Raw genomic sequence first — 121,896 nt, 5'->3', positions numbered from 1 at the left:
TATTAGTGTATGAGATTAGGAGGATTGCAATCTCTTACCAACACAAAGGAGTAGGGATAAAAACCCATCCTAATCTAGTGTGGAATCTTTTCCTGCAACTGCCCATTGATGAGAAATGGCCAGCCTGCAATTTCAAGGTAAAATTACATGACTAAAATTTCCTATTTAGACCAAAACATGGTTTGAATGCCTCGATGTGGAGCCTTTGCTGCTGCAACTGAAATGAAAAAGGAAGTGGAGAAAAATCAGACATGTGTTTCTTTACAAAAGAATTTTATTGTTGCAGCTAAAATGAGAACTGAAAATTTGTATGGGAAGTTGAAAAACTGTACAGTTTTACTGAAATTGTAAGGTCATTGCAGCGCCTTACCTAAGAGACAATATACCTGAAAATGTATTATACCAAAACATTTAGCTTGTTTTTATTTTATTTTATTTCTTTTCTTAAAAAAGTTTTCTATGGCAATCGGTAAAAAAGAAAGACCTGATGAGTAAATATTTGCTTAAGGCATATAGCAGAGCAGCTCACTAACTTTCTAACAAGTTTAAACATGGATATTTTCTTTTCCTCCCCCCCAACCCCGCCCAAGAATAGGTTAACCAATACATCCACTTTGAAATGCTACTGTATATACACACCCCAAACTACTACATACATGTACAGGACATCAAAACAAAATGCTCACGGTTCAGCATGACAAACCGTATCCACACCTCGCTGAACGTTATGGGGGCTTTCTACTGTATTTCTTACAGCACTTCTTGTGTTCAAATTGATCAAGGCAAATAGTGATGCTGGCGGGCTTGAGAGGAACACTCTAATCAGAAAGGATTTCGTGGCCGTCTTGGGACAATGTGAAGGAAATTTAGTTCTCCCCGACAGATCAAGTATAGTACAATCACGTTGCTGTGGAGATACATTCTGAAGTTGACCATGTCATTGTGGGAGAGGAAGAGCAATACAATTCTATCATCAAGAGTTTTTATTTTTTAACCCCAATCCCTTTGTTTTTTAATGAAATGAAAAGCGTGGATTTTCAGTCCCAGTTTCATTCTGGAGGCCTTTGTAAATAACTGTTCCCTTCAGACTATCAGAAGACAATTTAATGTATCTTGGCACAGGGGCATCTCTGGGGAGCAAAAAAAGCTAAGATGGCACCTGTGCCCGTATGGTTGAACCCACCCCCTTCTTTAATGTGTCGCACATATGAAAAGGGAGTGGGCCTTCAACTGAGTGGTTGTGGCTGCCATCTTGACTTTTTTGAGCCCCCCTTGCTAATGCCCCTGTCTTGGCACCTCATGTTTCAGCAATTTGCCATAGAAAACTAGGGTGTGTGAGAGAGGTGTGAATATGGCTTTGTACACACTCTGGAATGTTTGTACTATATTTACTTGATTGAAAGAGTGCTATACATCTGGTTTAGATGGTGTACATAGAAAAACTGCCAAATAATAGGCAAGATACAGGCAACCTGGCTTTTTTTTTTTCTTTTTAAAGAGAACACACACACCTACCAATCTATGAGCTGAATGAAGACACTTCAGCAACACCCTTGGAATCACAGCCATTTAAATAATCAGATCATGCAAGTATAATTGGGCACATCAGAAAGCAGAAATATAAAAATTATGTTCACCTTTCAAGCACATGGATTTCAATCAGGACACTTTTAGGAGACTTTATACATGCATTTGAATAAAAATGTGATACAAATGCGTCTGAATAATATTCTACTGGAGGACAGAACGTGAAAGGGACAAAGCAATCACATACTGATTAGCAAAATACATAGATGAGCCATTATATATTATGCCATTTTCTATAGTCATGTCAATATTTTCATGTTTCCAATATTATTACTAAGTATTGACTGCTTAACAAAATTCCTCTTTCTCATAGGCAGGGCTGTACGTTTCTCAGGACTACCTATGGATTTATTATTGTACTTTTGAAAAGACCTTGATACTAGCCTCATTTTGAAATTGTTCTTTTAACTCAACCTTTTCTTCCTTCCCCCTCTCCAAGACCTTTCTTTAATATTTCATTTGTTTAAAGAAGAAAAAGCTAACTTTGGTCGGAAATGAGAAGTAAAATAAATATGGAGTGAGGACCCTGATATATCACCGATTTTTAAAAAGGGATGATACTTAAGTGCTATATAGGTAGAATACAGATTTTCCAAATAACTTGCACTGTAGATTGGGTGTCATTTTCTTAATGAAACAGCTGCAACTTCAGTACTCTTTTTCCTCTATAACAAGGATCCCTTTTGTTATTATTTATATTGCTTATAAAGGGGGGAGGGGGTTATCAACATCAGCATACTTCCCCAGTCATAATATTTATGAACAACAAAACACGCGATTGGTCAATTTTTACTCTTAGCAGCTACAGTCAGTCAAGCTAAGCTGTACCTAAAATAATAAAATAAAATAAAATACAAATTCTCTCTTCATATGGAACAAAAGATTTGTTCTGAGTTAGGGTGCAAACTTCCTCTTCAGCAGAGGTAGAAGGCTCACGGATAAAGCAAGCAATCTTACACATCTGAATTAACAGTCAGAACTATGGAGTTCAATGGGGCTTAATCTCAAGGATGCATAAGATTGCAGCCTTAATCCTGGCTCCTAAATAGCATGATCTTTAAGCCAAATAAAAGCTAACCTTGGAAACTTTGTTCTAAAAAATAAAGACAACAACACTGAAAATCACCAACACAGTGGTTTGTAACTTGAAAAGATCTAGAGGACAGTTGGCCCAACACTTAAGCACTTGGGCTTTACTGAGAAACATTCTACTGGATCTTTACATTAAGGAGGGTTGCATGTGTGTTAAGATAGTGATGATTTTAAAAGTATTCCTCTTCTATTTTGAATACACATAGGACATTCTTCACATGGTAAGTCTAGAATGAAATTGCATTTTACATTCCATAGGATGATGAAGCTTACGCACTGGTCCTTTCTAAAGCAAGTATCTGATATAAATGCTGGTGGACATTCTGGTTGCATTTCCCTTCCTCTTTTCCATAAGGATAGGAAACTATATACACAGTTAAATATTTTTTAGAAAGTTGATCGTGCAATGCAACGGGCATGTACACAGAAATAAGAGTGCAAGAGATGATTAGCAATATAGCAATGAGCATTGACAGTGAGTGGGGAGAGAAATAACTCATTTTGTCCAAAAAGGAGGGAGAACATTCTAGCGTTGACCTGTTGGGATGCCCTGAGAAAAAGCGGTGCCCATTTATAGCTTGTTACTGAAGCAAGAACCTATTTGAGAAAAATAAAATACATCCCATATTATTTGCACTGCCAAAAACTCAGGGTGCAATCCAATTGAGAGTGGAGGGAATTCTATTGTCCAGTCTCCATCCATTCACTGGAGCTCCTGAGCAACATCCAAATTTATTAGAGGCTATGCAGAAGTGGTTCTTTAGAGACTGAGCCATCAGTCTTTAAAAAGGCAAAGAGTAAAAAGGTCCCTCTCTCAAAAAAAACCTGTACATTCTTCAGGGGTGTGTATGTGTGGACATACAGTGGTCTTTTAAAGGAATCTGATCATGTATTTGGTTACAAATGCTTGGAGAATACAGGCAATTTTCACTTGTGCCTAATTCCTTTTTCTGAAAAATCACCAAAAGAACAACCAAAAAACCCCCCTGGCTTTAAAATATTAAAAAAAAGAAAAACAGCAATGTGTTGTAAACTTATTATTCCATTTTTAAAAAATAAGGAAAAAATGAAAAACACAGGACTTATTTGGCATATTCTCTGCTTACTCCTGAATATCTTAAGGCCCTGAGATTAGAATATTATGTTCTTGGGACCCTAGGGCTAAATATTAAACCCTAGTGCATCAACTTTCTCTTTAAACCCTAACCAAAGTTCCAGCTTCTCTAACATACCATACATTTCCACTTGGATAAGGCTTAGTTGCCCCTTTAGCTTTCTTGAATAGAAACAAATGAAACACCACTGATGTTACTGGTATTCTGATACCACCAATGGGATGTCCATCAATGAAAATATACTCTGTAACAGAGGTATGCACCTGCTGTCAGGACAGTGAACATACAGATGTTGACAAGAAATGGTTTCCAGGTTGTCATCATGTTCTCTTCATCCTCTTCTTCTGGCTTTAACATTTCATCATTGCATGGTGAAGCATCAACAGTTCTCTTCCTAAGCTTACTATCTGGATTAGTGCTGCAGGACAACAACAAACATACTGAGATTAGAATAATTCTTTGGTGCATGGCGATCGGTGAGGCTTACTTTGAAAAGTAGATCACCTTTCCCCAACATGAGTCCAATATTGTAGTTCTCTCATTTAAGTCATTCTGGCTCTCTTCTAAACAAGAATAGCTAAATTGAAACAGGACAAAACAGGAAAGGGAACCTGATGACATAACCATTTATACAGCAATAGTGACATCTAGTGTTAAAAATGCACTTCATTTCTCCTTTATGCTTCTGACTCAATTCTCAACTCAATCTCACTCAATTTCTGGATATTTTAAAGTTCCACAAATAGAGCTGGAAAACTGGTCATCACCTCTAAATTTCCTTTGAAGAGGTAAGATGTTTCTCTGAATTTTTGCAACAGATTTTAAGGGACCCAAAGTGGAACTACATAGGACCATTGGTTCCATAATTATTTTTTAAAATATCCCCCTTCCCCAAGAGTAATAAACTTACATGAAATCCATAATTTCACCCTGACACTGTTTCAGTTCCATTAAAAATGTTTCATTCCATTGAGAAATGGTGACTGCTAAATAAAATGCCCCCTCCCTTCTATTTTTAACCGCTGCAAAAAGTAAACGAAGTCTTTCAAACTGTAAGACAAGTCATTCATCCTTCAAACTCATTTGTTAACATTGTTATGATGGAATATTTTAGTAGTTTTTATTTTCAGAAGGCATGTAAGAAAAAAAATTAGCTTCTTTCAGCTACTCTCTGACTTGTAAGAATCATAAATTAGCACCATTTATTAAGTTACTAAAGTAACTCTGGTGTAGGGTGGCTTATAGCTTAGAAATGGCAATATTATGCTATCCACACTGAATTCGATTTAAACCATTTAAATTTAAAGCATTTAAAGGCTTCTTTTTCCAGAAGAGAATGTAGCTCACAGCAAAAATATCTGAACCTTCAAATGTCTAATTTTATTTCATACACTGACATATGCATTATATGAAAGAGCATTATATTTTCAGTGTACTTTACTGAATGTGTTAGAAAGGAGAGCAGAGACACCAAACTGGTGGGAACATGCTTTAAGCTGAGACAATTTGCTGAGAATCTGCAAGAAGTATTCCACATTACCTCTCCAAGCCCTGCTGCTCAGAGGAACAAACCCTGCCATCTAGAACTCTGGTTTCCAAAGTGCTGGCTGCATAGAACTTGATGTCTTCCTCAGCCCTTGGATGCTTTGAAACAACTTCCATATGATCAGGCACCCTTCCATTATTCATTTCAGAGGTTCTTTTGGGTGGCCTTGGAGGCGGAGGAGTATGTTCTGGTGGTGGATCCAAGTCTTCATTAGAGAGTTCTTTCCATTGCTCCTTTGACATGAAGAAAGAATTTATTAACTTCTCTAAAATGATCACAAGCCCCCCTCCCCACCATGCCCAACATTTTCCTTTGATATACAGGCAACCTAGAATTTATGGGGACATTAAGGTGGATATATTTTTGAGAAAAGGCTATTGCAGTTTGCTGTATTTAATATATATAAAAAACTTTAGAATGGAAGGCATGTGGTATTCCTCAGAGTAATCTCTCTTACTGGAGTCTTCTTGTGTACAAAATTTGGACAGGAAGTGGGAAGGGCAGAATTAAAGGGTTTTTTGCTATTATCGTTGTTTTATGTTGTTTTGGAGGTCATGATTCTGCTAGTTTTAATTGTAAGCCTCCCAGAGTCGTTGGGAGTCAGGCAACCCATAAATTGCATTAAAGAAATAAAGAATCAGGGCATGCTTTGCCCTGTCTTTGTAATAATGATTCCCCGCATTTGTAAACTGTGAACAAGGAATTGCCTTTATAATCACAATCTCATATGGCACTTCCTATAATCCTAAGCAAGTTCTCCACTGCAGCATGTGCTCATTGTTGCTCATACACTTGCTCGTTCTACTAAGAAATAAACCATCATTTGTCATCAGTGCCCTGCGACTTTCTGCATATGATAACCCACCAATTTCCATGAAAACAAACAGACATCAAATCTGACAAACTTCCATGCTGAAAAAATTAGGGACAAGGAAGAATATCTCAACCTCCAGGAAGACCCCATGATGATTTTAATGTGGCCTTTTTTTTGAACCAAGGACTTCGAAATCAGATTTCAATGTGAAACAGCTAAGCTACAACTTATTAAGAGGTTTAAACTCCACAATGTCTGGATTTCAACTCCCAGAATTCCCCAGCCTGCATGCTGGCTGGGGAATTCTAGGAATTGAAGTCCAGACATCTTCAAGTTGCCAAGGTTGAGAAACACTACCCTAATGGAAGAATATATCTCATATGCTAATTATGAATATGATAATCATCACTAACTCTGATCTTACTGACCATGGATCTGAGGAAGAAGACTGTAATCCCCCAAAATGTATGTCACAACAAACTGTGTTTATCTCTGAAAATACCAAAAGGCTCTTTATTATTTATCCTGGTTTAGGTCGACTAGCATGCAAAACACCAGGCCATGGACTACTCCTTTTTAGTGCAGATCATTGCACTGAAACTCTTCTACATACTAAAACCTGAGTCTGACTGTAAACATTATTTAAAATTGAAGACATGAGGTATTGCATATACTGACGGGGACACTCACTTGTACAGATGAATCTCCCATAATAAATTTGGCTCCCTCTGTAACAGCCAAGTATGAGAAGCGAAGCTGGTCTGCTGTTTGTATAAGCCCCATTCGGTACTTCCTCATTTCTAAAAGAACCTGCTTAATGTCGACAGAAGAAGGGTCTTTCCTTTTGTCCATCTGCACAAAGGGAGGCGATACTCAGTACACTTCGATTTTTATTAACTGCCTATCTTACCACGTTCCTCAGAATTCAAAGGGGCTTATAAAATGAAGCAACACAAATGATGCAAAAACCCCACATATCAACAAAATGTTCATGAATACAGAACAAGGGGAAACCAAATCAGAAAAAACAATTCCTGAGCAGAACAATCATGCAGCTCAACAAGGATTGGATCCCCTAAAAGCAGTACGGTAGTATAATTTTTTATTTGCAGAGGAGCTGCAAAACACTGGTATTAAGAGTACTCAAGTCTCCTAAAATGACACAACATTCAATAAAAACATAAAGACAGCACATTTTACTATAGCCTAATCATTTGTGAACTGCATGCCATAATAATATAGTCTTAAGGGGACTCAAAAAATCTTTCTTACCACAACATATTAAAAATGACTACCTCTCTGGAAACAATCACAACTATTATGCTTAATTTCAATACTTCAGAGTCCCAGATCAGAAACCCTAATGCCCTCAGGCTCCTTAGAAACATTCAAGTTTATTTGGTATCTTTTATATCAGCCCATAAGACAGGTTCTATGTCTGTAAATCTCATTTCAGAATTTACTACTTTACTTCACAGTAAAATGTTCTTAACATAAAATCCGTTACTTTAAACTAAAATATTTTTATAGCAATAGGGGACCTCTCAATAAATATTAGACATAACAACAAATAGGTGATAGGTTACCATGGTTCTTCTGGTGTCAATTCAAATCTCTTTTGGGCAATGTTAGAGCTTCAGCAACTCGCCCTTATGCCAACTTTAAGAATTTAATATTTAAGTACTTAGGAGAACCAAAAGAAACAATCTGTAAAATTTATAGGTTATTACTAGTGCATTTAGAAGTAGGAGATCCGCCCCATGATTTAAATGAAGCTTGAGATACTGATCTTGGTAAATCCATATAGGAGACAAATCTGCAGGAATTATGGAAATCTGGTGGATTCACCTCAACTTCAATTCAAGAACTGCAGTGGAAGATCACTGGGGCTTGACCCCAGTTAGATTGGTACATATCTATCAGAATTATTCTTGCAAATGTTGGAGAGGTTGTCAAGAGGGTCTTTTATTTGTGGTGGTCATGTGATAAAGCAGTAACCCTTTGGTGTAAAATTTCTGGTAGATAAGTACCATTACTAAACGCTTCCCAGAATTAGCGCCCCCCCCCCATGCGGCCTCATTGTGGTGAAGGCAGGGAGATGTTCCCGGGAGGGATGAGTGAAGAATGTTGGGAGTGTTTGCCAAGAATATATATTCCTAGCAGGGCCACTCAAAGCATGAAGGTCATCCCAGCTGCCCAGCTAAAAGCAAGCAGGCTCCTTTATTGCAAGCAAGGAGGCTCCTAAATTGCAAGTGAGCAGGCACCTATATTGGGCAAGCAGGCACCTATATTGGGCAACAGCGATATAGGAAGGTACCGGAAGCAGATCACCAGTTTAGTGACAGTAGCAAAAGCATCAATTCATACTGTGTGAGAGAAGGCAATGATAAACCACTCCTGTATTTTATCAAGAAAACCACATGGATATCATGGAAAAAGATCTATCTGAGTGGTTGCTAGGAGTCAAAAACGACTTGATGGCAATCAATCAATCAATCAATCAATCAATCAATCAATCAATCAATCACAGACTTACTGCATTTATTTATAGGACCAAAGCTCAAGCTTAAAAACAAAGAACTTACTAATTATTTGATTTTAGCAGCTAAAATAATAATTGCCCAACATTGGAAAACTCTAGATAATGTAACAACTGAGATTAACAAGTTGTCTTCAATTGCTACATTAGAAAAAAATCACAAAGTTAAAATAATGAAACATCAGAGGCAGGAAGTACAATTCGATCATATTTTATAGTTTATCTCAATAGTAATAGACTATACTATGGTAATAATATATACGCTAAATGTATATGGGTACTGTGTCTTTATCTTTACTGACTTTTTAGTAGATTTTTTAGTATTTTCTGTATCTTTTTTGTCTATGCATCTTGGATTTATGTTATTTAGTTACTTGATAATGTAAGAAAAATAAAATGAAAAAAATCCATTACTAACTAAATGCAGGAAAAAGAACAGTAGGGGAATACATCTGTGCAGGAATTTACTACTTAATACAACACCACTGCCCTCTCCTAAAGCACTGAAATCATAACCCTTACTACTTCTACTGATACAGTTTCAGCCATACTGATTAGTCACATCCTACACTAAACCATAATATGGCTTATATGTTTATCCGGCCAACCAAGATGTATTAAATAAATCATGCTTAAACAAACAATGGTTTCATGCAACCTGTGAACCTAGCCATTTTCAATTTCACCCCTACAACCACAAGGATTAGAAATGTACTAAGGGAAGGGGAAAATGAAAATAATATTAAACTTTCTAAGATACCAAGGTCCAAATTCCCTGCTTTTAGACACGTAATCATATGAGCGTGGGATACATTGTGACCAGAAATATATCTAAGAAATGCATTGGGCAATCTGCAATTGGTGCAATCCTTAATTACACTTATCCTAAACGCTATTGAGTAAGCACCACTGAACACAATGGCTCTTACTTTAAAGTAAACATGCATAGCGTTGCAATCCTTTGTAAGCATTGTTGCCCAGACTTTTTTTCAAAGGCTGCAGGATATACTTCCAAGTAAGTCCTACAGGCTTAGCACAACGTAGGATTTTCCCCCAGGCTTTTACATGTGCTAGCGCAGAACTGTGGGGAGGCATTAAAGAGTGCTGGAGAGCTACTTGTGAAGTATTTGCAAGCAGCCTAAAATTTAAGGCAACAAAAATCAAAAGGATAGCGCTAAGCATTGCCAAAAACAAGAAGAACACAGTCATTGAAACAAGAAAGGACAAGGATGGGGAAAGAGTGGGTGGTAAGTATTGACTAACAGAAGGCAGACTTTACTGAAAATTTCGCTGGTACTGAGCTTTGAAGTCAAAACACAGCACTGAAGAATGGGATTTCCTGTAGACCTCAAGAGATTTATAGGGAGCCTTGTTAAAACAGTGGTTTTTGCGTTCCTCCTGCTGCTGCTGCTGCTGCTGCTGCTTTTTTCCCCTTCCAACCTTTTCTTCTTCAAGGTCAAAACTGAAAAGAATCTGGCATAGGGTCTCCCTTATGGGCCTCTATATCCAGTTCCCACTCCTCCCAGCAGTCTTTGTTGCAGAGCCATAATGGTTATCAAAGCAGAATTCAGGCACATTGCAAAAGTCCCTGAAAGATATTTTGCTCTGACCCCAGTTGAGCCAACCATATAATTAATCCCCCAAATTCCTGGTATGTCTATCAGCCATTCTTACCAAGAGAAGACAAGTATCAACCAGACAAAAAGTGCCTGATCTTCCAATTCCAGCACTGCAATGCACTACAATGGGACCATGTTCAGGATTCAGGGACCCTGATTCTCTCACTTTGAACAGGAAGTTGAGGAATGAAGCTGGAGATTCCGGGACTCCAAAGTCAGGCCACGTTGTGTAATGAAAATGCAGGATTTCTCGTGTTTCATGCGTCTGAAAAGTGCAAAATAAATTAATAAATTAAAGATGAAAAATGGGCATCTCTTGCAATTTGGAAGTTGGAAGCATCCTGTTAAGCTTTGAAAAATGCCTAACAAATGTGAAGTTGCAGGGAGTAACAAGAGGATGGTGATAAAGATTACTGACTGCCATCCCCAACAGATATTATAGCAGAATATCCTTGAAATTCAAACCATAGTTCGGTAGATGCAGAGACAGGATACATGGAAAACAGAGCGCAACAGATGAGTTAACTATGTGAGTGATGGAACAGATTACAGGAGAAGGCAAACTCAGGATTTCAATGTATGAAATTATTTTTTCAAAGTCCAGAGGTTTGCAATCTCCCAGAGTATTGTACAGCTTCCTGTTGAGATGATTTTCGTTGGATGACCACTCCTGGGAAAAGTAACAAAGGTATTGTGTTCTTGTCATTGTGCAGTATCTTCCATGAACTTATGGCAGCTATAGTCTTTGGGAGTGGTTTTGTAGTCCTCATGAGCACTGACAACTCCTTTTCCGAAGTTTACAGAGATCTCTTTTAATTAGGGCATGATTTACTTCCACTGTATAGGAAAAAGCAGACCCTGATGTGTGTTTTCCTAGAGGGGAGTCTTTCAAGCTCCAATCCAATTGTCATCTCACTGAACGGAACATCTAACTCAACTGTGAAGAGAGTTGATTGTTGTAGGGCTTCACATATTTTTATCAAGGAAGTGAATGTTGACAATGTTTTCATGAAAGACATAACTCAGTACGCTATTTTGTGGGGTGTTTATCCAGGATCTATCTATCTATTAATAGGAGTTACACAAAGCTCTGAGCACATTGTAGGTCACAGTGCTGCAGGATTATAGATATTTATAAAGGGATTACAAACTCTCTCACACCACTGTACTTCTACGATCATCATGAGTAGATAATGATTAGGGCAGAGGTTTTCATCTCATGACACGCATCTCATAGGCAGGACTTCCAGGTTCCAAGACCGGAAGTCCCGTGATATCACAGGCTCGGGAAGAGAAATGGAGGCATTCTGCCCCTGGTGATGTCACAGAGGTGGGATTCTGGCTGATGCAGCACATCTGTGGACCTTTTGCAGCACACCAATGTACCTCGGCACAGCAGTTGAAAACCACTGGATTAGGAAATGATTGCCTTTGTATTCTTTCAACCAATGTGGCAATTAATCAAATATTAGAATAAAATGCTATCCAGGATCAAAACTCTGAGACTTTTAATATCAACTTTGGAAATCCTTGAAGCACTGATGAAATGGATACCAAACATCACCATTTTAATAAAGAGAACCAACACTGCAAAATATAGGTCACTGATTAATTTTTATCATACTTACTATGAGGTTCTTCAATTCTAATTCTCGGACTGTATAATAGGATTTTATATCTTCTGATATTAAGGTTAATGTGAAGTTTGTATCTTCAAAGAACATTTCTTTCTCCTCTTTTTGTGGCCAATACTGCGCACATTTTATCTGTAGGTAGGGGTGGGGGGGAAGCAGAACAAGACTTACATGCAAGTTATTTAACAAAGAGAAATAAAGAATGAATACAGATACACACAAATACACTCACCAAATCATCTATAAGACAGTCACAGAACTTTCAATCTGTATACCTCTGCACAGATGTGCAAATTTATATGCATGTGCATGCACACGTACATACAAACCAAGATATAACTGCTTAATCTCAAGAAAAATCCCAATAATTTTTCCTTAAGACACTACAACTACTCAATGCACCACTGTTATTTCCATGACTTGACCTGGCACTAGATTCTGAATTTCTGGATCTCTTTTGGGATTACAGAACATGTCACTAAGAAATATGACAAGGCAACAAAATTATCCTAACGATTTAAGGGATGCTACTTGGAGAACAGTTGGATGTTTATATGTTTAACCCCAGGCATAAACCTTTAATTGCAATTCAAATGAAAGCTGCAATAGAGATGCCCAGGATACCTCATGCCTGGTTTCAAAAATCCCACTCTTATGAAATCATTTTGGTGCTACATGGGATAGTTTGAAGACTACAGTGGTTTATTTTAAATGAAGTCTGAGCTGTTCAATGCCTAAGCTTTTGACTAATCATGCTAATTTTCTAAGAAATTATCTTCTAGGAAATCCAAGATATGCATCATTAGGATGTGTACATGCTAGAAATATCTATCTAATCCTGGAAAATGGGGAGCCTTATTAGAGAATTCTGGAATTAGGTTGTACCAAATAATACACATTTTGGTCACCCCCCCAAAAAACAAAACAAAAACAAAAACCCACACCCTTCCTAAATGCTATCCTGCAGAATGCAAAATAATTTCTCTGGCTAGGATTACAACTCAGCAGGAGTTAGGGAAATGTTCACTGCTCATGGATTTTTAGTGTTCTATTTTCAGAATAATAACCTTATTCTTTCTTCCTTTGTTTCTATCCTATAACAAAGACATTAATTATTATACTTATTAAATACCAATGAAAAATAATCAAGTGTGGGATGGTTATACTGAAGGTCTTTTATGGAACAGAATCTAATGGGATTCACAAAAGAAATGCTCTCAAGAAGTTAATTCATTATTAGAGGTAACAATTTTTCTTTCTTTCAATCCTGAATAGCATGACTCAGCTGGATATAGTAAGAAATTACAACCCTCTGTAAACTTATTTTTCATTACAACATACAAGAGAATTCGCTGCATGTATGATTTTTGTACCACATGGTGACAGATAATGATTCTTATCCACTGAGTGTCCCACACAATCATTTGTGCAGCAGTGTTAGCAGCTCCCAAGAGTTCTATATAATTCCACGCTTTTGTTCAAACTTACTGGCAGTGGGGAAAAGTACATGGAAGTGGTTGGGGCAATGATGGGGCCCATAGTCAGAGCACTTTCCTTTTAGACCTGCCTCACTACTTGTATTACTGTGGAATTGGAAGCCTCCACACAAGTGAGGCAAATGACTGCCAAAGAGGAGGAGGAGTCGTCGTCTTCTCCTTCTCTTCCTCCTTCCTCCTCCTCTTCGTCAGCATTGACTCCTGGAAACTGCCTGGATGAGACGCTGCAGTTTTCTTGGCAGGATTTCAGAAGTGGTTTGCCATTGCCTCCTTCCTACACCTGAGAGAGAGTGACTAGCCCAAGGTTACCCAGCTGGCTTTGTGTCTAAGGGGGGACTAGAACTCATGGTCTCCCAGTGTCTAGCCTGATGTCTTAACTACTACTCCAAAGAGTCTTTTAGGTTGAGGAAATTCTTTCCTACATCTCAAAAGGAAAATGATTCACCCTCTACTTTAAAGAGGTCCAGAGATGATAGCATTCTAGGAACACCACTGAGGTCATTTCTTTGAACTGGAAAACCAATCATCGTTTGAAAGAGAAAGACTGGCAGTCTTGGATGTTTAAGGATCAGGCATAGCACAGCACATCATGATTTCAGGAGCATCTCTACTAACTGACGTGCATGACAACTAACTGAATGCTGGCTGGCTCACTCATGAGTTTTACCTTATTCCCCCCCAAGCTTTTAACATAAATGGTGAAATGTTCTGAACAAGCTTTAACATATTTAAAATGTTTGTTTGCCACCTTTTTAAAACTTAAAACTGTTCTGAAGCTTTGGGTAAGGGATTTGGATTACTTCATGAAATGGCAGCCATTCAACTTCATGAACCAGCTGTGTTGAAAAAGTCTGCTGGCTCTTAGGAATCTTCTCTGCTAAGGTATAGGTATGGACTGCACTGAGTACAGTGAGGTTTGACCAAACATGGTCTGCCATTATCTGTCTTCTCTGCAAGGTTCTTGACCAATTTTCAGACTGTTTAGAAATTATTTAATCTGACATTTTACAAACTGCACTCTGATACTGATCCCTGAGATGCAAAAATCCATTATGCAAACAAACAACAAGCATATAAAATGTATTTAATGCTGAACTATTTTTTTTTCTTTAGAAAGATCATCTGTAGACATTCAAGTTAAAAATATGGGGAGATGATGGCCATTAGGGGACTACAAGAAGAGGAATATGAAGGAAGCTATCAACAGCTATGCAATATATCTTCTGAATATGTGGCTTTTAAATAGCCTATTTCTAAGGGAGCATTTTCCTTATCAACTTAAGGGATCTTGGCATGCCTGTACATAGCAAATATTTTCTAGGCATGTTATTTGGTGCATGGTCATTTGACGCACAGGCCAGGCAACCTACAACATAACTAACATTTTCAATTACTATGTTTTGCAGTGAGAAGCAGAGGCATTTCAGAACAGAAGACAAATTGTCTTTAGGAACATAGAAGGTTGCCATATGTTGTCAATTTTTACTCCATCTGGATCAATATAATCTACTGCACATTAACTGGCATTGGCTTTCTGTAATTTCAGATGGCTGTTCTACTTGAGGACAGCTAGGGATTGAATGCCTGCTTTCATTACTACTTTCTTATTAAAGGACTTCTGGAAAAGCTTTTGAGAAATGCTAGCATTCCTTGGATTTATGGGGTTGAAAACTATTGCTCCATGTAGTACTTACTTCTGCTTGAAGTAAGCTTTCATATAGACCTTTAAAAAGTGTCTATCAAAAACATATGCTATGGAGAACTCCCCAATGCCAAGTACCATCAAACCACATGTCAGATATTGGCTTCCATACTAAAATGTAGAAGGTGAACATTCCTGGCTCAAAATCCCCTTCCCCAAGAAGTTCTAGGCACAACTGCTATAAACATTAAAATAAAGCTCCTGAAAGAGGATGAACTATGTCAAATAATGATTTCTAATGCACTCTGGATCCTGATTTTCATTACCTAATGAAAGGAAACTGTAAAAGGTCTAGTTCCAGTTTTTGCAGCCTCCTATTTACATTAGTCAATTCTGCAGGGCCTCAATACACAACTCAGTCTGTTTCACAGAACTAGAAAAGTAGAAATGATGCCTCAGTATGAAAATAAATCAGATCAAACACTTCCTTGCTGACAAAACACAGTAATGCTTGGGTCCACTCATGAACAACTGAAAATAAATACATGCAAGTAGTGATTCTGGAAGAGGGCTTAAAAGACAACATTTGCTGAAAAACTGGTGCTGGTGATTAAGAAACTGATTTTTTTTTTAAGTCTGCACTGAATTTCCAGGATGCTTTGCTTCAAATAACAGCTATTTCAAAAGACACAAGTACAGGTAGTCCCCAGTTTAAGAACAAGTTCCGTTCCCAAGATCTGTCTTTAAGTCAAATTTGTATGTAAGCTGGAACAGTATTATTGTATAATACTGTGTAAGTAGTATTGTGCAATGAACTTGAACCATTCTGTATTTAACACAAATTTTGCTACAATAGGTGTGATGGAATGGACTTATGAAAGCCACGCTCAGGGAGATAAGCGTGTTCTTAGCCCCCAACAGGAGCGTGGGAAGTTCAAGAAGATGAGGCTGGCACCTCCCTAAGGAATTCACGGTGTTGTGGCTGGCTGGCTTGGGAACTAGGGTTCAGTCTGGTGAGATTCTGTCATGAGGTGGAAGCTAGTAAACGCAACAGAATTGTATTTGCATTATCTCTTGGAGTTCTTTGGGCTGAACCTGACATCAATCTCACCAGACTCAACCCTAGTTCCCAAGCCAACCAGCCACAACACCGTGAATTCCTTAGGGAGGTGCCAGCCTCATCTTCTTGAACTTCCCACGCTCTTGTTGGGGGCTAAGAACACGCTTATCTCCCTGAGCGTGGCTTTCATAAGTCTATTCCATCACAATAGGCTCCGTTCTTAACTATGGGTCGTCTGTAAAACGGGTATTCTTAACCCGGGGACTCCCTGTAGAGCTGCAAAACATATGCTGGGATCTTTTAAAAAACCAAAGGGGACCCTACCCTTTGTAATCCTAGCTAATTGGTCGATAGTGAATGTCCTGACACCACATGCCCAAATCTGACTGGCTATATTACAGGTGGTGAACCACAGACCCTCCCATTATTACTGGATGTCAGGATGATCAGTGCTGATAGACGGCATGAATTCTTTCATGTTCTTTCAAGCGGCCCATAAAAATAACCAAACATTTTAAATGCTTTTCAAACCCATTTCCTTGCTTCACCTCTACTAGCTTGGCTGATTAACAGCAGCTGCCACCTCTCGTGAACTCACTAGGAATCAGGAAGGAATGGTATAAACCCAAACAAATAAACAAATAAATATACTCAGCCCTCACTATTATCCAAATGCTGATACAGCAGAGAAACTAATTTCCTTGCCTTGGCTTTCAATAGGGTCATATTGAACTTACATGGCAAACTTGAGTTCTGACCTTGGAAGATACCATTATATCTTTGTTCTGCTTAACAAACACTTTTTTTTTAACTCTAGAAACATGCTTTATGGGTTTTTTTTTTTTTAGTTTTGTTAGATTAAAAACATTAATTCTAACTTTGATAGATTTTTAAAATGTACATGAATTACGTACCCACAATTCCAAAGGAGTCAGAAATGATATATACTTACAGATCCCTTTTCCATCACTCTGTTAAGCATGACAACGCCACGGCTTTTCTGTTCCCAAATCATCTCCCAAAAGTGACCACAAGTATTTGGAAGCGGACCCTGAAAAAGATACCAGACTTTCAAGAAAAAGCAGTATTCATATGGCACAAATTTCAGAGTAAGTTCAATAGTGTGGCTTCCATTTCTAGGTATGTAAAATCTGTTGTCCAGATTGGGGCAATTTAGAAGTAACAACAAACAAACAAACAAACAATAGCAAGCTAGTTAGCTTTAGAAGTTGCTAGATTGTAATATTTAACCATGCATAGGTTGAAGATTTTTGTATCAATAGGCAAGGACACGTATGCCTATCTTCTAGAAGGGAGATGGGAAAGAAACGTTCTCAAGGCAAATATGTCACTCAGCAGGACAAAATTTATTCTGTAGTCAATGTGACTTCTAGTTTGCGGAGATGAGGAATCATAAAAGCTCATGGGTAGGAACTTCAGTAATTTTTAACATTTCATGCTGCCTTGATTGGATGGTCAGGAAGAGTTTACAATTCAAGCTAGATGTTTACCCCCACCACTTTTAAGGTAACCTTCTTCTAGGTCAAAGGCTCTTCCTTTCCCATCAAATTACACCATGCTGCCCTGAGATACTGAAGCATAACTATAAAAAAATTGCTCAGAATTGAAATAGTAACAATAACAAAAACTAACCAAAGATAAATCTTGATCCTGTAAGCCTGGCATATTCCGGGAATCTTACATTGAAAATGCATGACAGAAAATTACAGAGAATGACTAAAATCCATTTCATTAATTCACAAATGACACTTAGAATATCAAATGTATGATGTCTTTTGTAACAATTTATATATATATATATATATATATATATATATATATATATATAAATAAAATAAAAAATAAAAAAATATAAAAAAATAAAAAAATAATCCAATGTTACCAGGAAGTGGAATTGGAGGAATTTGGAACTGCCAGATCTATCTAAGATCAAATACAGTAGAAAAAATCTTGGTCACTTAACTTTCAATTGGCTGAGGAAGGATATATGATTGTCAACCTTACAAATGCTCAAGCTGATAAACTGCTTCCATACTGGTCACAATACAATACACAACACACTGATTTGCTTTTCTCCCACTTATGCTCCTATCTACCACCTTCTTTCTTGATAAAAATCAGTAGCAAACAACTTAGTATCGTTGAGAGTTTGGGGGCTAAAACTCCCCTAAATGCAGCTATTATATGTTATGGCTAGAGATTATGGAAATTGTGGACCCAAACATTCAGGGATCTCTGGTTTGCATGCTTCAATTTAACTCTTGATACATTTTGTAACCAAATGATTCTTCAACATAGTGCTCATCCAACTTCTACTATGACTCCTGCTATTGTATAGAAGGATCTGCAACTATTCTGGGTGACACAATTTTCTAAAGAATCTCCAGCTAAATGTTAGTTTTGTGAGATAGCATTTTGGTACAGATTCTTGAGCTTTAAACCTTACCTGCAGAAGGTTTTCATGCTCTTAGATTTAATAAAAGATGAAGCTAAAGAATAGCTTCCTCAATTTCTGCCCAGTGGCTTCCTCTAAGTCATGTTAGCATTTCAAGATATCTGATACTTAATACAGATTTCTTAAAAAACAGAAGATAAACCTTAACAGTTCAGGTCCAAATAAATCAAAGGAAAAGTGTTGAAGCAGAGCCAAATAAACAGATGAATAATTTAAAGTACCTGAGGGGACAAGATTTTATCAAAGGAAGCAGCTTTGGAAAGAAAAAAATGATGTGATCAACAACCAACAGGAAGGGTGTGGCATACAGCTTCCTACAGTGTGCTATTTCAGGAGTAGATGGTTTGATTTTGTCTTAATAACAACAGGCCATATGCTAGAACAGCATTTTTTACATTACTGTCTTCCAGATGTGTTGGATCTAAAGACTCATAATCCCTGGCCATCATTGTCCTAGAAGCACCCATACCTTCCCTAGTTATTGCCCATGCTTCCATGAATATGTAATTCTGAGAGCCAATAAAGAAAGGATTAGCAATTTAAGGCCAATTCTTTTAGCTAGAGGAGGAAAGAAATGACTGCACTCTTCCAAGTTAGTTAAACCACAAAGCATGGAAATATTTTCTAGTAAGATATGAAGAAAGAGCAGTCCTCTATTGCTAGCATTCTTGAGCGATGCTGCTTGAGCACAAAGAATTTCAGCAGGCTTAAATCATAACTATAATTTATCATTCTAGATAAACAGATGACCACAGGAGAAATCCTTTTTGTACAGAACTGTATATGCTTTTCCAGTCTTGTTTCATTTATTGAGAAAATATTTTATAAATTCATTCTTCAGAAGGGGTTCTTACATCTTCAGAGTTCACATTAGCATATATCCTGACCTGGGGCGCTCATATTGCAGCCTTGGTTAAGAGGGCCCAGCAGAGATTATACTACCTGAGACTTCTCAGGAAACAACAACTGAATGAAAAACTGCTGGTGACCTTCTACTGCTGTACCATTGAGAGCATTTTGACCTACTGCACCTGTGCATGGTTTGCTAACTGCACAGTGGCAGACAGGAAAGCGTTCCAGAGGGTTACCATCACTGCCCAGAGGATCATTGGTTGCCCTCTCCTCTCTCTGGAAGAACTTTACAGCTCCCGCTGCCTTACGAAGGCTCAAAACATTCTTAAGGATCCATCCCACCCGGGACATTCTTTTTTTGAACTATTACCATCTGGCAGACGGTACAGGATAATGAAAACAAGGACGAATAGGCTGAAGAATAGCTTCTATCTTAGAGCTGTAACTATACTGAATTCTATCATATAGTGCAGTATTAATGCAGCATCAGGGGTTGTGCAATATGGAATGTGAAGGTTGTGTTATATGTGTTTTATGTGTGTTATGTGTTTTATGTATTCTATGGTTTTTATATTTTTAAAGCTGCACTGGGGTGGCATTTAATTTCATTGTACAAGTAGTATAATGACAATAAAGATTTCTATTCTACCTAATGGCTTGACTTGGCTTTCCATACCTTTAATTTCTACCTTCCTCAATTGCAATTCCCAGAGTTCTCAGCCATGGTTTCAGCCAACTGTAATCATGGCAACTGTGGTTCCAACACCTCTGGAGGGCACCAAGTTGGGTCAGAATATTTTATATTACACTACAGCATATTATTATGTGATATCAAATCAGACTTGCATCTTAGCGACTACACAGATAAGACATTCTCCAAGATGATTTCTCCTGAATCTGGCCCCTCAGGTTTTCCAACAGTACACCTATCACCACTGTAATTGGGTCCATTTATCCTGCTGCTGGTAGTTCTTTTCTTCTATTTCCTTCCCCATCTCCCAGCATTATGTACTTCTTAAGGAAGCTAGTTCTTCAGATACTGTGTCCAAAATATGATAATTTGAGCCTGATAGTTTGTGCCTCAGATGAAAATTTGGATTGACTTGTTCTATGATCAACTTGTTTTCTTGACTATCAAGAGTCTTCATCAACACCAAGCTCAAAAGCATCAATACTCTTTTTATCCTGCTTCCTCAAAGTCCACCTTTCACCATAGAGTGCCACTGGGATAACCATGGCCTGCATGATTCTGATCTTTGTAATAGACATATCACGGTACCTTTTCCAAGGCCTCCTGGTACTCTACCAAGTGTTAGTCTGTGGGATATTTCTTGACTGCTGGTTCCTTAATTGTTGATGGTGAACCCTAAAAGACAGAAGTATTCCACCTTTTCAGTATCTTCATTGTCAGACTGGTTGTACCTGTTGTCATTAGGTTTTCTTTATATCTAATCTTAGTCCCATTTTTTTCACTGTACTCCTTGATTTTAATTATTAGAGCTTACAGATCATCTGCATTTTCAGCTATCAGAGTAGTATCATCAGCATGGTGCAGGTTATTGATGTTTCTTCCTCCAATTTTAAAACCATACTCATCTTCTTTCAATCCAGCCTCCCTTAATACATCTTCAGCGTATTGGTTGAATAAGTAAGGAGAGAGTATAGAGCCTTGTCTCATTCCTTTGCTGACCAGGAGCCAGTCTGCATGTTCCTTTAGGACTCTGGCCTCCTGTCCCTCTAGACAGGTTTCACATGTTAACAATGATTTGTTCTGAGATTCCCATTTTCGTAAGCACATTCTACAGCTTGTCATGGTTGACCCAACTGAAGGCCTTTCTATAATCAATGAAGCACATCCTGACTCTTTTTTTTTTTGGTATTCTTTTTGGCTTTCTCAATTATCCAACATGTGTCAGCAATAATGACCAAATCACTGTTCATCTTCTAGTACTAGAGGTTCTTATAAATAGGGAGTATCTTTTAAGGTGTATTGAATATTGACATATCTACTATATAGGATTTCATTATACTCTATCTTTCTTTGATCGATTATTATGTGTTTGTTGGCATTCTTTAAGTATATTCAGTTCAATTCAGGACTGAAACCTCTTTCTGAGATCTTTTCGAACTCTTGCTTTCTCTGTTTCCAACTTCAGTGTCTTTACAGATGTTGTTGTAATACTGCTTCACATCTCTTCTAACAGCTCTGAAATGCTTTGTTAACTTTCTTCTTGTGATTTTAATATTTATTTATTTCCTTATTGATTGGCTTTGGCTTCTCTTTTGGGCAATTTTCACCATCTGTTCCAGTTTCCTTTCTTCTGTTTGGCTTTGGCAGTCTCTTTTCACATTCACCTTTGATTTTGTTCCAGGGTTCCTCTGGTTCCCTAGCAGTGAGGTTCAGGATTGCAAGGTGATTCTTGATGTTATCCTTAAAAATGATAGGCATATGCTCAAGATCATATTGCTGCAACTGTTTGGCTTTGTTCTTTCACTTTTCTGTGTGCTCCTTCTGGTGGTCCAGGTGTTATTTTGGTTGTTTGAACACTGTGTTAACAATGAAGAAATCAGTGGATGGGCAAAAATCAATAAATTGTTCTCCTGTTTCATTTCTGTTTCTAGGCCACTGTTTCTGACTACATTTTCCTCCTTACCATTTCCAACTTCGGCATTCTGGTCTCCAACCACAAGCAGCACATCTTGGTTGCATGTTTTGTCAATTTCAGATTGAAGTTGACCATAAAACTCATCAACCTCCTCTTCTTCTGCATCAAGGGTTGGAGCATAAACTTGGATAACTGATATTAAAGGGTTGTCAATGAAATCTAAATTATATTAATTGAATAAATAAATATTATTCAATCTTTGACTGCATTGTATCCAAGTACTGTCTGCTATATCTTTCCTGAATATGAAAGCTGTTCCTTTTTTGCTGTTCCTTTTTTGTTTTTCACATCCTGAGTAGGAAACAGCATCATCTTTTGAGTAAAAGTGTCCAATTCCAGTACATTTCAATTCATTCATGCCTCAGGTGTCAATGTGTAAAATGCATATCATCTTTCACTGGACTGAACTTTCCCATGTTCATGCTTTTTATGTTCCATGTTCCCACTGTAATTCTGTATTTGCAGCTTAGGGTTCTCATTTCCAGCATACCTATATCAGCAACTAGATAGCCTTAAGGATATCCTTTAATCTAGCCACATCAAAAACACTATTAGTATTCTAAAAGATCCTCAACTCTTCCTTAGCAACATGTTGTCTTACCTGACTTGAGGGGCACTCTGCTATCAAGCATGATATAGTGATTGTCTACCCATGCAGTTTTCTTGATAAAATACAGGAGGGGTTTATCATTGCTTTCTCCAGAGTATGAAATGATACCTTTGATGTTTTCACTAAAGTGATCATCTGCCTGTAGCATCACTACTTCCTAATATCAGTTATCAAAACTGATAACTAAGTTATCCTAGTTGATTTAGCTAGAAGAATCTTCACACCTGGGGTGACTCTGCTGGGAATATATACTCTTGGCATACATACCTGTCATTTTTGCCAGGAACACCCTCCCCCCTCCCCACGATGAGGCAGCATAGTAGGAATTGGGGCAATGGGGGGGCGGGGTGCAGATTAGCATACTATAGCAATAGCATAATACTACATGATGGCTGAAGGTAAAGCATTTCACTTGTTTTCCCACACAGCCACCAGCTGTGATCTTCAAAGACCAGCAAACAGGAAAGAAAGACTATTAAATATATTTTCTTTCTATTCTTTTCCTAAAGTTCTTACCTGTGTAAGGATGTAACTTCTGTGTGCCTCCTCCATTTTTATCAAACTTGCATTGACATAATCATTGTCACCTTGCTGCAGCTTAATTCGGCTGTGGTCAACTATAGAATGTATAAGAAACCCACGTTGTTAAACACTTGTACATTATTCATACTTTGCTAAACAGCTCATTCAGGAACAAATATGTAAGTCTTTTACTTCCAGATATATGAAACACAAAACAACCCCTTTATTCTTAAGAAAAACTCCTGTACTATTATCAAGTATTCTTGAGAAAAAGCAGAGCACTTTATATTTAACAAGAATAAAAATATTTTATTTGCCCTATGTTATTTTCTCATTTTACATAAAACATTGACATCCTACTTTCCATAAAACTTCCCAAAGTGGTTTAAGAACCAAATTTAAAAACTGTTATGAAACAACAAAAGTTAAAACAAAGAATAGAAAACACATACCTTAATGTATGAGAGGGGGGGAAAAAAAAGAAGAAAAAAAATTCTGTATCATTTACACAGGGAAAGTCTGAGTGAAGGAGTAGACATTCAGTAAACATCTAAATAATATAACAAATATTTGTCTCTTGAATTTGGGGGTGGTGGAGGTGGATCGTTCCAGACAGCGGCAGAATCACTAAGATGATCACTAAGATGCATGCAACATTGTACTCAAATGATCTCAATAATCTTGCAGATTTAAAATGAGTACCTCAGTTCCAAGTTGTTTGGGGTTTTATATGCTACCTAGTAGTTAAATGGTAGGTAGTCAGTTAGTCAAGACCGCCATTACAATTACTTCAGTACAGAGTATATGTAACATGTCCATGGCCTGGTGCTTCATTCAGCAACACAGCAGCTGCATTGTGTCCTAGCTGCAACTTCCAAACCAGGTACATGAGAATGCTTTATAATAAGCCAAATGTTGGATTATCAGCACATGGGTAACACTGGCTAGATTATCTCTAACCAGGAAAAGGGATAGTTAGTAAATCAGCTGAAGCCAACCATGGCTGCTCCTAGCAACATAAACCACCTGGGACTCTAGAAATACTGAAGACTGTAGGAGCACCTCCACCTTCTTTTGATGGTGTGTAATCTTATTTAGAACAGGCACAATATAGAGAGTCATAGGGATACACTAATTTAGAATTTACCATCTTATATGCAGGATTTTATGAGCTTTTCCCTAAACCATCCCTTTCATTCTCAAGAGAAACTGGAATCTCAATTGCAAAAGGCCTTAATTGCTTCACCTGCATTGTCATATATATTTCATTCAGTTAACATTTCTTAGAACTCACCCAGTGGTTATCAATATTCAAAGCACTCTGACAGTAACTGCACTTTGTTTTAAAGATCCAAAGTTTGCTCTCTTTAGCCCACCCAGATATAAAAGAATCCCCACATTTTACAGGAAAACCAAATTGACTGGAAGCCATTTCATCTAAAATAAACAAAATCAATGGTGGTTACCACAAAAAGAATCTCTAGAACTGATCAGTAAGCAAAATCGTGTGCAACATTATAGCTTGTATTGAGTTTTCCTGGAAGGCTCAACAGATTTTTAGTCTATTAAGTGATTGTAGAGGTTTTCTAACATATGGAGAAGAACAGATTGGCTATCTGAATGTGTAGCACACATGACTATCAAAATACGATTTCTGTGTAGATGGTTATTACACTTGGAGATGAGCAGATGCAAAAGAAAGCTAGTGCAGTAATGTGAATACAAGACAAAATTTTAACATTTGATTTTAAATTCCCCTTCACTGTCTCCCACCCATACTCATTTCTTAGGATTTCATGAGAACTTTTTCGTAAGCCTTTTTTTTCCCTTTGGAATTCACTGCCATATGTCATAGCCACTTGTTCTATATAACACCCTTCCAGATAGTTGAAGAATGCTACCTTATCTGCACCCCCAAGTCTTTTCAAAATCAAACATTCCTAGTTCCTCTGTTGATAGGATTTAGTTTAATTGTCTGACCATCCTTATTGCTCTTTTCTGAATCTGTTGCATTTTATCAAAACCTTTCCTAAAGTGTGGTGCCCAGAACTGGATATAATACTCAAAGTGGGATCAGGCCAATGCAGGATAAAGTGGAGCTATTATTTCCCATGATATGGGACCTATATTTCCCTTAATGCAATCTAAAATTGATCTTTTTACAGCCACATCACAATGCCGACACACATTTAGTGTGCAATTAACTATAATTCCAAGGCCTTGCATTAAGGGAAATTTTGAAATATTACACATATTACACAAACCAGCCATCCCCTATTCTATTATTGTGCATCTGATTGCTCATTGAAATACTTACTGCACGTATCTATTGGAGTAAATAGGGTGAAGGAAATATCATAAGCCTTGTATTCTGTTTATTTTTTTAATCTCCTGTTGCCTTCTATCTTATCCAATGCAGAAAGACAAAAAAGAGCCATTCATTTTCTCTACAACCTCATTAAGCATCTCTACCTAATTTCTGATTCCAATGCATTCAAAGATTTTTAATTGTTAAATTTACTGTGTTGGGCACCTCAACCTCCTTTCTCAGAGCCCCTGTGTGCATGCATATTTTGTACACATTCTTGTTTCTTGTTTTTCTGCTCTTTGTAGGACATTTCTGTCCTATGATGAGATAACTCAGAATAGCAAGCTATAGCCCAGGTGTGCAAGCTCTTCTACCTAGGATTATTTTATCAAATCTTCATGTATAAATTACTCTTTACAATTACACAACTCTCTCCTGGATCTTGCTCTTTCAGAAACCCTGTTTTGCAGTTCCCAGAACCTCATCTGGCTATAATTGCAGGAAACTGGCTGCCAAATTTTGCAGGCTTTTGAAATACTGTAAGAATACTGTAAGACCTAAAACAGGCTTAATATAACAAAGAATGCGATGAAAAAAATCTTCTCACTCAGAAAATCCTGGTCCACAAATCTTCATGATGTGGTCCCACCTACTTGACATCCCATCTGACTCACTGGGGACTTCAATAACTCCCAAATATTAAGTGAAGCGTCCACAACCAAAAATGTTGCACAAGTCTTACCTATGTATATACTGTAATTCTAATTCATAGACTGGCATTACATTTGAAATACCCTGCTGTTCTTTTATTTTTAAAAAATTCTATTAGGAAAATAATAATGCTATAGTTTTCGTAAATGAATTGAGAGGGTCATGATACTTACAGGGGCTTACATCTCTGTACCTGTTGCGATTTTTGTTCCTAGGATGTTTGGCCACTTTACATGGAAAGTCACTGGCTTCATGTTTGATATCCTAGAAGGAAATAAAGGAAGACATTGGTATAGGCTAGGAATTGTGTATATTACCACCTGCTTTGAACTGTTGGTTCAGAAAAATCACTGAAAGTTAGTGGCTTATCACCATACTGGATTCTGTTTGCTCTTAATAGTTGCTGTGCAAACTCTCCAAACAGTGGCAGTTTTTAAGATTAATGATGGCAAAGATTCAAGGCAGGTATTACAGACGAGCAGCATATTTCATCACTGAAAATAAATTTGGAAACTAAGAATTTTAAGAAAAAGATATCATGTTCCATTAGATTTACAGCACTAAATACAATTTTATTGTTGAAATACATCAGTATCTGTATGGGGCAAGTACAAAGAAAGAAATGCAAGTAGAGCAGCTGAACAAGGATATCTACAGGAACACATATGCTTCTTGATATCCTACATGCCACCCTTTCATACATACATATTAATAGCTAAAGGCTACAAATGCCTAGTTAAGATAAGAACCTAAGTTTCCTTGAGTCATCAGCAAGCTGTACAGGAGCTGTGGATGTTCAAAGGACCCTTTGCAATGGAGGCATATTGCACTTCACAGCAGCATACAGTAGATACTGCCATCCATCTCTCTGGCAACTCACAACAAATTCAACATTCACTGTAAGTGACATTATAACAGAAACTTAGTGCAGGATGAATCAAACCTGTGCACTGCATGCCAGGAACTTAAAGCAGAAAACTAAGTATGCATCACTTAAAAATGCAGAGATTAAAAATGCAGAGAAAGAGAAAAGTTACAGGATTTTCACTTGAAGCGTTTTTTCCCCCACTAGACTTGCAGTGGACCTATTTTTTAGTTATACTATTAATTAAATAAATGTAAGACAGCTTACACTAAGGCCATGCAATCTTGTTTTCCACAGCTCAGGGGAGAAGAATCTACAGCCCTCCAAGATGCTGCTGAACTACAATTGAACATGTTCTTCTCCAGCCTCTGAACAGTTAATCAGTTTTAGCATTCATTCTCTTTTTAATCTTTGTACTGTGCCTTTAAACTTTGTGAACCATGCTGAGTGATCATTTGATCAAAGACAGAATATAAATCAGATCAAGTTCCAACTCCCACACCAATGGACAATGTTGGTTGCAGCTGAAGTTTGAGGGCCCAAGGATTCTTTATTCCTATAGTGCTCTGCTTAGATCAGTGTTTCTCAACCTGGCAAATTTCAGATGTGTGGACTTCAACTCGCAGAATTCCCTAGCCAGAAGTCCACATATCTTAAAGTTGCCAAGGTTGAGAAACACTGCCTTAGTTGTAAGATACAGTATTTAGTGCCAGATCATAATCAAGTTGCTTCCCCCTCCCCATATTCTAGTCAAACTGTGGTACTAAATTTAAAGGATGCTTTAAATTAGATCTGAGTGTACTGAAATCTTCCAACAGATAGTGAATGATCCCCCATGTTTGTTGAAAGAGACTAGGAAAATCCCACTATTGAAGGAAAAACAAAACAAACAGGCCTTGACTCCCAAGAAGTGACCAACAATTAGCCAGTGGTAACAGCTGCTCAAGAGGGCAGTTGCCAGCTGACTCTAAAAGACCCACTGCATGGAATTGATTTTCCAGAACAATTTCAAGTTAGTTTCAGGCCTGATTTTAACACAGAAATAGCCTTGGCTAGTGAAGACTGGATCTTTTATTCTCTGTTAGCTTTAAGCTATTTTTAGCCTTTGAGACCTGCATTTTTTACATTGTACTTACACTCTATTTCTACCATTATTAAATTCTGAATGGTTTGATTTCTCGTGCTAAATCACCTTAAGGATGTTATTGTTACTATATTATTTATATCTATAAATACTCTTCTATATACTGTAAACAAAAGAACAAATGCTAAATACATGTTAGCACACAGGAGCATAATGTATCTTCAAAGGAATAATATAGGAACGCTGTCAAACCTAGTCTACTTCTCAAATCTGCCAGCCACTGCAGGACAAGACTTTTCTAGTTTCATATCAACTTCTACAGCAAAGAACTTTCTTTTGGTATCGTTTGGTGAAGATAGATCTTGACTGTTGGTCCTTTTAGTTTTACAGAATGTTTCATATTCTCTGGATAAGAGCGTCCTATCACATCCTTTATGAAAGGGCGAGAGTTAAAAGAACAAGAGTGTTTGATGTTTCAACTCTTCATGTATGTTTGAAACATGGCATGAAACAGGAAGATCTATTTCTGAGTGGCACTGAGCCAACCGATATCTTTAAGGGTAGAGGTCACAGGTAGCCAATATTTGCACTTTTGCACAAGTTGGCATTTCCAAAATCTAAGTAGTAAGGACTTCACAGGTTTACATGCATGAGAACTGCACAGCCATCAATTCAATGCAGAGTTTGAAACCAAAGCATGGCATACTTGTCCTAAAGTATCCCAGCCTACATTGTGGAGGGATTTTTGACGAACAGGCAAGATAATTCAAATCTAATCAGTCATGGTTGTAGTCTTATGTGGTACACCCTGGCAGAGCTTTATTCTCTATTCCCATTATACTGGCCCCAGTAGTCCAAGAAAAAAAGGTGGCACATTTTCCATACTGTGTCAGAAACAGAAGTCTTGCTGTTCTTCTATTTCCAGTGTTCAATACCTACACAGTTTGAGGATGAGTAACAGGATATCAACAGTCTTATGTGCTTGAATCATTTAAGAAAAAGAGGTCTAGCAAGTACAGCATGTGAGTGGGTAGAAAAGGCAGCAGAGGGTTGACAGATCACTATTTCCCATCTTTTCTGCCTTTCTGGTAAAACTAAATGGAACAGCTTCCCATTTCCTTCATGAGTAGGGAATCAGCTTATATTATATATGAAGAGGTTTAGACCGAGAACGAAGGGAGCAGAAATGAGCATGGCATCACCATCATACTAGAACATTTAGATGCATCATAATGGACTGCTAAATTCTTGGGAGCTTTGAGCATGTTTTTTAAATGATAAAAGTGGTTAATTTTGTTAATCAATAAGAAAGAAATTCACGTCTCAGCTCTAGAATGGGTGGTTGAATTAGGAAATAGATTCTTATAGTTATAACTTCATAGTGCCCCTGAATGTTCAGGTTCATTCCCCCATATTCTTCAACACAAGGATATTAGAAAAATATGGTGACTTACATCTTGAATCCCAGTTTAGCAGTCTTTAGCTTTCCCCAAACTTGGTGTACTTCAGAAGTATTGGGATTACATCTCCCAAAATTTCCAGTCACTACCTCCATCACATGTGGGGGGACTGGATTAAGAAAGTACTTGAATAGGAATGGGGAGAACCAAACACAAGACGTCTGAAGGACACTGCCTCTCTAGCTATTTTTCATTCTGGCTCCACCCACAACTGGCATTCACTTTTTTTGGATTAGAGAATGCAATTCTTGGGCCAAAAAGAGTCCTCCATTCCCACTTACTGTCACCTTCTACTTGGTGTGGAGAAATTTTCCATAAGTATTCTAAGGTACTGTCCAGCCAGAAACTTTCTTTAATTGTTTAGGCATTCGACATTCACATTAATGAGGCTGAAAAAGGTTTTATATCAGTTATGTGGCTCATGTTATAGTGATGTGAGATTTTGCTATAATGTGGCAAAAGTTTGCAAAAGGAGACTATGATAATCACAAAGAATAGAATTAAAGAATTCAGGTCAAACTTCTTTTATGTCGCCCTTTTCTATAATTACTACATTCAAAATGGCTTTACAAAAGATAGCTACCACACACAAGTTTATTATAAAAATGTAATGAACCACTACATTATTACATTCCTAAGCCACTGGATCTTAGTACATCTTCATTAATCATATTGCATACCCCCCTCACACCTTCAGATGATATTTGCAGAACCCTAAAATGGTAAAACTGTTATTTAAAAAAAATAGTGGGAATCTCATGAGATCATCACAAGATATAAATTTAGCAAGATGTAAATTTAAGGAGAATGCCAGAATTTTATGATTTTGGCCATGTAAATCTATCTATCTATCTATCTATCTATCTATCTATCTATCTATCTATCTATCTATCTATCTATCTATCTATCTACATCCATACCAGGGACCCCATGATACCAACACCCCTAACACAACTCTACAGTGCAAAAAACCTAGTTAAAACATCTATCCCCTTACCAACCTTACCATACTAGACCTTACCATAGTAGACTTTACCTTAAACCTTACCATAGTAGTAAAAAGTGAAACACCGTTTGGCATTGCAAGGGAAACAACCACACAGCTACTGCCTTTTCACACAAGTATGTGATTTGTGACATGTGGGGCAAGGCAAAATATCGTGGGGAATAGGCAGCAAACATGTTCATTCTTGCTTTACTCAAAAGCTTTATTCACATTAGTTGTTACTAACTTGGAAGCACAGTACTGCTTGTTAAAACTGTGAAGAAGTAAATAAGCGACTGTAATCTCAGCACCGCCAATGTACCTTTGTAACATGGCTTTCCTAGAAAACCCTTGTGGATTCAGTGTTCAGTAATTTGATACCTGTTCCAGCGAAGCAAACCACGGCCTACTGTCAGAGAGCCAGGGTGCTGAGATATACAGCCGCTATGCAAACTAGATGGGACCATTAAATCATGCTTGGAATAGGCTTAACAGAGAAGCTCATTCCATGCTGTCATTACACTGTGTTGACACTGGCCAAGCAACTATTCATTCCTAAGTCTACCAGCCGTGCCCAAGTTAGGAATGGAAGGGTACACAGATGGCTTATTGGCTACTGTAAAACAGCCCTCTGCTGGAAAAGCGTTGAAGATATTTAAGGATTGCCTGAAAGCTGTATAATTCTTGTTTTGGCTGTGTTTGGAAAGGTGGAAGTAAAGCAACATGAAGGTAAAGCTTTAATAAAACAAGGGATTCTAAGCAAACATGTTTATTTCATGCTAATATGTGATTTTGGGGGTTTAGGCAGGGCAAAAATGGATAGGAATGAGACAGTAACTGGGTACATGCTAATAGACTGACCCTCACAGATGCAAAATAATATATACAGTTAGCAAGCAGATGTGAATAAATCATTTTACATTGCTATGTTCACATAGTAACACTAAAAATAATTTATGCAATGTCTAGCACATTTTCTTTTGGTTCATTGGGGGGACTACTGTAACCCAGCCAAGTGAGTCATAAGAGTTTTCCTATCATGCAACCATATATAAAAAGCAAAACACAATGAAATTGGTTGAGAAGTTAGAATAAGGACATTCTTGATTCTGGTAAAAGCCATAATTATTCTTGTTTTCATCACAGTGTTGTGCAGTACTTCAGAAAATGCAAGAGCACAAACACAACTCATTAAAGCAGCTGTGTCTCTTTCCAAGATTATGTAGCAGCATTGCACAGTGTGGGGGTTTGGAATAAGATGTTGGGTTGCATCAATTTATAAGTATAGTATTGCTATAAGTTTCTTCGGGTTCATAGATGTTCTTCTCTGTACCTCTCATGCAACATCCTTAAGAATGGCATTTTTATTTTTATTATTGTGCCAGACTGGGCCTGGTATTGGTTACAGAGTTATGCCTTAAGAGGAGGCAGGACTCACAGATATATGCTGCCCTATCTCCTTATCTCTTCGACTGGAAAAATGGGGTCAGCTTGTTAGAGTAATAATTAGGCCCTTGGTTCAACTTACCTACTGTCTAGGAATGTCTCTGGAGTAACTTCACACCATGAAGGATGCCTTGTGGTTGTGGTTAACTTATTTCTTTATTAATTGTAAAGCAATTCTTTCTCTATTTGGGATCTGTTACTAGTGTGTGCGCATGCTCAAACAGTATGTAACATTTATATAAACCTGTGGCTACCATACTTTCAGTCTTTGTGTTGAAGCAAGGTACAAATCTCTTTCCCTCTCTTTCTCTCCCTGCTCCTCTATATATGTGAAAGTTAGCAGACTATATACAGAATCTAGAAGACTGGCACTTGCAGATGTGAGATGATATACACAATTAAAAGCACACACAAACAAACCATTGTGTATAGTTTTATGGATTCATAATAATACTCTAGCAATGTTTAACTTGCAGGTGTATTGCAAGTTTTAAGAAATAGAGCTGCAAGTTGGAAAGGAGAAATATATTCTCTGAAATTTGAAAATAGCTTCAAAGGCCACTGGTTAATGGCAGGCCAAGTGTTTTGCATACAGTACATGAAAGCCCTCACCTACATGCAGAGTCTCTACCTCAAAGAATGTAAGGCAACTGAACTAGAGAACAAATTTGCTGTTATCTATTTGGATGATGATCCATCTCAATAAAATGTATTTGCATAAAGTTATAAATTACACACTTTAAGTCAACAGTACTTTTAGTTGCTACCACCATTACCACAGTCTTTCCCTCCATACATGTTGAGCCTACAACACCCAGAAAGCTGTGCTGTGAGTACTGGAGAACACTTATCTCAGAAAGTATTCAGAAGGCTAAGTTCAGGATGGTGGATCTACGTATATGGTCTTGAATTAATACTAAAACATCATTAACAGCAGAAGGCTATTCCTCCTAATTTGATGTCACAAGGAAATTTATCAATGAAAAATTTAATGGATGTCCCCTTCCTTTACCAGACAAAACCACCACTGAACTAGACAGACAAATGGTGTAAATCTCAGATTGTACTATTTCCTGTGTTCCTAAAAGGTGTTGGGCAGTCCACTAACTGTGGCATCAAACAATCAACATAGCCATGACAGCAATGCTGGGTTGCTATTCTAAACTTCTTTGCCTATTGTCTGCAAATAAATTAATGAGGTCTCCCTGGGCTTCCTTTGTAAGGAACTGTGTTTTCCCATTAATCATGATCCTTTCTTGCGCACAAAGATGCTCAGACATGTGTGATCTACATATGACTTATTTTGACACTTTCATAATAGATTTTTGTTAAAAAAAAAAAAAGAGAAATCTGTCCCATGTGTAGGGAATAACAATTTTTAAGTTGTTCATTAGGAAGCACTGGACTCAGTTTTGTCTGATGGCTATCCGTGTGATGCCCTTGGGCACCAAAGTACCCTTGGATTCCCCTGCCAGACTTCCTGTTCCATGTAATCATTATTTTTTAAAAAGATCATTTTAATTAAATAGAAAAACGGGAAGCTGGTATAAATGAAAATGGTGAAATGATGAAAAGTACCTACCATCTAGAAAAAAAGGTAAAAATAAGCTGGAGCAGCAGAGCAATCTATTTTTCTTCTACTAAATGATGTTTTATACTTGGCCATGCTCATCATGGCAGCCATTTTGTGAATGCCCTTGTGACATAGTCTTAACAAATATGTCTGTTGACTAAGAAAATTGTTGCCTGTGGGTTGACAAGTCTGCATTATGTTTATTATCATATAAAAAATAGTATCTGAAAAGCTATGTGCATGATTGTTTGTATCAGAAAGTATTAATCCATGCTGATAAAAGAATAAAATGTATTACTGTATCCAGTTTTAATAACTAATTCAGCTATTTGTTCAGTAACTCAGTTCCTGATCAATTAATGAAACCCAGCATAGATATCAACAGGAAGTTTCAGTTCTATGATTTTGGTTACAATTCAACTGGAGCCTGTTAACTGAGAACTTTGTCGAGAAAGATTATCTTCAAGCAAGTCTGCTGAAGTTCAGATAGCCTTAGGCAAGCCTGCACATGTTTGAGGGAACTTTTGGGGCATATTACTTTAAAGGGTTTTCTTCAGAAGTGACTTTAGACTTCTCTAGAAACAAAACAGAGGAAAATAACTCGGTAAATCTTCTGCATCGTTTGTGGCCAAATTTCACTTCCTCGCATACACAGCCCCAGATGTATTCACAACAAAATTTCATGAATTTGAAGAAGTGGACTCTGGCCCACAAAATTTATTCACAGGAAGTTTAATTTTAGAAAATAAGTAGTGCTGATTTCATTCCAAATCTCTCCTAGGGGAACCATTTCTAGAGCTGAGGATTTATCTGGCCAACATAAAATATACATTTTATGAAAGAATGAATCCTGACAAGACAGTTTGTTCACATTTGCAGAAAAGCTCCAAATATTGCATAGTTTTGTGACAAATCATAACAGGTAGAAAGACTAAATTTCCCAATGCTTGTACCTGTGTATTCTCATAATAGAGAATTAAATTGTGAAGCATAAGAACCTAGCTGGATCAGGCCATACAGAGCTGAACTGCATAAGTAGCGAATCACATTTTACTGTAGTGTGGTGTGTGAAACCACCATGTGTGGTTAATTTATAAGTCCAGTACATTGAACAAATCTAGAAAACTGGATTGATGGTTCAGTCAAGGAGATGAGACAAGCACAAGCCCAAACACTCTGTGTTACCCAGCATCTGATCAGATGATCAAAGAACTCGCAAGCAGCACATGGAGGAGATGAACTTCTTCTAGTGTTTTCCCCTAACAACCGGAATTTGGGACATACTGCCTTTAATTCTAATGGTAGAATGCATCAATAGATAGCCCCATTGCAGTGAATTTGCTTATTCACCTAAATTGGTGGGCATCACCATATCCAGTGTCAGCAAATTCTATAATTTAACTATGTATTGTTAAACTACAATGCTTCCTTTTATCAGTCTTTAATCTGTTTCAATAAATTACCTTGGATTCTAATAGTGTAAGAGACTGAATAAAAACTTCTTTCCATTTACACTTTCTACCTCATGCTGATTTTATCCACCTTAATTATATGGCATGGGCAATCTTCAACCAAGGCATAGGCATTCAGATATAGCACAGGCTTAAAAATCATACCCTCAGATATGCTGTCAGTTCTCCCTACTTTCAATGCACATCTAAATTGACTCTCTTTAAGGCTGTCCATGTCCTAGAAGTTTCATGGCTGTCTATTTCAACCTGATGGTTTCCAGACATGTTCAGTAACTATTCCTACAATTCTTAGCCTAAAATATTTATCTAAAAACTGTTCAAGTGCACCTCATTCTGCTGCCCCCAGACAGTTTCTTCCTTGAGTCTGAAAAATGATATATTTAAAAAAAAATGCCGAGTTTTTCAGACAACTTGACAGAACCATGAGGTGTGAGGCATATCAAACGGAGATTAGCGTATGTCTGTAGAAGGAATAGCAGCTGAACTGCAACTGTCTATTAACAAAGGAGTCTGTGAAAATTTCCTTGCAACTGTAAGATGAGAAAGGGACAATTGTCTATTTTTCGTGGATTGTGTTCTTTCATCAGTGAGAATAAGCTGTTACCATGAAAAGGACTGTTTACAAGGAATGCTGTCTGCTTCACACTGAGAACAGCTGATATGTTTGGAGTTAATTTTCAATTGTTAAAAAATAGATCTAGCAACTTCTTATCTAGGAAAATAAGAGTTGCAGGCAGAGTGATGAGTATGAAACCAAATCAATACTTTTTTCAATTTAGATTGTCCATCATACTGCTCTTACACATTATTCTTTCCTTCATCCATTCCTTCTTTAAGAAAATAATGAACTAGTTGCGTAAGCAAAAAGCAACACACACTTCACAGTCAGATACCCCTCATTTAGCACAGAAAACAGAAGCATCCTTGTGTCCCAAGAAACACTACAGGGAAGATGCTCATTTTGATGGAGAATAATTCCATCTGAAGGGCAGGTTATAAATCCATTAAACAAACAAGTAAACCAAAACAAGACAAAACAGAACTCTCAAATGCAGCACATTTAGCATACCAGAATGATCTGTGCATATATGCCATTGACTTTGAAGGCTTTGGTGCACAAGACTCAGCAAGGCCAATGAGTTGGCTTCATAATATCCAAAGGCAGAGATATAGGGACAAGCCAGCAACCACCAAATCTTATAGGGAACAGGAACCTTAAACAAACCCATTTGTTTGACTCCAAAAGCAACAAGGAAAGAATCAGCAAAGCAAATGATGGTGTTACACAACTATCCTCCCACATAATGGCTTGTTTGCCAAAGGACGTGGACAGCAACGTGAGACTAATTTTCTGCTATTTTTGCTTCTTCTTTATTTTTCTTATATGCATATCTAAGATCTCCAGGAAAGTGCTGAAGCCCCTGAGTGGAAGCAGAAAACACCCACATGACCTCTTCCCCTTTTTGAAGGCCACCACACTTATCTAGAGTGCCACAAAGCATAAAATGGAGGTAGGAAAGCACTTGTGTGGTGGGCATAATAAAAAGGAAGGTGTGATATGTGAAAGAGAGGAAGGAGGTGGAGACAGCTAGTGACTCCTGGGAGCAGATGTGCAACAGGAGCAGCAGCAGCAGAAGGATCAGCTGGGTGGTGGCTGGGTGAAAGCAGCTTTGGCTGTAAATTGTTGCAGGAAGAGACCCAGAAGACCCTGAGGGACAGCTTGGGACGTCAGCAGCACCCAGGACCTCAGAGGTGCTTGCAGCAGCACCTGGAAAAGGTAACAGCCAGAACAACCAAGATGTAGCACCAGAAACCATAGGAATGACTTGGGAGGGCAGAGGTACAAAGCAGTCTAGGCCTCCTTTCTTTCTCCTTCTGATCCAGAGAAGCCCAGCATGCTGGCAAGGCTTGAAAAGGAGATCCAGGCAGCTAGAAGACTATCCAAACGTCTAAAGATATAGGGTGGACCTTGAAGAAGTCAAGTCAGCATAACAGCAGACCAAGAACAGAAGCTGCTCAGCCACTCCACTCATCTGGCAACAGAATACCAAAGAAAAGCAGAGCACCTGCAGGAAATTAACATGTGACTTAGTTGATGATTGGGAGGATAGACATAAAGAGAATTTAGAGCAGGCACTTCAGAATAAGAAAATAAGAAGACTTGTTAAGTAATAAGTAAAACTATAGAGAAGGGATAAGGTAATAAATAATTAGAAACACAGACATGTATGGAATAGAAATAAGAACAAGGATATACAAATAAGATGAAAATTACTCAGGATATAAGTATAAAAAAACTTAGAGGCAAAAGGCTAGAGTTGAAGGCAGGAAATGTGTTCAATAAGCTACAACAAAGAAGAATAAGGACATTTTCTGTTTTCTGAAAAAAATATGCATTTGTCCCTCAAGCAATGAACCATATCCAGTTTGGAGGTGAAAAACCTCTCCTATGTACAGTGGTATTTAAGTTTTTGAATCCATTTGAATTTTCAATATTTCTGCATAAATATGACCTAAAACATGAGTTTCCAGAAGCGTTTAGTTGTAGTTACTGCTGCTCAAGGGGGGCACCCCAGTTCCTGAAAGCAAAGGTTCACATACTTTTGCCACACATAGCTGTATATAGCTTTGTATCATTTTCTTCAATAAATAAAGATAAAACAAATTGGTTTTTCACTCATTTGTTTAACTGGGTTCTCTTTATCTAGTTTTAGGAATTGTGTAGAGAACAGATTACATTTTAGGTCATATTTATTCAGAAACAGAGAAAATTCAAGAGGGTTCACAAACTTTTTAGCATCTAGAATAAAATGTTGGCAAAGATGGGATGGTATATACAGGAATGGGTAATAAATCTCTTCCCTGAATATAAAGAAGAGATGAGGCAGTTTCTAGAAGGGGGGAGTTGGGGCTATGTAGGACAAGGCCACTGCAATTGCCGATGTTTTCTCTCCTGATGCCAATCTCTGCATGCATGTACTCACACCCAAGACGCACACATGGAAATATATTTTTCACATGCTACCACAGTGGTCAGAGTCTGGGTGTAGGAGAACATCATCCTGAATCCAGAAAAAGGTAGTAGCCCTGGACTCAAGATTGCTTTGTGCCAGGAAGGCTGAAGAACCTTAGGGAGCAGGGAGTGAAGATAGAAAAAAGGGTTGAAGTGGTGGCAATCCAGTTTGGTCTAGTGGTTAAGGCTCCAGGCTAGAAACCAGGAGACTCTGAGTTTTAGTCCTGCCTTAGCACAAAGCCAGCTAGGTGACCTTGGGCCAGTCACTGTCTCTCAGCCCTAGGAAGCAGGCAATGCCAAACCACTTCTGAAATCTTTCCAAGAGAACTGCAGGAATTTATCCAGGTGGTTGCCAGGAATCAACACTGACTTGAAGGTGCACCCCCCCCCATACAGTTGTTTAAAAAATACTGAACTTGCAGTGTCACTTTCAAGTAAGATGAAAATGAAAGAATTGGAAAAGCTTTGCAAATATTTTGTAAACTGGAGGATTTGTTTCCCAAGTGAAAGAGAAAACAACAAACCAGATTAATGAATTCTCTTTTTATCATAATAGGACATTTACTGTAAATAAAAGTAAACTAAGCTAGAAAGAATATGAACTTTTTATGTAATGCCTTCCTTTTTTTTTGACCTATATATTGCTTCAGGGTTTTAAAGCTGGGTGCCTTTGGCCAGTCACTCTCTCAGCCCCAGGAAGCAGGCAATGGCAAACCACTTCCAAAAAACCTTGCCAAGAAAACTGCAGGGACTTGTCCAGTCACTCACCAGGAGTCAACATTGACTTGAAGGCACACACCGCACTCCCCCCCCACCCCACAAAAAAGGAAATAGCAAGCTGGGAGGTCAGAAGGAAGTAAGGGAAGAGGGGGAATACATAGGAAATACCCCAGTCCTTCTCAGCAATAAATCAAAACGCTACTGCAATATGAGCAATACATGCAGGGAAGTGGGAGACTTAGTATGGGAATGCAAGAGCCATTTTTACTATGCCTTTTTCCAGTTCTAGTACAGAAAATACTCAGGGAGAAAACACATAAATCTCTGCTAAGATAAATGGAAAAGCTGTCAAAAAGACTGACTGATACTGAGAGCAGGTGAAAACTAGTCCGTCACCTTTAGTAAGAGGATCACCATGAATAGGAGAAGCCTAGGACTCCTTTCTCGTCCGCCCCCTCCCCCCGATGGGACCCAAAGAGCTGGCAAGCCTCACACGGAAGTCTTGTGTAACACATGCCAGTGTTGAAACACAACAACACAGCAAAAGAATACTTAAAATCAGAATGTAATATACATTTGCAGTGTTAAGTAAGTAAGTGGTGTTAAGAGCAACAAGCAAAAGTACAGAATAAAGGGTTAGGTAGATAATAGATAAGGAGGAACACAGACATACAAGGAACAGGAATAACAGGAATTAAGCATATATAGATAAGATAGAACTGTGCTTCTCAATCTTGCTGGTTGAGGATTTTTTTTTTTTAGATTGTTTATCCTGCCTTTATTATTTTTATAAGTAACTCAAGGCAGTGAACATACCTAATCCTCCTTCCTCCTCCTATTTTCCCCACAACAACCCTATGAGGTGAGTTGGGATGAGAGAGAGAGTAGCTGGCCCAAATTCACCCAGCTGGCTTTCATGCCTAAGGTGGGACTAGAACTCATGGTCTCCTGCTCTCTAGCCTGGAGCCTTCACCACTAGACCAAACTGGCTTGCCACCACCTTAACCCTTTTCCTGCCTTCACTCCTTGCTCCCCAAGGTTCTACAGCCTTCCTGGCACAAAGCAATCTTGAGTCCAGGGCTACTACCCTTTTCCTGGATTCAGGATGATGTTCTCCTACACCCAGACTCTGACCACTGTGGTAGCATGTGAAAAAAATGTTTGCATGTGTCCATCTTTTTCAATTCTGGGAGTTGAAGTCCACTCATCTTAAAGCTGTCAAGGTTGAGAAACACTGGGATAGAAAATACTCAGGTATGTGTGGTAGTCCTTCGGGTTCGAAGAACACACACTGTTGGGCAGATCACCTGGGAACATAGAGGTGGCTCTGCAGTCCCAGTCTGGAAGCACAGAGTCTAGTGCAATGGGGGCACTGGAAACCCATTGTTGTAGTAACTGTGGGTGTTATTCTGTGATGCTTCTCATGTTTTCTATAAGTTTTTGGCGGTGCCTGTTTTCAAAGCCAGTGGAGGCTTCATAGCACAGGGCTTACCAGCAGGTTCTGTCAGTAGCTGCAGCTTCTAGTTCCCTTGGCTGGATGTCACAGTGGCGTAGGGTTTCTTTCACAGAATTTTTGGAGTGCTTGCCTGGATGACCTCAGGGTCTCTTCCCAGACTCCAGTACACTATAGAGCAACTGGTGAGGCATACAGCAGTCATCCATTCTAATGACATGTCCCACCCTCCACATCTGGCTAACACTGGGATAGAAAATACTCAGGTATATAGGTATAGGAAAGGTTAATGGAATAAATAAGAGTTAAAAGCAAGAATACCAAAGAGGAATAAGCAGATGTTTTCTGAGAAAATATTTATTAGTTTCTGAAAAAATAAACCACAGCCAACTTGGGAATTAAAAACTGACCCTGTGTACGTGTGCTGTGTCACCCCTAAAAGAAAACACAACACCCTCTTTCGTCTCTCTGCTGGTTAGAAAAATGGATCTTTCTCTGCTGCAGTTGCATTGGGGGGTGAAAAAAGGTAAGTTTCTGGAAAAAATATTTTTTTCCTGAAAAAGCAATAATAAAAAAAATACTTTTTTTGAGAAAAAAATGAAATACATGCATGTTTTTTATACTCCTCACAAACACAAATAGTTCACATGGATGTTGTTATCAATGTTTTCCCCATTCCTAGTATTTTGAGGCCTGGTGAAGGGCAGAAATTGATTCACCATTATTTAGATAAAAATCGAACAAAGCCCTGAACAAAAAAGCTTGAGTTCTCCATTTCTTTGGGAAATAAATATCTTTTGGAGAAAAGAGTATATTCTTGTCCTTTTATTTGAGAAATGTGCTGTATATTTTATCTACTGTATACAGGAATTGTAATGATCTCATACTGAAAAGAGTCTTACATAAAAGCTTTCCTATTTTATAGTTTTTCAAAATCATTTGTGGAGTAATGCAATATATTAATATTATTAGAAATGTATACACTAACCAGTCCCAAATAGCCCTGGGCACCTTACCAAATGAAAAATGAACATTAAAACCATACAGTCAGCACCATCGATAATCCAACAGCCTAAAAGCCACGAGCGAAAGATCCATCTGTGGAGATAAACAGGAACAGAAAATGGACATTTTTCTCCATTTTCTAGGTTGCCAAAGCAGAAAATTCTTCTGAATCATTAACTGCATCCCTTTCCCCCAATCCTTCTGTATTTATAAAAGTACTTGGTATTCATTCCCTGATTCATTCCATCATTTGATGTTCCATTTCTTCCCCATCAATCTGAGTTAAGAGACAGAGAGAGAGCTATGTATATGCAATCTTTGTTTTTTCTTTCTTCCTGGAAAGAGAACGATGAAACATAAACTATGGCTGGAATGGCTGCAGAAAAATGCAGTTTAGTGTTTTATGTGTGTGTGTGTGTGTGTGTGTGTATGTGTGTGTTTTCAACAGAATAAAAGCAGTACACATTTTAAGTTGAAAGTAAGAAGAATAAAGAAAAGCAATAAGTGAAGAAGAAATAAAAAGAGAGACATAGACAAGAAAGAAAAAGAAAAAGAAAAGATTATAAGGAAGTGACTTCTGATCTTCTTAACAGCGGTTATAAATGTGTTTATATTTTACCCTCTCTTTAAGGTTACATCATAATTTCCTTCTTTTCATAATTTACCCTTTCTAATCATCAAATCCAAAAATCACAAGTTCATTTTTTTCCTTTTTCAGCAAAAAGTCCATAAGGGGTTTCCAGTCACTAATAAGCAGTTTAGTTCATACTAAAGACATAAGCCTGCATGAAAATATTTCCTAACATTTTCTTTTTAAATAGTACATAAAATGGTTAAGAAAGCTGTTGATGGGTTTCTCTGCAAGAGATTCTACTCAACTCTCTTTGGGAATTTTGCCTTAGAGCAATATTCTCTCCAAATTTATCAGGCACTAAAGAGCAGAAAGCATCCCATGTCCTTGTTTGCATGGAAACTGGAAATCTACTCATTGCGCTCAACTGGGTAGTCACCTAACAAACTAAAAGAAATTAAAAAGAATCGAAAGAGTTCAAAACACTCTCCCCACAGAGGTGGGGCAATGTGTCTTTCTGCACATTCCAGTGCAGCTGCAAAAAATACAGTAGATAAGATTACTGGCCATCTTCTGCCAAGATGGGAGGTTATGGATAGGGAACTTTCACCCTTCCAGATGTTACTGACTTACAGTTTCCAGCAGCCATAGCCAATATGGACAACAATGAGGAAAGTGGGAAATTCTAGTTCAGCAACATCTGGAAGATCACAAGTTCCAAACCTCTGGTGCATACATGTATGTCTATGTAAATATGAACGCACACATGCAATCAACAACCAACAGGACTATGGGCAGTTTACAACAATTTAATAAAACATTCATAGTAGAAAACCTAGAAGTCCCCCAAAATATGCCAATATAAAATTAAAAACTATCTATCAGCATAGTGATGAGGGCATGAGTCAATGTCACCTCTTGTACCCTTTTAAGCAGAATTCTGCCAACTCTTAATAAACAAATCCCTGGTAGTCTCTGCATTCGCTCTTGTTACCTTTCTCTTTATATAGGGCAGTGTTTCCCAACCTTGGCAACTTTAAGATGTGTGGACTTCTTGAAGTCCACACATATTAAAGTTGCCAAGGTTGGGAAACACTGGTATAAGAGAACAGCATTCTTCTAACTATTAGGCATAGACACAATTCTCACACAAATGAACAAGTCATATGACCATTCCATCAGCCAACAACCATAGTTGAACATTTCTTCAGCTGCACCATCTACACCTGGAGCTTTACATTCATCCATATTCTCACAGCATTCTTGACTTCCTTTATATCACTTTTGTCTTGGGTGCTAATATTTACGGCATTTGTTTCAATTCCACTCTTCAACATATCACTGCCATTCCTATACATATCTCTAAAATACTCCTTCTCAAACAATTTAATCACTTTTAATTCCATTCACTCTGCTGGAGGGTCCTTATTTAGCCCACTTCACCCAATTCTGAAACAATGTTTTATTTCCAAAGAAATCACATTTTTAAATCTTAATTGTTTCTTGCTGTCTCTAACTACATTCTTTTCAAGCCCCTTTTTGTCTCTATACACATAATCCAATATTTTCTCTTTCAGATTTTTTTTTTTGCAACTATCATTCTCTTACATTTTTTCCCCTCCTCTACAGCCTCTTTATTTTCATCATTTCACCAACTAACTTTGTACTTCTACTGATGTAACTCCATACACCACTCTAGCATTCTGTAACATAATTATGTTCACGGTGTTCCAAGCAACTTCTACATCCTTTTTCCTTGTGTCCACTTTCCATTCATTCTAATATATCTTTTAAATCTTTTCTACACAGGACTCCAAGACCAGACCAATACAGTATAGCCAAGAGTCATGTCATCTGAGAGCCAACATGGGTTTATCAAAAATAAACTAGGTCAAACCATGACCTCCTTTTTAAACTATATGATGAGTTTAGATGATCACAAAAATGTGGTAGACATACCAAACTTTGAGTTCAACAAATTTTGGGAGTTGACAAAGTGTCCTGTGAGACTTTAGCAGACAAGATGACACAGATGGGCTATGTTTACCATTAGCTGGATGTTTGAACAGTAGCCAATGAATGTACGTTAACAGTTTCACATCAAGCTGGGAGGAAATCTTGAATGATGTGTCACTGGGCTCTATTCTGGGCCCTGTGTTAACTTATGTATTTATAAATGACTTACATAAGGGATGAGAAAATATAATTACCAAATTTATGAATGTCACAAAAATAAAGAGGACAGCAAGCACCTTACGGAATAGTATCAGTATTCAAGAGGTTCTTGACAAACCTGAACAACAGGCAAAAACTATCAAGATGGATTTCAAAAACAACAAATGCAAAGTACTTAATTTAGGTAGACAAATCCATGCACTGTAACATGCAACTACCAGCAACATATAGATTCCCTTTTTCATTCACATCCATACCAACCTAGATGGTACTGTTCTTCTTTCTGACATAATATGAAACAGAGAGCATTGGAAATGTCCCCTGCAAATTATCTAAACAGCTATCAAAAGATTCCTTTATCCCATCGGTGACTTAAACTTTATGTTTGTACTCGAACTATTTTTTCCTGTCTTCCTTCAACCTTTTATATGTGAAGACAGTCCCAATGACAAAGACTATCTCGTTTCAAAATAACCACTTCCTGTTTGATAAATTCACTCTACTGTTTCTTTTTTGAGCAAAAAAAAAAAGGTTCATCTTAAACTCCCACATCATCTATCCAAGGAAGGAAAAATGGAAATTAGGAGAGTTAAAATCCTGAGCTACTTACTTTGCATTTCCATTCAAATAAATGAAACTCATTTAACCTTTTAAAACATTTAAATAGTAAAATAAACATTTCTGTTGCATGCCTAAAATCAGACAGAGAAGTCAACATCTGCTCAGTCTCCACCCTGAAGCTATTCTTAAAATAACAATACAAACAAGAAAACAGTGAGCTGATGGCAAAGAAGCCTCATGGCAACAGTAAATTATAAGAAGAAAAAAAATCTCTCTGTAAGATTGTTTAATTAGGACCAGAGTCCACCCTCCACTGTGGAAGTTCACTGGATCATTTTGGACCAGGCACTGTTCTTCAGTTCAACCTACCTGAGATGGTAGTTGTTGAGGGAGAAGAATTGGAGGAGGAGGAATTGTTATGTACGTCACCTTGAGTTCTTGGAGGTAAATGGTTCAATTTCACAAAGAGTAGTTTTACAGTACTCCTGTGATGTAACTGTTTATCTGGATTTGCTAGTTTAAAAAAAAAATTTACCTGCACAACAAACAGTATGTGACTACTTCACAATTATATACCAAAAATCTCAACTACAAGGGGCTGTAATGTGTTACTATCTTATTTGCACAATTAATTTTGGTAACTCAATACAGGCATGCCATATGAAGAGTAACCCACATATTCCCATAGCTCAGATTTCATTCCACTAAATTTCTATAACATGAACAGATCGTTGACAACTGTCTAGGGATTAAACCCACAAACATCCACACAAATATACTTTTACAAAGATGCTTCAATCACAGTTTTTTTCTCTGTATTTAAGATGATTTATGCCTTTTCCCATTAGTGACAGAAACACTTCTCAATGATGTTTGGGAAAACTTTATTATTTCTCTATAAGATTCATATGTTACGTTCAAATGCTTTACAGGGCTTCAGGTTTGCTTTTCCTCGTAAATAATTTATACATTATGTGAGCATTATGAGGAATTTAGCCTTTATAGTCCTCACAGCAATAATAAGCAACACAAACCTTTTTTAATTGTTTCAACCTACAACTCTATTGGCCATGCAGGCTGATCCTCAGGTGACCTCCCCTTCTTCAGGAACACCAACACTTTTTCATACTGACTGGGTTCACAAGCATACCAAGCCATAGGTTGTTTAACTGTGGGTTACAAAAGAAACCACAAATCTGGTTTCACAACATGCTTAATCATAAATCATAGTTTACAAACCAAACAATACACAAAGCCAACATCAATTTAAACACAAGGTGGTTCAGCTTTGTTTCAATTCTTGCAATTATCCTCTAAAAGACATCTGCGTTATCATCCTCCTTACTGTAGATCCAAATAATTATAACTAGTGAATGTTTTAAATGATGTTTACAGTATTTGAGCCATCACTAACTGTAAACTATTATATACTTCATTTCTATGGTAAAGGCTCTTGATTTGAGTACAACTCCTGGTGGCTATGGAGAAGTGTCCATGTAAATTTCTTGGCAGCAATAGAGAAGTGGTTTGCCAAGCCTTCCAAGAATTTTTTTTTAACATCCCAAGCTCTAGGATTTCTCAGTAGACTTCCATCCAAGTCTTACTCTGCTCAGCTTTCTTCTCATTTTTTTAAAGATCAGCCAAGGTGCTGCCACCCACTCTGACTACAAAAACACAAATGAGTTTTCTTTGTTCAGTTAATGTTTAATTATAATTGCACCATGACCACAATTTAACAAGGTGTAATGGGTGGAAAAGAGGAATTAAGTGCTTTGTGAAAGCCTTTGCAAAAACATATAAAAAGAGCAATTCATACATTACTAAGATTGTGTGTTTCATACCAAATAAGTGTAGCTGACTTTGTAATTGATATCCAACAGGTTAATCAATATACTTAATGAACCAATCAATATATAACAAATTGCAAGCTTGTTCTTGTAACCCAGGCATTCTAGAAAATTTATAATAAGCTGCACAGAAGAAAAGTAAACTCATTCCTATACATTAGAGTCAGGAAAACACAGAACCCCTAGATACTAACAAGTACAACTAACAGCCTCCTCATCACTGTCCATGCTAATTAATCTGTTTATCAAATTATTAATAACAGACTCATTTTATTCTGCACTGGGCAGACCCCACCTCAAATATTGTATCTAGTTCTAGGTACCATGCTTTCAGATAAACTGAACATGCTTACAGAAGGGCAATAAGGATGACCAGGAAGCTATAGACTGATTCTTACAGTTTCTGAACCTTTTAGAACTATCAGTAATCCTTCACTAGTGTGATCTGCACTTTGACTTAAGTCCTATTAATACATAAAGAGATTCTGGCTAAACAAAGCATAAATCGGTACACTCTGTCATGTCTTATTATTCATTCAATCAATGAATCAATCAATATATATGGCTTCCCCCCCTCACACAATCCTGGGCAGCTGACATTGGGTTAAAAGAATTTAAAAAGTACCCAAAATAACAGAAATAAAAGAATAGCATATCTAAGGCCAATTTCATTCAAACAAATAACCAATAACACACTGAGCCAACAATCACTGTCCTTGTAAATTTAAAGCTTCATGTAAATATGTGAAACTTTAGATTTAATAACCAGTGGCACCTACTTTGGCAGCAATGACTTAAATGTTCCTACAGTATACCTACTGATCAATCCTGTACTTTAGCTTGGAAGATACTTGGTCCATTCCTTTTTACAGAAGTGTTTATGCCCATTGATATTTTTCAGCTGTCTTGCATGAATTGCTCGCTTCAAATTATTCCACAAGATTTTAATTGGGTTTAATTTGGCCACAGCTTTGGCTCAGCCATTTTGAATCACAAAATTTCTTCTGTTTCAGCCACTCTGTTGTAGATTTACTTGTGTGTTTAGGATCTTTGTCTTGCTGTATGACTCACATTGATTTAAGCTTTAGCTCACAAAGAGATACTCTTTCTCCTGTAGAAGTTGGTACAATTCAGAATCTATTATTCCCTCAATGATGGTGAGCTGACTGCAAAACAGCCCCAACTATGAAATTCCTATTGCCATGCTTTGTAGTTGGGGTGAGGTTCTTTTGTTGAACTGTAGCATCTCCACAGATAGTATTTCTCATTAATGCCAACAACTTGCACTTTTGTCTCATCAGTCCACAGAACATCATTCCAATAGCCTGCTGGACTATCCACACTTGAGATGGACAGCAGTGTGCTTTCTGGAGATCAGTGATTAGTATCTTCCTGTGAACACTATTCTTGTTTAGTGTTTTCCTTATGGTGGACTTGAACAACATATTAGGCATTGCAAAACTGGCTTGCTGATCTTTTACTGTTACCTTGGTGTTCTTTGTGAAGAAGAGGTGGCAGGAATACACAGAGGAACTATACAAGAAATGTCTTAATGTCCCTGATGTCCATGCTGATGTGATCACTGACCTTGAGCCAGACATCCTAGACAGCGAAGTCAAGTGGGCCTTAGGAAGCACTACTAACAACAAAGCTAGTGGAGATGACAGTATTCCAGCTGAGTTATTTAAAATACTAAAAGATGATGCTGTTAAAGTGCTGCACTCAATATGCCAGCAAGTTTGGAAAACACAACAGTGGCCATGGGATTGGAAAAGGCCAGTTTACGTTCCAATTCCAAAGAAGGGCAATGCCAAAGAATGCTCAAACTATCGCACAATTGTGCTCATTTCACATGCTAGCAAGGTTATGCTCAAAATCCTACAAGCTAGGCTTCAGCAGTATGTGAACCGAGAATTACCGGATGTACAGGCTGGGTTTCGAAGAGGCAGAAGAACTAGAGATCAAATTGCCAACATTTGCTGGATCATGAAGGAAGCACAAAGGTTCCAGAAAAGCATCTACTTCTGCTTCATTGACCAGGCAAAACCTTCGATTGTGTGGGTCACAACAAACTGTGGCAAATTCTTAAAGAGATGGGTGTACCAGACCATCTTACCTGTCTCCTGAGAAATCTGTATGCGGGCCAAGAAGCAACAGTTAGAACCGGTCATGGAACAACCGATTGGTTCAAAATAGGGAAAGGAGTACGACAAGGCTGTATACTGTCACCCTGTTTATTTAACCTATATGCAGAGTATATCATGAGAAATGCGATGCTGGAAGAATCACAAGCTGGAATTAAGATTGCAGGGAAAAACATCAACAACCTCAGATATGCAGATGATACCACCCTAATGGAAGAAAGTGAAGAAGAACTAAAGAGCCTCTTGATGAGGGTGAAAGAGAGTGCAAAAGCTGGCTTGAAACTCAACATTAAAAAAACTAAGATCATGGCATCTGGACCCATTAATTCCTGGCAAATACAAGGGGTAGAAATGGAAGCAGTAACAGACTTCATTTATTTGGGCTCCAAGATCACCGCAGACGGAGACTGCAGCCATGAAATTAAAAGACGCTTGCTCCTTGGGAGGAAAGCTATGGCAAAGCTAGACAGCATATTAAAAAGCAGAGACATCACCTTGCCAACAAAGATCCGCATAATCAAAGCTATGGTTTTTCCAGTAGTAATGTATGGCTGTGAGAGCTGGACCATAAAGAAGGCTGAGCGCCAAAGAATTGATGCCTTTGAACTGTGGTGCTGGAGAAGACTCTTAAGAGTCCCCTGGACTGCTAGGAGGTCAAACCAGTCAATCTTAAAGGAAATCAACCCTGATTGCTCATTGGAAGGATTGATAATGAAGCTTGAGCTCAGATACTTTGGTCACCTAATGCAAAGAGAGGACTCTTTGGAAAAGACCCTGATGCTGGGAAAGATTGAAGGCAAACCGAGAAGGGGACGGCAGAGGATGAGATGGTTAGATAGCATCACTGAAGCAATGAGCATGAAAGTGAGCAAACTCAGAGAGGCAGTGAAGGACAGGAAGCCTGGTGTGATATGGTTCATGGGGTCATGAAGAGTTGGACATGACTTAATGACTGAACAACAACAAGACTATTATACACCTTATTATTGCTGTGATTTTTGTTACATGATCACTGCTGGGAAGAGTAACAAGGGTGTTGCATTTTTTCGATTTGATCACTCTAATTATGGAATGATGGAGGTCAAGGTTTTTGGCAATGGTTTTGTAGCCCTTTCCAGCTTCACAAGCATCAGCAACCATTTTTCTGAGGTCCACAAAGGTTTCTTTTGACCAGGGCATGATTCACTTTCACAAACTTGTATTGTGAAGAGGAGACTCCAACAGTGTTAACTAGTGTGTGTATGTTTAAAATTACTATTATAGGGTAATAGTATCCAAATCCACTTTGGATTGTCATCTCATTGATTAGAACATCTGACTCAACATACCTCCTTAAGATCATTCTATGGCTTCATATTCCCTCTTTAAAAGTGATAGTGAATGTTGGCTTAATATGTTCAATAAAGATATGACACCATAGGTTTCTATTTACTGTATGCTTAACCAGAATCTCTTTTTCTATTTAAAAGACTTAGACAAAGGCTTAATCACACAGTAGATCACAAAGCAGCAGGGTTATGAATAGTTCTAATCAGTTCATAAATTGTCTCTCACCACTGTATTTAGAGAGATTGAAGGAACTCAGAATATTTAGCTCAGAGAAGGAGATAAAACAGCACTTTTAAAGTACCGGAAGAAGTGACATACTGAAAGAGGTCAGGTCATAGAATTTAAGTAACAAGAACATAAATTCTGATTGAAAGTTAGAAAAATTTTCCTAATAGTAAGAACTGTTTAATAATGAAACCAATTACCTAGAAAAATGCCTTTACCTGATTTGTTCAAAATAGAGCAGAACACACAGGGGACCTTTAATTTGGATTCTTGCACTAACTAGAGAGTAATGGGATTAATGTCCTAAATGGCTCCTTCCAACTCTATGATTTTATGATATTGGAAATTGGAAGCAAATAACATTTGTAAAATACATTAACCTTGGAGAAAATCCCATTTAACTTTTCAATAGACGTGCATTGGATCCATGAAGAAAGCTGTGTTTGTTTACTGCAACAAATATAACTAAGTTTCTTCTAGCATCTTAAAAACCTGGTTTTATTACGGCATACACTTTTGAGAGCTATAGTCTATATGACAGGTGCATTTCATGAACCACAGATTCTGCCTAATAACAATTTATGTTCCAGTTATTCTATTATGTTCTAAAATGCTGCAAAGGTTTGATTATGCATATCGGTATAACTAATCTGTCATCTTCTCCGTTCATCCCAATTTAAATCCTACATTAGTCAAGCCACTCTATGCATCTAATGAAATGAACTGCAGCACACAAAAATGTATGCTTTTTAATATAGTTTGTTAGTTGGAAAAAGTGCTGTCAAAGCCTTCTGATTTTGTGCTACCGTAGACTAACCAGCTCTCTCCCTACAGTACTATAATACAGCACTTGAAACTGATATTCTTTTTAAGTCTTCACTTTCCAGTGAAGTGATTTTTTTTTAACCTCCTCCTTCACTTTCCAGTGAAGTGATTTTTAACCTCCTCCCACCTTTCTTTTTCCAGACAGTTAATACATATATAACCAACTAAGGATAACTTCAAGGGTAGAGTTAAAAATGCTTTCTGAGAAGTGCTTTAGGAATTTATGACTTGGGTGGGAGTGTGCGTGGAATTATTTCATTAACTTACCAGCTTCATTTGTAGAGATGCAGCACAAAGGATATCTTGTTTCATTAAGGTATAATTAACAAGTTCCTCATTTCCCTTGATGTGTCCTATAAAATGCCCCCTATTATAGCAACAACATGCTGGAATTAAAGCAACTTCCCACTTCTGGCACCAACATTCCAGCTTCTGCAACAGCTCTAGCTTCATCCCTTTCTTTTTAAAAACCATGGAATATATTCTGCAATGTTTCCTCCTTAAAATAATGATTTCTGGCATAGTAGACATGTCTACAGTTTTACACAGTTCCTTTGAGGATTTTTAAGTCATCAATGATTAGCAGGGAATGCAACCTGGGAAATTCCATGTATTGCTGAGGTATAACGCTCAGCATTCCAAGAAAACAGGCCTAGGGATGTTATAACTTGAGCCAAGCGACATATGACAGGCTACTTGTTTTTGACGCCTGACCTTCAGTAAAAAGCTTGAAAGCGAATTCACAGTAAGAAAGGAGGTCATACCCATTGAGAACATGCTTCAGAGTCATTGTGCCATACAGGTCCCACATTAAAAAAACAAGCACCACTGCTGCACTTCACTTATGTGTGCATACATTCTATGCAGCAAAGTTTTTCAGTGTGTACAAGAATATAGCAGAGCCTGTTTGGTGTAGTGGTTAAGGCATCAGGCTAGAAACCAGGAGACCGTGAGTTCTAGTCCCACCTTAGGCATGAAGCCAGCTGGGGACCTTGGGCCAGTCCCTCTCTCTCAGCCCTAGGAAGAAGGCGGCCAGGGCAAACCACTTCTGAAATCTTGCCAAGGGAACAGCAGGGACTTACCCAGGCAGTTGCTAGGAGTCAAAAACTGACTCAAAGGCACGCACACAGAAGAACGTGAGCAACACAGAAAGGGCACGAACTAGATGTGGCAAACTCTGAGTTACTCATCACAGCTAGACTCTTAAGGCACTAGTTTGGGTCCCACGGTCTGGGCTAGGCTTACCAAGTGCTCTTGAGGGCTGGTTAGCTGTAGCTATGCTGGCATACAATGGTGTGTGCATAACTGGAATACTGGGCTCTGCCAGCACAATGAATTTTTGTGTTGGCAGGCAGCAGAGGTAGTAAAGTGGGGGTGGAAAGGAAAGCGGGGCAAAATAAAGATGGCAGCACAGCCAACTAACAATGGGGAGAAAAGGCTGGTGGTCTCCACCCCCAAATGGCTTCATCAATGTGTATATTGATTTTTTTGTATTAAGTTTTAAAGAGAACATAAAAACGAACACAAACTAATACAGAAAGAAAGAAAATGAAGAAAGAAAAAAAGAAAGAAAAGTGCACAAAGAAAAAATAAAAATAAATAGAAAGCTTTTCATTTCCTTTGCAGCAAATAAGTATAATTACAAAGTTATCTTATTCTATAATTATAAAAAAAAGCTCTTTTTTTTCTATTATCCAATTTTTTTTTCTAATCATCAAAACCACAAATCATAAGTGCATTTTTTTCTGTTTCATGAAAAAAGTCTATAAAGGCTTTCTAGTCAGCCATAAGTCACTGTGTTATCCATGTGCATTATTGATTTTTAAGCCAAAATAGTCATGGCTTAAACAATGGATCTGAAGTTCTCTAGTTACCTGTTTAGCTGTCGTATTTGTCTTTTTAAAAAATTGCACAGCTGTAGGATGTATGTATATGCTTTGCATGTACAATGCTCAATTTAAAAACTGAGATTATAGCTATAAGTTTATAGACACTCTATCTGCAAAAATAGCTGACATCTAGATACTTCTGGGGACAAAGTAGCCTCACCCTATAATATTATTTTCTGTTGAAATGTTTTCTAGTCACTCACTGGAAATAATACAAATTGAAACAGTGAACTGAAGGATTTCTTGTTTCAAGTTCTTTTTTTTCTATTGCATCTCCAAATTTCTCATTGCAATCCTAAGAAGCAGAAACTTGCCCATCCCCTTGATCTGAAAAAGATGTCAAAGTGTACATGAAAATATTTTACAGATCATATGCTGTCAACCCATGTTTGAGTGTGTGTGTGGGGGGGGGGGGGAGAAGCACTTTTGATTTCTATAAAAATAGCTCCTTTTAGTTAACAGTAGATGCTATATATCAAAGATGTTAGACAGCTATTAGAGACTACCAGAGCCATTCTGAAAAAAAAGGCCAAATAAGACTGCCAGGAACACAATTTTCCTCTACTTGATTTGGCTGTGTTGCAGACCTGCTCTGCGTATGTGTTCAAAAACTTCCCTAGTTGGTAACTTCAATTATACCAAATAACGAGTGATTGCAATGCCAAATATTACCACCAAATAGACTGAACAGTGATTTAAGAATGCCAACATCAGCTTCAAGGAACAGATGTATGTATTTATGGAAACAGTCACCTATCATGCAATCAAGAAAAAACAAAATTCAAAGGCGTTCAGATCTGTGAAGTCCACCATGTTATCTGGTCTTCTGCCCTAAAAACATGTTTGCTTTAAAGAACAAACCTTGGAATTCAATTCAACGTAAGAGGAGATGGGAGTCTTTGTGTTTTATTGCATTTCAAGACTCAGCAGCAAGACAAACCCTCTTCCTTCTAACAGAAATATTTGTCTGCAATTCAAAATCAGCAAATGAAAACTGTTTGTGGTATGTGTATCCTTCACCTAAAAAGTATGCCTGGCTTTTAAATCAACAAGTAGCAACAGTACTTCAACCACATAATAACCCAAAATTTCAATCAACAAGAGAGCAAATTACATGGTACAATAACAGATGTGCAATGGAAGATTTGTGATGGGGACCAACAAAAAAAAAGCTTCGACAAAATCCAGATTTATGGATTTCCACTTCAGATGGCCCCTATCTTGCTGCATTCTGCCAAACAAGCAAAGCTTTAATAAATATTTGTGTTTAGATATTATTATTATTATTATGCCAGGCATATAATTTCCTGTTGAGTTTGTTTGCATTTTTCAGGATCTCCCTTTTTTATCAGTGTTATTTTTATGGATGATCATATTTTATAACCAATGGTGTTTATAAAATACAAATACTGAAGGCCTGGGGACACAAAGGACCTGGACCTTTAGGCCAAGACATTCTCCTTCAGCCCAGTCTCTCAGCAATCAACAAATGTGATCAACAGATGTGATAGTTAGGGAACAGACTAATATAAAAAAATGCACTAAGACCCCTAGCAAAATATCTTTTTCATTATTAATTATGGCTGGAAATGGATGAAAGGTAACAGCTGCCGCTTCATCTGTGCTTCCTAACAATTTGGGGAATGGGTACTGAGAGCTACAGATTGGGCCATGCCACACAGGTAGTACGGCTGGGAGTGGAAAGGTTTTATTTCCTTTTTCTTATCTGCAATTCTATAGTTTTCATTTGTGCCTTCCATTTTCAGCTACCATGTTGGGGGCCGGGGGGAGAGGGCTATAAGGACCACAAAAAGTGCACCTAAGCTTACATGTAGTCTCAGGACCACAGATTTCCCATCCCTGTTCTAAGGGGACTTCTTCTCCTTCCTCCTCCTCCTTTTTCAAAGTTAGCTTTTTAAATATTTATAAAATACTTACAAGTTTAAATGTATGCGTTTTCCCCATCTGTACTATAGACATAAAACACTCTTCTAGTAGGTCTAAAGTTAAACTTGTAAATTTTCTTTGCTATATTAGCATTAACACCTGTTCATGTTAACAGATCCTCTTATAACCTTCTAGCATTGAGCCATATCCATATCCTCTGCTTTGTTTGGGTATTAAGAAACTCTCTAGTGTTGTGCCCCCATGCCAGTAATAGTCAATATGGTAAAAATAAATTAGAAATGGAGAGTGTGCAGGCTTGTGTCTTGAGATGAAAAACAAGCCTTGGGCTAGATACAGTCCAAAACTATTTCACAGAACACATTTCCTCAGAGGCAATACACAACTTGGGATGCTATAAAGTAATATATACCTCTGGATCCTCATTCATTCCTACATACATTGACTATTATAGGCATAAGCTGGCACAAAAACAAAGTTATGGATCCAACACAATATTCCCTACAATTTGGCATAAAAGACTCCTGATGCTCAATGTTCCCTCTGCATAATCTATGTTTGCTAACTGCTATTGTCCAAATCTCTGAGCTCTTGTAGAATCTTTCCACTTCCCAAACATAAACTATAAGATTCACTTGCTTTTTTTCTCCCAATTTCCTGTCTTCATGGATTGTTTCTCTTACCTCCTGCTTAAATTTTCTACCTCTATCACCTCCGGTAAAATCTTACTTCTTCACCTCTTACTCAAGGTTTCAGTGTGATAGGGGTCATTCAAGGATCTCTTCATAAGGTTTCAATTGATCACAGATCCACTTCCTTGACCCCAAATGCAAGTCCATTCCTGGTCTCTCTTATTTGTCCTCCCCTCCCCCCAACCCCCAGCTATTAGGGCTGCCTTATCCGCCCTTTCAACCATATCAGTGTTTAAAGCTACAAATGCATTACAATGCAAAATACAATGAGAGTTCTGTAGTTGAGAAATTTGGTTTTAAACATATAATCTAAGTCACAGTTGGAAGTCATGAGAACAAGACAGAAGGTCAAAACCTGAGGAATGTAGTGAGTGGGCTAGAGCCAGGGGAAACACAGGAAGTGCATAAACAATTTGTGAATGATTTAGGAACAGGAATTTAAAAATATGAGCCAAGTGTATTTGCAGAGGTGTCAGCAACTGCTAGAGGGACTGAAAGTGCAAGATGGGACTGGAGGCCTCAAGCCTACCTTGTTTGATGGTCTGCCAGACTAGTTCCTGGGAAAAATTAAGTTTTGCAAACCAATTCCCATCTCTCCATCCCCCATTTTTTATGCTCAAAGAATAACAGTGGAAGTTTACAAACAGCTTGCATTTAGCTACTAACAGTGGGAGAAAAGATAGAACTAGTACAAATTCTTCAGATAGAAATCCACAGAGAGCCAGAGCAAGCAGGAAACTCAAGAGCCAGCTCAATCCAAATATCAAAACTGAGATACCTTTTTAAAGCCTTAGTAGCAGAAGTGGTGAACATTCTTTATAATTTTAATTTAAAGAATATACTGATAAAGACTGGCAGGGCAATTTCACATCGCAACCAGCAATAAGAATCGATGGAAGTGTAGTTAAAGAAAAGGTCATTAAGGAAGGGAGTCACATGAGAAAGGATGAATAGAAATCATTCTTCCTTTTCCACAAGTTATCTGTTAGTCATTGGAAAGGGCCATAAAAAGGTAAAGCAAAGGTAAGTATTTGGGGAGATGCAACGTGGCCTTTTCAAGGCAAAATTAAATGGTTGAAAAGCCTTATACAGGTAGTCCTAATTTAGCAACTGCCTCATTTAGTAACTGTCTGCAGTTATGACAGTGATGAAAAAGTAACTTTACAACCAATCCTTGCCTTTACAACCTTTGCAAGTCTGTAAAACAAAGGGAAGCTGAAACAAGATCATAAGCACAGTCGCAGTTTCACTTAGCAACCACTTTGCTTAACAACTGAGTTGCCAGTCCCAGTTGTGGTTGCTAAACAAGGAGTACCTGTAATAAGAAATAATTTTGTGTGGAGAAGGCAGAAACCTAACCATATAACATACAAATGACAAACCAGTGAGAGGACTCTTGTAGCTTCCCAGGAACTAAACTACAGGACCCATTCTTCCTGCATGTCTCCCATCATGGATATCATATCCTCAGATTCCAGCACTATCCAGAGTCTATTAAGGCCCTAACTGAATCCAGAAGAGAACACATTTGGAATCTTGGCTTGCCAGAAAGGCATAGGTTTGCATCAATGAGGTCCCAATTTCAATCCTAGGTAGATTTCCATGAAAAAAAGGTTAGAAAAACTACCTCATTCAATTATTAAATCTGCATTTGAATTAGCAAATTGACTGGCACATGGATCACTCATATAAGTGACTCTTAAGACATATTCTTATTCTAGTCTAACTGCAATATTTCCCTGTAATATTGAGCATAATGACTTTTAGTTTTTACCAGTTGTGTTCTTTTGACCCACTGTTTCCTTTGACCCACTTCATGGACTCCCAGGTCCTGGATCTATGGCTATTGTGGAGAAGGAAATATTCAAGAAGCCACTGAACTTCCTAGGATTTATCTCTCCATTTCTGATGGTTCAGTGAGAAAATCTTAGGCAAGATAGAAACTCTCAGTTGATGCTAGAAAGATGCCTGAATTGTCATTGTTTGGCTAACAAAAGTAGTTAGGATTTCCTATTTGCTAACCATCATTATTCATATAGTTGAAGCAACTATAGTTCTGCTCATGTCAGCATTGTATAATCATTTGGTAAGGGTAGCATAATTGGGGTTTTGCAACTGAGACTTTTAATATGAAGCAAGTAAGGAACCAACATATATGTTCAAAAGTGTTAAATAGCTGCTTCATTCTACAAAAATGTTATTCTGCATGCTACAACCTGTTGTGACTGACACGTTTCTTGCGAATACTTTACTGTTGTTTTCATGGCAAGAAAGGTGCTGTCAAAAGATACACATTTATTTCAAACAAGGATAGACAACCTGGTGACCTCCACTTGTTTTGGAGTTCAAGTCCAATCAGCCCCAGACAGCATGATTACTCACAGAGATCACATAAGTTGAGTCTAAAACATCTGGAAGGCACCAGCATGTCTGTCTACCAATTTAAAACAGAGAAGAAACAGTAAAGAATGAAAATATGATCTGCATCGGTACTTATGTGCGTGGGTACCAACTGTTTCTTCCTCCACAAAATTAGTCTGCTGTCTTATACCCATAATAAGAATTGTGTCAGCTTTCCCTGACTTGGGTGGCCTCCTGGTAGGTTGGACTTCAATTTCCACCCAGCATGATGGGAGCTGAAATGCTATAATAAGAGTTACAAGGGGCCACTGAGGTCATTAAGTCCAACCCCCTGCTTGGTGTAGGAATCCCTAATCTTTGCTTAATCCAGTGAAAGGGAGCCTATCACTTCTCTGGGTAACCGATTCCACTGTTGACCCCCTCTTATTGTTAGGACGTTTTTTCCTTAATATTCAGTCATCATATCTGAAAGGCACTGTATTGGGAAAATCTGCTTTAAGGTACCATAAACAGCTGAAACAAATTATTTCAGTGGAAGCTAGAATTTTTCCTTGCATCTACACTTCAGGACTATAACATGAATTCCACTGTTTGTCCTTCAATGCCTATAGAGAAATTAGTAGCAGAAACCAGTTCACATATTCCAAGTCTCAACAGTGAGGTCACACTTTCTAATGCTCCCTAGTACCATCCTAGGAAGATGTACTACTGGATAAAGAAACAGCCCTAAAAGTGGACTTAGATGTAGCATATGCTGAGATGGTTTGTTTCAAAGTCACTTAACCAGAAAGGGTACTTCTAAATCCTAAACCCAGATTGAAGATGCTATCAATGCTGTATGCTTGCCACTTGTTGGCCCCCGTGTAAATCTGGATTCCAAACATTAAAACAAAAGTGGAAATAGCTGCAAATATAGATTTCACCTGTTTTAAAACTGCTAAAATGGAAGAGGGGGAATTTACTGAACTTCCAAGTAGAAAACGATAGCACTGTAATTTCTAGCTGAATGAATACTTGGCGATAAGCAAATGGTCACCAGAAAGAAGTATGCAATTTGCTGCGCGACATTTTAGGTCTCAGACTACTGTGGTAGAAATTCCTTTTGCTAATAGTTGTTGTCAGAATGATTATCTGCTTGTTTCCGTCCACCGAGTCCAGCGGTTTTCTTTAAGCTTTATATTTCCCAAATATTTATTTTGCCTTAAAAAAAAATCCTTTGGGAAAGCTATGGACTTACCCTTACTTTTTCCTGAGCATTCAAGTTAAACAGGAGCTTTTGCTCTTGTGGCTTTAATCCAGAGGAACAAAATAAGAGGATGTCTGGGAATCAAGACTGGAAATAATGCATTTCCTTTTAAGTTATCTTTTTGGCAAGAGGAAGACCTAAATATGACTTGTCCTTCCAGTAAGGACTGATCTTTATTGACCCTACTATCAGCATCTAAACATAAGTAGTAGAAATCCTGTTTCTGCTACCAAGCATGAATACTGCTTTGGATGGAAACAAGGACATTTCAAAAGCATGATGGAAATAGCCTGAATTCACATTCTTTTCCTGAAAACAAATAGCTGAAAGTAGCACATAGCGGTTCAAGCTATTTCCACCGATCTTTTATAAGCACTCCAAGGAGTAGCAAGCCATGTTCTTTTTAAGCTTTTCTTTGGGCTGATATGGAGCTCTAAATGGAGGGAACATACCTCCTCTACTTATTGTGTTGACCACAACCCCCATTTCTTAAACAGCAACCCACTGAATATGCTGCTTTGGTGTGTAGGCTAAGAGTTCTGGTAGGCTGAAAAAATTGCTTTACATCCTAGATTTGATTTCCAGACCCATACAAGCAAAAGCAAAACAAGAACTAAACCCCAACAACTATGGAGGCTACCCTCAAACCACAGTGACAGAAAAGAGCAGGTATTTGCTCTTCTTTTATAAAATCTAGTGAAATTATTAGAAAATATTCAAATGAAGAAAAATGTGTAAAAATACCCTTTACACTTCAGCCCAATGTAATAGCTATGAGCTGCTTTGTAAATTCTGAATGTCCAGTAAGGTTCCCCCCCCCACACACACACAACAAATTGCATTATCTTATTCATATGCCAAAGTGCACATTAGGTTGGAACCAATTGTGTAGATGGTTAACTAAGACTCACTGAAATCAAAGGGAGAAGTTAGCCATGAATAATTTAAGTCTCACTGATTTCAGTAGGTCTGCTCCTAGCACAAATGTCTATCACAGTAAATAAATCCAGCTCAATGGAAATGGTCAAAAACACTGTGTCAGGCTGTGCTATATATTAGTCAAATAACACATTTCACTGATTTCATGAATGGATACAGCAGATTTTATGTCCAAACGCTGAGAGCAAACAGGTTGATTCATCTCTAAGGCAATACAAATGAAATCTTGCATGTTTTACAAACATCAAATGCTTGTTTCAAACATGATTGTTTTCAACAGTCTAGTGATATAACATCACAATCTCTCACTTAAATACAGGGAAAGGTAATACCTTGGCTCTTCGCCAAATAAAACAATATACATGGTCAAATGCTGGGCATTTTTAGAGAGAAAACTGATTTGCTAATAAAAACAGTAATAACTTGCCAGAAGAGTAAGGAATGAAGCAGTGTTTCTGTACTGCCAAATTAAAAACATTTCCCATGAGTGCTTGGAATAGAGCAGAAATGGAATAGATTCTTATATTTCTAAGAATTCTCTAGATTTGGGGCTTGACTTCTGATGATTTTTTTGACCTTGGATAAACTTCTTCATGAACCTATTTCATGATTTTTGAAATGTTAAGAAAGGAGATGAAATTACTTTTTTGCATTTATTTTGTTTAATCTATTAATTAAATAAGCTACCAAGCAAGATTCCATCATCATCATCATCATCATCATCATCATCATCACCATCACCACCACCACAATCAATTTGAAATACTGAATGTTTTATTTAACCTAGCCTCTCCCAGGGGCGGAGATGGGGTTATGGCTTCCAGAATGCTATGCTGTTAATTTCCCACACATCTGGAGGGTATCAAGTTAGGAAAGGTTTGATTTAACACATTCATATTCCTTTTTTAAAAAATCATGAAAACACAGAACAATACAATATATATTAATCTTTAAAAATACTATACAGATCATTTAAAAGAAGAATTAGAACCAGAAAAATAAATCCAAGAAAACAATGGTAAAAATCCATCTAGCAAAATTTACAATAGCTGCCATTCTAGAGCCCCTGGCATGGAAGCCAAGGACATAGATTGTTTGGAATTTTCCCCACCAAAAAAGAAAGAGATCCAACCTAAAACAGCAAGATAAAGTCACAAAAGAACTCTCTCAGCTAACAGTTAAGATGATAGAGGTGGGAGGAGATCAAGGCTCGGATCCACAGGGTTACAACTATCTACTGCCTCACACGCATCTTAGATTTTCTAATCTAATCTGTCCTGTGTCACAATATGTACAATCATATTACTTGATAAAACCTTTACACAGATCTACCTGAAAAAAAAACCTTATTTTTTAAAATATTTTAATTAAGTCTTCTTTACTTTCCAATTAGTAGCTACATAAATCTCTTTCAGACAAAGCTAAGGTATTCTATAATGGGTCAGACTGGATACATCTGCAGCTCAAACTACATGTTCATCTACAGGGTACATGATAAATGCTTCCAAGAAAAATCTTACTCTTCTGGAATGATATTATGGAATGCTACCATTTTATCTCCAAAACAGCCTAAGATTCTCAGTTATAAAGTTCCAATTGCCTCCAATGAAACATTTTTCTACCACAACTAAGGAATAATGAATACTGTATCTTGGAGCAAAGCAAAAAAAGGAACCTACAAATTCAGAAAAGAGTATGTGTCAAAGCTGAATGATGAAAAAATGATGGAAAAGGTTAAAGAAAAAGCATAAAGCAATTATACAGGTGGTCCTCATTTAACGACCACTCGTTCAGTGACCATTCAAATTTGCAACAGCTCTGAACAAGCAGTACTTATAACCGGTCCTCGAAGTTCTGGCTGTCGTGGAGCCCCCGTGGTCTTGTGATCTGGGTGTTTGGCAACTGGCACAGTCATGTGACATTATGCTTTACAACTGCATCACTTAGCGATGGAGATTCTAGTCCCAATTATCATCGTTAAGCAAGGACTACCTGTATAGGCAAGAGCAAGATAACTAAATGCTTCCTTTGGAATTAAGATAGTTGTTAAGCGACAACCTAAGAAGTGATTGGAAGAAGAATTACTGAGCTGTTGCTGCTAAATGTTGCAATCCAATATTGACTGAACTAGAATTTACTTCTGAGTAGACATGTACAGGATTGTGCCCTTCCATAGCCTGGAAACACACAACTAAAAACAATGGCAATTCAAATACCTGGCATAAAGGCAGAAAAACAAGGCACCTTAAAATCAGGGGTAGTTTGTTAATGTGTGTGTTTTTGTCCTGTGTGTTTTTTGGAGATAGATATATACGCAGGTTTCGTGCAACATATGTAAAAAAGGACAGGGCTTCAGTCATATGATTGTGGTTGCCATCTTGACATTCTGGCACTCCTCTATGGGTGTCTCTGTTGCTAGAAACTTGTTTTTGTTTTTCTGCTTGTGGAACATTGTGCAGGGGATAATTGTGGGTTGTTATGTAAGGTGTGATTTTTCTCTTGTGGTGAGGGAGAGATTACATAGGGAATGAAGATTGTTCTTAGGAAAAAGGAGAAATTTGGGGAAAAGTACTATGCCTTTCTGAGCACCTCAAAAGAGCTCAAGAGACTGCCAGGTCCTGCTAAAATAAGCCAAGATTTGTATCTAAGATATGTACATAAAAGTGCTTCTAACAATGATTTTCAGTGATAGTATATTGGCAACCACTTTTCCCAGGCTTACTTTGCTTGGTATGGTTCAGATTTTCAATGACACCCAACGCATCCTGGCTTAACATTGTAACTGAAGCATTGTTCTTATGGCACCTTAGTGCTTATGGGACAGTATTGCCAGATGGTGTCCACTGAAGTCCAGGTTGTTTTTGTTTTTAATGAAATGGCTGAAGTCACATGACAGTGTGACCACTTCTGTCAATTAATTATAATTAAAACATTGTGTTGATTTTTAATTATATCTTTTGGCACCCCAGAAGTGAAATCACATTGCAACCAAGGTTGCTGGATTCCTGCCAGAGTTTTTAAAAAGGATTATTCCAGTTTTAATATTCTACTCGAATGTTAGTATCAGAGAATCAAACTTCTTGACTTGTCTCATCTTCAGGTCAACCGTGCAAGTTATGTTCAAAACAAGGCAAGTCTGTGCATGGAAAACACATCAGCAAGGCCCAGGACTTTCCAGGTTAAAACCTAATCTCTCAGAATTCATGCTTGCAAATACAGGGAATGTGTTAGCTTTGCTGTGGAAGTCGGAGATCTCTGTCCTACTAGAAAAGTGGGTCTGGGAACAGCTTTGTGATTTTCAGCTTGTATTTGTACTTGGGCAGTTTACTAACATAGGTCTTAGGTTTACAAATCAGAGTAAATGGTTACCCAGTTTTCTTTCCACTCTCCACAGAACTACCTGCCACCTCTACAATCAAACCGTATGGAACAACTACATCTACTCAACCACCCTCAGAGACTCACAACAAACTACATACACCTGTCATTTCGCAAACTATAATAAACACCCAAAGAAGCAATAAATACTGCCCTGTGACCTGGTGGAATCTGAGACTGTAGCCCACATGTTCCTTCCGTGTCCTTCCTACACCAGTTTGTGCCCTACTCTGCTTGCTAACAGAAGTTCCACCTGTTCTGAGGATAATTTTTATTTGGTTTCTACTATTGGACCGGAACCATAACATTTCCAGGAGAGTTACAAAATTTCTTTCAGCTACCACAGCTTTCTGCAGAAAAACACTCTCCAAATTTTAACATTTTATAAATATATAAAATGTTCTTATGCTTTCTATGCTGTTTTCTGTTTTTATGTCTTTTGGTTGCATCTCCCTGGTCACTGAGCATAATATGATTGATAGACAGACAGACAGACTTAGTAATGTATTTATTCACAAAATAGTTTTATAAGGTAGTCAATTAATTTTAAATTTTTAGATTCTTTAGTATTCCATTACTTGCATTTATAGTGTTTGACTTGTTTTATTTATTTCTATTAGTCATCTAGAAATGTCAATATATCTTAAAGTGAGCCCTGTAACCCTTTTACAAAAATTGTATAAAATGCTGGTCAGTGACTATAATAAAGATACTACAGTCATGAAACAATAAATACAATATGGCATCCTTATCAGTGGGACCAGATTGGTACCAAGAATAATCTACAAGATAGGCTAAGAAGACAGAAAAATAACACTATGTGTTATCTAGGAATACCATATCTGGGCCGCAAAAATCTGGGGGATACAGAAAACTATAGCTTTTATTGTTATTCTAGTGGCTGTCTGGATTTTTGTACTACAGATGTGGTGGTAGCATTACCTGCACTTTACTCAAAATATATAATTAAAAATCATCCCGGACAATGGCGTTCCTTTCCTAGGACTTGAGTGGTGGGCCTCCATTGGCACATGGACAACCATCCAATGTAAAATGACAGCTTGCCAACCACAGCCTATATCTGCACTGCACCAGCACAACACTGATATAGGATCCAAACCCTACATTTTTTTTACATTTTTTTTATCCGCACTCCATTGTGACCGACTGGACGAGTCCCTGCAGTTTTCAAGGCAAGGTGTTTTGGAAGTGGTTTGCCATGGCCTCCTTCCTAGAGCAGAGCCCAGCTGGCGAGCGCAGGAGGCGGGGTTTCCGTTGTTTTGCGCCTTTTTCGGGCGTGCGCGGCTTCCGCGTTGCCCGCAACTTGGTCCCGTCTCCCGTGCAAGCGCCGCCAACATTTTTCCTCCCACCAGGGTGAGAGTACCCATTTATCTACTCACGTAAGTTTTCGAGCTGCTGGGTTTGCAGGAGCTGGGGAGGAAGCAGGAGCTCACTCTGCTGCGCGGAGCTGGGCTCGAACCGCTGAAGTGTCAACCATTTCTGGCTGGCAACTTTCAGCGTCATTAAGCCGCTGCGCCACCGCGTCCCCTAAACCCTACATTATATCCTTAAAACCATTTTTATCCATCCATTGGCTCTGGCAATACTATTAGAGAGATCTAGTAATGTCATCTAGAAAATCAGGTGTTCATTATTTCTAATACAGAATTTGTCAGCAATCTCACAATTAATACATATCTCAATGGCCCTTTTTTACTCCCATCATAACAACTGGATACAAATCTGTCAAACCCCAATGCAGGAGAACACGTTAAATCCACAGGACAGTTCATGACTGATTGTGAAATGTGCACTCTTGAGCAAAATACCGATAAAGACAGACTCCATTGTGAAACAACTTAGCTAAAATTGAAAAGTCCAGTTCAACTGCCCATGGATTAAACAAATAGAAAGCTTTCTTATCACAACCAACAACTGAGTAGCTATCAATAGATAATTATCACTGGGCCATCTGTACTTCATTTTCAATTGCCCTTACTGTTTACTATCCTCTCCTCTCTTCCAACAGCATGAAGATGTACATATTCCTACTTCAGAATAATATCCTGCATTTTGGATGAAATGGACTGTAATCCATAAAAGTTTATGCCATAATAAATTTGTCAATCTTAAAAAATATGTTTTTACAGGTGAACGTGACTACTCCCCTGGAAACTGGCACTGAAACCACATTTTTAAAGGATTTGGTGTAAAAGACAGAAGCAGAACAGCTTCCAAAATGGCCTTCTCAACTTCCATAAGTAGTGCTATGGCAGTTTGAGGCAATACTACTATTGCTAGTAGTTATTAATGTGTCAAATTTACATCCCACCTTTTTGTGCAAGAGCTCAAGACAAAGTTATATGGGTTCCCTCCTCCTGCTTGCCTGTTTCTTTCTCCTCTTACTAGATTCTTATTTTTAGGTTTGTAGTCTTGCCTGCTGAAAGCAAAGACACCACTTGCACACGTAGTATTTTTAGAAATAAAGTAAAATACTTCAACTTATTTTTGTTCCTGTGGAACTGGAACTGCAACCCCAGCGTATATTCACAGCTCAACGTCAGTGTTCCTGAGCAAGTTGCATCTCCTTCTTGCTCGCTCTCTCTCTCTCTCTCTCTCTCTCTCCGTATATATATTTGCATACTTTTTGTGGTCACTTCCTGCTTTGAACTCACTTCCCTCTAAACCATGCCTATACAGTAGGTCAGATTTTATATTGTGTTTTTTTTCATAGTTGCAATACAGTGGAAGACTGGTTTCAGCAGCACTGCTGGTTCCTCCTGCTAAGAAACAGGAAGCTCAGTGTTCTTCAAAGATCTACCTCCTCCCTCTAAAAGGTCATGGTGCTTTTGAAGCCATAGCCCGTAGCAAAGAGACAAGCTACACTTCGGGGAGATGGATATTAGAATGTCTCTATGTGCAAACAATTTGCATCTGTTCTAAATTTCTAAAATAGAAAGAAATAAGCCATGTTTGGACCTTATGTCCAATTTCTAATCTCTGATAACTAAGGGCATCTACGGAAGGAATAAGAATCGTTAATTCAAGAGCCAGAAGAAAAAAACAAAGATTGCAAATAGGAATTAGTGAGCTACAGAGGAATCCACCCACACATTCAATATGACTGAACGGTGTGTTAAGGGTCCTCCATTTGTATGCATGTGTGTTTAGATTACAATATGGATGACCTTTCCAGAAACCAACAGCAAACATGTATGCAAGGAAAAACAAACAGGATCTGAGACAAAATCTTGCAAAGTGAGTAACACAAATCAGTTTAAGCATCTTAGCATCACAGCATCTCTCTTTGTCTTGGGCTGCTGGCTTCAAAGCTCGCCCAGACAGAACAGCTGACTCTGCTGATCCAGGAATAGCCACTGCAAGAATGGAGGCCACACAGGACCCACATTGTAGAACACAGGAGACAAACAGTTGCAATGTGTTGCATGCCTCTTTCCAGCTTAGAGACTAATACAATTTACTTCCCAATAACACTATTTTTAAAGAGTCTTCACAAGTTAAAGGGGGGGCATTGAGGAAGAGAATGAGAAACAGAGCAGCATCAAAAAACCTCAACCTCGACTTGACCATACAGTGAGGCTAAGATGGAAGCAACTGTGAAAAGTCAAGATAATGCCTACTGGAAAATGCTGACTGATGTGGGAGGAAGAAGTCAGCTGGTATATAGGAACCTTGCTGGTATCTAAGCTTCCAGGACATATGACTCAAAAGCAAATTGACTTGCACTTGAATAAATTTGTCAGATTAGAGGACATCTTGTAAATTCATGTTTTATTCAATCAGCTTCCTTGTTAGGCAGTTTTTTTAAACAGTCTGGAAAGTATCCCCCCCCCATAAAAACCCCAAACAAACCCACAGCACCCTTTTGAACAATAAGCACAGTTACAAATTTTAAATCAATCTGTCCTCAATTCCTTATCCAAGTCTATTCCAATTCACTGCTCTGCCATTCTGAAGAAAAGTATTAAAAACAGGCCTGAAGAGGTTATGTTTATACATCTTACATTTTGCTTGCATAATTACAGAATAGCCATAGGCTGGTACTGGTCATAGGGGCTCCATAAGACTTAAAAAGGTGTTTCTTTTGAGTGTTACCAGCTTTCCTAATCATACATTTCTCACCTGGCAAAGAACGGGAGATCTTGCCACATTCCAAATGGAGCAGCTGACATAGACTGTCAACAGCATCAGTCTTTGAAACAAAACAAAAAACAAAGCAAAAACTAAACAAAAAAGCAAAAAATTAAACTCAATTAACTGCAGATGTTAGCCAACTGAACAGAACCTTCATCCTATCTGAACACTACTGTCTGAGTTTGTGTGACTAATACAGTGAAGCGCCAAAGAAATAGGTTAAGTGCCTACTCGGGGCCAGCTATGATGCATAATATTCTGAGCAGTCTAATTAAATCCAGAAGATATATGCACTTTTAAACTGGAATGAATAATACGGACATAAGCTGACAAATCGAAGTGACTAGATTCATTCCAATACCAGCCAACAAGCACTTGCTAGTTTAACTGGCTGAAAGAAGAAATGGCACAACTGGGTTTATTATTCTCTTAAATTGTTGATGGCTGATTTTTGGTGTCAGCCTCCGATTCTAGTCCCGTCATGTTCTTCAGCTGTTTTCTGCCAAGGAACCCAATTCGAAAGCAAAGATATTCGATTTCATTGTGCCTTGTGCAGGCATTGTCTCAACTATAAATAGCACAGAGTACAACCGGTTCTGGGTGGTTTAAACACAAGAGAAATAGGCACACCAGAAATTTCTGCAGAGTTCTCTTAGTATTATGTAACCTGAACAGTTAACCCAAGGCACAGAGGAAGGGTTTAAACCATTGCGCCCCAACCTGGCGCCACACAGATGTGTTCAGACTGCAACTTCTACAGTTCTCAGGAAACCATGGACTTACAACATATTTGATTGGGAAAGAGTAGATGAAACTCTACTTTCATTAGTACCAGCAGCAAGGTGGTCTCTTTCTAGTCTCAATTCATAAGTTAAGACACCAGTGACTAATATTTTAGTACAGATATCTACTGATTTCAGACTTGAAAGAAATCAAATCTAAAATCTCTTTGTGCCTTGAATTACACTGGAACAAGTTAGCAGTTGGCTGCCCAACAGCTTTATGAAAAAAAAATACGTCTTAAGCAGAACCATGTTAACAGTTTTCGGGTGCGTGGAGGGGAAGTGGAATCTGCCTGTCAAACTCCAGTCCTAACTTGGCAATCTTTACTTCCTTGTGCCCCAGACTTCCACTGCTGAATTTTCTATCTCAAATAGGTGTAAGCCACCCTTTTGTTTAACATGCCTTGGGTATTAAAAAGTGGCCATAAACACACACATACATTGCAAAATAAACAAACCCAGAAGATAGAAGCATTCCATAATATAATAATGCCAATAAAACTTGTCCGGTGTGAATACTAGATAGCGTTCAGAAAGGCTTAGACAAATAAAACCTTGATTATGTGCTATTTGAGAGGAGCAATGCAAACATGACCCCCGTTCACAATATAATCTCATCTCCTTAAAAAAATCTGTTTTTTTAACACCTTACTTCCTGGCTTCATTTGCATTTGAGGTCTGACATGAGAACATATATATATATATCTATACAGAAATTTACTTCTGCATTTTTCAGCCCATAAATGTATCAGAAAAACTGACTTCTACTTTTCCTGGGAACCAAATGTTCCATAATTTTATTGTGCAGCGTGCCTCTTCCACAGCTCACTCTCCATCCTGCTCCAGGCATTAGGACCAGGACTTCTATCACCCATCATGTATGAAGCCCTATTGTTCTGCCTCTCAAAACACACGTTTAGTTTGTTCTCTCTCTTTTACACATAGGCAAGGCCCACATCTTTAGGTGACCACCTGTTCTGGAAGAATCTCTAAATTTCAAAGTTCAATAGCAACAAAAGAGCTGTTGCATAGTTTAAATGCTGAAATGACATGAAGCTTGGTGGGGGCATGATTCTTAGAAAGACTACGAATTCTGTTCAGTTCTGGCACTGAAACCAAATGTCCAGATTCAGAAATAGCTCTTTATTTTGCTGTATTTATACCCAGTTCCTATCTAGTGTACTCTGCTCCACAATAACAGCCCTGTGAGGTAGGTTGGGAAGGCAGGCAGACAGACACCGGGTATTTCTTGATCTGCACTGGCTGATCATAAGATTTCTAATTAAAAAGTTGATTCTGTAAACCTAATGTCTGTTCATCCTTATCCTGAGCAGCAATCCAATATCCACAATATTGCTTATTCTGCCTAGTGCTGCATCTGAGATTAGCAACTCTCATAAATCCTGAGTGACAGTAACAGATAAATACAGTGAAGCAGGAGTTATAATTTAGCCTCATTTTTTCTCATGAAACAGGGCTGGATCTCCAGGCCCTGGTGAAGTGTCCTCTCCGTGCCTGTGTCCTTCAATACTTCCACCACATGCATACTACAGGGTGTAACCTCATGTGGGATTTTTTAGAAGGACAATACATGCTAACACTTTAGACGCCAAGTTTTTGCAATCGTTTATTCTCCTCTGCACGTTTTCACTGTTTTAAATTCTAGCAGCAACAGCAGCAGCAGCAGCAAAAAAATTCAAGCTGGTCTTTATATAAGAATAGCGTGACTTTACATGGGAAATTCATGTTATAAACTGGGTACATACCACATAGTAAATGAGCAGTGCACAAATAAACATTACACCTGCAGACTTTTCCTGCAAGTGGGAACAGTTAATAAATCATGAACGTATAATCCAATGCAGAGATTCTGGCTTCCTCCTCTCTGAACAAGCTGGAGAAAAAGTCAAAAGTCAACTGTGGTTTAATAATTGCAGGTCTGCGCAGCACTTTGGCAGGGATGTTCATACAGCACCTGTCTGAAACTCCTTAAAAGCAGTGAAGTTTTTGCCTGCAATCATGAGGCTGCCCTTGGCAACTGCAGTCCAATGACAGATAAGGAGTATTTGAAGGACTTGCAACATCCTTTGTCTTTGAATCTGAAACATTATAAACTATGCATACCCATAAGAGATAACTGCAATTGCTACCTGATTTATGTGTATGAACGTGCTGATCATTTGCAAGCAATCAAGATTTCTGAAGGAGGAGTGGATTGTAAAGATTATGGAACTGGTAGAAATGGCAAAATTGACCTGTTAGATCAGGAATAAGACAATAAGAAGTACTTTGATTTATCAGAGACTGGAAACCTCTTATGGACTTTTTGTTGAAAATGGGGGGGGAAATGAACTGGTGATTTAGGGATTTGCTGATTGAAAAGGGTTAAACATGGGAAGAAGAGAATTAGAATGTAATTTTAATGAGGGATGAATGAAGATAAGATTGTAACTGCTGTAAAGAAGATCGGAAGTTGCTTCTTTATATATATATATTTTCTATTTGTATCTCTTTCTATACTTCATTTTCTTCACCTTTTTCTTTTTCTTTTATTTACTCTTGCTCTATATTATTTCATGTTTGTGTTTTATTTATGTGGAAAAAATTCAAAAAAGTTAAATATAAAAAAAAGAATTCTGAAGGTTTTGTTGAAGTATTACGGCATATTATGTCACAGTATAATGGCAAGCAACTATGTGCCTTCCTCTGAGATATGTTTGTGGAAGAAAAGACTTGAGTTTATGGATCATTGTTTTTGGCAAGTTCTGTGTAAGGCTGACATTGAAGATTTTGACAAATTAAAACAGTATTACTGTACCACCCGAATCACTTTTCAGTTTTATCTAATTTGTCCTCATTATCTAACTCGTAAGCTAAAACTGTAATTCTCATTTTGAGACCTCAGGTATACAGTCCTGATTGTGGGTTGGAATAGGCTTATACTGAGTCAGACTATTGACTAGCTGCATTTGCACATTATGCTGAATCATGTGGTTTAGCATTCTGCTATTATAGTGTGAAAATAATGATTTATGGGTGTTGTGTGACTCTAACCATATATACAAATGTATGGCAGTATCTTTCCAGATTTTCAGGCATTACAGACCCTTAAACTGAGACACAAAGAATTAAATCTGGGTTCATCTTCACCTGTTCAGGATCCGTGGCATACGTGATAGAACATCATCTTTGCTTTGAGAAGAGACAACCTTTGCCATTTCAGGCCAAATTAATAACTGTGGCTTTATTGTTTAAATGTACTGTTAGATTTATTCAGCACTCTTTTTACCTCTCCATCTTTCTAAGTGCCTCTCCCACCCCTATAAAAATTTAGACTAATTACTCAGCATTCCTGTAAATGATGGATGTTATTATATTGCAGCTCTCATTAGTGATAGAAATAGCATGTGCAAAGTACTTGGGGAAACAAAGACAATTGAGCTCACATCGATACAAGTCAAAGCAGAAACACTTTGAGAAACGACATGAAGGAAGTGTCAGGAGGAGTTTATTTCTTCACAACTAGAATTAGGCAAATTAGGATATGAAGTGTGTCAGTATACACAAAATGTGATGTATTGACTTCTAGGCCAAATATTTATTTCTTCTGCTGCTGAGTTGCCATGAATTCACTGACTAACTTTATTCTGTTACCTCTCATCCCCGTCTGCTATGACAGTCACCAAGTTGCATAGTTAGAATATACACAATAAAAACTCTGCAATGTTTTGTACCTTATGCAACTTTCCTTACAGAATAATTTCCTTACAGAATAACCATAAATTAAAGAATAATTTATGATTCTATCTCATTATTAGATAATCTATCATTATTAGATATAACCATGAATTTTTCTACGACTACAATCTTCATTTCAGAAGAAAAGGGAAACAGATTATTTTACAGCAATGTGATTTTCTACTTGTCTGATCTTTTTTATTTCTGCTGTCTACCAGCTATTTTGATGTGATGGGTTGTTGGAGTTAATTATGCAATGCATTGTTTTACTATCTTAGCACAATCTGTATTAGGACGTTTTGTTCCTGCAGGTGTGGGTAATCTGCAAGCCGAAACCATTTTATTAACCCTGAACTACTCTGCATCAGTAGTACAATTAGAGAAAACCAGTTACACAGATTCCTGCTATTTTTAGGCAGGAAATACACACAATTTGCAGTATAAGCCTAAAAATAAACTTAATATTGTTCAAAGAAACAAATAGAAAAAAGAAAAAAACCACCATGGTTGCAAATCCAAGGAAGAAGAGAAAATCCTGGTTGTCTCCCAGTATGATATAGTACCACCTATTTGAGTCACTGCCTTGCTGAGTCGAGCCTGTCATTAACCACAGTTTGAAGTGAGCTTGTTTCACTAATGTGTGTTAATTCAGTTGGATTCAGACAAAATACTGTGGTTCCTGAAAACAAAACTATATGCTTCAAATCTTGTAGGCACACTAAAGAAGGAAATTTATGCAATTTCAGTGTCAATTTCTTAAGCACCTTCTAAGAATAGGAATCCAAATGGAATTCAAAGAGCCAGAACTCTTTAAATTACAAAGGTAAGCTGCAGACATATACAGAAAAACATTATTTAAACCGTATCAGTACATTTTAGAGGCTTCCCTGCTTTTAGATCAGATCTCTTGCGATGCAGCTTTCAGTATTTTTAAGCATGGATTGGGAAGACCTATTTTCATATTTTAAAACACATTTCAGTGCACCTGTTGTGAATCTCCTTCTGCTAAATCTCTATGTATTTTAATCACAGACACACATGCTGCACAACTGTTTCAAAACAGAAGGCTAAGAAGACAAAATACAGTTCAGTACAACTGCAGCCCTTGATATAGCCCTGAGTTTGTGCTAGGGGGAATCTAAGCCTAAACCAGTGATTCCAAATCTGTGCCCGGAGAAGATGCACTCGACTTATTTTATTCACTTTTTAACAATTAACAAGCATTTGTGTGTCTCCCTCATCTCCAATGCACCAGTCCAACCCCGCACAAGCTTTTTTCCCTTCCTATCAGATCCCTGTCTCATCAGGACCATGCTTCCCCTGCACTCTCTCACCCACAGAGTCATGTTCTAGGCATCCAGGCACCAGGAGGAAGGATGGTAACTGGCAGTCCACAACTATAGCTGGCTTGGCTCCCTCAACTTAAAGGGAAAAATCCCCTCGCTCACTTAGCCATGATTTAGCCACCCTCTAAATGGCTAAGCGAGCGAGGGGAAATCATTGCTGGCTGGGAAATTCTGGGAGTTGAAGTTCACACAGCTTAAAGGTGCTAAGGTTGAGAAACACTGCTCTAAGTAGTCTGCGTAGCAGTGGCAACATCTCTGGAAAACTGTAGCTCTGGGAATGTTCCTTCCTAGAAGCACCATTACAGCAATTGCTCTTATTTCTCTAGAGTGGGTTCAGCTGTTCCCAATAAAGATAATAATAGTGGCGAAAAATGACCCTCTGAAACATCAGTCCCCTTTGTTCAAAGCCAGTGCCTCCCCTTCATCTGTTAAACTTCTCTTTTTCTTTCCACGTCTTCCAATATGTTCCGGTCACTCTTCAGCCTCTACTCTACTTAAACTCTAATCATCTCATCCGTTGTTCAAATCCACACCATCACCACCTTCTTCTCTCACTCTTCTCCTACACATTTTCACCTCTTCTCCTTTCTTTCTTCCCCAGAAGCACACCATCTTCTTCCTGCTCTTTCTTATGAATCTTTCTTATTCCTCCTCCCCCTTCTTCCATCCTTTAACCTCGTCATCCTCTTCAGTCAATCCCCTCTGGAAGCCAATGGCAACTGTCATCTGCTCCCCATATACCAAATCCTCTCGCCCATGAGGTGCAGTGACAGCTCCAATCCAATTCTGGACCTCTGGGTGAAAACCTCTGTTCCACAGACCATAGTGGGTTACAAAGGTATTGCCGGGGGTCTTGAGTGCGAGCACTAAAATTATATTTTAAATTCATGTACAGATAGCATATTAACTAATCCAATCACATATATTCAGAAAGAGGTGGCAGTGTCCTTTTTAAATGGGCATTCACGTATTTGTATTTTCTTTAAGTTATGGGTTTTATTTGGAAGACTGCATTTTATTGCTATTTATTGCTTGTACATTGACCTAAATCTTGGGGATAAGTGATATAAAAATGGAATAAATAATTATGAAGCTTGCTTTTATTTATTTATATCAACCACATTTATAGAGCTGCCATCTCAGAGAACGTGACTCTGGGTGGCATACAATAAAAATACAACGTAAAAAACGAACAATTGAAAAGCATTCTATAATTAAAAACAAACTTGTAGTGGCTTCAGCTCAAATAATACTATTCCAGCTCCAAACATTATTTCACACTGCCTTGATACGACAGCCATACAAAGCGGCAAATATGCCTGGCATAGATGCCAGATTCATTAGCAACACAGCATCAGAATGAGAAATATTCTCGAACATTTACTTACATATTTGCAGACTCTTATTTTCAGTCTTGTCCTAGAACCTTCTTTCAAAACCAAAATTAACACCAAATGAAGTTTAAGATTTAAGAGAGAATAAATACCGTCCCCAGTACTGAGAAAGCAGGCAGGTAGGCAGGCAGGCCAGCCGGCTCTCCTTTCTGGCTTTTGGCAATATTTTCTGTTGTTTTTATTATTGTTGTTGCTGGTTTTTAACAAGCATAGAAATTATCAACAGATACGATGACTGACTGAATGCATGAATAAAAGGAAGCCAGCGATAATCATTTATGGATTTGGGAAGCTTTATTGTGATATTACCTGCTGTTTGTATTAATATTGCTGCTGATTTTTATTTATATCAGTTTGTTTCATCTTTGTTTTAAAGAGACTAGAAGCAATCTCTTAGCGCTTTAAGAATAAGAAATAAATTTATTTAATAAATAAATAAATATTACGCAGCTAGAGTTGCCTTGAGGGACAGATAAATTAGGTTTTAGCCCACAAATATTTTTGGCTTAAGTGCTGTGTCATTACAAGATGATCACAACCATCATTATCGTCACAAGGCTTATTACCAGCAACATGTGGGTTATATGAATGAACTCCATTCCACATTGGATAAGCGTACAACTTATCCAAGGGCTGTTGTTTATGCCACAAGAAAGGACCTTTCTATGTAGAGGACAACAGTGATCTAGGAGCATGTTTTCCTTGTCATACTATGCTAGACATATGGTGAGCATAAATATACTCCAAACATGCCCACTGCCTCCTTCCTGTATGCGGTGGAGCTAAAAAACCACCACTTATGGCCTGTTTAAAGGTGGATGTTCTGTTTATGACTTCTGAACCATGTGAACCACAGAGTTTAACCTACAAGAAATCATAGCCTCATTCTGGAGCTAGCACAATCCAGCAATGGCCACATAGTTTTGTACTTGTGTAACCTAGAGGGAGGAGGGAGAACACTGGCCCATTCCTACCAGCCATTAGTGTGCCTTAGTGCAGGAGTTTCAGACTCAAACTCACAGCCTGCAGGTTGCATGTGGTCCTCCGTGTCATGGCCCGCACCTCATTGACAAATGGCAGAACAGCAATGAGCCAGAAACAAGGTAGCAGCTTGCTGATCTTGGCCAGGTGCTATGGAGTCTTCCTTAAGCTATGAAGAAAGCACAGGTCCACGCCATGGGGGCAAATGCATTCCTAGGTCCTCCAGAAGCATAATCCTTGTTTAGACCAAGCCTGTCAGGTTGTCACTGGGGCAGCTGGCAGAAGTCACACAAGTAGTGCATTCCAGTGCTTCCCATCCTTGCTAGGGCTTGCTAGGAGACACTACATCCTGCCTTGCCCCCCCCCCCTTCTCTCGCACCCTGAACACTGGCTGTGAAGCCCAAGAAGACCTTGAGCAATTCTAGCCCTGGTGGTGGTGGGAACAGCAGGGCAGGCAAGGCAAGTCGAAATCCCAAACCTCCACGCTCCTCTGTTAATTAAACCTGGAAACCACCAAGTAGCAATTGCTTTTTTCTGTGGGACAGTTATTTAATCCATTTTTAGCCTGCTTTCTATAAAATGTAATCTGAAATTAAGCTAAATTTGCAGGAATTATAGCCTCTTATGCAAGGATGGCATGTGCCAATTGGTAGCCAATTTAGAGGGGCAAAATATTGTTCCATCATGAGTGCTGTAAGAAAACTTTGGGTATAATAAGATCTGATAAATCGTTTTCCGTGTTAGAAAGCAATTAGGTATTTTAATTTTAGTTTTATTACATCTTTTGTGATTCAATATTTTATACAGAATGTTGTTCTATTACCATAAATAAAATTTGATTTGATTAATTTTAACACTTTTTTTTCCTTGCAGAGCTCTGCCAGTATAATTTTAATTTCTTTCCCGTACTGGAAATAAATTTCAGGCATAGTTGCCTCTCCTGGGGGAATAAATTCTGCCAAGTTTCAGATAATCATCTGAAGGTTCAAGAGTTTTATGTTGTTATTCAACAACCACCAAGCCAAATACTAGTGTTCTAATTAATGAAAAATGCTACACAGATAAATGGACAAAGTAACATGGTAAAACAAGTATCTCTGTTTTACAGTAATTCCTTTATTTAATTCATTTTTGTTTCATGGCTTATTGTGATACTCTTTGTTTTCTTCATTTTTAGACTTTTGTATCAATGTAAAAAAAAAAAAAGTTTCCGCCCTTGGATTAATGAACTAGCCCTCATGACAACCTAAGTTTATGACCCTTTATTCAGTGTGAAATACACATCCTTCTCTTTATTTTAGTCACCCTACATCATGCTTAATATTTTGGAGTGCCCAAGGACCACAATTGGCTGGGCACTGATGGAAAATGGATGGAACTATCTTTCTTTTGATGGCTGGGTTGTTTTTTTAAGGCTTACTGTGGAAATCTATGGTTTGTTTCTTAAAATGGTGAGAAAGTTCCAAAACATTTCAGTAATAATGGACAGAAGAAATTTGGGGTGAGGGAACAAAAAGAAGCAACTTGGTGCACAGGTGGACTTTCTCTGTGCTAAAAGGATGACTGGTTATATTATTTTGAACTATTTCTGGGCTGCACAGCATGGCCATTTAGCAGAGTTTTTTTTTCCCCCAGATGAGAGGATACTTTCATTATCATCCACAGCCAAGCCAGAATATGTTAACCAAAGGAGTTGGCAATTCTATTGTTCCAATTGTGTATCTCCTCTATTAGACGCATAAACAGCTGATGAACTATAAGATAAAGAATTCCTCTTCTTTTCCTTTGAAGTCCAGATTGGAATTAAACCAGTACAGGCAAAGCTGTAATATGTAGCATAGTGGCTGAGGTTCAAGTTCCCATTTGACTATGGGGGACTTTGAATTAGACCCCCCACACTACTCATTGAAGCTCCCTTCATCATTCCAAAAAAGAAAAAAAAAAGCAGTGTAACATTATTAATAAGAATAACAATAATACCATGCCATATCTTTTATGATGGAATCTGGCACCAGAATTGGCTTGATAGTAGAAAGCAAATTTCAATAAGCCCCGGATGAAATCAATAATACGAAACTAAAAATAATAATGCAAGACGAAGGCACCGAACATGTCTGCTCAGAATGGGGAAGCTGCAGACTTCCAAATGTGGGTGATCTACAGCTCCCAGTATTCTTCACAGTTGGTCAAGCTGGCTAGGCTGACAGGTATAGTAGTTTAACAATATATTATATGGACTTTGGGAACAGTAGCTAAAATCTCTGAGCTAGTCATTCCATACAGAGTACCAGAGTCAAGTGATTCCCTTCTTCCTGTTCACATGGAAAGTTTCTTTAAAAATATTTTTGTATTACACGATCATTGCATCCAATGATTCCAGTAACTTCAAGAACAGTCCTTCAGTTGGTTGCGCTCCAATCCATGTCAAAAGACATTCCTGTTCATTTACCTGACTGTTTGATATAAACTCAGCCCAAACAGTTTATGTATGTATACAACTTAAAAAATCGAAACCCATACTTTATATTTAATAAGAAACAATGCAGGGAAACCATACCTGTTCTAATTTAAATAACATCCTCTGTTTGGACAACTATGCCATTTGGGAATGCAATCACTTGTTTTCCTAAGAATCTCAGTAAGAGTTTTTGTCATCCCAAAACAAATTGGCTGAAGAACCTGGTTTTTTACACTTCTCTGCATTTTGTAATATTCAGGAACAAATTTGCATGTGGCCTTTCGGTCTGGAGAGGATGAGTCACCCTAGCTTTGAGCAAAAATGATGAATTCATTTTAAAAATAAGAACCCATTAAAATTAAAACAGTGGAAAACATACAGGCAGATTAGAGGATGACTTTCAAAATCAATAGGTCCTAAACTTCTGTCTCTTTTACTGGATTTTTACTAAGATTTTGAGATGTAACTTTCCAAACAACAAATTCTATAAGATACTGGCTTCCAGTTGAAAAATACATACATTCCACGACCCAATACTCAAGGTCAGTAGAAAATTGTGACCATGAGAAATACAATTACAGTAGCATAATTTGTAAGTCTTTAATCTTCTAGAAAATCCATTTAAAAAAAAAAACCTAACTCCTGCCATTGCAGGACTTTGTGTACCTAGATAATTCATCAGAACTGTTCAGCCAAAACTCTGTAGAATAAGTCACACTATCTTTCTCTAGAGTGCATTTTATGCGAAACTTTAATGAGGTTTATTTAAACAGTGATATCAAAGGTTAAAATAGACATGAGCAACATAACATAATTATGTATGCACATATTTTTGCAGAATTGTTCTTTACATTTGAGAAATATTTTCACATCTTGCCCAGTTCAATGTTAAAGCTTTTAACAATTTTAAACGTTTTAGGCCTCAATTATATTAGATCAGTATTAGCAAACTGAAAATTCCATCACATTAAAAAAAAAAAAACTTCTGCTTGCAAAGCTCTGCAGTTATAAAATTTAGGAATACACAGGAGGCAAACTGTCACTTAAATATCCAAGATCTGAAAATATCACAAACTATAACTATTATCTTACAAGCTGAACACAACTTAAAAATTGCCTGCTTTATACATTAATTTCTTTCCTTCTGGGAATACTGCTTATTCTAACTGCCAGTAACATAGGCAATCCTCTAAATATACTGTTCTGGTACCATAAACATTGCTTTGTCTGGCTGCCAGCTCTTGCCCAACATCATTCTACCTTACAAGTGGATTCTCTTCACTGATATTAACATACAGCTTTATGAGTCATTTATCCACCACTGAGATGTTTCCTAAAAGCACACCAATATCTTGCCTTGCAAAGCATTATATACTAGAACTTTCTCATTTAATCTGATGACCATCCTTGCAGACTCATCCTTTATCTGATACCTGTTCTGTATGTACTATTGTCTGGAGAGCTAGTTTGGCATAGTGGTTAAAGACACTGCAGTAGAAGCCAGGAGACTGGGAGTTCTAGTTCTACCTTAGGAACCAAACCAACTGGGTGACTCTGGGCCAGTCACTCCCTGTCAGCCCTAGGACGGACGCAGTGGCAAACCACTTCCAAAAAGAGACTTTTCCAAGTAGTCATGAGGTGTCAAGGCTCCTGCAAAGGCACACTCACAAAGTGGCACTGTTCTAGATATTGGCCTTGCCAGCACACTCACTTTGAGGTATGCAGGATTGCAACTGCTAGACCAGTGTTTCTCAATCTCAGCAACTTTAGTATGTGTGGGCTTCAACTCCCAGAATTCCAGGCAGAAAAGCCTCAGGCTGGCTGGAAATGCAAACTGCAGCACATTTGGGAGCAGTCTAAGAATGTACTTCTTCAAAGTGGGTTCGAAGGAGATCTGTCAGGTTCAGCCCAAAGAACTCCACGAGACAGTGCAAATACAGTTCTGTTGCGTTTATTAGCTTCCACCTCAAGACAGAAATCTCTCCAGACTGAACTTAAGTTCCCAAGCCGGCAAGCCATAACACTGTGAATTCCTTAGGGTGGTGCCAGTCTCATCTTCTTAAACTTCCCACGCTCCTGTTGGGGGCTAAGGAAACACTTATCTCCCTGAGCGTGGCCTTCATAACACCATTCCATCACAAGATCAGATAATACTTATGCGTTCAAGATGCCATCCCTTAAAGTGAGATTTGGTTCCAAACTAGATGCCATGTCAGTTATGTGACCCAATTTTGTCTTCATAGTACAATTAGCAATCCTGGTTATATAAACAGGAGCAACTAGACAACAGAGGTTGGGGAGGGAGTATTATGATTTCTTCTATCACCTCAAACTCTTGGAAGGGCATCAGTTGAGATTCTTCTGAGATAGAGATTCCAATTCTGACCTATTTAATTTTTTTTTAAACGCACATGAATTACATTCATGAATTTAATGCAATATCCAGTATGATCCCAGGAGTAGTTGGCCCATGGAGGAAAAAGAGATGTTAAGAACAAATGCTTTATTTCAGACTGAAAAGAGAAGGTTCCACTTCTGAATTCTTCCTTTTTCAGACACATTTCTTGAAAATAAAAACCCTACACCCCTGGATTAATCAGCTCTCTTTCTGTTTAGCTTATTTCCTTCCAAAAGGGAGTTTCTAAGTCAGGGAGTCATCAAATGAAGCATGTTTCACTACCTGAAGGTTAATTGGTCCTTTCTACCGCATGAGTTGACAAAACTGGATATAATGCTCCTACATACCAAAGAACCACGATGACAGGAAGCCACACAATAGGAACCAAGCTTCACCATCTCTGACATGCTAGTTTTCCATATAAAGTCCCAAATGCACATGCTGCAGAAGCACTTTAACCATAGGAGTTTTCATCTACAGTCTGAACCCAGCCTAGTAGAAGTACAGGTTTACTGTATCATCTGTTCCTCTGAGAATCATACCCATTTATTTCCAGAGAAGCGGTGAGTTATTTGAACATTTTCTGAGATGTGGGTACAAGCTGTGAAACAGATTGGATTCTTTGCCTTTGTCCTGGGCATCCTTCCCAAACTCTTATGCCCTGAAGAATTTGTGGCAAACCATCTGGCACCCAAATGCCAAAGTACTTCCAACAAGAACTCCGTGTCACAGCCATGTCTGTCACACTACGTAACACGAACTCAGAATATAGCATTCTTTTCAGAAAAAATTAAAACGTTCACTTTTTTGTTTCCCATAATGCTTAGCTTTTGTTAGACTGCACCATTAAAATTCAAGTGTAGTCTACCAGAACCAGAACAAGGTAAAATTGAAACCCAAACATTTTTTCATAGTCCACTATCTTGAAAGTTCACACAATTAGGAGAAAAAGAAAAATAATGAGACTACTTTTGTATGATATTGCCTGGAATATCAGCACCATTTCTGAACAATTATAGTGTCATAATTCTGTTCTTCATATGAGATCCACTGGAGCAGGAAGAGACAATTTTCTTAGGCTGGTAGATATATTTGGAATTTTGATAGCAAGTCATTGTTCACCCCCCAAATATATACCATGATAAGGCTTGTGTGTTCAAAAAATGGCTGCCATAATGGATGTACTCATTCACAAGTTAATGCCAAACCAGTGAGGTTCCTCCTAAACTGAGTTTTATAAAGCACAAAAGCTGGGTTCTCATGTTGAGCTAAGCCAAAATCAAACCAATAACTTTATGGTCAGCATGATGTAAGAACCGGTTCATGCGTTTCATATGGCCTCTTTAGTAAAGCAGATTTTCTTGGCATAAAATCTGTTCATCCTGATTATCCAGCTTCTCCTGTGACCTTTTCTGTTGCACATTTCATTAGAAGCCCGCTACCGATTCTCCAATGGCAGGTATGAATAAATATGCTTGTCAGGTTGTTCCCAGGTACTGTAGCAACAAAACAGAATGTCTTCAGAGAAAACCTACTAGCCTAATTTTGCCCTCAAACTTAATCAAGCATGCTTTTTTCTGAGGTGACTACAATCAATTTTCCAAAGGGTTTAATAAATAATGATAATACTGACAATAATAATAAAGTAAATTTAAATTTAAATTCTGGCTTTCCTCTGAGAATTCAAGGCAACTTTTATAGTGGCCTCCCCTACTTTTATTCCTCAAAACAACAACCCTGTGAAATGCTGGCCTGGGAGAGTGGCTGTCCACTGAGCTCTGTGATACAGTGCAGCTTTGAACCTTCATCTTCCCAGTTTCAGCCTGACATCTTAAGCAGTATACTACACTGGCTCTCTTACTTTACTAAGATTAAAAAAAAACAATGTTATATCATATAATTCTATAGAAGTCTCTTAAAAGTTTCCACAACACATCTGAATGCATTCAGTGTCACCCAGGAAGCTGCTTGCTCAACCATTTATGATCCATCCTCAACCTTCTAGCCTTTTCAAAGGCAAAGATGTTGGGGGGGGGGGGCAGTTAGAAATTTCCCTGTAAGAAACGAAAACCTACATTTCAAACCTAAAAATAAAGAAGTGGGTAGACCATATGTTTCTACTATAATTACAGCTTGTTCTTGGTGCTGGTTCACAAACATTCAGCTAGTAATCTGTGACAAGTAAGAATCACTGTTGGGTCAAAAAATTTATGTATACTGGAAGATGGTGACTTTCTTCACATATTATAATAAGCCAATACTTGTTTGACCATGCTTTGCTGAGTAAGCAACAATTAGCTAGGTTTGTACTTCAACCATAACATGGTTTAGCACAGGAGTATACAACAGGATTTCTCAACCTTGCCAACCTGAAGATGTGTGGACTCCAACTCCCATGCTAGCTGGGGAATTCTGGGAGTTGAAGTCCACATATCTTCAAGCTGCCAAGGTTGAGAAACACTGGTATACAACATTCAATTTCTTTTTCAGCCACTAGACACCACCATCAGCAAGAACGGGTCATTTCTTCCCCATTTGGGGATGTGTTTACATTTTATAGGGGCATTTAACCTTTTTTTATTCACTTCCTACTGAAAATCAGCAGGAAATTGTGCTGCCAGTATGATTTGCTGGTGAGTTCAATATCATGATGAGGGAGGAGCTACCAAAAGACTGACTTGGAACCTGATTCAATTTTGAGGACCAATTTGTTTCTCCCCCCCCCTTTTTTTTTTTTGACCACAAAAAATTAACACTCACAAACATATATTTGGAAAGACAGGCTAGTAAAAATTAATATGGGTTTGAAACATTTGTGAATGCATTCACAGTTGCCCACAACTTTTGCTTTACATCAAAAGTATACATATACATATATGACCAATGGTTTCATTTACAAACTTTTGCAAAGCTTCTTTAGAAGGTACTGTGAAATAGTAAGATTGAAAGTTTTATGACAAGCAATTTAACCTTTATTTTAATTAAACCTAGGCCTTGAAGATGGGGGTGATATGATTATAACTATCTGCATAAGGAAAAACATGTCATTAGCAAACACGTATTTACACAGACTGAAATTACAAACATGTTCCATAGTTCAAAAAAAACCCAAATATGATTAAAAATTCATGCATATAAAAGCAAAATAGTCTTGGCTTAGTTGTGATCATGGCAGGAAAAGTCACCAAGATACATCAGATACTGCCCTGTCAAAATCAAATTTTCCTGTCTGGTCTGAACCTCTAGAGGGTTAAGAGTTGCCCCCACCTACAAGAAGTTTATAGCAGGTGGGTTAGATTACAGACTTTTTTAGTAATAGATCCTATATTATGGAACACGCTTTCCCCAGAAGAAATTGAATCCCTTCCCTCCCTGTATTTTGCTAGACTGGTAAATGCATTTTATTTCACCATGCCATTGGCCCCAGTTGGTCGTGGGCATCTATTTGTTTGTGTAATTGCATTATATATTATTTTCGATTAATTCAATATTGTTGCTTCTTTTATTTTATTTTTGCTTTGTTGTACATCATTCAGAGTCTTAATTGGTTGGGGAAGTCTACAAATACTGTAAAGAAATAAATAGGGTAAATAAATGTTGCTTCTCACACAAGATATACTAAAAAATTGCTTATAATTATATTGCTCTACCATCAGGAGTAAGCATAAGCTACGCAAAACAAGACAGACAGAGTGCCATCAGGTCATTTTCGACTCCAAGCGACCACATAGATAGATTTTTTCCATGACGATCTATTCCTAACTTGTTCTTTCAGGTCTTCCAACAATGCTGAGATACAGTCACCACTGTAACTGAGTCCATCCACCTTCCTGTTGGTCATCTTCTCTTTCCTTCCACCTTTCCCAGCATTAGAGCCTTCTCCAGAGAGCCAAGACAGCTCACTGATCAGATAACATTATTTTCAGACTTTGAAGACTAGTTTTGTATTTAACTGCTAAACCAGAAATTACAGTTGCTGTTCCCTTGTTGCTCCCTAGCAGTGAGTACTTAAGATACGCTGTCCATGATACAGGAGAAAGGAATCCCAGTTGGTAGCCCTTAACGCTCTGATCCTTCACAAATTTGTCTACTCCCACTGAAATTCTAAATTGGTAGCTGTCTGCCACATCCAAGTTAATTTGCCACTTGGAGAAGCAGGAGGCAGAGCCCTGCAGGTATCGCAGAAATCCAACAAGAAAAACAGCTCATTGCTTTTATATGGACTTCTCTTAAGGCAAAGGAGCATGATTAAAGAGAATATGCCTTGGGCTGATTTAAACTAGGGAAAGGAAGCCTTTTGCTACAAAGGATGCACTGTGATGACTAGGTGCACCAAGGCTTTGTGAAAAAAAGCAATTTATGTAAACAGTTTAATAGGGGGGAAAGCGGTCATAATAGGAGAACAGGGGCATCTCTAAGAGACATAGCCTTATTTAATTAAATATCAGGAAATGCAAAATCCCATCAGCTCAGTTGATGGGAAAGGAGAAACTAAATATGAGAGCTGATGAGAAACAGCTCCATATTTATATATACAAGAACTGGATAACTCCCTGTAAGACAGCGGGTGATGGAGTGAGAGGAAATAAAACACTTCAAGGCTATGGAACTTGCATGCTTGGGGGCCACGGTGAACCTGGCCCAGGTGGGACTTACAGAGAAAATATTCAGTCATATTCTCCAAATATTAGAAGAGACCTAATTTCTATTCCTGACCCAAACTTAAAATATCTGTTGTAGAACCAATATACACACTTTTCAAGGATTTGCAAGAATTGCAGCCTTCCAAGATAGGTCTACTGTGCTTTTAGTAAAAAAGCAAGTACTGCAGCTTGCTAGCACATTAAGGAGTGATATTATGCAAAGCACATAGTGTAAAAATTCCAGGAACAAAGCAGCCACCTTGACCTAATTTCTTATGTTTCGCTGATACAGACTTCCCAGCCCAATTCAGTACAGCTATGGTAAGAGAACAAAATTAAAGGAGAAATAACTGTGTTGCTACCTTAGTAGCTGACATTTCAAGGCCAGATTAGCAAATACCCTGTTACTCTAACTTTCAATAATGCAAAGCATACTGAAGAGCACTCCCCCCTCCAAAAACAAAACAAAGCAAAACAAAAAAACCCCACACAATCCCAGATCTCTCCTTGTACAGTGGATACACCCAGCTCTGAAAGCTATCAGTCAAACTCTACTGAAATCAGCAATTTTGCGAATGCCTAGGACAGCACCCTTAATTCATAATTTGATGGTGTATGCATTCTTAGCTCATCAAGCTTTACAAAAGATTTTGTTTCAACATTTCCTAGCATGATTACAAGGAAAAAAATTGCTCAGGCAACTTTTCCACTCTCCAAAATCCCCATGGCAAGGGATAAATTCATTCATCTCCCCTACAGAGAGAATATTAGCTCAGACTAATCTCACATATTGATTTAGCCTGGCAGCATATGAACTAAAATACCATCAATGCCATTAAAACAGATCTTACAAAACTCCAAGCTAAAAGGAGGTCCCTGTTACAGGGCTGGGGAGAACATCCCTTCTGTAGAGATTTATTATTGACTCACCAAAATCCCCAAGCAGTCAAATATTGGCCCTTAATAAATATGTACGAGGAGGAGAAGGAGAAGGAGAAGGAGAAGGAGAAGGAGAAGGAGAAGGAGAAGGAGAAGGAGAAGGAGAAGGAGAAGGAGAAGGAGAAGGAGAAGGAGAAGGAGGATGCCAGCCAATCTCAGCTATCAAGACCAGGTCCTTTTAAGCCTGACAGCCCAAGAAACAGTATGTTCATTAGATTTCCCTGTCCATTTTCATCTCACTGCCTCCTGTACCAGTTTGACATTTTTCCCCATTGTTCTTTGTCCTCAAAAGCCAACTACCCTATAAATGGGAGTGTGTGACAACTCTCCAAATATTCTTAGGATTATATTTTAACTTGCTAGGTTGACAGCACTGAGTTAAATGTATCGATCCTTTCTAATCTGGAATGATACTATGGGGCTCAAGCACCCCACTCTTAATCCAAAGACCTAGTCATTGTGCCTTTTCTATAGACTTCTATCCCATGCAACTTGCCAAGAGCAGTTCAAAAACTTGATTAAAAATACAAGGGAAATTATATTCTTCCAAGCTTCAATCACACCGTTGCTATGTGTTGAATGTATCTCAATGTTCCAGAAATAAGGTCAAATTGCAAACACTACCAGAAAGAAAGAAAAACTACTTTCAAGTTTTCACACACGCATCTCAGAAAGGAGTATCTGCATGTTGAAAAAACAAAAAATAAAACACACATATTTAGACACCCTTTCCACAATGTCCAGGGAACACGTAGGGGGATGAGTATCTCTAAGGGAAGATCACAACTAGCAAGCGGACTCCATCCGTGGCAGGCAACAAATCAGATACAGAGATTATGAGTCCTAACTCTGGGGAACAGAAGCCTAAATGGGGATCACGTTTTCCTTCTCCACAAAAAATCAGGGTGGGCGGAGAAATTATTAGCCTTAGGGGCTTCCAAGACGAACAGGCACAAGGACATGGATCCTTCATATAACTGCTCCAGGGCACTGTGCAAAAGGCTCTTAATTAGAGATGCCCTAATGGAGGAGTTGCCCCAAGCAGATGGCAAGCAAGCCTATCTTCAAGAGTCAAGTGATAACCCCCTCCGGAAACCTCATGGGGGGGGGGGCAGACCCTGGAAAACCTGGGAAGTCGAGGGACAGAAAACGGATCAATGGGGTAGACAAGATAAAACAGAGCCCTACAGATCTGCCCCCTCCTTCACTTAGCAGAACGGCCATCTGTATTAAGAAATTAACAGGGTTCTCTGGACTTCCTCTGGCCATTATTCAACCCCTGTCTTCCTCCTTCCTCTACGGGGGACACACGCACACGCACACCCCGGCTCCAGGGCGCACACAATGCAAGTCACCCTCTCCCGGGCGAGCCTTCCATGCGGGGACGGGTCCCCTGCGAGGGAGGGGGCTGCCAGGGACGGACACCCGTCCTGCGTCTGATGCCGGGGACCCGTGCCAACCCGCGCGCGGAAGAGAGAGCCCGGATCGGAGTTGGAGCCGATCGAAACGAGATTACGGGAGCGAGCCGGGGGAGGGAAGGCGAGAGCTTTGTCCGAGCGTCGAGAGCGACTCTGCGGGGAGGAGGCGTGGGGTGCGGGGGGGGGGGGAAGGGGCCGGTGGACCAGCGGACAAAGAAGCAGCCGGTCCGCTCCCGGCCGCGCAGGTCCCGGCGCGCTTCTCCCGGCTGGCTCACCTGGTAGATGGCGGCCCAGCTGTCCGCCTGGTCGAGCCGCTGGAACTCCTTCTCGATCTCCATGCTGCGGGGGGCCCAGGCCTGGCTGGCCCCCGCCTGCCGCTGCTGCCGCTGCCGCTGCTCGGACGCCAGGGCGAGTCCCCGCCGCTGCCCGGAGCGCCGCCGCCGCCGCCGCCGCCGCCGCGGCTCTCGCTGCCTGGTGGCTTCGGATAGCGCCTCCCCTTCCTTCTCGCTCCCTTCCAGCCCACACGGGAACTACGCAAGCAGCCTCCAGCCTTCCGGATGGTCCTCCCCGAGTGGAGGAAGCCGGCGGGCGCCCGAGTCTCGGCGCGAGAGACGGAGCGGGGAACTTCCCGGGGAGGAGGCTGGTCCGCTGCGCGGCTTAGCGCCCGGCGCCGCGAGGGCCAAGCGCAAATCCGAGAGTGCCTCTGGGCATGTGCGGCGTCCGGGGAGCTTATTCCACCCCCCCGATCCCCCCCCGCCAACCTTCGCAGCACACGCGCCCCTCTTTGGGGACCCGAGGCGGACAGGTCTCGAAGGCACGGACGGGCCGCTAGCTGATAGGCATCGCAGCGTGACCGGTGTAGCAAAGATCTGCAAAAGTCTAACTGCGTGGGACTCCCACTCCCATCAGCCCCAGCCTAGGCTTTACCGGAGCTGGGCTGCAGAAATCACGGCGGCCCTCAGAGGGCAGCAAAGCGGGTCGAGGATCGCTTTGCTGCCATCTAGTTTAAGGTTCCAGAGCGCGGTCAACTGGGGCGACCTGAAGCTGAGAACAAAAGCTTTCCGATCTTACGGCGGAGAGATCAAGATGATCGTCGCTGGCTGGGGAATTCTGGGAGTTGAAGTCCACACCTCTTCAAGGTTGAGAAACGCCGCCCTTGCAAATATCTGAATATATTGCTCTGCCGTCGACGTGGGTTTTCTGCATCCCTTAACAGATGAACATGCTTGTGAACCAAACCTCTGTAAAAAATAGCTGCCTAGTTGAATCAAACTCGGTAAAGTAGGAAGAAGAAGGGCTCAATAGATTCTGGCAGTATAGAAATGTGAGGAATAAATAACAGGAAGGGTTTAATTTTTTTTTTTATTTTTTTTTTACTGAAAGCTGTGCATTTCACAGGATATGCTTGCTCTTTTAAGATTAGAATATGGAATCCTGTACTGTTTGTCCTGGGTACATTTCAAGATGTACCCATGGCAGCAAAACTCTGGAGGGCCAGTAGATGGCTAGAATTTTCTTCATCTCTTTGCCATCCTCTAGCACAGGGTTCCTCGACCTTGGCAACTTTAAGACGGGTGGACTTCAACTCCCAGAATTCCCCAGCCAGCAAGGCTGGCTGGGGAATTCTGGAAGTTGAAGTCCACCCGTCTTAAAGTTGCCAAGGTCGAGGAACCCTGCTCTAGCAGTCACCCAGATATGGAAGCCCTACTTGAATCTGGACAGTTGGTGGGGTTGAAATGCAACACTTTTGGAGGTCACAGTTTTATGGAAGACTTAATTTAGCTTTAAGTTCTAAAGTGGTTTGGCTTCTTATCCCTATCCACTCTTTCCCCCTTTTCTCCCCCATCAACAACTGTGAGTATATTTTGAAAAAGCTTTCTTAAGCATCTTATTAGAAGTGGGGTCTGGTCAATGCACAATAACTTGGAATGATTTCTTCCCATGATTTTGAAAACACACTTCTGTTCCTGCAGCCTAAAACCACAGGCTTTTTTACAGCCATATCACACTAGTGGCTCATGTTTGGTTTGCAGTCAACTACATTCCAAGATCCTTTTTAGAAGTATTATGACCAAGTCAGTTATCACTGATTTTTCATATCTGCATTTGATTTCTGTATCCTAAATGAATAACTTTTGCATTCATCTCTGCTCAATATCATGTTACTTTCAGTCTATGTCTTTAACTTACCAACTTTAATTTTGAATGTATTTCTGTTAATTCAATTAATTAATTTCTATTTATTCCTGGCTGAGAACTTGAATAATTCGCAGGAAATCTTAGACAGACTATATCTAATATCCATTTCCTTTTTGTTTTACTATTTCTTACTCATTTTCTGCATTCTGCATAATATTGCTTACCCAAAAAGAAAATTAGTGTGGTGGTGGTGATGGTGTGTGTGTGTGTATGTATGTATGTATGTATGTATGTATGTATGTATGTATATATATATATATATATATATATATATATATATATCAGAGTCAGAATATCTACATATTCTTCCTATATCAATCAAGTGAGTAGCAACCTCCCCATAGCTTCAAGTGGTAGTTAGCAAGAGGATCAAAGAATCTCCACTCTAACAAAGTTATTGATACATGGGGTTGCTAAAGTACATATATCCAATTTCCAAAATTCTATAACTTGACCTCTTTTTTCCTTTCAGTAAATCTGGTTAATCAGTTCCTGTGAGAATCCAGTCTTGATGATGAGTGGGCATGAGAATAAACGGTATATGTTTATTCTCTAGAGAATTATATATATATGTCTTCTAGAGAATTAACAATCTCATTCAATCATGTATCTTCTATAAAGTTGATTAGCATTAGGAAACTTAAAAAGTACAGACCCAGGACTAACTTTGTGGCACCCCACTCAATACCTTTCTCCAATTTTATGAGTATCTATTGATGAGCACTCTGAGTATGATTTTCAAGCTAGCTATATATCCAGCTAATTGTCATGTCATCCAGTTTCCACTTAATTAGCTTGCTACAGAATGTCATGGGGTACTTTATCAAGGGTTTTGCTCAAATCAAGATATGTTGTATTTACCTACAATTTACTTCCCCCAATATAGTGAGAAAGTTCCCCATGAGATAAGGTTAGTCTGACAAGACTTGTCCATGACAAATCCATGCTGACATCTGGTAATCTTGGCCTTGTTTTCAAGGTCTTTACAGACCAACCACTTCATGGTCTTCCAGGAGCTGACACACATTTGAATCCATGTGGTGGTGAATGATTCCTTGAGAGGGGGAGCGATTCTGATGGCTTTGAAGGAGGCCATGATCCAGCCTCTCCTCAAGAAATCATCACTGGCTCCAACGGATCAGGACAACTTTCATCCAGTCGCCAACTTTCCCTTTTAAGGGAAAGTTGTTGAGAAAGTAGTCGGGCAGCTGCTTCAAAGCACCTGGAGGAAGTAGATTATCTTACAGATAGAGTTCTTTCGGGAAGCTAATATTTTATTAGTAAGGTAGTAACAAATACAAAGGGAAAATCTCAGTTGAGTACAGTTCCTGGTGATTTCATGGACATGTCCATGCAATTGTCTTGGCAATGGCGCAGAAGAAGCTTGCTATTGCTTTATTCTGGGATATTTTTCAATTTCCAAATCCAGTTTATAGCCCTGGGACTCGCTAGTAGTCTATCATCCAAGGGTTATCCAGGCCTGAGGCTGCTTATCTTCTGAGCCTGGAGAAATTCAGCCAGGTGCTGCCATCTGCTGAAGCAAGAGAGGAAAGCCTCTTAATAGTGTTAAGTCAAAACATCAAAGTCAGGCTTATAATAAGTTTACTAATATAATATTTATATAGTATATTCACCTGTTCAAAACACTTCATATGCAGTAGAGTAACTGTAACAGTAACTGCATACAACAATCTAACCTGCTTCAGAAGTATTGGCATAGAATTCCACATGCTATAATCCAACACATTTGAAAGGGAGCAAGTTGGTGAAGCCTACTGAAGGCAAGCAAGGAAATATGAGTTGCTACATGATATGTAAAATGCATATAGTGCAAGAGCTCTTCTGAACTTTTTAACTCAAGCACAAGATGAAGTTCCACCAACCCATGGACTTAATCAGAACAAACCCTCTGGCTTGCAGGACCTCAAAGGAGGCCTGCTGTTTTCCCCCCTCTGAAGCCCCTTCCTACAATTGTTATCCAGTGGAGGATTTCAGGAGTATCCACGGGGTGTGTGTGCATGTATGTGTCAAAGTCTGCAAGATGGTAGGCATGGCATTGTGATCAAATGCAAAGCATGCATGAAAAGAGTAAGGTTTCACTGTACCTGCCATATTGCAGATTTTGACTCTCTCCTATGGATGCCTCTAGATCAGTGTTTCTCAGCCTTGGTATCTGTAAGATGTGTGGACTTCAAGTCCCAGAATTCCCCAGCCAGCTACTGGCTGGGGAATTCTGGGAGTTGAAGTCCACACATCTTAAAGTTGTCAAGATTGAGAAACACTGATCTAGATGATTTCTTCATTTCCTCCTGCTATAGATACAGAGCTGGGTGAGGAACAGACACATTTTGCTTCTTAATCGTGAAATGAGAACCTTTCAGCCTGCTAGTGGTATGTAGTGACATTTATGTGATAACATAAGGATAATTAACAAAGGCAGCGTAATTTTTAAAAAATTACCTGAGTACATTTAAAACATTTGATTCAAAATTAGCCAGTCCTAACAAACAGCCAGCTGGTTCTCTGAACTCTCCCATTTTCTATGTCTCATTATTTTTTTCACTACGAGTGAGAAAGCCGAAGTATTTGGTTGTGAAGATTACATTATAGGGACTCAAAAGTTGCATAAAAGGCCCAATGACTGGGGGGAAAATCTGCAGCAGGAGAATAGTCAGTGGAGGAAGCCACTGATTTAAAACACTTATTCTATCCTAGTTCACGTGCAAAGCTCTAATATTTGACTGTTTGGATAGTAAAGAACATCTGCTATGCACATGCCAAGAATACTGCTGGATCTCTAAACAGGTATTGCCTACAACCCGGAACATTTCAAATCTGCTGTCCCTTGTTTGTCCCTGGTCTGTGTTGCTAGATCGCAATCCTTTTGCTGCTGCTGCTTGGTCTTGTCCTAAGATGGCTTAAACTCCAGTGAGCTGTCTCCCACACTAACTCAGATCCTGAGATCCAGCCTCTCACCTACAGATTCAGTGTGCTTTGTCTGATTTTGTCTTAGCATTTTGTGTGAGCCTAGCAAAGCACAGTTTATTCAACAAATCATATTTAAACAAAATAAGGCTTAGGGTGACATATGAATCCATGAAAAATTGAGTTGCTTTAATGTTTCTGTGTAGCCCAAATATTATTTTTTACTCTTGGGCTGGGTTGTTTGCACTTATTTTAACCTGGTTTCTATCAGAGCCAAACTTTTTTCATATGTGAAAAATGCAAGCTTTGAGTTCGTAATTGGTGGTTGGTGACAGTGAATATCCCTAAATAGGCAGAAAGTTTGCCTTATAGCTTATGCTTCCTGGTAGAGTAAGATCCCCTTTTGTCATAGAGTAACAGTCACTGCTCCCTTAGTAAATGAATGATAACTGCTTATTATCAGATTTATTTTATGTATTTAAGTGTATCTATTCATCTTTCTAATAGGTATTTGCATCTGGATCTTCCACATTTAAACATAACCTGTTGTTTGAATACAATTCATATATACATACATATATTTATTCATTCTTATTTGGACTCCTATGTATTGATTTCCTATGTCCCCCTTAAAATGCAGGATTATTTATAGCTTTACCACTACACACAGAATGTACATTTGGAAAGAATTAAAAACAAAAATCATTCATTTTAGTTTAATTTTTGGCATTTCCAAACCCTTGAAATGAAGTTCTGTAAAGTTATTCTTAGAGGATCCTTTTCAACAAAGTGACCACACTTCATTTGGGCTTGGTACATTCCAGATTTCAAGAAGCTGACCCACTTTCAAATCATGAATGCAGTAAGTCCTGGCAATATTAAGTCTATAATTGAGATCCACAATGTTCTTGCATTCTGACATCATAAATACAGTTCTATAATTACACTGAACTAACAAGCAACTCTCCCAGTGCCTGAATCTCTCAGAGCAGCAGAGTTCATTTCAAAGAGAATCAAAAGGAGAAAGGAAAGTTCAGAAGCTTCTATGATTTAATTAGACATTGTAATGCATTTAGAAAGCTCATGAGGATAATAATGAAGGGCTTTTAGTCAGGAGTCTAGTAACATAGAAAATTCAAATTCAAAGGCAGTTAATCCAGTGCGCAGAGGACACCTAGTGGGTGATTAATGGAGGGATCTGGTGTTGAAAATAGAATTAGATCTATGAATTAGATCTATCTGTGGTGAGATCCAGCAAGGCTTCTCTTCCCATGGAGGAGGAGGAAGAGGAGAGGAAGAAGGCAGACCTGCAAATGGAAATAGAACAACTGTGGCAAAAGAAAGCAAAGATAGTACCAATAGTTATAGGCGCCTTAGATGCAATCCCAAAACATCTGGAGCACCACTTGAAGACCCTCAGCATTGACAAAATCACCATCAGTCAATTGCAAAAGGCAGCTTTACTTGGAACAGCTTATATCCTCTGACAATACCTTTAACACCATCAAACAACATCTGCCTATCCCATGTCCTTGGGAAGGATTCGATAGGTGGATAAAAATGCCAAATCCAGTCTAAACACCTGGCTTACTGTGCAACCAACAACAATAATAATATATGACACCTGACATGCTGGCTTGGGAATTCTGGGAGTTGAAGTCCACATATCTTAAAGTGGCCAGATTGAAAAACACTGTCATAGAATAACCAACTTGGGTAAGATCAAGACCAATGGAGTTCTTCATGCAAATACACACATTTTAGAAGCTATGAACTTTAAGTTCGTCCTCTTTACCAGTGCCAGCTTCTAAAACAAACTGGCAAATGTTGTTCCTCTGGTTACCTACATCTGGATCTCCCTATCCAGAATCCTCAATCACAGAACCATTATATGCCAATTTCTCTTTGAACATTTCTCACAAGAGTGATTGAAAGAACTGGGAATGTTTAGGCCTGAAAAGAGAAGACTGAGGGCAGATGATAATTCTCCTAAAAGTTTTGGAAAAAAAGTGGCCTGCAGAAGAATGCCAACATTTAATCTAATATAAATGAATTTAAGTAATATAGATATTCCAACTGAATGTATTTTTTTTAAAAAAAAAACCCTTGCAATTCTCTAGCAGAACCAGAATGGTAGAAGACTCGCCTTCTCTGGATTTGAAAGTAGAGAGACGTCAGTTGGAGAACCTTTAATTTGGATTCCAACATGGAGTAAAGGAATGGAAAGATTGACCTAAATGCCCCATTCTAACTATATGATTCTAACATTGCTCAATATACAACTATAATGGGTATATTTGTTTTCTCTCTTATCCAACTTGTATGTTGTCCTTGCTCTTCCTGAGTTACAGAAAGATAAACAAACAGATGCCAGGAAGAGGGGCAGAGATCTAAAACATATATACCCAGACACAAATTTCTCCCTTTAATTAAACATTGACAAAAATGCAACTATTCTGCAAATATCACTCTGTTTCATCTGAATCCACCAAATTCCTGGAAACTAACTATAGTACGGCTGGCAAAGTTAACAGGGAATTAACAAGATATTCCATTTGAAAAATCCAAAGCCAATAATTTGTCCAGTCTTCATTTGGATCCAAAAAATTAAATATCATTATTAAGCTAAATCTGCTGATTTGCTGAAGCCAAACCAAAGTTCCACTATGTGCACAGTCCAGCCTAGAATCTCACAGTTGAACTAAGCTAAACACAGAAGATATGACCATGGATGGGCTGTGGGTTAAAGAAATCAGTCATGCAAAATACTGTGACAAAGAAAGCAAAGAGAGACATTGTTATGTGATGGTTACCAAGAAGCAAAAGAAGGAAGGACAATCCTAATCTCTCTCTTGGGTCCCAACCCCATCAGTCTTAATTAATTAATTAGAATTAATTCTATCATGACTCTAAATGATTGGAATAACAAATAGCAGGAGATCATACCTAGAAGTAAATTCGGAGTTATTTTCTCATAGAAAGTTAGAGGAGTCCTTCAGTGTGCAAACGTAATTAGCAGTTCTGTAGGCACATTGCCTAGCAACCGGATGTGGACTCAAAGAAACACGGAAGGAGCTGCTAGAGTTATTTAACCAAGCCCCCTACTTCGTACAGGAATTTAAACCAAAACATACCCATCAGAAAGCTACCTTATCTTCCACTTGAATGAATTCAGCGAAGGGCAGCCCGTCAACTCTGTTCAACTGGTTCCACTGTAAAATTGCTCTCATTTTGTTAGGAAGTTTTTGTAACCTACAGCTGGAAGCTGAAGAACTAAGGAATTTTGCTTTTCCCCTCTTTGGTTCCTGTTTGGAATAACATGCTGAGAATTGTAGTATGTAAATATTGTCTGCTGAGCACTACCATTAAATCCACATGTGCACACACACACACACACACACACTTTCCATAGCTTCTTAACCCCCTGAATTAAATACTAGGATGACATTTAACAGCAAGCATGGCTCAGCATGGGAGCTGTTTACTGAAGTTGTGGTAGGCTGTTCTTCAGTAGATGTGTTCGGGCAGAGGCTGGACAACCACAGATGCTTTAAATTGGATTCTTGCATGAGCAACTAGTTGCACTCAGTGGCCCATGGTCCCTTTGAGTGTCAGGATGCTAGTTGGCTCTTCATATTTAGAAACTCATGTTTCTCTCTGTGAGAAGAGAGAGAGCAGCAAAGAAACCCAAAGCAAAGAAAGCTTTCCTTCAGGTGTAAGGATATAGACTGATTTTCCATTAGGGGAATACAATTCAACAATTCTGGGATTCAAAGATGAACTGGAAGAAAATATTAGGAATATTCGTTCTTAGTCTGAAGACTCATGGAAGATTGTTTTTCGTACATGGTCACTGCAGCAAGACTACTATATGCACAAAGATGGAAAGATTCTGAAATACTCATAATGGAGGAATGGTTAGTGAAGAGGACAGAATTTGGAGAAACTAGCAAAATTAACATGCTTGATCAGGGAGAAGACAAGTACATTTATTAGTGACTGGAAACCCTTTATGGACTTTTTGCTGAAAATGGGGAAAAATGGACTGGTGACTTATGGATCTGATGATTAGAAAGGATACAATATGGAAAGAATGGAATTATGATGTAACCTTAAAGAGGGAGGATAAATGATAAATGTATTTGTAACTGCTGCAAAGAAGATCAGAAGCTGATTCTTTATATCTTTTATTTTCCTTTCTTTTTTCTACTTTCTTTTTCTGTTTATTCACTTGTTTTGTATTTTTCTTTATTCTTCTTTTCTTTAAATCTGTATGTTTGTTTTTATTACTGTATAAAATCCTTTAATAAAAAATATTTTTAAAAAAGCAAATTTCATTATTAGTTTGGACTAGTTGTAATAAAATGTTTTGCCTGAACCCAGGCAAACTGTGTTTGGTCTTAACTATGATTAAATTTGAGAGTTTATGATTACTATGATTACATTTGAGAGCCAGTAGTGATGTAGTGGTTAAGGTATCAGGGTAGAAACCAGGAGACCATGAGTTCTGGTCCTGCCTTAGGCACGAAGCCAGCTGGGTGACCTTGAGCCAGTCCCTCTTTCTCAGCTCTAGGAGGAAGCAGGCAATGGCAAACCACTTCTGAAATCTTGCCAAGAAAACTGCAGGGACTTGTCCAGGCAGTTGCCAGGAGTCAACACTGACCCAAAGGCACCAAAAAAAAAAAAAAAATTAAATTAAACATATAAGCATGACATCATCTTGTTTCAGCACGTAGGTAACTAATGCCCAGAACAAAAGCTTCCGGTCTCTTTATGGCTCTCACAGAGAATGATCAAGCTGTACATCGTACTAAATCTTTGAACTGGGCCATATGCTTGTGCTCTTATTCACCTGTAATTTGTAAATCCCATAACAGATAAAGGTGCTTGGGTGAACCAATCCTTTGTACCATAAGCAGAAGAACAGCTAATAAGTAAGAAGACTTAATGACTTAATAACAGTTTTCCATCTCTTCAGTGCCAATGACTGTCTTTTCAGAAAAACAAACTTAGTAGAGAAAGTGTGTTTGCCTGAATATGAGGGAGAGGAATTATATTTCGATGCATATATGCAATCCCCAGTGGGGCAACCACACACTCTTTGAGGCCAAAAACATTGGCCACCCACCCACATACAAACATACATACATACATACATACATATATACATACATACATCCTTATTCTTAGGTGGTGTATGGATTACAAAGAAGCAAAAAGGCAAGGTTCAAAGTAATATCTTTATTAGGTCAACCAAGAAATCATTAAAAATGTGCAATTTTTCAAGATTTCTCCATCAAGTAAAAGGTGCTAGTGATGAAGGGAGAAGGCTGACTTAATACTCGGAATCATGGAGTGGTTTTGCATGACACTAATTCACAGTTAATTGAATTTGCTTAGGTTTACACAACACATTGAACCATAAGCTAATCATAAAGGCCAGCATCACTAGGCAAAAAATATGACTGGCTAATCTGTTGTTCATAGGGTTATTGTACACACAACCATTCAACTCAGGATGAAATGGTGGAGGAGATGGTAGATGTTTGCTTGGGCCTGGGATGATTTCACATTGCCATCAGGACTACCCATAAAATTGCTGGAACGGGCAGTGTCATTGTCTGCATAGAGACAATGGTGGAGCTTTCTCTTTACAAATGTACAATCCCAAAATTGTTTAATTTCTGCCTGCATCATTAGACAAAATGTGCTTGGTAGAGGGGAAGCAAAAGTAGATATCAACTGTTAACAGATTTGGAGATTGTTTGGAGTGATGTATTAGATTTTTTTAAAGTCCATTTTAAATTAGGTAGCGGCTAAAGAAAATGAATTGGCATATGTAGCAATGCACGGAGGGAGGGAGGGAGGGAGGGAGGAAGGAAGGAGCAAGCAAGCAAGCCTTGGTCCATAGTTGGGGGAAAAGTAGAATAGTTTGGAAAAAGAGAATTTCCTTAAGAAACAGCTTGCTCAAACAGAAAGGATGAGCAAATCCTTTAGTCGGCACTCATATTTTTGAACTGAAAGTCTATCGCAGCCGCCACATGGTTGTGGTTTAACTGATGCTTGTGTGGTTGCAGTGCAGTTAGAGTCCATGGATCATTTCAGCACCTAATGAAGATTTGGGGTTTGGAAGCACAGCTCTGGAATACCACAAAATGACTCTTCATGTTTAGCCTCCAAAAACTTGATATTATGCTTGATAGGCCATAACAGCTTCCTGGCTCTTTGTAAATGATGGCATAGTTTTAAACACTTTTCAGAACCTGGCAACTTAACTTAGCCTTCATTTTTTAAAAAGGCATTTGTTATGAATAGCTACAATTAGATGAAGTGGACTGGAAACAGGCAATACTAGATTTAATCACTTGATGTCACTCTTTGAAAGCTTTGCACACAGTGGAATAAACATTCTTCCTTTTGGTTAAGAAAACCAATTGAATTGTTCATTCCTATTAGAGACCTCCATGGATATAACATTAAGTTCACACATAATGCTGAGCCAGGATTTCTTAAAATAGTATTTAGTAGATTCATGCATTCCAGTAAGCTATAGTTATTTAACTGTGGCTTATCAAATAAGCCAAAATTGACTGGATTCACAGATTATAAACAACACTCCAATGTTGTTTACAATTTCAATCAATACTCTCTGGGTTCACTTCTCACATGAAGTAAAAAAATATTATGGCTGAGTATAATAATTAATAATAATAATAATAATAATAATAATAATAATAATGAGGAGGAGGAGGAGGAAAGTTGGGTGATGAAGCATAACATGGCCTTTTGTGTTGTGTGTAAATGACTTTCAACCTTCTACCTTCATAATTCATAGCTATGTACACATGTCCCCTCTGCCATGAGTTTGATTCATATGCACATGTCTTATTCCTTGTGGGTTCCCCCCTCCCCCCGTCTAACTCTCTTTTTTGTTGTTTTCCTCTTCATGTCTCCTTTCCTGGTTGGCATTTTACATTGCAGAGCACAGCCCTCTGTTTTAAGGGCTACAGGAGCACAGTTTTCTGTTGGAAGATGTCTTCTGTTGAAGGACTGTCCTGCTGAGGGAAAAAAAATCAAAAGAGAGAGCAGGTTTTGGGGAATTTGAAGTTATCCCTGAATACTGAGCACCCAGATAGAAGATGGAGGAAATATGTAGCTCCCTTGACCCTGGTCTTCCATGCTGTGGTCAAATTCTTTGTATTTCCATTTAAAATAGAATTATTTTGCTCCTAATATGTAAATTAAATACAAACTTTGTTTACTTTCTTGGTGATGTGTGACCATTGTCACTTCATGTCATTAACTGTAATGGTATGTGAGAAAGACCTTGAGAGATGGGTGAAGAGATGCTGCCCAGAGAATGGTCAGATAAGAGAGGGCATAGCTCACAGCTGCATATTAAGTAGAGAAAGAGGTTCAGAAGGGATCCTCCCTAAGGCTGTAAAGGAGACAGCAGGAGATTTGTACTTTCAGATTTGCAAGATTCTGTTAATGTAGCCTTACAATAAAGTAGAATTAGCTCATCTAGTCATGTTTCCTGTCTGGTCCACCTGAGAAGGCTGACATCAATCTTGAAAGTACAGATCTCCTGCTATCTCCTTTACAGCCTGAGAAATTAGGGAAGGTCCCTTCTGAGCCTCCTTCTGTTCCTATTATACAGCTGTGGGCTATGCCCTCTCTTATCTGACCATTCCCTAGGCAGCATCTCTTCGCCCCATCTCTCAAGGTCTTCCTCACATGCCATTACATTAATATAGTATATAGTTAGGCTAAAGCCAGTGGCAATATTATTTACTTGCTTAAGCTGCCAGAGTAGATAGGTGAGATGTACATTGAATAAATGAAGTAAAATAAATAATATACTTTAATCAATTCTCAGAGTTCCTTTTGCTCTCTCTGCTGATGTTTGACATCAGAGAAGTTTAGTCATCAGTATCAATTAATCAATGCCACTTTTTGTTCTTTCTCTTCTTCCACTGATTGGCATTGGAGAAATTTAGCATGCCCATCTAGCCTTCCCCACTCTAGAGCCTCTAGACAGCCATGATATTTGGGAATTCTCAGAGTTGCAGTTCTAAAATATCTGGAGGACACATGGTTGAGGAAGGCAAATCTAGCCAACTGATCATCTCTAATATTGAAATATGACATTAAAATTATCTTTGATGGTTCATTTTATTGCCTGATGCAGTATAAATAAAATCCCAGTGGTATGTACAATTACACACAGATTCAGTTTCAGTTTCAAAGTCTCTACTGTCCAAAGTATGACTGTGATGAGAACTCAACAGGGACTGTGTCATTTGGACTCATATTCTGCATTTTCATGAACTGGGCTCAAGACAGTTGATCTCAAACTAAAAAAAAAAAAGCGTAATAATAAAAATAGGAAACAATACAAAACATCTCAGTTTATAAAATACCATTAATTCACATGGTGATGCTAATCTGAAATTCAACACAATATAATTTTTAAGTGATATAAGGCCAAGATGTCTAAGAATGCTGGGTGTATATCCTATGCGTACAGAAAACACTAAAGTAGGAAAAATGCTTTATTAGAATATACGTAGAGCAGCAAATCTATAACATAATCCCAGTAGGTGGCAATGTAGGTCACTTCACTTCACTTTTCTCTATACGTTGAGGGCCTTTGCTCTCCAAAAACTTTCAACTTAATCTTGCCGTGAGATAATGTATCATGGAGGGGAGTAGTGGAAGACTATCATTCATTGGTGTGATTTGTCTTGTTACGAGAAATATGTATATATTAGAAGGAAGCTTTTTTTCCCCTCTCAGTTTATGGAGTCAAACCATTTGATTGCATTAAGTGCTTTTGCAATCAAGAGTTAGCTAGTTTGTATTAAGTATTTACTCATGGTAATGAAAGAGCCTTCATTGTCCCCATCTCCTTTAGGCTACAGAGAGGTTTAGAACCAATACTTACCTACCCAGCATTCACCCTCTTATATGTTGCTTTGTGCCCAAATGTTGGTTGCATTTCAACAGTTGCGCATGGCCAGCTTCCCCAACTGGTTCTTCCAGATTTGCTGGATTTCAGGGATCACAGCCCAATAATCTTGTGGGCAGCAGATCCTAGAAGAAAATAACTATATGAATGGTGGAAGCACTTGAAAACATTTGTATTTCCAATATGGTTCTTTCCTTTTTTTAAAAATAATCATTTGTATTAAAGTTTACATATACAGTATGGATCTTTCCTAACACTTCAGCTACTGCCAATTCTGTGCAAAATTCAGATATTCTGGTGGACCAAAAAAGGAGACATCAGACAAAAACCCCAGTGTTTAAAATTAAGATTCAAGTATAAATGGCCTTTCATGTCCTCTATCAAATTTAAGGGCAGAAAAATGTGGTGAATTATTTCTTTGAATTTCTCCAGGGGAAGAAAAATTATCCAATAATTTCTCAAAAGGAAGACTATAACCATCTTAAAATTTCAAAGGGTGGCAGCACCAAAACGAACAGGGGGAAGCTTATCTGATCTTTTCAAAGTTTAGGGAGGGGCGGAAAAAATTTAGAGGGACTAGCTTTTGTTATTTTCCCTCTGAAAATCTGATCAAATGATCTTTTTTAAAAGAGCATTTTGGTTTTCTTTTCATCAAGCTGGGTAAGAACTGGTGGAGGAAAATGCAAAGAATTTCTCTGTCTGGTGTGAAAAAAATATGCTAATATTAATTCATTGGATTTAATTATGCTACCTTAATGTTAATTAAGATCTTTGCGAAGCTCTTCTTGATGCAAGGTTTGATGGCTTCTTGGCACTAACCAAAGTTTCTAGTTGCCCAAGCATTTAGCATACAATGTGGTCACCTTGATTATTGTTTATCATGCTACTGAATTTGTATCATGGGTTTGTTACATAAATTCTGCCTTTGCTATCACTAGTGACTTGTTTATCTATAATGTAAATATTTGCTGCTCTGCTATTATATTATTTGACATCCTGGATGGTTTAACTAAAGGGTGAGCATAAAATGATCTTCCCCAACCTTTCACTTAGCATATGAGTTGGATCTACCTCCCAGAATTCCAGATTGTTGACTATGCTGGGTGAGGAATTTTGGGTGTTTCAGCCATAGTGTAATAAGATGGATGAGTTGATTGGAATTTCATTCCAATCCCTTACTTGGGAATCTAATAAATCAGCAGGTCATAATCCAGCCCCTATTTGAAACTTTCAAGCAAGGATCCCATTCCTGTTTTACACAGACTTTTCTGCTACTTAACAGACCTATGCAATGCCCTACCTTCCTTCTTTAAGTAACAAAGGGGAAGAGGAATCATGCAAACTAAGTTAATGTTTAGATATATTTCTTTGTAGAGCATCCATACTGCATGATAAAGGGACACACCTAATGTCAGCAACTGGTATGATGGGGCAAATGCCAGGGTCCACATATTAAAGCAGTGCCTCTTCTGCTAACACTGGAATATGAAACCAAAAAAGAGAACCACTGTTTGTTTCCCTCTGGGTTTCTCATTCACTCTCTCAAGCAGTGATTGTGATGTTATGTAAGAAATAGAGTCAAGGAGGTGGGCAGCCGTATCCAGTCTCTTAGGTCAAGGAGGTCAACAGCAATATTAGAAGAGCGACTGTCAGGAAGGAGCCACTGTGACTCCTGGCTCTCTCCCAGGTGTTATGTTGGTGCAGAGAGGTTAGCATGGTGCCAGTGTTATCATCTGCAATGAGCAATGATAGCATTGGCAATGTTTTGTGTAGGTAGTTGGCATCTCCTTTCTACCTTGGCTTCCAGGAAGATACTGGGAGCCACAGCTAGTGGGATGATATGAAGGTGTTGGCACTGTATTCACCCAGCCAAGCAATTCCTTTTTCCAGGCCCTTACTTAGAAAGAAAGAAAGCCAGTGCTCATCACCCCCAGTTTAGGATTCTACCCTAAGCCTGCTGGGAAGGGATGGCCGGCTACTAGAGAGGTGCAAAGGAGTTAATAAAGACCATTAGCCCAGGCTCCCTAAAATCTGTCACCAGCTTTGTAGAGAAAGAATATGCCCTCCACATCATCATCATCATCATCATCATCATCGACTTGGGAGCTGGATATGGATTTCACAGGCATCAAATATATTCCTGTATATTTACTTTCGGGGATTGTCAAGCTCCTTGTCTGTTTTTACTGAAATCTAGATAGATAACGAGTAAGATTTTCAAAGCCAAATAGCAGCCAATAAAGAATTAATCTCCCTAATTTGGGCAGTGATCTTGCAGGTCTGCTCTTCCTGAAAAGAGAGTGTTCAGCACAAAACATGGTTCTGTTTGGTTTTTGAAATGGGAGTTTATTGGCGCAAGAGTCAGGATTACAAAGAATGGAAAGAAAAGACATTGGAACAATATAATATAAAAGGAACCAAATGGTAAAGATATAATTGAAAAGGAACCAAGGCTAAGAATATAATAGGCCTTGCTTGATTTCTCCTTTGATTGACATATGTCATGAGCACAACACAAAATTTATGACTTAGCTAACATTTAAATAGTGTTGTTGTTATGACCTCTGTAACTCTTTAAAGACAGTCAGAGAAGCCAAAGAAAATTCTGTTCAGGGTATTTCAATTTAAAAAAATAAACCTTGAAAATGTAAGGGAGGAGTTATGGATGGGAAGAGATTGTGCTGGCAGGGAAGAACAGGAGGAATGCCCATCTGTTTGATAGGCTTTAAAGCAGCAATGGAGCTATCAGCTGATGATGCAATTGCTCAGCAGCTGATGACATCAAGGAATGACTTGCATGTATCAGAAATGCAAATAAGAATTCAGCTTGCTGACTCCCACTGCTTTCCATCAGTGAAATCAGTGGAGAAGACAGCGTTCATAAGCAAGTTCAAACCTAGCACTAAGCCATAATGTGGTTGGTTTGGTTCTGCCTAAGCATGCAAAGTCATTATAAACCATTGCCGATGACTTAGCATACTATGTGGATATAGACATTATAATTTATAAACCATGATTTATAGCTTAATGCATTGTACAAACCTGCCAACTATGGTTATTTAATAAATCATACTTAGCATGATGCCTGAACTCTGTCCATCTTTCTATCTGGGGGAGATGGGTGGCATATAAATTTAATAATAAATAAAATGAATAAATAAATAAATATCTACGTAGCCAAGGAACATGCGGAAACCAGTTGGGTTGGTTGATTGGAATGATATCTGATGGAATCTAGTGAGGGCTATCCAATGTTTCATTTCTAAAATTAATGAAGTACAGATCTACTTGGAGATTACGCCTCCTGATCTAGAATATTGTTCCCTTATTCTCAGATACTAGTTAAATTAGCAAATTGTTGTTCCTGTCAGAATATTTATTCTGACACGAATGTCAGTGGAATATGCCTTCCTGCAATTCAAGATCTTTAATCTATGTTCCACGTACTAGGACTGCATCACAGATCATTTGACTAACATGGATTATATGTATATTTTACCATTTCTCCATTATAGCCTTCTTCTATATCACACCCCTTCATGCATTTCAAGTCAGTTGCCTTTTCTTAACATGAAACGACCAGTTTCATCACTTTCTTCTGGCAGGACTTAATTTCCAGTCCCAATCATCCTTATTTTCCACTTTTTTTTCTCATTCTTTCTTTTGTTTCAGGCCTGATAAGTGGTCCTGAAAACAGGTGCTAAGACTGAGTCCTCATGACCCCTGGTTCAAATTTAACCTTAAAAATTCCCAGGGCCTGAGCTCTGATGTGGAGGGGACTTGGTTATTCTGACTGCCATCCACATCTTTCCTACTTACAAAAACCTTGCTTGGAAAAGTTGACTTCCATGGAAATGCAGTCAAAAGTAGTTGCAAACAGCTTTAAACAATGCATGCCTTTGCAGATAAGAATAGCCTTTGCTTCCTATTTTTTGATGATGTTTAACTGTTTCATCTTTCTTAAAGTTATTAGTGTGACTTCCTCCCACAGAAACAACTTCATCACAACATGCTTATTCTGCCTGATGAAAGAGTCCTCTGCTGCTCAAAAGCCAGAGACTTTTGTGTCCCATTTGCAGAAAAGTTTGCCTAATGAAAGATATCAGCTTATCTGTTTGTATCACTTCTTCTCTCCCCCAAGGGCAGTCTCAGACGTAAGATCTGTGCAAAGTTCAAACCATGTCATCTCTGATGTGACATAAATAGGAGGCTCAAATTTTGAAAAGCTTTCTAAATCAGAATGTACCAGCCTCTTGGCCATTGGCTTTGGCTCTTGTTCCTATTTTATAGGGTAGGAATATTGATTAACCAATGATATGTTGATCTCTCAGGAAGCCCCAGCCCAGAACTGTTTACCGCTGTGGCAGATGATCAATTCCCTGTCATGGTGCATATTACTAAATAGTGGCCAAGTTATTTTGGCACCTGAGGCAGAAAATTTCCCATAAGCATCTTTTTCTGGCAGTCCAAGTCAATAAGAGAGCTGTAGAAATTCCTAGCCTCCTCAGATATAGTAGAAAAGCACTGCATAGAAATTAGTGTGTTGGAATAGGACTGGGGAGACCTAGATCTCACCCGAAGCTTACTGGGTGACTTTGTTTAGGCACTAAGAAGCACTCTGTTGTAATCCACCTCAAAGCATTGTCTGGGGGAGAATATTGGAGAAATAGTATGCACCTTGTTTTGAATTCTAGGATAAATGAAGGAAAAACAATGCAGATAACTAATAAGCATTTGAAACCTTGAAGAGGAACTTGGTATAAAGATTAAAGTGTGCATATTTATCATTGCTTCTGAGAAAGTAAGGGGAAAGAAAGAAGCAAGATAGGGAGGGAGGAAGAGAGAAGGAGAGAGAAAAAGCAAGCGAGAACAAGAGAACAAGAGAGAGAGAGAAAAGGAAGGAAGGAAGGAAGGAAGGAAGGAAGGAAGGAAGGAAGGAAGGAAGGAAGGAAGGAAGGAAGGAAGGAAGGAAGGAAGGAAGAGAAAGAAAGAAAGAAAGAAAGAAAGAAAGAAAGAAAGAAAGAAAGAAAGAAAGAAAGAAAGAAAGAAAGAAAGAGAAAGAAAGAACCAGCTTAACAGAAGTTAATAGAAGTTATTTTGAAGATAAAGGAGGAAGTTTGGTTCTGTAGATCTGCTTGGATTGCAGAAAAGTTAGGTTTCAAACAAATTCCTGACAAAGTGCTGAGAAGTTCATTCCTAGAAGAATGAAAACTCTTGTGCCAAGCAAGTCAGCAATGATTTCTCAAAGCGATGGACCGCATGGCAGTTAAAATGAATAAACCATTAGTGTGTACATTTTTTTCAGCTTTCATTTTCTATACGAGTCGCCTTTGCTTAGGTGAGGAAACAGAGATTCTCCCTTCCTCCCACATCAAGCATTAAGAATATATATCTCAGTGCTTTATTTTTGTACTTTCAAATAGGCTTGTTTGACTTGGCCAATATGGAAAATAATCCATATTTGAAACCCATTTCATACATTACTCTCAGCGGTATAGTTACAGTCATTCTGTGGTTATTTAACATAACATTTACAACTTCCTTCTGCATTGTTAAGCCAGATTGCATGGTTATGCATCATGCTAATTGCACACCTGAGCAATGATATGTAACTACACCATTGAGGTATGTATGAAGGCAGCCTTTCTTTGCCTCTAGAAAAAATTTAGTTCAAATAATATGGGGACATGCTTTAATTTGTGTTCACAGATGTGTTCTCAATATGCGTGCTTGGGATCCGTGTAAGATGGTCACCTCTGATTTAATAGAGGATCGTTTTTTTATTATTATTATTATTATTATTATTATTATTATTATTATTATTATTATTATTTTCAGCTGCTTTTGCAATAGAATCACAAGCCAGGACTCAAACCATGGTTTGAAACTAGCTTGCAGATGGTGAATGTGGGGTTGGCATCCTCTCTGAATGCAGTTTAATACGTGTAGCATGAGATTTTGGAGGACTGCTAACTTTCTAACAAGGGACAAATTGCTTTGACATATAAACAGATGTTATTTGTGCTCTGGGCCCTATCACACTCTGAATTTTAGGTCATATTGTACAAGAAACGGTGCTACCATAGTTATGAGTATCCTGTTGGACTGAAAAGGAAGTTTGAGAACTGCATGTGGGCTATGATCTTAGGTTGGCCACCTTTGCTGTAAAACCTTCTACCAGTATTTCTCAACCTTGGCAACTTGAAGATGTGTGGACTTCAACTCCCAGAATTGCTGGCTGGGGAATTCTGGATGTTGAAGTCCACACATCTTCAAGTTGCCAAGGTTAAGAAACACTGCCTTATACAACCTGGAGAAGCGCCTCCTCCTATACTGCTACAGATGTTCTGTTGAGGTCTCCTAAAGTGTTTTACATATGTATAAGGAGGACTTTCTTATGGTGGTATATTATAATTATGGTCCCTTAATTTGATTTTCTTTCTTTAAATGCTACCACAGATATTGTTATACTCTAGAGGTGGATTCACACAACATACATAATCCTAAACATGGGGTAACAAACTGCAATTGCTGTGTTCACATAGCATGCTATGCCCCCAAAATACAGTGTGTGTGTGTGTAAATAAATAATTAATGTGGTGGGTTGGCTCATACATCTTGTTAAGACAATGACTGAGTTTCCCACAAAACCCTGAACCAGAAATTACCTGAACCCATTTTAGCCTATTGTAGCATCTTGTGCAAACCCAACCTACAGTAATTATATGGTATTTAAGCAATTTTTACACTGATGTTGTACTTACACTGATTATGTACCATTCACTCTGTGTAGCATTCTGATTCTAGATATTCCTTCCTCCAGCTGCTGAGTGCCAGGACCTGGATAGCTCCTAAAGCTAATGCACTGTATATAATAATCTAAAATGCAGAGGTCCAAGGGTTCAATTTCCAGTAGAGGGTTTGACTGCCATAGAGTAACATCTGGCTACCCACATCTGATGAGTCCCAATAAAGATTAAACTGTTCATGTAGTGCCTCCTGGTGGTCAGTATAACTGAAAATACCACACAGGATGTACACTATCTAAAAATAGATAAATTCCCCCCTCCCAAGAGGGGTGTGTGGAAATCAAGTAAAGTTCCTACATAGGGGCATGACCTAATGTGACATCTCAATGCTTAAGGGAAGTGGACCATTCTGATAGATATTAATCACAAATCCTTTGGAGAAAGAACAGACCAGAAATATGTTGACGCAAAGAAGCATATTGCACATACATGCAATAATGTGCAGTAAAGCTGTTGGTGCAAATGAATTTAGGACATAAAATATTTCTTCTTCTTCATAAACACTAGTGTGGCTAACATTGCTTGTAAAGAAAATAAAGAGAGCAGTTGATGGGATAGGCTGGGATAGGAAATCTATCTATAGCTCAATTGTGTGGACCACCAGCCCCTTCCTTGCAGCCTCACAGAACCTCACAGAGCCCTCCAAATTTGTACTGGTGCAATTTGGAGATATTTTTCCCCCAGAGATTCACTAAAGAAAAAGCAGCTTCTTATGTAAATAAATGCTATAAATAAAGTATAAATAAAGTGCTAGCAATAAATTGAGGAGAATCCTGGATGGTCTTATTCGGTAATGTTAGGACCAGAATAAGCATGAAGGTAACAGAGGATCTCCATTACTCTGCACTTTTTGAAAAATGTGACTCACTACTACAACAGAACTTGAGCTGAATCAGGATTGAAGGTTGGGGAGAGGGATGTTAACCCTTCTGCAACACAGCTGTCCTGATAAAAAGTGCACTGTATCTGGATGTACAGTTTAGTAGAAGACTTTCCACTGATGTAAACAGCACATTCAGAGGATTATTTTGATGGATGGTGGATGGGTTAAACATCTGCAATTCTTCAGTCTCAAAGCTGCTCAAGCTGTCCTATGGCTGCCAATTTTGTTTCAGTTTTTTAAAAAAAAGACATCGGAGCAGTCAGCTTTTGTTATGGTTGTTTGTTGTGATAATTTATGGATAATTTCCATTTTTAAAGAAGGACTGTTACTAGCTGGGCATAAAGGACATCTATCATAGCTGCTTCTTATTTTTCCTGGCATGTCTATTTGAGGTAGACAGATGTTTTGACAGAGCAGAGCCAACATTATATGATGAAGCATTCTCTTATGCCCAGCTAGATGGCAGCACATAATCAACCTGGGCTGATCTCAGAAAACTAAACAGAGCCAGATCTAGTTAGTATTTGGATAGGAGACAACCAGGAAATATCAAGACTATGGGCTAGACTGGGAAGTTGAAAAAGCATCTTGGAATAAAGCCAGTGGCAAACACTTCCCCATGCTTGCTAAGAAACTTACATGGACTTGTCCAAGAAATCACCAGGAAAGCAAGCTTAGCTTGAAGGAGACTTTAGCCTTTTGTATTTGCCTAGAGCTTAAGAGAGAAGTGGCCGTCCAAATGCTCTTGAGCACAGCTCCCATCATACATAGCTTGCCCAGACAATGTTCAGGGATGGTGGAAATTGGAATCCTACATCACCTGGAGGACCTCATAATTTTTTTGTCCCTGGCATATGTTATATTAGTCAAAACCAGCAGTTTGGATTGCTTCTGAAAAGTTATAGGTAATGCAATTGCTACAGCAGAATAAGGGAATGACAGAATAACAGAATCCACTAATGACAGATCCAACTTTACCTCTATTTTAGGTTAATTCTGTGATGTAATTTTATTGTCCGCATTGAGATTATCCTGATTTACTGAAGTGTGAACTCTCAACTATATGTTATGTATTCATTTGAACTATGTATAATATTTGGCGTCCATTCCATGAGTTTACCTGTTGGTGCGTGAAAACAACATATTTCAAAAATGAAATTCTTAGGAATGCTTCCAAGGACTGAACTGCATCAGTGTGGAATAATTTATGATAATAATCCTGGTGAGGTTGTTCTGACATTTTTTTAAATTAAAAAATTAAATTAATGTATCTGTAACAAATAGACTGTAATATAAAACATTAACATAAAACAATAGTAATAATGGCTAATAATGACTGTTGGAAGAAGATTGACGTAGGTCTTCTTACTTATTTAGTAATCTACGGCTTGGTAAGGTTAAGTGAAATAGAAAAAAAAGGAAGATAATAAGTCATAGGGTTGGGCAACTTCGAGGAGATTTATTCATTTATTTAATAATTTATATATTGCCTTTTCACCAATTCAAGGCAGTTTACCATCCATGAAAGAAGAAAATACAAATGTTTAAGTATACAACCAACAAAGAATACAAATATAATCAAGAAATAAACCCTTTCTATAGTGCATACTTGATTCAGCCTCAAAGGAGGTCAGATGCTATTATTAATCTGACTAGGAGGTCACACCCTACTATCAATAGCACTTATTTGCTCTGTAGAACAAAATGCTCTTAAGAGCCTTCTTGTAGAGAGTAAGGAAGATGACCTGTATAGAAATATGCAAGAACCATTACCTAGAGAAAGGGGGCTGAAACATTTTTAAAGTCCAGAGCAAAGAGATAACATTCAGACTTGCAAGATGATGTTATTACAGCCAATCTCAATAAAAGTAAGTTTAGTCTTCCTGTGGAATTGATTTCCTAGTCTGGCCTACCTAGTAGGGCTGACATCAACCTTGCAAGTATGATAGTGCTGTCTCTCCTCCCCTTTCTTATACTCCAGTGAATCAGGACGGCATTTGCCTGGGCTACTTCTATTTTTTTCCCAGAACTGTAAGTAAGCCAAAGAATGAAGACCTTGCAGAAATGAATGTCACTGGTGTTTCTTTTCTTTTTTTGTGGCTTTGCTAAAGACATGTAGGCTTCAGGGAATTAGTAAAAACATCTTTCCATAATAGATTCAGGGGACATGCTAGTCACTAGGGCTCAGTACAGAGCATCTGACCTCCTTTGAGGCTGAATCCAAGTCTCCAGAAATAGCTCACTCTGCCCTGAGTTGGTCTGGGGATAATCTGTTCCAAATCATTCTCTAGATCAAAAGCAGGTTTGGAAAAAATGGGGTTCTTTCTCACTGGGAGGATTCTCCTTGTAACATTAAAAATCCTGCTCCCTTTAGGAACCAAAACAGGAGTGTTTTCTTTAAATTCTTTAATGGAGAGTGTGGTTGGAGTTCAGCCCCTAAAGCGCAAGCAGGCCTTCTGAATTCCACTTCTCTCCAAGGTCTGTGTACCCTCAGCCCGAATCTGGTCCATGCATTCATTATCCCTCTCAAGACAATGTACACCTACAGTCCCAACTCACTATAGAATGGGTGACAGTTCCGTATATTTCCCGAAAGTGCCACTTTGAGCCATATGTCTCGATAGCACTTCCTGTTTCTCAAGCTGGGCCTCAGCCCTTTGTTCAAGTCTGGCGTGACTAAGCATCTTTTTATCTCTGCATTGTATCATTGCTAGCTAGGCCATTGCTGCAGCATTAACCAGAACTGTTTTTGCCACGTTCCGAAGACATTTCTGTCCCATGTTTGCTCAATTTCTCCAGCCAGAAATCGTATTTCCGTAACGTTTCCAATTGTCCAAAAGGTGTGATGGTGCAGCTTAGAATGGTCTGAAAGCAAGGGTGGCTTTGATTTGTAGACAGACATCCTTATTTTTTTTTTTCCTCCCTACCATGGCAGAAAGGTTTGCTCCTTCTTCTCCTTCTCCTTCTTAATTGGTTCTTGGCCATAATGCTTTTTGCAGCATGACAGAGCTCTCCGGAGGAGCAGATTCAAACCAGAACTTCACATATGGTTGTGGTTCAGAGTGGAGTGGGTTAAAGCCATCTGTTTCAACCTTGGGTATAGTACAGTCTGTTTCAAATTGTCAGAACTCTTTCAGCATTCAAGGTTTGTCCAGATTTGGAGCGTGGTCCTACTAAATTCTGAGGGGCTAGTCACCAATCCAAACCAAAAGCCAATTGAACAGTTAGAGGTCATTAATTCTGTAAAATTATTCCATAGAAAAAAAAGGTTCTGGGTGTGCATTTTACAGTTTTATGGTTTTTAAAGTTTGGGGGGTTTATTGTTGTTGTGAGACGCTTAGAGTTGTGTTTTAAGATGGGCAGCCATACAAACCTTTTAAATAAATATAAATACATAAATAAATAAATAAATAACTACTGTCGTGAAAACCAAAAGAGATAGCTACTGCAGGACAGCTGTATGAAGGCAATTGTGCAATCAGAACAATGCAATATAAGCGAAGGTGCTGTTTCGTGGAATTCAAAAGGTTCAGCGGCCAGCTAGTTCTGTTTCCTCAAAACTGACAGGCAGTTGTTCCTCAGGAGTTCTTACGACAGTTGTTCCCAGCCATACGTGGAGATGCTGAGAGTTCCTAAACTTATGCACTCTATGTGTTCTAAAGCTGAATGTCAGCCCTTCCCCATACGGGAAGTCTTGGGATACCTAACCTTCTCTGAAACAGAAATCTCTGAATCATGTTTCTACAAACAAGCCTAGGCTGGCTTGTGCTGACATAATGATAGGAGCTTGAGAAATATGAGCTTGCAGCGCTACTAGTAGTTCCTTTGAACTGCAGATAAGACCATTGCAGATATACACTTGTGTCTGTGTGTCTACATACGTTTCTTGGGGTGGTGATGATTCTGCGTCCCCACATTAGGGAAAACAGTTTATGCCACTGTTTCTTGATATGCCGCTTTACAATGGATAGAATCACACAACATGCTAAGCAAAACCAAAGAAGCCACATGGTGTGAGCCCAACCATTGCAGATTAATAAAATAACAATTTCATGTTGTAGTTGTGTATGCCATCGGCTTATCCTACAGATCCCAACTTCCCTGCTCTGATGAAGAGGATCAGTTGTTTAACAATACTGAATTTAGGTTCAACTGATAGCCTACTCATATGTGAAATGGGGGGAGAGCTTGTCATCTCAGACAGTAAAAGTGCTCCCTACCTAGGAGACAGCCGTATGTCCTCATTTACACAGTATTTACAATCAAATAACAACAACCACAGCTATCATTATTTACAATACATTTATTGAAGACTGTCATAGGATTTAAGGCATCCTGTGTTTGAAATGTAACTACATGCACAGCTATCAGGTTTCTGGGCCAGAAAGTGAGTGAATAGTATCTCCAAGGGAAGAAGAAATTCTCCAACACTTTCTGAAGGGCAGGACTCCCTCTTAGTCATAACAGTAGCACTTTAATTCCCCAATGCTGGCTGGGGAATTCTGGGAGTGGAAGTCTACACAGCTTAAAGCAGCCAAGGTTGAAAAACACTGCTCTAATCATATTTTTGGATTTAATTGAAGCACAGGAAGCCAGAAGCTTGAAGACCACCAGAGATGTGATTGTACAATGAAAGACAGGATATTCACAAACATCTCCTTGGCTATCTCTTTGTTTGTGAAAATATCAACAAAATTCTATCAACAAAGGCTGCATAAAGTGAAGCTGTATTCCGAGAGATGTATTTCTTGATAAGGTGTTGAACATTGGTCAGTTGTTGAACGACCTTCCCTAAAACCAGTTTGTTCCTCTATCAATAGTCCTTCCTGTTCCAGAATATTTGCATAGGACAGCCTTTCAAATTAGTGCCAGAAAGAAATTCTGTATTTTTTCCTTCCAATTTTCATTCAAACTAATGCAAAAAATTACTGGTTGAAGCTGACACTTTCCCCTATCGGCTTAGCTCCACTGACATTAGAAGACAGATTTCAAAGTGGGTGGAAATAAGCAGTTTACAACAAGCTCTGTCTCTTAGGACTTTCCACCACTTACTATCTTTGGGCTATGAGCAAGCAAGGGCCACACTTAAGCAACATCTGTTCGACATAGACCGTCAAACGGATGTGGTAATACCACTCAGCTTCCCATGGCAGACAGATGGAGATACATTGTAAATCTCACACAGCTTAACATCCCAAATCAGAGAAGGACTTTTACCTTGGCCCGATCTAATGCTCTCCCTTCAGCACTTCTGGCTGGAAGATACAAAAAGGCACCATATTCATTATGAGGATGTCCTTGTGACTCAGGACAGGTAGAAATGATCAAACATGTTCTTCTGTATTGCCAGTTTTATACAGAACCCCGAAACGCCCTAATTACCCCACTCCTGACCAGCAAAACAGGACACAACAGTCAACAGTATAAGCTATATCTACTTTCCGACATCAACCCACAAGGTCGCCAGGTTTTGCGTGGCGGCATGCAAAATCAGGCAAAGAATAGTTGAGAGCAGTTGAACCTGCCTGAGTATGGATAGCCAGAAATGGTTCAGTCTCAGCATTAACCGTGGGCTACTTTTTAACTTCTTTTATGCTTGGTGTGTACATGCCATGTCAGCTATTATAGTATATTCTTCTCAGGTTTGACAGGTCTGTAAGAGAAGTTTATAATTCCTAAGTCCCTTTTGGATAATTTTATTGTTTTATTCACCAATATATATGTGTGTATTACCTGGATTGCTAATTTTAATCTATTTTTTTCTTGTTGCATATTTCTAGCCTAAGCAAGCCCCTTAGTGTATTTTGATTTAATATTGTCTTTTAGCCAAAATTCTTTGTCTGTATGTACTTTTCCTAACTATCCTGATATTGTCAATTTACTTTTGGATATAAATAAACAAGCATGTCCTGAGACTTCCTTTTGGTAATGCAAAGTAACCTATTTAGTCTTGTCTGCAAAAAATATTTCATTTTCTTTATTTTAAAGTCTTGTTCTAATACATTCAATTGAAATACATTCAAACTGTATGCAACACATATTGGGAACGGGAGTCTGTTTTGACAAGCTAACAATTTTTGGGGAAAGTGAAGTCTTTATGTTATAAAACTGGTTAAAACGGCAAAGCTGCACACACCCAAAACTAGCAAAAAATGTAGCTTGAAATGAGATCAAGAAACCCAGATGCAAATTTGAGCTTTTCTTATACGTATTCCCATTATGCAATCTATTTTTTAAAAGCTACTTAATTTACTGTCAACAGTACGTTTAAATAAAACTTCTTGAAAATTTGGGTGAAGTCCAAATAAAAATTAGAGATTTGTTTCAGGATTAGCAGCAAAACAAAGCAAGGCCTCATTTCAGAATGCTATCTTTATATTCATCTAGCAAGGGGTATCTAGGCTTAGATTTAATAACTGGGAACTTGGTTAGTTGGAGGAACTGTCATCCAGATCAACTTGGCCTGACTTCTGATATCTTCTGTAGGGCTGTGCAGATCAGTATATATCTGAATAATGTATAGTAATCTGTATTAAACCATGTTTTAATTCCCTTCCCCCAACATCATGTTGACAAAATATGGTAGCAAACTGCCAACCGCAGTGCAATTTCCTGCCAATTTTTAGCAGGAAATAATTTTAAAAAGAAAAAAAGAAAAATAGGTGTGTTAAGCCTTGGATACACAGAAGGTTTATCTCCTGAAGGAAAAAAGAGGGGGAAAAGTTGAAAACCCTGTCTCGGCCCACTCTTTAAAAGAGCAACAAGCCTTCCAAATATGCTTTCAAGTGCAGAAGAAAAGGGTACATGTAACTCTGACACAAAATAAGCCTTGGTATTGACAGTGTTGTTTGGCTGCCTCCACAATGTCACTAATCCAATCCAGAGATCAATTATCACTTACCAAAAAACTCCCTTTTATTATTTTTTTTAAGTGGGCAGCATATGAATAATATAATGAATGAGTGAACATTCTTGAAACACTTTTAAAAGTACTGTATGTATGTAGTGTCTGTGGGGATGGTTGCAAAGGGATGATCAACATTAATGGCTAGACTAAACAAGAAACATCAGTCACTTCTAGGGCTACCAGATCCGGACTGCAAACATCTGGATGGTGGTAAAAAGTTAAGAGTTTCTGTATCTCTTTGTTGCTATTTAGAAGTGCTTCAGAACCCATCTCACCTGAACCTTTAAAACCAGGGTTGTGTGTTTTATAGTATGCCTATCTTCTTAAACAAACTAGGTTGCTATCTCACTTTGGGAATGTAAGTTATGTTAATGTGAAACTGTACACAGATACATGCAGATACATGTCTTCAGGACAATGTATTTCTTGTGTTTATGCATATGAACAGGATTGCCATATCCTTTTCATCCTGGCTATTATGAAGCTGGACCACATTCTCTTCAATCAAACTGAGAATTCAACCACAGAATTCCCTGAATTTGCAAGCCTGCTGATACAAGATCCCCCTTAAACAGACTCTAAAACTGCAAAGATGACCTACGATTTGGATTACTAGCACCTCACTCTAATATACACATCTGCATTACCTTTTATAGAAACTTTTAATATTTAAGTCTGATGAGGAACATTTACTCCACTGTCAAAGAATAGCAGCTGACAAATTTCACCTCTTGGCATGTTTGCTTTTGCTTCTTTTCTTTTTTCAAAAAGTTTTAAAGAGCTCTCCTAGTTGATTAGTAAATACAACAAAAACTGAGGGGAAAAGAGACTAGCAAAAATCTTTTAAGTACATAAGCAATGCTATTGTTTTGCCTGTTTGCTCCAGTACTTAATCCAAAGCGCAGAGGGTGTACGAAGTGTGTGTTTTGAATGTGCAAAGTGAGCCTGGAACCAAATGGAAAGATTTTTAATCGTGCAAATTCTATTGGTAACATTTTCAATCTGCTTCTTCAGCATCCCCTTCTTTTATTCCTCACCCTTGCTATTAATTCCTTTGATATGTTCCAACGAAGTGCAGTACCTCCCCTCTTCGTAGTAAACTCCAGCCCCACTGCCAGGACATTATGTTCTCAGTTAGCAGTGACGTCAAGCGGTATCTGGCTCCTGGTCAAAGAATGTTGTTGGGAAGGAATGTATGAATGAATGCGGATTTCAGTTCAGAGGGTAAGTGGATGCCCTCACGAGCCAATGAAGCTCCATCTTTTCAATATTGGGTGGTAGATGGGCTTTATCTCCCATCATATCTGCTGGAAGGATGCAAAGGAAGAATAAAAGCATCCAAAGCAAAACTCTTGAAGGGATGAAAAACCAGTGCCTGAGCTAGCTCACATGGAGATGCATTCATTTTTTTTTTTTTTTAAAGAACCTTACATTTCTAAAACTTCAGAAACAGGTCTTCCCCGCCCTGCCTTTTAGGAAGAAAAAAACGATCGACAGAGGCATAGAAGCTTCTAAAATTACAAATGGCGTGTGCAGGGTGTCCATGTATACTTCCCAACAAATGGCCTTCTCTTGAACTAGCTATGAGAGTGTAACTGCCTGTTTAAGGGTGTTCTCTGTTTCAGGGGTGTGCAATTTCTTGGAGGCTGCATTGTTTTTTGAGAGCCACCCTCCTGGAATGGGTAAGGCCACTTTAATTTTTTTCCCCTTACTTACTTATTTTATTTTCATTTTTAAATGATACTTTTATTATGATTTTACAATATTACATTATTTCTTTGGAGGGGCCTTTGATAATCTCAACCCTCTGTCTTCCAAAATAAGCTGCAAGTTTTTTCCCTTCCCCGGAAAGGGTGCAATAACAATGAGAATTTTGTTTTAGTGTTGGCTCCCCCTACTGGCAGTCTTTTCATTACACAGAGTAGTGTTTCTCAACCTTGACACCTTTAAGATGTGTGGACTTCGACTCCCAGAATTCCCCAGCCAGCATGCTGGCTGGGGAATTCTGGGAGTTGAAATCCATACATCTTAAAGTTGCCAAGGTTGAAAAACACTGACACAGAGGAAAGACCAAGTGGAAGAGAGAAGTCATTTTTTTAGCGTGGTTTTGGGAAAATAAGGCACCCATTTTGCCTCTCAGAATATTCACCCCCACATAAAAACAGCAGGAAAAACCAACCCATTTGGATTTTTTTTATTTTTAAAGGGGTGCCGTGGGTACTTACTTCTCTGCAAGACCTAAAGGAAATTTGAACCATAAGTTAGTTTTGACTCTGACAGCCCAGAGATCAACCCAGAGTTGTCACTCAAGGCACAAATGACCAGGTTCAAACTATCCTATTCTGGACACATGATGTGAAGACCCAGCTCTCTGGAAAAGGCTGTAATGCTGGGAATGGTGGAAGGAAAGAGAAGAAGAGCATGACCAGCAGCAAGGTGGATGGGCTCAGTTACAGTGGTGATAGGTGCATCATTGGAAGTCCAGGTTAGGGACAGATCATCATGGAGTAGATCAATCTATGTGGCTGCTAGGAGTCAAAAACAAATTGATGGCACATAATCAATCAATCAATCAATCAATTAATCAATCATCAACAGCCCAGACAAGTCCATGTAGTGTTTTTTATAAGATTTTGGAATTGGTTTGCCATTGCCTTCTTCCTAGGAGCGAGAGAGAGTGACTGGATCAAGATCACCCAACTGGCTTTGTGCTTAAGGAAGGAGTGTAACTCCCAGTCTCCTGGTTTCTAGCCTGATGCTTTAACCACTAGGGGCCTATTTAAATCATAAACATCCAATATAAGCCTTGATGACATCATGTTTGGCATGACATCATCACACAAATGATGCCAATTAAGAAATTTCAGTGATGACACCATGATGTAAGTGACATCATTTACCTATGATTTTATCTTACGCATTCTCAAAAATGTGAAAAAGGGAACTGAAAAAATTTAGTTCTGTCTACCCTGGGAGGTTATAAAAGGTGTGCTAGTGGACTGAATCCAGTTTACAGGCCACCTTTTTTTGCATCCCTGCTTTATTTTGAAAAAAATATAAAGCCTAATGAAGATGAAAAATGAAGAACCAGAAGAAAAGGAAAAAGGAGATGAAGGGTTTGAACCCGGCCTGCAGTGTAAGACAGCACAGATACACATCATCTGCTCACAATTCCCCCACACCATATAGTTATTTCATTTCCTTTACCACATTACCTTTTCATTATGATATTTTTTTCTAAATTTGCAGATGTGTGTACGTGTATGTATAGAGAGAGCTGAGGGAGATATAAATACACACATATTCAATTGTTACACATATCTCCTCTTGGGTCCTGCTTTCTGATGGATTTGTAAGTGGCCAATGAGATCTATCAACAAAATAATATGAAACATTCCACTTAAATAGACCCACGCCACACACATCATGAACCTTGTAATCATAAGCACAACCACAGAGAAACAAGGTCCACTGAAATTAATGGGACTCACTAAAACTTAACCTACTTAGGTTTTCCCCCATGCCCTGGAATATCAATTGAACTGATTAGCAGAAGCTTCCAAAATAAGTGAAAGGAAATATTCCTGCAGACAAAAGAATGCTAATTAACACATTGACAAAGCCTCGTCTCAAAGATGACCTTTAGAATGTAAACTGCCCCAACAGCCTTTCTATCCATGGAGAATTCCATGAACTTGTTCAACACATATCAATAAATGGCAGAGGGTGGTATAGAATCACCCTGGGATAGTACTTAAAATGTTGGTTTAGGAATAAGGAAACTCAGGTTCAAGTCCACTCTAAGCTATAGAAACTCCCTGGTGACTTTGGGCCAATCTGTTTATCTTAGCCAAGGTATTTCACAAGGTTCCTGTTGTGGGGGAAAAATGAAGGGAGATCCTCATGTAAGCCATCTTGAGCTCTTGGAGGAAAAAAAAATTTTTTTGGAGGACAAGTTACTGTTTTTATTGTATTTCAATTGGTTTTTACTCTTATTTATTGTAAACTGCCCAGAGTCACTCGTTGAGTGAGATGGGCAGTGACTAAATTTGAAATTAAATAAATAAATGAAATAAATAAAAGTGGGATACCATTCAAATAAAAAAATTTCTGGATATTATTTAAAATCAACTAGTATTTGGTATGGCTTTTGAAAATACAGGAAGTCCTCGATTAGCGACTGCCTCGTTTACAACTTTTGCGGGTCTGTAAAGCAAAAGAAAGCTGAAATAAGATTGTAAGCACAGTTGTGGTTTCATTTAGTGACTGTTTCACTTAATGATTGAGTTGCCAGTCCCAACTGTGTTCACTAAATGAGAACTACCTGTCATTTATGAAAATGTAGATTAGCTACAGTAAACCTTTGTGTGTATGTGCCTCTGAGTCAGTCTTGACTCCTGGTGACTACCTGGATGGGTCTATGCAGTTATTTTGACAACGTTTTCCAAACTGGTTTCCCCTTGCTTTCTTCTTCCTAGGGCTGAGAGTGAATGATTGTCCCAAAGTCACCCAGCTAGCTTTGTGGCTAAGGCAGGGCTAGAACTCACAGTCTCCCAGTTTCTAGCTTTAACCACTGCACCAAACTGTCTCCCTGAAGCAAAGCATCAATATCTGGGTATAGCAAGGTTCTGATGGCCAGATGCTGTGGACAAATAGCTAGGACTGTCTTCATCATGATGTGCTTTTGAACTTTTCAAATGTTTGTTCTCTGTTGGAGACAAAATGCTGGAGTAGAGGGGCCATCCCTCTCAAACAAGAAGACAATTAAAATGAACTGAACTGAGCAATATTGTGTCTTTTTACATTGCCCTATTAGCTGCAACTGAAGTCCTCCTGGTTTCAAAGGATGTGAGAGACAATGTAAGTAATCATGGAAAAGAATAGGGACTTAGTGACGTCAATTGCAATTCTCCCTCTGCATTAAAATAAAAAAGTATCCTTCAAGTTGAGCTCTTGAATGTATTTGTGTCAGTTTCCTGGCATGAAACATAAGGGGTTTCTCACCGGCTTCTTCAATATGCTTTTTGGACTTCTTAAACTAGCCTGCTGCCCATACAAATACTAACCAGGCCTTGCTGCTTAGCTTCTAAGCTCAAGCAAGGTAGATTGGGTGCTGTTACTTGCTGCAACCCTCTGTTAAAGTATTGTTAAAGAAAAAAGTAGATTTTCTAGAATACAGTTTGACAGCTCCTGGGAGACACAGATGACCAAGTGTGAAATTAAAACCATATTTCCTATTGCATGTGTACTCTGATGTTGCTATTATGACTTGTGACTTACAAGAAATCTTAGTAGTTCAGCTCTGTAGAGAAAAAATTGATACAGTTTGAAGGGACCATTGACATCAGGGGTGGACAATATTCTTTTGGCCAGAAGCTGCACTTTTAATATGTTTTGCCTTCCAGAGGCACAAACCATGTGCCCAGTGGTATCACTGGTGTGGTCACAATGTGACTTCTTTTCAGGTTTTGTGGGATTGTAATGTTTTAAGGAGTGAT

General features: G+C 38.5%; 1 protein-coding gene and 1 long non-coding RNA gene across 3 annotated transcripts; one reads left to right on the top strand and one right to left on the bottom strand.

The window, feature by feature from the left end:
• Positions 1 to 239: 239 nt before the first annotated feature.
• On the bottom strand, positions 240 to 88,402 carry PTPN1 (protein tyrosine phosphatase non-receptor type 1). The gene is made up of 9 exons (XM_088153104.1): positions 87,980 to 88,402; positions 26,463 to 26,553; positions 23,265 to 23,365; positions 17,097 to 17,195; positions 11,941 to 12,078; positions 10,368 to 10,577; positions 6,845 to 7,006; positions 5,335 to 5,573; positions 240 to 4,212 (listed from the first exon to the last, which is right to left on the bottom strand). Exons 1-9 carry the CDS (start codon positions 88,040 to 88,042, stop codon positions 4,023 to 4,025), a joined length of 1,293 nt encoding a protein of 430 aa, XP_088009230.1. The 5' UTR covers positions 88,043 to 88,402; the 3' UTR covers positions 240 to 4,022.
• Positions 31,232 to 63,890, top strand: LOC112540678 (uncharacterized). 2 transcript variants are annotated; one of them, XR_003084750.2, is made up of 4 exons: positions 31,232 to 31,412; positions 36,572 to 36,685; positions 36,865 to 36,951; positions 63,469 to 63,890. It is a non-coding gene; the product is annotated as an uncharacterized LOC112540678 (long non-coding RNA). The 2 variants fall into 2 exon arrangements; XR_015798477.1 differs by lacking the exon at positions 36,865 to 36,951.
• Positions 88,403 to 121,896: the final 33,494 nt, after the last annotated feature.

Source organism: Python bivittatus, unplaced genomic scaffold, assembly GCF_059951505.1.
Source record: "Python bivittatus isolate LINGU-HERP-01145 unplaced genomic scaffold, Pbiv_v1 ctg000700_np1212, whole genome shotgun sequence".
NCBI lineage: Eukaryota > Metazoa > Chordata > Lepidosauria > Squamata > Pythonidae > Python > Python bivittatus.
This window is presented reverse-complemented; position numbering and strand designations above follow the sequence as displayed.

Excerpts from the sequence above, each read along its gene's own strand:
- PTPN1 (XM_088153104.1), bottom strand. The coding sequence starts at position 88,042 with ATGGAGATCGAGAAGGAGTTCCAGCGGCTCGACCAGGCGGACAGCTGG. Across the intron at positions 17,196-23,264 it reads GAAGTTACATCCTTACACAG|GGTCCGCTTCCAAATACTTG; the intron begins GTAAGAACTTTA and ends TATCTTTTTCAG. Across the intron at positions 7,007-10,367 it reads TTGATACTTGTCTTCTCTTG|ATGGACAAAAGGAAAGACCC; the intron begins GTAAGAATGGCT and ends CCCTTTGTGCAG.